Source organism: Nyctibius grandis, chromosome 3, assembly GCF_013368605.1.
Source record: "Nyctibius grandis isolate bNycGra1 chromosome 3, bNycGra1.pri, whole genome shotgun sequence".
Classification (NCBI taxonomy): domain Eukaryota; kingdom Metazoa; phylum Chordata; class Aves; order Nyctibiiformes; family Nyctibiidae; genus Nyctibius; species Nyctibius grandis.
The window spans coordinates 105,713,898-105,817,140 of NC_090660.1; the positions used below are offsets into that span (position 1 = coordinate 105,713,898).

The window sequence follows — 103,243 nt, forward strand, 5'->3', positions numbered from 1 at the left end:
CCCTCACTCCCCCTTCTCAGCAGAACAGAAGGGAGAAAATAGAATGAGAAAGCTCATGGGTCAGGATGAAGACAGGGAGATACACTCACCAATTGCCATTACAATGGCTGCACTGCAGCTCCCTGCCAGCGCCTGGGCAGGGACATGCAACTGCCATATGTACTTCTCCCCTTCCCCTGCACAAATGCAAATACTCTAAATCACTCAGATTGTTCAACATTTAGGTCAAAGCCCCAGAGTTTGAAAAATCTGAACTCCCACTGACTGCTACTGGCAGGAGGCATTTCTACATATTCCAAGAGGAAACTAAGGAACAAGATTCTTCCTTCACCCCACTTTTTCTTAATCAGATACTGAGAAACAAACTTAGAATCATAGAATGGTTTGGGTTGGAAGGGACCTTAAAGATCATCTAGTTCCAACCCACCTGCCACAGGCAGGGACACCCTTCCACTAGACCAGGTTGCTCAAAGCCTCATCCAGCCTGGCCTGGAACACTGCCAGGGAGGGGGCATCCACAACTTCTCTGGGCAACCTGGTTCAGTGTCTCACTACCCTCACAGTCAAGAATTTCTTCCTAATATCTAATCTAAATCTACCCTCTTGCAGTTTAAAACCATTCCCCCTCATCCTATCACTACATGCCCTTGTAAAATGTCCCTCTGCTGCTTTCCTGTAGGCCCCCTTCAGGTACTGGAAGGCTGCTATGAGGTGTCCCTGGAGCCTTCTCTTCTCCGGGCTGAAGACCCCCAACTCCCTCAGCCTGTCTTCACAGGAGAGGTGCTCCAGCCCTCTGATCATCTTCGTGGCCCTCCTCTGGACTCGCTTCAACAGCTCCGTGTCCTTATGTTGCCAATAGTCTACGAAGTTAAATGGAATGGACTGCAGATCATCTAGAGAAAGAAGCTGACTTAATATGTAGCTGATTTGGTTTCATACGTATTATTTTCAGATCAGATTAGCCTCCAAAGAACATGCATGTAATATTTTTCCTGTCTGCTTTAAGATCAGTGTCTACTTGGGACGTTTACAGACGTGATTAAGATTTCATTAGTATACTATTTCAAAAAGTACTTTAATTGGTTTATGAAAGTATTCCATTGGAGGCAAAATGAAGCAGCATGCATTGCAGGGTATAATTTGTGCTACAAAATGTTTTCTGTAGTTTGTAATGTGCTTATTTTCACAATACGTGCAATTTCTAGAAAAGTGGGTTGTTTTGCTATATTAAGACAGTTTAAGCTGCCACAATTAACACATGAATTCTTCTAGGTATCGAGTTAAATGTTCAGGATCAAGTTCTAAGAAGCAGAATTCCTTCAGTTGTGTAGTGGGTTCACCTTGGCTGGCTGCCAGATGCCAGCCCAGCTGCTCTCTCACTCCCTTGTCCTCCTGAGAGGAACTGAGTTCAGGTTGTAAAAGGAACATAGCAATTCACAAAATCAGAACTGAACTGAAGCCAGGAGGGGTGGATGTCCAAGAACTAAAATTTTACATAAAATATAAAACTAGAAATAATGTAAATTACACTGTGGTGAAATGCAGGCTGTGACTAACTAAGTGCTATGATTTTAGACAACTCGTGGTATTTTATTTGTGTGGCAAAGCCCTGACTACTGTACTTTTAGAAATAAAATTTCACATAAGAAGCTGTCTCTGATTGCCATGAATAAAAGCTTGAAATAAGACACAAGTGTAAACTTAAGTCTCAAACATCTAAAGGAAAGAAGAAAAATCTAATGCATGTTATTACTGCTTAAATCTTACGTTAAGCCAGCCTCATGGTTTGGAAGAAGCAGGAAGAGAAGCAGGGCAGATTAATATATCTTTAGTGCTTGGATTGCTGATACCATGTGTGCCATAATAAGCCAAGATAGCAGGTGGGAGGATGGCCAGTTTGCAATATTATCAGAACATCTTGCTCCTGTACAAGTTCTTTGCCTCAGTGGAATGGAATGTTCTTTACAGAGGACGTAACAACTATTGATCCCATTTCAAATATGGGCAATAGGAAAAGAGTTGAAGTGTCTTCCCCATAAGCACACAGCAGGGCAAGGGCACAGTCTGAGTTCTGAGTCTCTACTCTTGAAGAATGCATTTATTTACGACAAGAGTAGTTTACACAAACTATATTTTTCAGCTGGCTAACAAGTTTAACAGGAAATGAAAATTTGCAACAAGATGTTCTGATATAAACTTTATTTCCTGCAGATACATTTATTAATCAGAACTGGAGAATGTATAAAAATGTTTCTGCAGTCTGACACTGTAAGATACATTGTAAAGTAATGTAGGAGCTAGGCATCAGTGTCTCAGCATACCCCTAGAGATCCTGAAATTAATAGCTATATTTATAACTGAATTACATTTTGAATCTTAGCAATGGCAAGGGACTTTGTGTATGAACTGAACCATATTGTTATGCTAGTGAGAATAACTGTCTCGCTAAAGGAATAATAGAACTGGGTCAGCCCTAGCAAAGGCAGAATCTATGTCAGGGAGAGGGCTAGTGGTACCCCTTTATCATTTTTGAAATTTCCATTTTCCTCCTTGTGGGCAAAACACTAGGGATTCTTATTTGAAGACCAGTGACTCTTTCTTGCTTTTTGCCTTCCAGTTCTAAACGTACCTCACAGCCTGTGGGCACAGTCTCCTGCCTGTCCCTTCCTGCACTTTCCCTACTCCCATCAAATGGGAGTCCCTGAAGGGTGGAAGAAATACCATGGAGAATGGCCTTGCAGACTCCCTGGTGCCTGAAACCTGCTGATGGAGATAAAGAGAGGCTTTCGTAGGATCAGTAGAAGTGGGTGATAAAAGCATGGTACTAATGTTCTCTTCGTCCTTTGTGTTCCTCTCACCTCAGCTTCACCTTACTTGGGTCCTCTCTTGAGACAAAAGTACCAGAATAAGTGGATCTTCTGCAGCACTAGAACACTTCACGTACCATTGAACTGTGAGTTAGTGTATCACAAATGAGGAATCATGTACTGCTTATCATCTATATTCAAATGTCTCATTCACTTCAGCAGATGTAACAATGGATCTATAACAATTTATTTTATAAACATACAATTCTACAATACAGCATTTATTAGCGCATCCCTCACTATGCTGGATCAGCTTGAACCTTAATGTGACTTCATACATTAGGGGAAAAGCAGTATAATAGATGGCCTTTTTGAGCTGCTCACCATTTTGAAGTCCCAATATAGCAGCCTTGGTGACATCATTACTGGCCTCAATTCTCTCCTCACTAGACTGACAGCCACATGGGAAATCGACCATCACATCAACTAAACTGTGTGACTGTTCAGCTGAGATTCTCATCTCCTGTGGGATTCTCTTGATCTGTTGGGTGTCCTTCCTCAGCAAGGTATGGGATAGGAATGTAAGTAGGCTACCCTTCCAGACAGCCATCACAGTTGGGGACATAGCTAGGAGGAGATGCTGGGGCTGAGGTAACACTGAGCGAGCAGCTCTGAGAAATTATTCCTAGTCCTGAAGTTCTGCACCAACCTTTACCTCATCTCCTGTCCCCTACCTTGTCCCTGACATAACTTCACCCAGCTACAGTTTAGTTACTGATATCATGGTAATCTATTCTCAGAATTAAAGAAAGTACCTTTTCAAGCCATTCTGATCAGAAATTGTACCCGTTGAGCATTTCAATGACGAGGAGAGTTCTGGGCAAACGTTCTTCAAGCTCAGATTGGACATGCAATCACATAAATCCATTCCTAATTAATGTTATGGGAGAATAAAAGCAACCTCATATGAAGAAACCACAAAAACCTACCACTTCCACCTGCTTTGGAGAGCCATTTTGAAACTCCCTAACACAAGCCTGAGAGGCTGAAGGTGAGAGGCTGAGAAGTAAAATTAAGGATGAAGTCAAGATAATTGTCAAACAACAGTTGTTTTTTTCTCATTTTCAGCTTGCTTCAAATACAGATTACTGCCTCTCATTATTCTGACTTGTAAGCAAAGTTGCTTCTTTTCACTATACAGAGTTCCTGGAAACAACTGTTCATTTATTTTCATTCCTCCCTTTGCTTTAAGAAGCGTTGCCCTATGCAAGAGAGCAAAAAGATAATCTGTTGCAAGCCGAGTGGAAAGGTATAATTTTATGGACCACTTCTCTCTGGAATGGGATTGATGAGGCAGGAAGCAGTATGTCTCTCCTTCTGGTACTGCACCATAGCTGGGAGGGAAGAGAGGTTTATGTAAACCTGTTCCTCTAAAAAGGTCAAATAAGGAGACAAAGGCTTTCCTTCAGGATGGCTTTGATTACATGACAGCAATGCTTTCTACCCACCCTTTGAAAGAGTGTACAAGAAGAGAGGGAATATTGAAACATCTAGCCAATAATAAGTAGATGCAACATGAAAGTGACTGAGTAATCACATCAGAAGTTTGTAATCAATGACAAAAAAATTGTCTAACGGTAGTCTTTCACATTTCAAACAATACTGGAAAAAAAATGTACATAGTTTGCCTTTAATCTTGCCATTAAGCATTTTACTGTTAATATACTAAAAATGTGTTTTGCACAGTTGCATTTCATTTAATGAGCAGGTATGAAAGTAACAGTTGTAAACTAAGGATTGTTCTCTCTGCAGCTTTTGTAAACAGAAAGAGAGCAATGCCAAGGCCGTAGAAAGATGATGCCTGAGACCACAGCCCACTTGTGTGGGATCAGAACATGGTTAGATTCCATGACAGAAGTCAGATCAGACATTCAAAGCAACGAATTCTCTGGACTCTATCCAAAACGAGCTCCTGCATTTGGACATAATAGTATTGTCGTTGTAAATCATACCAAAGATGGCTTAAACTGTAAATGCTATATTAATAAATCTAGTGGGTTACACATATCAACTATGAGCAGTAACGACCAACCACTTGATCCTGTGTCTGTAGAGGCTAAACTTGGACTGATTTATTTGCAAATGTATCTGTAGTTGGAAGATTTCTGAAGACAGTTAGAAAATGACCAAAATGAGTCTGAATTACATCATGGCACAGTATTTTTGGTTGTAGCCATGGCTTTCTCTCCAGCACACATGTTGGTAGTTGTGGTTTGTTTTAAATGACTGATTTTTTTTAATTATTATTATGATTACTATTTGCATACTATAAGCAAAGCAAATTTTAGTATTAGGCCTAAGTGAGAAGCATTTCCTATTAGCAATTTTCTCCTTTTACACTGGCATATAGACAACAAGATCCATTAAGCACAACATGAAAGGCCAGATGAGTGCAAGAGAGAACTTCCATTCTGTCAAGCCTCATTCCTTGTGAAATAATCTTTTCTGTCATCCATGATTAGTCATATTGATGCAGCTTATGATGGAATTATTTTCCAGCTGCAGAGTGAATGTCATTACAGCTTCTGGAGAAGCTATTCTGATACACAGAAGAGGGAAGGAGGGAAGGAATGAGGGAAGGAGGGAAAAAGGTGAACTTGACACATCTGTCTACAGAACCGATTTGAAGTTCTGAAGATTTGGTTAATATTTGTAAAAGGAAAACAAATGAAAAATCAGATGCATCTCACTTTGGCTTTATTATGCATAATCACCAAGGGAGTGATTATGTGGTAAGTTAAGAGTCCCACTCCTCTATCTTGATGCCATAGAAACATTTTAAACCATCTTTTCATAACATTATGAAAGATTTTAATAAGGTCTCAAAGAAGAACCTTTATCTCCAGATGACCCGCATTTTTCTTCACAGACTTCTGCCATATTTTGTCTTGGAACCACACATCTTAATGATGCATACAAAACACTGTGTACCTGTAGTAAAAACACTGCATACAGTAAAAGATTTCTCAGTTAGATACTGCTTTCATCGGCCAATTCTATCAATTTTCTGAACAATAAAACCATTTTAGTGGGAGGAAATAGATGACTGCTATTAGAGTAACCCAGTTATCCTTTCATAAATTAAGAGTAAAAAAACCTACATGATATTACAATAGTTACAGGAGGATATACTACTTCTAGGCGTTCTTTGAGATAAAAGTAGATATTTTCACTTACTTGGTTCCTTTCTTCTGAAGATTCAAAACATTACATATAGATTAAAGTCTATACTTAAAAAAAACCCCTACATTCAAAACTCATTCATGTGACAAAGAAGGAACGGTGCTTCCAATTGCTACTTCTATTTGCTTTCCTCTCCATATACCAGCAGGTTGTAAACAACACTCTGTAAAGCAAGCAATGAGTTGTTCCTCTTTTTCTGTTCTCCACGCAAAACCACCACAATAATTTCTAAACAAAGCAACAAAAGGTGCAGATACTTTAAGAGTATGATGCAGCTACCTTTTACTCACTGACCCATTTACAATTTAAATAACTATATAACCATGTGCAAGGCACCCTAGGAATGATTGGAAGGCAGGTAGTTGGGAAGAGATTCTTGCAGAGTCTGTATTTGTAAAATTTGTCCAGCTACTTTGGATAAAAGGCATTAAATATGGTACTCGCAATTATGCATGAGTACTACCAATACTGTGAAGCATTTTTGCATCTTTTTTGTAGTTCAGGAATGAAAGGCCTTGAAGAAAATGAATGATTTCCTCTTGGAAAACTCAACAAGAAACAGAAATTAGCAAACCTGAGGCCTGTGCACAGTCCTGTTCACATTTGCGCAGCAGCAACCTGCGAATGAAATCATTGTTCTGCTAAAGTCAAAGGAATACCTTTTAGCAGGATCATTATTTCTTCTTATTTAGTCTTAGATTATGGGAAGAGCATCTCCAACACTATGATATCAAGGATTAAAAAAATTAACTGCAGTTGTTGCTGAAGGAGCTGGGAACTAGGTTTGAGGATCAGGCATGTAAATTCCTTTCATCAATGACTTTTTGCTGGTAGAAAGGAGTCATGTTATTATTTTAACCCAACTAGATTTTTTTTGTTTGTTTTATCTTCTTCAGTACTATGAGGATGTGAATTTAGAAGATTAAAAATACACGCAAGCTCTCTTGCGTCAGAAACTTTGAAGCAGAAACCAGATAAAGCATTGCAAAATAAAGTTTTTATTCCTCAGAAACAACAACTTGTTATTCCTGAAATGAAAGTAATTCATTCTGCAGGCTATTTCAAAAAAATAAAGCAAATATCTCTTTCATGCTTTCTTTAGAAGGACATTCATAAAGACAGCAGAAAATAGAAGCAATTGGAATACGTAAGCAATTTAGAGATGCTTGTTTAATCTCAGTAATTATCTACTCAGCAGAGACAGGATTGGCTAGAAAGGGCTATAGATACTTTCCTATTTAAAACTTCTAATGAGCCTACAGGAAAGTGGCAGAGGGGCTTTTTACAAGGGCATGTAGTGATAGGACGAGGGGGAACAGTTTTAAACAGAAAGAGGGTAGATTTAGATTAGATATTAGGAAGAAATTCTTGACTGTGAGTGTGGTGAGACACTGGAACAGGCTGCCCAGAGAAGCTGTGGATGCCCCTCCCTGGCAGTGTTTAAGGCCAGGTTGGATGAGGCTTTGAGCAACCTGGTCTAGTGGAAAGGTGTCCCTGCCTGTGGCAGATGCGTTGGAACTAGATGGTCTTTAAGGTCCCTTCCAATCGAAACCATTCTATGATTCTGTGATTCTATGGTCAAGCAACAGATAATATTTTCTGTGTAGCAGTCACAGTAGATGAACAACTCTGAGCTAAATTTTGTTCACTCACATGTATACAATCTTGCTTACTTCAGTGAAGTTCCATAAGGCAAGGTGATGTCACGAATCGACCCTGTCAGTAATGTTCTGAATAGCATTTCCTGAAGTGGTTTTAGAAGTCACCAATGTCAAAAAGCTGCATTTTAACACTGCGTTCTCTTTACATTTTCTGTGTGTTTTGAGTTTTTTTTAGTCAGATTACATATTATTTAAATACATGCTCACCCCTTCACTCTGTCATTGGGCATTCTGATTAGCTTGGAAAAGTCAGATGAATTTGAGAATCCCACCTGCTCCCAGAGAGCAGAAATAATGTTCAGGGAATTAAGAAGTATGTGGCAGGACTTGGCACTTGGCTGTGCAAGTTCTAGATCACTCTGGGCAAAATTAATAAATTCCAGTGCCTAAAGAAAAATAATATGAATGATAGACAGCATCAGGCTACTTTATTGACAGCAGTAACTTAGCTTTGGAAATGCTGGCCTTACTGGCTGCCACCTTTTTGATCAGTTGTGGCCCTAAGGAATTTTCTCTTCAGTGTGACACCTCATGTGAATCCTTAATGAAGGACATATGGCTTACAGACTCAGGTCGTAAGCATGCAGGACCAGCTGGCATTCTTGAAAGTAAATGTGAAACTAGTTTCAGATTTTGATAGTCACAGATGTCATGTCAGGGTGTGACCTCTTCCCAAGGTGCTGCATCCAACACAAATTAGATAAAGTAGCACCTTTATCACAGTTTCTATATGACCTTGGCATATTGGCATAACTAAATGCAGGAAAAAGGGAAGGGAAAAAAAATAATGATGCTAAAGTTGGGAAATACTCCCTTATGTCTTTGGTGTTGGTGGGTTATATTCAGCTTTTCAGCTCTGTAGGCAAAATTCAGTTTGGTGGCAGTGGCAATGTGGGCAGCAAATGGGTAAGAGGAAAGCTGGAAGGAAATGACTGAAGAAAAGCATGAGAAATAAATGCAGGGGCTGGGAAGACCCCATGGTGTAGCGGCTGGCTCTGAGACAAGCAGATGAATTTGGGTGGGCTTTTGGTGAGGGATACTGAGTGATGCCAGCATGGCTCTGGAAGACTCTGAGACAGAGGAGGGCACAGGGTCTTTGCTTCTACCTACCCTTCTCCTCTCCCACCATCTCCCATACTTAGTCTCCCTCCTCTTGCTTTCGTTCCCCTATACTATGGGACTCCCCACCTCTCCCATAACCCTATCTTGTCCTTAGCTACTACTTACAGTTTTTCTCTTCTTTCCAGGAAAGAAGAAACAACATCCACTCCTCCACACATGCTGCTGCAAAGGCATTAAGAAAGTAAAAGATGGACTTTAAACCTAGGAAACAGGCCTGGAGTGGGAAGCCACTGGAGATACTGGAAGTGAGTGAGTAGGTATTGGCAGTGACTGCTTCTCCAAGGGGCCTTTTTGTATAGCAGTAGCAATTGCCCTGCTAGACAAATACTCCAGAAAAAAAACAGTTTTATGCATTGCAAACTCTATATCCCAAACCTTTCTCTCTCCATGCCTCAGTTCAAATGAGGTAAAAGTGTCTTATTTACTCATCTCAAAAAGGTGCTGTGTAAAGCAAATTAACTTGTTACATTTTGTGAGGAACTCAGGTAAGTATCAATGAGCACTAAGGCAAAAGTCCACAAGGAAATTAAGTTTCAAAAGCAAAGTCTGAAGAAGTAACAAACGCTCCACTGGGACACACATTGAGCAGGAATGAGCAAACAAATCAGAGATTAGTTCCTCATTTGGTAAACACTAATTGGTATGTACCTAAAACGCGGCAGGAGTCCAAGGGGAAGCAAATGCATATGAGCAGGTATCTGCAGTGCAAAACTCTACGCTTGAATCTGAGGGAGCAAATGAAGGAGGCACACGCCACCTCCTGGCATTTCTTAAATTGAGCTCGGTGATTTATTTATGTATTTCCCACGTTCTAGAAAAATGCAAACCTGACATACGTGCCAAATAATTATGACTGGAAAAAACAGGAAAAAGTGTTGCTTCTATATTGTTATTTTCAAAGTAAAATCTACTGGGGCTTTTGCTCCATATAGCATTATTTCAAAAATTGACCTAAAAAGACAGAGAGGGTTAAAACATTATAAACCAGCTGAACAAAAAGTTCTGGACTTACTTGCAGTTGGGAGGTGAATTTATTTATTAAAAGAAATGAAATTATGTGAGTTGATCCAAGTCATTTGTTAGCTATCTCTAACCCCAGTATTTCCAGTTAACCAGTACTTACAAAGATCAGCTAACAGCAGAGGGGCGGTGGGTGTCTTAGGGTCTGTTCCTAGCACAGGAGAGGAGATGCTGTAGTGAGCACAGATGACCCTGTGCATTTCAACCAAGAGTGATTCCCAGGCTTCTGTCTCCTAATGCCACTCCGTGTTTCATCATGCCACTGACTCTTTCTCACAGGCCCGGTCTCCTCCTTGTATCCATGCTTCAGGCTTTTATCCCAGTCCAGGTCTTCTTGCCAAACTGATACTACTTCCTGTAACAGGGCAAAGAAAACTGAGAAACGGATGAATCTCCTACTTAGTTTTGATACTAGATCTTGAAATAGTTAATATTTTACCTCCCTACCATTTCCTATTACAACATAACAGCTTTCATATTGTAATTCTACGCCCATTTTCCCTAAATACATTCCTGCCTAATTTTCTTATTTATTTTCTGTGTTTGCTTGGAAGTATTTTTAACATCCTAAAACAGTAGGCCAATTGGCATTAAGTCAGCACAGCTCAATTCATTTCAGATTAATCCTACCAGTTCACAAAAGCTGAGAATCTGGCCCACTGTGATAGGAAATTAAGCCTTTTTTCTTCTCAGCGGAGGCTCTCACCCACAGGCCTTTTAGAAACTTATTTGGTTATTTTAATGGATGTGACATGTCTTTCTCCAAAAGTTATTAACATAAACATAAAAACATAAACAATTTCTTTTCAGTGATCAGTGGAACTAGCAAAACCCCACTTCCCCTGTGTTTGCGTTGCACGTACCTGTACCTCCATTGCAGTAATCCCAACTCCTCTCTTACTTTCATCATCATCTCATTCATTCCCTAATACTTTTAGTAGCCCCTCCACATTCCCTCACTACCATCTGGGAAGAAGGAAGTACATGTTGGGCCTGGCTTGGTGTTGCAACTGTGTTGACTGTTGTTGTATCTGTAGCTCGTATACACAGCATGCCTGAGCAGCATAAAAAACTGTTGAGTTCATGTGATGCTTTTTTCTCTCAGTCAGGTCACTAATTCCGTACCCTTTGCCCAACCTTTTATGGATTTTCATAAAACCTCCAGAACTATTTTACCTGTGAGACTTCTGTTGGTGTCTGTCTGTGGCTGAAATTGGCCTGTTGGTTCCCAAGTTACTAGCGACTGATCAGTGTGATCGCAAAAGCCTTAGAAACCAAGGAAAAAGTAACAAAAATAAACTGCATGGGATGTAATGTGCATTATTTGTTATCAGTACTTTAAACGACACAGAATAAGTATTCTTTGCAGCAAAACTGGAGCATATTCCTTCTTTTCTATAGGGTTTTAATAGATTCTCAAAACAAAATCTAGCTGAGACTGAAAATGGAAGAGACATAGCAGAGGGAAGAGAACACTTCAAGTGAAGATATACAGAATACGCTGACATACATCAGCAGCTCAGTGGAATGGATTGGGAACTTGACTAGTACATAATGTCACTGATTTGGAGTATGAAAAACTGAAGTGTGATCAGTTGGGACCCATACACATAGCCAACTTTCTTTACAGACACCACTTTAGGAAATCTGAGTTTGAGGTACAGTATTTGAAACATTACATTGCCACCCACTCTGTATTGGTGAAAGTTCTGTACTGCATTCCCCTTCTGCCCCCACTTGGACAAGTCAGTTACATTTTAATAACACAGACTTAATTTAAATATAGTATTATAAACCCATTTACTTTATAGAAACACTACCAACCCTAAAAATAAATTCTATCAAAGTTGCTCCAATGTGCCAGAAAAATTATAACTGGAGACACTCCTGATGCCAGAGGAAAGGATGAAAAGTATGTAATCCAATGGTATGTCGCCTTCTCTCTTTGAATAAACTTGTTGTAAATTCTCTTTTAACTTTAGGACGATTAATGACTTAAGAATAAAGCATCTGTGAATCATAAACTATTATTTGTTATCAAATGCCTACATGTATGTATCTATACATGACATGAGAATTTTTCTTACACGCTTGAGGATTCTGTAATATTGACATCTTTAATTTTGATGTGGAATTTATTCTCCAAGTACATATGGCCACGGTTTTGAAAAGTGTTTGGGGATTTTGGATGCAATTTTAAGATTCTTGCTCTGAGACATCTGCAAGACACTATCTTTTCTGACAGTGGCTGCTCAGCACTTTCTGAGAATTTCTAAAAAAATGTAATCATTGCAATCTATTTTTGCGGCCCCCCTGACAGCTGTCTTCCTAGCGAGCATAGCTGTCACTGAGAACTCGCACTTGAGAAGAGACTGGGGGAAAAAAGATATTACTAGGATCTACTGGATGGTTTGGGGGGCTGAATTGGCATGAGCTCTCTGCTCTGCTTTCAGGGCTGGTTAATACCGTCAGTTTGCATCCACTCTGCCTCCTGCCAAAATGAACAATGATGGAGTAAATGTCTTAACACAGGCCCTGAGGATCTGATCTCTGCAGGCTAACTATGCTTGGTAGAAACATCTTCTATCATAACTACATTTGGATGGTCATAAAATGTTGTAATTACCACCCATTTGTAGCATCAACAATATACATATGATTCTGGAAAAATACACCACCAAATAAGTATTAACAAAATGATTATTTAATTGGCAACTGATTATAAAGATAAAAATATTTCAATGAAATGCCTGTGAATGGTTTTCTTTACTGGTGGCTGAGCAAGCCATGGAGTCATTGTTATGAAAAGGACTGTCTTCTCACTATTGAAAGCCAAAATTAATTGCTATAATAGATTTTTACAATGCAGTGGTGAACAGCTGTAAATCACTCACCAGTCCAGCCTTTACTCATTCTGTTGATGAGTACTGTACATTTCCTTATCTATTTTTCTCTACCTACAACATTTTAAACGTAACTGTATCTTTCCTACACAGGTATAAAAATAACATTAACTTTCTGTCATTCCTGCATTATACTGTTGTTGGAGTACATTAATTCCTTTTGGGATTTTTTTACTCTTTTTCTTCTTTTTCTTTAAAACTCCTCAAAAAGAGCTCATACTCTTACACCACCTAAGTAACTCATCGTTCCTGTCACCCTTTTGAACCTCTACTGGCATTTCAAACTAAGGTACTTTTTGCAGTTTGCTGCAGACACTGAACATTTGATGGTACTTTTACATGAATTAGTAATCTAATTACAAAATAGAACTGCTACTGCCAAATTACTAACGCAATTCACGTTTTATTATTGGCCACAGAACAGGACATTTCTGTCTCACACTTTAGATACTTCTAGAGTGAAAGGTCTAAAAGCTGTGCCTATGTAATAATTAACGCTTTTTAAAAAAAAATAATGGCAGGTCACACAGGACACAGAGTTTTGTGCATGTGTGGATCAACACATGTAGGAATCCAGAAGATTTAGGAGATGTTCAAGCAAAACTGACCAGTCAAGTTAGACGGGCTTGGGAAGAGGGGAAGTAAAACCAGACAGTTTAGCTGCAAATTAGCCATGCAGCAATTTCATATGTGTGTAATTAAAACTTTTTCTTAATCTTACTGGGTAGTTTGATGGTCACCCTAGATGTGGTCAAAGGATCAGGTCCACCTTTCATTGACAGTACATGAAAAATTGGTGGTGGACAGAAAGGTGGCTGGATACTCTTCTGATGTCCTCACTGAAACAAAAAATTATTGTATTCCACTACTAAATTTGCTATTACATAACACATAGGGAAGCTCACAGAGATCAACACATACATATTCATAGACTACAGCTGTTTGCTGTGTTTGAAATTGAATTAGGAAAACAGTTGTTTTAAACAACAGCACTACAATTATGCTAAGGGTTTTACTGACTTTTATTGAATATTAGATACCACATGGTTTATGTAATATTATGTAATATTGTCATAAAAGTGGCCTGCTTTAAAACATATCAGCTCTCTTCAAAAAAAAGCTTTGTAAGCCTACTCCATATTCACAGATGTTTGTAACACAATAAAAATGGAGGAAAACATTTTAAAAACCATCAGAGAATAAAATGTCCCTCATCATAGACACAGGAGCCGTAATGTTGGACAACAGAAATTTTGGTTTTAAACCTTTTTAGTGTTTCTTAAACCAAAAGAAAAACAGAGAAATCAGGATGTTACTCTCAGTGTTACATTTAAATCTGTGAGTAGTGGCGGAATGAACACCAACCTCGCTTGCTGCTTGTCTCATTCAGACAACTAGTAAGAACTAGCAGCTACACTATTTGCCAGGATTTTCCTGAAACCATATGGCATGACAAATGCGTTGAAGCCTGCTCGCCCTTATGCACAGCTAATAGAAAAATGAGACAAATATAGGTTGAATGAAACACTTCAATAAAAAGAGCAGGCTGCCTATAGCTGATGGTCGGAAGAATGATCGTTGAACTAAAGTTGCATCTGACATTAGTTGAGACCATGACAATAAATTTGCATTTTTGGCTGATGAAAAACTTATTAAAACTTTCCTCTAGGTTTCAGAAAAGAACTAGGAGGATTATTATCATCAGCTATACTTCAATCAATCAACCAATCAATCAATCAATTAATCAGGTTGGAAGAGACCTCTGGGATCATTGAGTCCAACCATTGCCCTGACACCACCATGTCAACTAGATCATGGCACTAAGTGCCATGTCCAGTCTTTTCTTAAACACATCCAGAGATGGTGACTCCACCACCTCCCTGGGCAGCCCATTCCAATGGCTAATGACCCTTTCTGAGAAGAAATGCTTCCTAATGTCTAACCTGAACCTCCCCTGGCGAATCTTGAGACTGTGTCCTCTTGTCCTATCGCTAGTTGCCCGGGAGAAGAGGCCGACTCCCACTTAACTACAACCTCCCTTCAGGTAGTTGTAGACTGCAATAAGGTCACCTCGGAGCCTCCTCTTCTCCAGGCTAAACAACCCCAGCTCCCTCAGCCGTTCCTCATAGGTCAGACCCTCCAGACCCTTCACCAGCTTTGCTGCCCTCCTCTGGACTCGCTCCAACACCTCAACATCTTTCTTGAAGTGCGGGGCCCAGAACTGGACACAGTACTCAAGATGCGGCCTCACCAGTGCTGAGTACAGAGGGACGATCACTTGAAGGACAAAGGACAAATGTAGCTATAGGGAATATCCCAGTGCTGACCGTTGTTGGCTGAAACATTAATAAACTGCACTCTAATCCCTACAGGTTATGCTTTATAAACAGTGACTCAATACGTACATCTATGGAAGGCAGATTGTTCACTTTTTGTTATTACTTGCATTATGTTTGACCCCAAGAGTTCAAAACCATAAGCTGTATTTCAGAAATAATATAAACAAATAAGAAGGACTTTAGTTTACTCTTTTAACTCCCCCAGTGGCACCCACATGTGATAGTCTTGCCAATTTTCCCAAATTAACATATGTTTTGGATACTGCTGAAAACTGCGAGACCTGGAGACGTCTCACCTCCCCAGTTTCGCGTTTTTAGGGATTATTTTCAAGGAATACAAGTCAGAAGCACTGATCCTGTTTCTGCTGCTGGTGAATGGAAGGAAACTAGATTAAAAAAACATAAGAAAATGAAATGCTAGTTTTTCAATATATGTAACATAAGCAGACCTGAAGGCAAGGAAATAGATAAACTCAAATGTGGATAATACCCTAGACTTATCCCCCTAATTTGACAGACTGGCATGTCTTCCTTCAGAAGGAACTATCTACAACAGGAAGCAAACTTTTCAGATTTCCCTTGCCTGTCCAGAAAATCAGGCACCAAAGACATCTGATTTTGAAGCTGGTACTATTATTTCAAGTAGAACAGATTAAGAGATTATGCTGCCTTGGATCAGTAGATGTTTCATGTGATTTCCATTTGGGTTATTCATCACTCCCTGTACATAGCTGAACACTGGTCTCAGTGGAGCCACCAAGCACAGCTCGTCCAGCCTGGCCCCTTCCTTCAGTCCCTGGGTGACTGGAGCTGAGCACAACCACAGCTCCTTCAGTGTCCAGTGCTGACTACTAATGTCAGAAACACACAGCCACGCCAGAGATCTTGTGCCAACACACTGGTTCAGGGTCCGACTTTGCATTGTTTAAAGAAAGAAACGCCCTGTTCCTCTTGCGCATCCCACTGTCCCTCCCAGCGAGCACCACCTTTCCTCACACACCACCCGCCAGGGCCGCCGCCACAGGAACGGGAAGGTTCTAGTGGCAGCACAGCCCCCACCTCCCTCAGAGCGAGCCTCTGCATCACGGTTCACAGTTTAACCGGGCAACCGCAGCGGGTGCCCGAGTCTCCTGGAGCCGCGGGCCCCGCCCGGCTGCGCGGTGAGGCCGCCGCCTCGGGGCGCTGGGCACGTGACCCAGGGAGAGCGGGAAGGCGCCCGCGGGGCGGGGCGGGGCCCGGAGGGCGGGGCAGGGCGCGCTGTCCCCGCCCCCTGCCTCACGCCGCCGGCGACCCTGCGCCGCGAGGGGTGCTGGGAGTTGTGTCCGCCCGCGGCGGCCTTCGCCGTTCCCGGCCGCGCTCCGCCCTGCCTAGGCGGCCGCTGGCCCCGGGGCCGCCCTGCCGTGTCAGGGTGCTCCTTCTCCCGCCGTGAGCCCTTGTCGGTGCTTGTGTGTGGGGCGGGATGGGCGGAGAAAGGACGTGGCACGGCTCCTCACAGAACTACGGCTCCCGGCGTGCATTGCACCCCGAGCAACTTTTCGGGGGGGTGGCGGGAAGATGGCGGCTGCTAAACCGCGTCGGAGAGGTGGCTGAGGTGAGTCTGGGGCAGCCGGGAAGCGGTCCCTTTACTTATCTTCACCTTCACAGCCGTCTCCTTTCCTCGTTCTTCAGCTCCCTTCCCTGTTCGCCACGTTTGGGAGTGAGGAGGCCGCGCCGGACGGGCGGGCGCTGAGGAGAGGCTTCGGGGGGCGGCGGGAGGCTCGGGCCGACCTGCTGCAGCGGGACCCCTCAGGGCGGCGGGGGCGGCCGGCGGAGGGCGGCGGGAGAAGAAGCTGCAGGACATGGCTTCAGCCCGTAGCCCGGCGGCCCGCACGCTGTCAGCGGGGCAGCCGGCTCGAGGTGCCGCTGTGGGCGCTGCTGAGCAGTGCTGCCGGGGGCCGGGCTCCCCGCCGGGAGGGCTGCTCACCACAGCGGCTGTCCCGGGAGGCTTGCAGTAGTGAGCGGGACCCCCCGGCCTTTCCCAGGAGAGGGCTTGAGGTCCTGCCGCCGCTGAGCGGTGCCTGCATGACGCTTCTTGGAGGTAGAGGCCTTCCATGAGGCGATCATAAGTCAAAACCTTGTCAGTTGTCAGTCGTGTCTGATGTGGTCAGACATCCCTGTGGCATCAGTTTGAAAGCAGCGAAGCAGAGGAGGACTGTGGCTTTGGGATTGCACTTAGCTGGTTTTCTTCAAGTGGACCATAACACAGAGAGGTATTGCTAAGCCTTAACCGAACACAATGCAAATTTACAAAAGGATTACACTGTGAGCTTCGTGTTTTTACTTTAAAAGTAATTGTACAGCACAGAGCCGTACTTTAGATAATTGAGGTGTAGGTTCACAAATCCTGTTACTGAGAACTAATTATAGTACAACTTGTCTTTCGTTAAGCCGACTACATCTAGGGAGGTATCCCATGGTACTTTGAGCTGAGATACTAGGAGGAAAAGATCCTGGCGTGGATTGAGAGATATCTGTGCTCTGTTGGAGAACTTATGGAAAAGCCTGTAATGTAGAACCAGAGTTTTAATTACTATATCAAAATCAAGTTCGCTAGCCCAGACGTTATAATTTGTAAAGCTACGTCAGATGTTTTCTATGCAAGTCGAGTAGGTAAGCTAAAACCAGAGTAACAGCCAAGGCTTTGGGAAGGTATAGGTAGTCTTCTACTTCCTAAAGCCCTTCTAATGCATTCAAAATAATTTGAAATGTTTTCTTGTGTAACTTTAGTATTCAGGGCATCTTGCTGGAATACTCAGTGTATGGATGCTTTTAAACATGTGATAAAATTTCCCTGAGAAATAGGTGGTTTGGGGTTGAAATGTTGATTTGTAGTGCCCTGATACGTGTAAAGGCTTAAGTTTTATTTAAGCCTTTTAATAACACTTAATATTTGTCTAAAAAACTGCTGCTAGAATGAGATTAATTTTTGATTCAGGAAAAAAACTCACAAAAATGGGAATTAGAATATAGTTTGTAATTAAACAACTGTTTTAAAATTAAATATTTGTTTGGCATCCTGTTATGAAAATGTTTGCAGTTAATGATGAACAGTAACTTCTCTCTACTTCTGATCCAAACTTCTGCAGGAGAAAAGAATAAACAAATTTTATATTACATGCAAGTAGAAGGCGGCATTAGAATACTAATCAGACTTGGCAATTTAACTTAATATGTAAGTGTAATGAAAGGGGATTGCACTTCTAATTATGAAATCTAAATTATAAAGTGTACAGGTTAGAAACAGCTTTGGTTGGTATCAGTGACTTTTAACTGCCCAGCCTAACTCTGTAGTGAAGTAATTCCTGTAAAATTACTGTGTTATTTTTAAACAACTTTGAAGATTTTTTTTTTTTTTTTTTAAGTAAAAGCAAATCATGTTTTCTGTAGTTAAAATAGAGCAAAAACTATTTGTCTGATGGATTTTTAACCCACCACTGGCAACATGTGTACCTAGGCATAGGAACATTGCTTTTAATTTTGCCAATGAAATGGATATTGGGTTAAACTAGCCTTTGAGATGGTGGGGAGGGTTGCTAAGGAACGCTTATTTAGTGTGCAGGGTTTTCTTGTCCTAAAACCGTCTGCTCAAGACTGAATTCTCTAAGGTGAGGCAGGACAAATGTCCTTTTAGATGTGCCTGTCCAGCTGAACTCTCTGGGTGGGAGAACAGGGCTGCCTTGTTAATATCGCCAGGCTCATGAGTGGCATTTCTTCTCCACCTGAGAAAGCTAATTCAAAATAAAGTCAGGTACTTTCACAGAATTGCACCGTGCTATGTAAATCCATCTTATATTGCATTTTTTGAATTCTGGGAATTGTAGTTGGAGCCTAACTGACTACATTTAGGACTGAGCGTGTGTCTTATTAATCTTGCATCCCATTGACCATTTGCCGACCTTCAAATCCAAAGGCACTGATTAATTTTTCAAATAGGAAATACGAGTGGGGAACTAAGTGATGTAAAAACTTAATGTGCAGTGTATTTTAAATTTTCAGTTCATGCCTGCGTGGCCTGGGTTGCCTGACTGTCAGAAATGCTTAAACCTGTAGTCTACTTTGGCTTAATTTGGGGGAATGGATAGGTGCCCAGCTGACAATTTCATTTTGAACACTCAACATCAAGTTAATAATTTATAGTGTTACATAATAGAATAACATAATGGAGGACTTACCTAAGGTTTTGTGTTTTCTTTTAGTATGCTAGCTTCCATTTCTTTACCTGTAGAATAAGGATATGTACTTTTTTTCCATTTTAGATCTTTTTCAGAGTCCTGTTGTTTTAGGGCAGACAGGAAAAAGATGTTTGCTCTTCTGTTTGGCTTTCCGTGCCATTTATCGAATCTTGTGATAATAAGAAATAGTTTCTGCTTATAAACTATCCTTTAATTCCAGATCCCATGTTATTTAAAATAATGACAAAAAAATCACATGTAAGCATGTAACTGGAGGAAGAAAATTATCAGAACCAATAAGTAGAACAAAGTGTATTTTTATTCCTGTGTTCTGCTTGAATCTGATAGAGCAATAAATTGACCTTGGATTTCCTTATCCTAGCCAAATTGTGTAGAATCTCCTTAAAACTAAACTGAAAGTTTTTGTTACGAAAAATGACTCTTATGTGTCATACAAATGTTGATCTGCCTTTTAAGGTACATTCACTAGCATCGTACTTTGATTATAATTGTGTTTAGAATTACTGTTGCATCCTTAGGAAAACAAAATAACTTTCAGACCTCTGCAAAAAAGTAGACATGACTCTTATTTACCTCTTTAAAATCCAGGAGTCAGTTGCTTTGGTGCAGGAGACTGTAGGTACGTAACATCCTTAACTTGCTTCTGGCAATCTGTCAAATACCACAAAATGATGTGGAATATGTTAAACAGTAAGTGTTAGACTATTTAGGAAAATTAAATTATATCTCATGGTTTGACGTATCTCTTTTTCTAATTGTAGCCAAGTTCTACTTCATCAAATTCTGGATTTTTTTTCCTCCTGTCTTGATATGTAAAATTTAATACAGTGACAAACAGCAGAGCAGACTCATGGTGGGAAGCTTCTTACTTTATTTTAGTTCTGTTCTACTGTAACAGATATCAGCATCTGTGAGCTAAACTTTGCCCTAGGCCTAACGAGCCTGTGATTGAACACTTTATGGAGAGGAAATTGCGTAGTCTGTTCTGCATGTAGAAGCCAGGCCACATCCATATTGAGTTTTTGATCCTGTTACAGATGATAAAATGATTAGAAATCCAGTGAGCTGTTTAAAAACAAAATCAAAAATCTTCACTTTGAACACTGTAGTTGCTTGCACAACCTTTCTAGTAGTTTCTGCATTAATATCTTCTAAAGTTGGTTGACTTTGCTAGCAGCAACAGTCATAATGTTCTAGCAAAATTTTTTGAATTCCTGATTGCTAGTGATGGTCAGTAAAATGCTGAGTCTCTGGCACTTGACTCCCTTAAACATCTCATCAGACTCTTTGCATTTTTATGTTCTAATATGTCAGTAAATCTGTCTTCTGTAACCTCTAGGCTAAGTTCTTAACTGCACTCTAATTTAGAGATTTCACTTTTCCATGTGTCTGTTGAACATCACAATCCACAGCACATGTTTCTTTTTATGAAATTATGCTGCTTCTAACTCCGTCCTTGGAGAGGGACATATACAGCCTTCTAATAGGATAGACTATTTTAAATAAATTACTTTGAAGCACTATTTTTAATCACGGTTGCTATTAGCAAATTGGAACCTTTGATTGAAATACATATACAATGAGAATAAAGTTTATTTTTAGCAACTCTGAACATTGATTTAGTGTATGATCATTAAAACATATTTTCTGACCAAATGTTTATTCTCACATTATCAGTGTCTGGGATTATAGTTTTTTGGTGTGCATATATAAACAGTTATTAGCTGGATTTTCTTAATTTAAATTTTTTATTTTATCTCCGAAAACAGCAACACTCAATCTCTCTAACAGATTTTTTTTTTCTTATTTTTGAAAAGGTACATTTTCAGGGAGGTTGCATTTGGCAGTTAATAAAACGCAGATACTCTTGTTTAATATAGAAAAATATTCAAATGATTTGCATTTTAATACTAATTAATTAAATGGTAGATTAGGCTATTTTTATCCCCAAAATAACTTGTAACTTCGGTTGAGTTAATTGTATGAAAATATCTAATTGCATCAAAAATCCTTTGAGCAGCTATTGTTTGTAGTAGTTTGCTCTCTGATATAAAGTATATATTTTTTTAATACTTGGAGAAAAATGTCCTGGAAAGTGCCACACACAGATTTTTCAGCATCGTTTTCTTTGTACAGAACAGAAACCTTTCACAGGCATTTTAACAGAGAAGTGCTGTGATTTACATTGGAAGTGTCCTGCAAGGCTGTACGCTATTTAGCACCGTAAACAGTGGCGGTTCGAAAGGTCATCTCAATAAATACGGAGAAAAATGTTTTCAGGCATAAAATTCAAGAACAGAATGACTAAATTTCAAGAAATGGCAAAACCTACATGTAGTCTGGTCAAATAAAATGATATCTGTGTTTCTGTGGTAACAGCCTCTCTGATATTGGAGCTGAAGAATGTGACTTTGGCTCATTCTGCATAAGTTTCTATGTATATTTGGACATAAATTTTCTAAAGCTATTGTCTTGACTTATTTTTTTTGTTTTCTTTATAGCTGCTTATGTTTTTTCAAAATTGAAGACAGATTCCTGATTAACAATGCCTGGCAGTAAGTATTGTTACCTTAAGTACGTTAAGACTCTGTTTAGGGGTGTTTACTATTGCAGTATTTTCTTTGGGGGTTAAAAATTCTGTCAAAATTAAAATAGAAAAAAAAAACCAAACTATGATACTTGCTGTCATTTTTACGAAATTTAAGATCTCAATATTATCCACTCTCTGCCTTTGTAAAGCTCCGTATATTTTTCAAAGGAACCTAGAATGAGCTCTGCATTTTCCTTTTCAGTAAGAAGTTCACAGTTTAACATTGGCGAATTTTGTGATTTCAAGTATGTTCTGAAATAGTAGTATTCAGAAAATAAAAAGATATTCCAATATAGCTATAATCCTATGTTTGGAAAATTACAAATATTGTTTATAGAAGATAGAATTACTATTTAGGATATAAAGTGATATGACTTAAAATTTTAACATTCAAAATTAAATGAGATTTTTGAGGGAGATGTTTCTAAGAATCATGTTGTTACTTACCTTGAAAGAGTAGCAAATTTCTCTAGCGCAAAGGCTCGAGTTATGAGATGTGTTATAATAGTATTAATTCCAACTAAATTTTTTTTTTTTCTATTTTCTGTTTAGACAAATCCTGCATGGTCTCTAATAAAATTACTAACAACAGTCTTTGGATAAAGCAGGCTTCATAAAGTTACAGTACCAATCATATTGAGTGCTCTTTAATTATAGGTTTGTAATGAGTTTCACAAATGTTTAATTTCATGAGGAAATGTTTGAGCACTTGTTGTAAGCTGTGACTACTGGGTACTTAAAAATGTCTTACAGTATTTCTAGGTTTTGTGTTACATTTTGTGTTACACACTTCTACAAATGGCTATTCTGTAACTGTGGAAATACTTTGTGTTGATTGAACCACTGTCATGTAAAATACCTTACTGTAAGTATTTAGGTGTTTTCTACTTTTGTGGTAAATAGTTGAAATTATTCCTCTACGTAAACATGAGTTTTTGTAACAAAGTAGTGGTAAAAATATAGGTATTATATTGTATATTTACGTGAGAAGGAGCTGGTGTAAATTGTTCCAACTGGACTGTGGTTCAGCTTTTGTAACACACTGAACTGCTGCTGTGTTTCACTTGCGGTGTTTAGTGCTATTAAGGCCTCTTATCGTGACACTCACTTTTGCTGTGAAGGAGCGTGTGGTTTTTTTTTAAACAATTAAACTGGAAAAGTAAGATTTTTTTTTTTTTTTCTAAACCAGATATGCTTATGTTCAGGGTCATTATTAACTCTATTTACTGTAATGCATGTGGAATCTTCATTACCACAGAGTCAGGTGGAACTTAAAGGAGACCAAAACAACTGATTGCAATACTTATCTGCAGTGAGACACTCAGAACCACGCAGCCATTTGTTTCTATTCAGTGTATGTTAGATGAGTTTAAGTGTATGCGTGAAGGGAAGGTAACCTAACAGATGCATATATTGCAATTCTTACAAAATAACAGTACTTTCTTAATATTTTCATTCCAAAAATTGTGGTGATGAAGAAGTAGGATTAGATTTTAACGCAAGCAAGCATCACTTTGTGGGTGGTTGTACTTTTTATCAATGTGCATAGACACAGCCATCAAGACTTAAGTTTTGTTGCATGTGAAAGGGAAAACTTCTGCCTGCCTATTTAAGCTTCTTTAGAGATTCCACAGGATTCTTTTCAGAGCATAATGATGAAACAGGTTGCTACTATTTAGTGTTACTTTGAAATCTTAAAGAATTTGTCCTTGAAATCTGAAAAGCTCAGTTGTTTATAAAGTCTGGGATATTTTTTTTTCACGTGGAGTTCTTGCATCCCACACATTAAGAGTGTTGAGCGTCTTTTGGAATAAAATGTAGAAAAGGCTGTTAGAGTGAAATATTTTCCAAAAATGTTTTCTGTCATGCTAGAATGAGCTCTTTATAAGTGAAGCAGAATAAAAGTATCTAATTAAAAGGAAAGTTTGATGGAGTTCTCAGGCCGTACTGACCAACTCCTAGTGTTGTCCTGCTTGCTTTCCTCAGTCTCTATATAAGTTCCTGGTAATATTTTTAATCCCTTCTTTACAGTACTGTAGTTAGGAAATGTCTATGTCTAAAAGTGTTGGTTTGAAAGGTCAGAAGAGGCCAAGATACTGGTATTATGGAAAGACTGGACAAGGAGACTTAATTAGTCTTTCTGGGGACTATAACTGTTCCTAGAGATACTTTAGAAGTCAGTCTTGAAGTTGTACATGAAACGTTCACAGGACGATATACTTTTTATCTCCCTCGATATTAACTGTCCAAAAAATAGGCACACGGTCAGAACTGGCATGTGGTGTTGAGGAGAGAGATGAACACAGGCAATTAACCAAAGGTAATGTTCTTCTCATTTGACCTCATCTCTGTCATGTGTGCTGATCTCTGCAGCAGTTGTTCGTTACATATTGAATTATCAAATTTTCTATTGATGTTGCTGTTTAGTGATCCCATTTAAGAATATGGAGATATAGTGCTCTGTTGAGTCCTTAAAGAAATAATGTTAAGGTTTTATTTCAATACAGTAATAGCCCATAAATAGAAAATTTTCAATCTGCTGTCTTCATCTGAAGATATAGAAGTGCTTGGTCTTGACTAGCCACGGCACGGCATTTGTATTGCCATCTAGTCTCTAGTGGAAGTGTAATGCTATGTAATTGCTGCAGCAGTTGTAGTGACTGTGCCAAAGCATTGCTTTTCCCTGTATTCTTTGTAGCTGTAACTTTATGTGTAGCTCCTCATGTGCAAATAACATGGGCATTGATGCAAGATACGCTTACAAACATGGTGTCTTCATTTGAAGTGAAATGCAAGTTCTGAAATGTTGGGAAAGCAAATATGTTTTTCTCACTGCTTATATAATACAGTAGGAGTGTATTGATTTACTATTTTATTAACCAGTTTAGCTGAACCTTATAACAAAAAAAACGTGGATTAAAAGATTAATTAGTCCTTTTATTTAAAAACAAATCCAAGGAACTTGTAACCAGATAGCCTTTGCAGTACAGGCAGTATGTGTTTTTCATTTGTCACAACTTTGCTCTCAATTTCCCTGTTCAATAATTTGTGCAGATAATTTCATTTAACATAAGTCTGTTATGGAACATGTGTGGTTTTGCTAAGTTTTTTTGTTGGCTGCATTTGGATTGAAACATTACAAATGCTTCTGTTAAGGAAAAAAGCATAGCTAAATCCTATATCAAAACATTTGTTTAAGACTTCTCTTTTTGGACATTATGTTCCAGATATTCACAGTTAATCAGATGCTTGAAACACGGTTTGGTGTTGATGAGTTCTTTCAGAAACAGCTAACCTACTTACTGTCTGTATTCCCTGACTTTAATTAAATATTTAATTTAAAGGGAGTTTTTATACTAAAATGAAATTGCTTGGACTATAAAAATTATGTGTGATACAGATGAGAACACCTGCTGACTATAAGAATGTATTTACTTGTGGTAGCTATGCATGTGATTTTTTTAAATTTTCTTATTCTTTTCTATTGTTTTTACTTATGCCATTAACATATTTATAACTTTGCTTTTCAAGGTTTTCATAATAATGATGGTTACATTAAACTGATTTTAGCTGCTGATTAGCAGGTCCTTGTATGACTGACTGTAACATGCCAATTAAGAGAGCAAATAAATAAAAATAAGGATTTTGACAAATGTATTTTTCCAACATTCTTGCCTTGAATTACTGCTGTGAAACTTAGTAATATGAGCATCTCCTATGCTATTCTGTCAGATATTTGCCAGTTAGAAAGAGTCCACTCTGATTTAAGAGATACATGTATCAGTTATGTGGAAAATCTTCCATGATTGGGCCTGTTCTTAGTTACAGTGAAGTGACTGTTTCTGTTTTGGTAACTTCAGAATACTTCTCCAACTATGCTCAATGCATTGATTGCTTCTCATTAAACTATGTTACATTTTGTTTCCTCAGCTTTTCAGGCACCATGTGGCTTTTTGACAGTTGTCTTTGCAGAGACAACTAGTCTGCAGTTGGTGTGTACTGGTGTCTTCCTTAGTGTGCATGAGATGGAAGTAAATAGAAGATAGAACAATTGAGTAGTGATTGTCTTTTTCCTTTGTTCTTGGGTGTTACTGCTTTCAGTTAAGTTGTTTCATGGTCTTTAACCAAACAACCCACCCCTCCCTCCCCCAAACGGAGAAAACCCAACAAACTTTTAAAATCATAATTTTCTTTTTGAATAGAGCTTCCTTGCCAAGTGTAGGAAGGAAAACAGCACTTGTAATGGAGTTTTAAACGAGTGAATTCGTAACTCGTATTTCATGTGCTTAAGACATTTTAAGAGGCAGATAATCTCCTCATTTTGGGTTTCTTCCCTCACAACAATTTTGGGAAATTCATTTATTTGTCTATTGCAATTCTAGTTTTTATTCTGTGTATATTAAGTAAGTAAAAACAAGACTATTAATGAGCAGATAAGATTTATTTCCCTGTGAAATACAGTTCTAAAATACCCATGGTGGCTGGAGATGTATTTCTAAATCTATCTATGTAAATATTTTATGGGCTAAGCATTCTAATGTTTTTAGTGAAAATTAAACCATAGTTCTAATTAATAACTTTCTCCACTCTTTCTGTCTAACATACTTTTTTTTCTCATCTGGAGTACGTTTCTCATGTACCCTTGGTATTTTAAAACTCTAAATGGGACCTTCCACTTAATGAAGCATTTTTCATAATTGCTTTCATTTATTTTATATGCAGTGGAAATCCTATTAGTTTTCTGACAGTATTGTTGACTACTTAGAATAGTGTTAGAATAAATGTATTATAATCCTATAACATTTTCATATTTTGGCTATTACAGAAGAGTTACATGGTGGGGGGTATCTCAAATCGTTGTCTGCTGCTTGATTCTAGGACCATAGAGGATGAGAAACACAAGCAGCCCTATATCAAGTCCGTCTTTCAACTACTAACCTAACCAACACAGGAACTTGAAAAACAGCCGCCAAGGCAATGTCATGGTTTGGGCTACCTTTGGCAGTTTGCCATTTGCTAGACATAGGCCAGTAAAGGAAAATAACCGTATTTCAGAATATCTGTAACTATTCTAATACTATGGTAACAAAATATATAATGGGTGCTTTACATGATCATATACAATAAATGCTTTCAATATGTAAACACTTAGATACAGATTTTTTTTTCATCTGATTCTTATGAGGAGAGGCTGAGGGAGCTGGGTCTCTTTAGCTTGGAGAAGAGGAGACTGAGGGGTGACCTCATTAATGTTTATAAATATGTAAAGGGCAAGTGTCATGAGGATGGAGCCAGGCTCTTCTCAGTGACATCCCTTGACAGGACAAGGGGCAATGGGTGCAAGCTGGAACACAGGAGGTTCCACATAAATATGAGGAAAAACTTCTTTACAGTGAGGGTAACTGAACACTGGAACAGGCTGCCCAGAGAGGTTGTGGAGTCTCCTTCTCTGGAGACATTCAAAACCCGCCTGGACGCGTTCCTGTGTGATATGGTCTAGGCAATCCTGCCCCGGCAGGGGGTTGGACTAGATGATCTTTCGAGGTCCCTTCCAATCCCTAACATTCTGTGATTCTGTGATTGTCTTTTCTACACTGAAAAGAAACAGTAGTAACTTCTCTAAATGTATCTTTTGATTAAGCTAAGAAAAAAACCCCCAGGAACTTGTAGCTGGAGAACGGTAGCTCTTTATACATCTGTTTATTTCACTCATGATACCCTAAGCAACTTTTTCTGCCAGTGGGATGATTGCTTCCATATTCTTTAACGAATCTGCATGGATTTCTTTAGGACTTGCTAATTGTGAACAAGTGTTCATTTTGTTGTTTTCTCTTAGCTGTTAGTTCTCTCTATGTATGCATCATCCTAACCCTGTTTGGGAAAGTTAATGTTTAGGAGCAGTTCCATAGAAAGTGAAAATCATTCATATTAACACATTGCAAATAATGTTTAGTAACATCATTAATATCACTCCTCCTTTCATTCCTCCCATTTTTTTTTTTTGGAACACACTTAGGTATAGCCAAGAAATGAACAATTATGCCTCATTCATTCCTTGTCAAAACCTGAAGAATTTATTTTTTTCAGCTCTTGTCATTTATGTGTGTGCCATCTGGGTATATAACATAGGAAATCAAATGCTTTAGAGATGAACTTAATTCTGTCCCCATCAAAGCCTTTATGGACGTTTAAACTATACATGGACTGTTCACAGAATGTTAAAATGTAGCTTAATAGTTTTTTCCTGTTTTATTAAAATATGGCTATCGTTGTTATTTACAGAAATCGCTTTGCAACTGCTTTTCCTATCAGTCGATTAACCTTCATGTGCAGCATTGTTTGCTATTGATTTCTCAGTCATGGGACGAAAGGGTAAGAAGGCTCACGCTGATTATGCATGCAAGTGTCCTATTTTTTTATGCATGATGACAAAGAAAAATTGATTTTTGGGAGGGGGTAAGTTTTCCACTATGTGATTAAATGCATGTCTCTGAGTAAACTGGTTTTAAAAATATTTTGGCCTTCACTGTACATGGTGTATGGACTTTCTTTCCCATCATCAACTGCTAGGATCCCCAGTGGCTCTCTAGAGAATCAGGTACCTTGTGAATCACTGAAGATGGAAGTTAACTGTGTGCATGACTCTTGGCTTTCAAAGAGTGCTGTTTCGTTTCTAGAAAGTTATATCATTCAAGATTAATTTATGCAGGAATTAGACAGGAATGTGTAGACAGTTGGGATAAGTAGATGAACAGGACTCTTCCTCATCTGCTAACTCCTAGATTTCAGCTCATGATCATGTCCAAAGGTGAACAGTTCCAGATTTTGCTGTTTTGAAGGTGCTTAACTGAACAGCCAAAGTTCTGCTTGATTCCATATTCTGGAGTTCGTGTCTATGAAGTATACTAGCAGATTCAGTTTGTAGCTGATGTGTTCAAGGGAATGATCTATGACTCTTACTGGTAACCCAGCTGGCTCAAAGAATACAAGCCTTTTGGTACCCACGTAGAGGTCAGTATGAAATTTGCTAACGTAAGGGATGTGTCATAATTGTTTACATTTCAAAAGTTGAAATAGTTATAGAATCCTTGTCTTGCACAGGTATATTTAAGAATCTTAAGACTAGCATGTCATTTGTAAACTGGGAAACTTCTTAATTTGCCTAAGTACAAAACATAAAAAGCAAATTAGTTAAATCTCTTTATGGAGTACTTGCTGTTTTCTTGAACAGAAGTTTAAATCAGTAAATGTACTTGTGTAGAGTGAATATTGCAGTAGTCTGACTTGCATGCTTTTAATTCAGAGCAAAAAGGTTGCATTGTACGTAAATAATAGTATAGCCTTTGATAATTTACATATGCAAATAACTGAGCTCATGAAATTAAAACTACTGAAGTACTGATATGTTGTGTTTAAGAACTTTGGCTTCTTTCAAATATTGAATTGTTTTTCTAAACTGGAAACATGGCAGTAAGAATTAATTTTTTGTAAAGATATGCAAAATCTTACAGTTATGTGAGAAAAGGTAACTATTTGACTTCAAAATAAAAAAAAATTAGTTCTTTTTTTATTCAGTGGCTTTTTAAGAAATAGATTTGTATACCATGTAAAGTCTGAGTAGAATTCTAGACCCCAAGATTTTAAAAAACAGTTGGTGCCTGTATAACTCAGGCTTCCTTTTCATATCCCACTTCATCTGTTAAAAGTCTCTGTTCTTTCATTTTTTGAGAAGAGCACAGTTGTGATTTTGAATTGTGCTTGGAGACATTACAGTATTTTGCTGAGTAAGATCTGTACTTTGGCTTGAAATGGACACCCTGAGTCTTTAATTGTGGCTTGAGAATTCTTACTCATTCCTTAGTAAAAGAATGAGTAAGAAATTTCAACCTAACACTTGGCTATATCATTATACTAAACCAGTACTCCTTCCTGATACTTTTGTAAAGCTGTTAATATGTAAAGAAATATGTGAAGATAAATCTTCACAGATATTTTGTTGGTCTCCTTCTGTAGTTCTAACAAATACAGAATAATTTATGCAATTAAAACAGATTCTCCCATTTTCATTAACCTAGACCATAACTGTTTAATGATTAGAAAAGGACTTCAAGATGCTGATACCCTACTTTTGAACTTTATAGGTAATAAAATATGAATAGTTATTAAATTATAATTGATCTGTGTCTGATATGATTGAGCTAGCAGAATTCTCTTGTCTTGTAATAAATGCGGTGCAAGCTGAATCCAAGATTCTGTATGCATGTGGGTTTTTTTTTTTAAATGAGTTTGTGATCTGTTATTGGCATTAGTTTAGACATCAGCTTAAAGTTCTTCAGAACTGCCAGAACATTATTTTTGCAAATTGAATCTCGTGTTGGAATTGCAGCATGGTGAGAAGCGCTGGGTGTGGGGAAGAATGCATGGATTGCTGTAGAAACCAATGAGTCTGTGTGCCTACAGATATCCTGTCTGGTTTCTACAGAAAACTGAGACACCTAAGACTTGCTGGTTAACTACTTCTTTGTGAATAAATATAAAGCTGTCTGTCTCCTAGGCTGACTGTGTCCTAGACTGAACAGTTTAGTTGGGTGGGAAACAGTGGCAGTAGCAAAGGGACATAGCCTTTAGGTACTGAAGATGCACAGAAGAGCAATCAGCTGTGTGCATGTTCCTTGTGTATTCTGTGACTGATTAGAAGTTACAGGAGGGAGGAAACTGCTTTTTAATTAGCTGGGATATGTGATTCTAGGTAGGCATGTGTTCTACCCTTAAATCTCATGGTTTTGGAGAGGAGAAGACAATTCAGAACCTTGTAACAGCTGCTTTTCAATTATTCTGGGAAACCTGAATCTTTACTTTTTTATTCCAAATTAAGTAGTAGACAAAGGAAATCCTGCTGGCTCAGTGTGTTACTGGATGAAGCCTTTAAGTACAGTGGGTATTTTGTCAGCGTTTGTTATGAATCTGCTCCATGCGCTGCTGCTTGTCTGGATGGAGGAATAATGCCAGTTCATGTGCTTCAGAGATTACACAAACCACTATGAACCTCCTTTTCCCTCACCTTCTCCTTTAGACCAGTAGCTTGCTTGTGCCCCTGTTTTTCACCGATTTATGAAACACCTTGCTATGAAATCAGTATTTGTTTAGAAATAGGAGTATCATGACACAAAACCTCTTTTTTTTTTTCTGTCCTCTGGGTTTATCACTTAGAACTCATTTCCTGACTGTGAACCCAATATTGAAAGCAGGAATGAAAGTTGGACTTTACCCAGTGCCAGCTGTGATGGAGAGAGGTCAAGGAGATTTATGTAGATGTGTCTTCTGAAGTCAGAGTGACAGAATTTCCTTTTTGTATTGCTTTAGTGATGAGAAGTAAATGACCTTGTTACAGCTAGCTTAATAGGGAGGTAAGTAAGGACAAGAACTAAGAAGCAAAATTCATAATAAGCCGTAGAGCTTCTTTCACTAGAACTGGATTAATTTTAGGTATTCTTAATGCTGTATTAAAAATAGAGAGTGCTGGTACTATCTCAGAGTAGGAAAGGAGGAGGTGGTGTTGAAGAGAACAGAAATGAGCAACTAAAACAAAGTTACTATGTGAAAACAACAAAGGTGGGAGAAAGAAGAGACAGTATGGAAACACCGCAGGCGGTGGAACTTGTGAAAAAGGATGCAACCAGAGAACTTGATGTAATGGAAAACTTCCTTTTAATGGATTAGAAGTCTTTAAAAGGCACTGTACCAAAGATAATATCTTCTCTGGGGATTTGTTTTAATTGCTAATGGTTCTGAAAAGAATACTTCATTGAAGAAGCTTAGTGGTAAGCCTTATTTGACTAGGTTTTTTTTTTCCTATTGCTTACTACTAGCTTGACATCGTTGTCATTTTTCGTTTTCACAAAAAGCTAATATTCAAATCATTTTTGCATGCTTTTCACTGTATCATGCTGTGCATCTCTCCATGTTGATTCAAGTATAGAACACACCTTGAAGTCATATCACACCAGAATTAGCTTTATAGCTTTACAGCTCTGCTGTAAGAATAAATTCTTGGGAGAAGGTTGGGTTTTTTTTTGTTTGTTTCAAATTATCTAAGCACCAAAATATTTTTAAAAATAACTGTAAAATTGCCAAACCCAGGTAGTGGATGGAATTCTCCATCTTGGCTGTTACAGAGATGGGTGTCAGAAATTGACATCAAGAGGAGTATGGTGTTCTCAAGACAGAAATTTCATCTGCATGTTGGACATTTTCTTTGCTGCGTTTTGGTGGAGAGAGGCTAGAGGTGAGCTGTTTAGAAGTCAAATAGCACTAGGGTGAGAGGTGGAGAAGAGGAGGAGAGGCTTGTCTGGGGGATGGGACTTCATCCTGTCTCAACGATGAGTCCTCTTTTCTCTCTGGGAGTATGATACAGGGACATTGCAATGGCTGATGAGCGCATCCTTACTGCAGTTGTTCTTTTTATAGCAGGTTGAAGAATATTTTTAATTAACTCCCTTATATGGCCAGAATAATTTCGTTGTTCTAAAATATTTGATCAGTTTTTAATAGTGGAAGGGAAATGCCCTTGAAAATAGTTCTAAATTAAATGCATCAACTGATATTAACAGTGCAAAACTAACCAGGTATAGCTAGTGTAGTGGTTGAAGTGTTATTTTATGCACTTTCCTCTGGATATTTGAAACAAATTTCTTTTTGTTTATATTTCTCTTCTCAGGTATAGAAAAATAAGTAAAATTAAACTTTAATGTTATAAAAGTACTCAATTTTTACATAGTTATATTTAAGTACATTGAGCAACGATATGTAATTTTAATATTGCTCAGTTTCTTGATATTAGCGAAACACGCATTTATCTGTAGATTCAAACTTCTATGTTAATTATACTATTTTTTGATAGAATAAAATGTTTTGGTTTTTTTACATCTTGGAAGCTAGACAATAAAGATATGGATGACCAGATCCAGGCTTGGGACATAACAAAAATATTCAGTGAGTGAACATGAAATCTTGGTTCAAGTTGTTAATGTTCTGCAGACAGTTGACAACAATATTAGACAGCATTACAAAATTTTGGAAGAAATTCTAGCATTAGATAATTAATACAATAATTTGTTTTCTGCTTTGCTAGATTTTGATAAAGAGGAAAATAATCTGGCAGTTTTAAACTTGATGGGCAGAACTTGGTGTTTTATCTTTAAAGCCAGCTTGAAGGTTTTGGTTTTCTGTAACTTTGTATGAGTAAGATGTAGCACTGAATATTCAGACAAACTCCTTTGAAATAAAGCTTTCTTGTAATGTGTATTTTTCTAATTAATTCCATAGGGTTTCTTTAGTAAACTATGTGGTGACAGTTTCTGTGCAGCTCAGTGTTTTTTCTCTGAATTTATTTGCAGTAAACACTAGTTTATTAGCACTAGTCTCTTAAGTCTAGAATTGGTATGGGATTGTTATTTAGTGGAAATTATTAGTTGTGATTTTATTAAAAACAGTACCTTATTATTTCCAGAATTTATAAAAATACCTATATGAAAATCCTGTGTTTGTGTCACCCAAGTGGATGTAACGCAGGGAGTAAAACGATAAAATGATGAGAATGGGAAGCCGGAAAGTAACTTCAGAATCGCTTAACTCAAAATTGATTTTCTACCTGATGTATCATAATCTCTGTGAGTAAGGATGTTAAGCATTTAAATTCTGTAATCCTTGCTGCTTAAATTCTGAAGTATTATTAGAGATAATGTTAATTTCATTAACCTATTATTTTTTAAAGTGCTTCTCTAATCTTAGTGATAAACCCTTCTGTTTAAAAAGCCTTTTTGGTCAGCAGTCTGCCTTAATTTTTTTCTGGCCATTCTTCAGCAAGATCTAGTAAGTATGTTTTACTAAAATATTTGTCACTCTACAGTGATAATGTGGCAGCTGACTGAACGCAGTTTTTTCTGAAACTGTACTGATCTTTTTTTGCTTCTAGTCACAGAAATAATGAACTATGTGTTCCCAGGAAGTTGAAGTAATGAAAGTGGCTTTGTGCGGTTTCATTTGATGAGCTGTGAATCACACATTGACGACGTATCTTTTATTTTTTTCTCTTTTCTTGTGCCTGGCCTTGTTAACAGAATTTGATACTGAAGTTTTTCACGTGTTGGGTGGCTTTATGTAGATGTCACGGAGCTAATCAGATAAGCTTACAGTATTGCAGAGCCCTCGCGTGAAGTAACTGCTGCTGTGCTAGTGTGAGAGAGCAAATTTCTGAAAAAGGAGAGAGTACCTGGCGAGTGAAATCATATCAAGGATGAGGCAGTATGTTCAAGTTCCAACTGTTGAGCAAGAAAAAGCCTATGATTATAATTCTGCTTTTGAACCAAGACCATGTATGTGTTTGGGTAGGTGAAATTACCATTTTCTGATAATGTGGACTGTTTCTTGTTACTGCTATTGCATAGAATAAATGTGTGTAAAAAGAAGTACCTTTGCAGCTGGGAAATATATACAGTCTTAACATGTAAAATGCAGATTACAGGACTCCTTTAGCAGAAGAGAACATGCATGTTTACCCTTGGAAAATCCCACTATTGCAGAAGTAAATAATAAGTATTGTTTAAACTTGTTACGTTGACTTATAATGTTAACAGTGTGAATTTCTCTGTAGATACGTCTTTAACCTTTATATTCACTTGTATAAAATGACAGAAAGATGTCTTCAAGGGGGAGACCATTAAAATGCAAATTTTGCCTGACACTGAAAGGGAATTGTTATAGGATTTTTCAGCGATAAACCTGCATAAAATGGAGCAGGTTTTTTTTTTTTACATGGCTTAGTGACTGCTTTCTGTAGACCTATAAAACAGCTTATTTGTGTGAAACAAATCTGTTTATTTGGATCAACTTTTATCTAGGTTGAATTTGTATCCAAGAAGTAGAGAATCTGTTTTCAGTTGCTCAGCTTCTCTCCATCTTTTAAAAAATTTGCCTTGTCTGGTCTACGTAGTGAAATGTTCCTAGATTTTTAAAATTTTTTTAAAGTTCAATCTATATTTAATGTATTTTGTTAAGCCTTGATTTTTGTGTGGGGTTTTTTATATTCATACTTTTTTTAAAAAAAAATCCTATTCCTATGTTTTTACTAATCCTTCCTGGTTATATCAAAACACTGAGCAAAGATAAATAATTTTCCCACAAAGTGTGTCTCATGACTGTTAATTGTTTTGGGGTTTGCTTTTGGTTTTCTTTTTTTCTGTGTTGTTTGGAGAGCCTGTCAATTTTTTTCTGATAGTGTTCTGCTTAAATTTCTGTACTCAAAATATCTTTGGAGGCTGAAAGCTAGATTAACTCTAGCTTTCTAATACTTGAATGTTTTGTTTAATTCAGAAAATTCTTTTAATGACATTAAAATCCATATTAAATTTAGTTTTATATTTTGATGGTAGAGAATTGTTTGAAAATGAGGGGATTTTTTTCCATGCAACCTGTGCTATAATTAAAAATATAGCAATGTAAATATGCTACTGAAAATCCAGGATGGGGAGAAGAGAAAATTTTCAAATCTTATGTAATATACTTATTGTTAGGCCTTTTTTATGTCAAAATTCACTGTGTGCCATAAATTTGAAGAGCAGTATTTGAACACTATTGAGTTTCCATTAACTGAAACCGTCTGGTAAGCTTGTCAGAATGAGTTGGTACTGTTACCTGATATTTCATCCTTCTCAAAGGAGTGACTGTGTCCAGGTTTTATGTTCAATTTATGTAATTACCACAGTTTTAAAACACCATTTGAAGACTTAAATTGTGGTTCTTTGCAAGGATTTTCTCTCCTGTACCTTAAAGAGGGAGAAACTAACTCTAGAAGAATTTCAATTGCTGCTGTCTTGCATACAATATTTTATGATATTTTCTGTTCTTACTAAGTTTTAGATAGCTGTAGAAAAATATTTTAATACAGGTATTGTAAGAATATTTCGTTATACTTAGCGGTAATCAAACATACTGTTTACTCTGGACCAATGTTAGTGGTCCATAAGGTAGAAAATCAAGTAGGAAAACACAAGTACGAAGAGTGTTGAGCCAGGTGCAGAGCTGCATACCTAACTCAGGAAACATTTAACAATATTAGATCTTCTTTGAGTGGATTTTGATGGTCTTACTTGAGTTTCCAAAATACTGAGTGATATACTAGACACTAATGAAATACTCCTTTCTTATTATGATTTTACTTACTTTTAAAACGTTACACAACATTGCTTTCAATAGAATATATTTGTACAACTGTCTAAATAATTTCTGATTTAAGTAAAGTAGGTGTTTAACCTCTTTTAATACCTACATTTTCCAGTGGTATATGAAATAGCTTTGATTTTAGCTACTTAGGACCTGCGGCTTTTATGTAAATGTAGATTTATTTTTTTTTTACACTGGTTACACTTCTGTGAGTAGGAGATGTCAACAGGAGTGATATGAAAAACTTAACAGTAGGAACAAAGTGCTATTTCACCCCAAAATTCTCAATATTCCAGTTGTTTATTCCTTGCATGTTTTTTGTTTTCATCGTTATGTATTGAAGTTGTAAGTTCTGTGTTCATCGTACTGGTGATACGTGACTCTAATTCATGAATTGAGTTAAAAGGCCACTGAGGAGAACGTAAAGTGTGCTTTTAAAATCATAGTTCTATCTTTGAAAACTGTTTCTGATTAAATAAATTGTAAGAATTAAGTTTTCAGACTATGAGCAGAATTCAGCTTTTTGTCCGTAAGACAAGTAGTATCAGAAAACACGTGGAATAGAGGGACAATATCTACTCCTGTAGAGTCTCGTAATAAAAACAAGTACAGCAGGGGAAGTCTTTGTCATGAATCTCCAAGATGTTCTGATAAATATGGTTAAAAACAACTAAGGTTACTTGGATATCTTAAGAAATACAAACCCTGATGTATTTGTCCAATACTTCTTCACATCCTGAAAAATTTGCAGATGAATTATAATCATCAAAGTTACTGCCAAGATATTCTGTATTCTTTTCCCTATTTTGACTTGCAGTAAAAGCTTTTGCAACTTTTGCTATTTTTAGAAAAGTGTTTTATGATTTTTTTAGAGTACACGAATGAATACCTTTCATAAGGTATTTCTAAGATCTTTAGCTACTCTGAATGCTCTAGGTACGCAGATTTGAAAGACCAGACAGCCACTGACCTGCATGCATACTTGGTGTATTATTATTCAGTATATTATCTTCAATTTAGTGGCTCTTATGCATCGGAGCTGCTTTAGTGTTAATCTGAGAACTGACCAGTGAGGTAGTCTGCTAATATGTCCACTGAAACATTTAAAACTTGATTTGTCAAAACGTTTGAATTCCTTAGGAATAAATCTGCAGTGATAAAACAATTGGACAGGCATCTAGAAACATTTTTTTCAGGTTTTTTTTTTTGTACCGGGTTTTTACTTCAGGTAAACTGGAATTATTCCAAAGTTCTAGTAGTCCAGAATGCTAGAAAAAACAAACTATACTTTGTAGGGTTCTATCAACAGGCAGTATGACTTTTTAAATTAATAGAATTGCAAGTTACATGTGTTATTCCAATTATCTTTACATGAGTACAGTATTAGTCGTAGAGTAGAAATGACATCAGAAAAATACCTTTCTTCAAGTGACTGTCTTTTGTCCGATGCCCAGTAAAATAGTGGGATAATGAAGGGAGAGCTTGTTCTGTGTATTGTGCTTTATATTGCTTTGTATGGTTGCCTGTAAAACGGCAGATTTCATAGTCGTTTTTTTTTTTAATGTAGAGGAGTGAACATAATGCATGTTTGATTATGTTTTGAAATTATCATTCAGAATGAAGATAAAGCAGCAAATGAAGTAGCCTTGTTCTTAATATTACTAAATTTTGAAATTTCTTGATTTTTCTGCATGTTTTAAAGTATGGCTGGATGACAGGTGCATTCTAATACTCAATGTCCTTGCATGTGTTTCTCATGTGTCATAGTGGTTTTGCTTATTTGACTTCACAGTCATTTTCAATTACCTTAATTTTACTTCATTGCTGATAGTAATAAGCAGCTGAATTCACTGTATTTTTTTGCTCCTTGCTTGTCAGCTAGTCACGTAAAATGAAAATACCAGAATTCCTAAAACTCAATTCTAAATTCTGTTGGGTAAATCTCTCTGCAGGAGTGTGCTGTTGCTGTGCTGCTTTGCGACCTCGCTACAAGCGTCTGGTAGATAACATATTTCCTGAAGATCCAAAAGTGAGTGATGGCTTTAAAATTTCAAGGGACTGACATTTGAAAATTTTTGATTAGTAACTAATGCTTTAGCAATTTTTTAAAAATATTTTTTGTTTTCTATTTTAACATTTTACAGTCAATTTTGCTTTAGCACTTCATAGCTTTAATAGAGGTTAGCAGAATAATTTAGCTGGAAGGGGAACTCTGCAGATCATCTGGTCTAATTCCCTTCTCAGAGCGAGGTCGTGCATATTGAAGGGTGAAATTGGGATGTTTTGTTCAGAGAAACAGATTTAATTAAGCAGGGTATTCTGCAGCAGAGGTAGCACTTCATAACTACTTAGAACCACAAACACTTGCTTTGTTATGTTTGCAGGTGTGAACGTTTTCTGGTTTTCTACAAGATTTTAATTTTCTAACTCTTGATGTATTATTGTGTAAGCTTTTATAATTCTGGTAGACTGTTGTGATCCAAAGAGGTGGTTTGTTGTTGTTTTTTAGTTTCTCCAGTTATTCATACACAGTGTTTTCATTTCACTTGAACAGTCTTGGAGCTATGTTACAGCCCAGCGCTTAGTCTCTGTGAAAATAACTAACTTCTGTGTTACCATTTAGTAATGTCTATATCTATATATAATCATATGGTGGTTCAGACTAATTGAGAGCTTATATTTCTGCTGCTCTATTTTTTTTAAATGTGTTACCAGATTTTGTTATCTTTTATTATAGCAGAAGTAAGTAGAACAGTCAGCATTTGTATCATGTTTGGCACTTTCTCTCAGTGCAGGACACAAGCCAGTCCATGATGTTTCACTGAGTTATAGGCCTTTTCTAAAATATGAGAAGACTTGCTTGATAAAATGCATTAATTAATAATGAGCATGTTAAAAGCTTCGAAGTCATTTATTTGAAAAAGATAGCGTTTTTGTGAACTTCCTGGAAAAGAAAGAAAGCAAAAAACTTTATCCTTCTTACCTGATAGCTGTAATTATGACCTCACCTGAGGAGATCCGTATCACAGTTCATGTTGGAACTAATATGTTAATCTTTGATCTTGTTCTAACAATTAGCCTTCAGGTACTCTGTATGTCAGCCTTGTCCAAGATGTGACACTGAAGAAATAAAATATTTAAACTACAATCTTGTTTGTATATTGCAGCTAAATTATGTATCAAATATACTTTTTGGGGGGATAATGGGAAAAGGAAAAAATTTCATTGTCCTAGTAGGGAAAAAGTGTGTCTTAGAACTGATGACATATCTCACTAAATAACTTCTTTTGGAATACCTGCCCTCCCGCCTCCTTCCCCCCCCCCCCCCCAAAAAAAAATATGGGTGAAGATAGTTGATTTATTTCTTTAAAAAATGTTTTACTTAATTGTTTATGTTGCTGATTTTTGCAGCTAAACTATTGACAGTTTTGCTCAAAAGTTTTTTTTCAGTAGCTTAATCCCATCTGTATGACTCAGATCTTTAAATGTTGAGCAGACAAAAGGAAAAAACACTTCAAAAGCTTTGTACTTTCTGTGAACTTTTTTATTTTATATTTTGTATGTCTGGTTTTAGGATGGTCTTGTTAAAGCTGATATGGAGAAGCTGACTTTCTATGCGGTTTCTGCACCAGAAAAGCTGGATCGAATTGGTGCTTACCTAGCAGAGAGACTGAGCAGAGATGTTGTCAGACATCGCTACGGGTAAGGAAATAAGTCACTGCATTAAAAATAGATGCTAACAGGTAGCTGCCTTTCATCATATTTGTTCTGATTGGGTTTAGGAGGTAAGACAGACCCAGTTCCTTTGTGGTAAGTGAACTTTGGCTGGCTGCCAGGTGCCCACGCAGCTGCTCCATCACTCCCCCTCCTTGGCAGTACAGGAGGAGAAAATAAGATGGAAAAGCTGGGGAGCTGAGATAAGAACAGGGAGATCACTCACTAGTTACCATCATGGGCAAAACAAACTTGACTTGTGGAAGATTAATTTAATTTATTGCCAATTAATATCAGAGTAGGATAGTGAGAAATAAAAAGAAAGCTAAAAACACCTTTATCCCATCCTCCCCCTTCTTCCCAGGCTCAGCTTCACTTCTGAATCCTCTACCTTCTTCCCCCAAGCAGCACGGGGCGATGGGGAATGGGGGTTACGGTCAGCTCATAACACTTTGTCTCTGTCACTCCTTCCTCCTCACGCTCTTACCCTGCTCCAGCATGGGGCCCCTCCTGCAGGAGGTGCTACCAACGTTGCTGATGGGCTCAGCTTTGGGCAGTGGCAGGTCTTGGAGCCAGCTGGAGCTGGCTCTGTTTGACATGGGGGCAGCTCCTGGTGTCATCTCATAGAAGCCACCCTTGCAGCCCACCTGCTTTCAAAACCTTGCCATGTAAACCCAGTTCACCCTTAAATGTCATTCAGGGTATTGGGAAGTGGGGATATCTTTCTTTTCAGCCCTTATGGCTAAATTGTATTTAAATGTGAACTTTAAAACACTGTCATACTCTTAAGTCCTATTTGAGCTAGACATTTGAAAGAATGTCAAGTCAAAAGAGGGAGAAGATTTTAAAGAATGTGAAAATGGAGTAGGAAAATATTGAGTCTAGGAAGTGGCAATATCCATCACAGGCCATCATTATTTGCCTTCATAATGTCAAAAGCTGGATTTATAGTTGGAAATAAAATGTGCTAGAAAAGAAAATTGAACTATATTTACTCTGTTACCAAGTATTATGACATCTCTCCTAAAAATACCCTATTCTACTCCTGACATTCCCCACCCCCCAAAAAAAGAGAAAGATAATGTAGGAAATAGCAATAATTTCCATTATTAGATAATGCGAAAATACATGCCTTCCACCCTTTGTTTTCTAATTTTTGTAGTAATAAGTACCTAAATTGAATTAATTGAGGTAATGATAAATGTAGCATGTGTTTATGTGAGTGTCTTTAATTAATTTTCAGGTATGTTTTAATTGCTATGGAGGCATTGGACCAACTTCTAATGGCTTGCCATTCTCAAAGCATAAAACCGTTTGTGGAAAGTTTCCTTCATATGGTGGCCAAGCTTCTGGAATCAGGCGAACCAAAGCTGCAGGTTCTTGGAACTAATTCTGTGAGTAAGCTCAGATACTAAATCAAATCAGAATAAATCTTTGCTTGTTTGCTATGGGAAGGTAGTTTCAGAAGACACAAAGTATCTGCCAGTTAACGTGAATTGAGAAGGTTCTGTATGTGGCAGGGTATACCATTTGGGCCTGAACACAGAGCAGATTGAAGCTGGAGGCAAAAAAACTGTTATTAAACGCCATTATATAGGTAAGACAGTGTTTTCTTCCTCTCCAGCAACAAGAGTGATGCTGTGAGAAGGAGGAAATAGTATCCTTCCCTACAGCACTGACACTACACATAAAGATTCCTGTTAGCTGAAAAGTAGACAGGAGGCAAACACTTTCAGTATTACAACCTCACCATCTTATTAGCTTAAATATTTCAGGATTCAGATGCAGGCTTGAAGGGCATAACTAAAAGTGTTAAAATGAAGATTTGGAGATCTTTTTTTCCAAACAGAGTGATGGGTCCAATCAGTATTATAGTTCCATCATACTTCCCTTCTAACCATTGTATTTCCAGCTGGTACAGTAGGAATCTCATACATTCCAGGCTTGTGATGTGGACTGTTTTCACTTAAGAGTGATTGCTTTTACATGAGTAAAGAAATAATGCTTGCATTTCTTGTACATTGCCGTTGTTAGCAGTGTGGGGGTTCTTTGTGAATTCTGTACAACTGTTGGGTCTTTCCTTTGGGCATGATTCCCAGTTGATGGAATTAAATGGAGTTGCAGTTCAGGGAGAGAGGAGGGTGTAGTAGAGTGATGTTACTCTGGAGTAGAATTTCTTATTATGGTGGAACGCAGAGTTCTTGCTCTGATGTAGGGGGGAAGTGTACCCTTGTGCTGCAAACTAACAGGGCAGCTTTACTGAGGGTAATGAGATAAATACATTTTTTTTATTTTAATATCTTTGAGCTGGACTAGCCTGCTTCTTTTGATTTGTTCGTATAATAATGTCTGGGCAAAACCTCTTAGGGAAATAGCTTTGGAACTTCCTGAGCTGCCAAATGGCAAGATGTACATCACTTTCCAGTCATTTAAAATCCTTGGTGGCAAACAGTTACTGCCAACCTTCACTTTGATTTACAGGGCACACGTCACTTCCAAATCAATGTTATTGAACAGAACTCCACCTTATGGTAATCTGTTTGATATCCCTGTCAGTTCCTAATGAAGTCTTTTATGAGCAAAGCAGATTAATGGACTGGGAGATAATTTATGTTTGTGTGTTGTAAAACTCAGTAACGAAAAATAGTTATGTTTTCCCAAATAAGAAGTCAAATTTTGTGAGGAGAGTGAATCTATGTGGCTCTTCAACAGTATTTCAAAGGCTAATTTTAGCCTAATTATACTAATTTCCCTAGGTGCCTTCCATAGTCAATGGAGAAAAAAGCTAAGAGTCTTTTTGTGTTGAGTCAAGAGGAACGATGTGTATGGGCACTGACAGCTTGTCTGTTACCAAGGACACTGACCTACTGTGTTCTTAAATAAATTTTGTCAGACATGGAGAAAGTTTACCATCACATTTAGCCCTTTTTAGTTTTTCCTCTCCTCCTGAAGGAAATAAATAAATGAACAAACAAAAAAAACCCCAAAAGAGTAGAGGTGGTAGAGTGACTGAATAATCTTTCATGTGCTTTAATCATTCTAATGTACCACTTTGGAGTGGAAACTGGTATTGTCTGGAAGAGAAGAATAAATGGCATATGAAGGAAATGTCTTTAAGCTGGTGAAAACTCAGGCAACCTTTGGAAAAGTTTCCATAACATTTTTAGGCTAAACTCAGTTCCAGGCCAATACAAATTTATAGTCTGCTTACACTTAAAAAGATGTGGGGTATGATTGTGGCTATAAGTAGATCTTGTTTATTTTCCATCCCAAAGCTGACTTTTAAAGCTTCACTGGGATACAAAGGCAGTGATGTCTTTCAAGTAAGATTCAACTGTCTTAACTTGAGTTGCAGTTTTTTCTCAGCCTCTCAAACAGATTTTGCTTCAGGTGTGGGGACTTTTGTGATTGTTCAGACATCAGGGTTTCAAATGAAACAAATCTGTGTACTGAATGACTCCGTGTAGTTTAAAGTCTTGGAAAGATCTGGAAGATCCCACTGTCTTCCAAGGTGTTTTCCCCTGACTTCCAAATACCTGGTTTTGGATGCAGAACTTATTCTACTTCGTGCTCTATCTTACAAAAAAACGAAAGTTTCATTCAGCTGTTCGACTTCTTAAATTCTTTTTTGAACATATATTTCCTTTTTTAAGTTGATTTACTTCTAAAAAGCAAACCTGAAGATTACTGTTTTAGAAAAACAATTGTTTTTCATTTACGTACTTTTATGCCCGATCTTCAGGTTACATATTATTAATTCCTATGCCTTTTTATATGTTACATTTGTAAATTATGTTAGCTTATTTCCTACAGCAGCAATGATTTTTGTATAACATAATTGTAAATGTACTTATATGGCCAGATACTTGAAGCCAGGTGAAATTTGATAGTGGGTATGTTGAAGTGTATCTTTTTGAAGTAGACCAGATCTCAAATTCGCAGTGTCTATGATGAAGTTCAAAATGTCTTTTTCTGTCACGGAAGATATTTATTATCCATGTGCTAGGATAGCATATGCTGGTGAGGAAATGGAAAAAATGTGGTGGGAAAAAATGAGATTTCCTTGGCTTAAGAATTACAGAATCTGGAGGCTGATTGCAATAAGGTTTCACTTAGAAACTTATGGCAATACTAAATTTCTCTCTCTTAACCATTCTGCAGAATTTCAGTAACCAAATATCATGTAAAACATCTCTGTCTCCTGTACAAATAGTTAAATGTATTGCTTAGATCCATAGCGGTTATATTACTAGGACAGAATTAATTAATTACACTTGTTATTCCTGTCTAGGCGTGAACAGCTTTAAAATCTTTGAACTTGTGGTCAAAATTTTTGGGGACAAGAGATAATTTTTTAAAATATTTTTAATTTTCTGTCAATATTTTTTTAGAGGGTGTCCAACAAATGTATTTAGTGAGCAGCTGGTCAAAACCAATGAGGTGCATAATTTAGTAAAACTTTCATCTTAAACTATGTTGACAAAACTCAGTTGAATACAACACATTTTAAGCTAATTTGGAATGTTGATGGGGTGAATTCTTCTTTGTATTTTGATAGTAAAACATTGTTTTTTCGTCTGAAAAATAGCAGATATGTAGAATCCACTATTACCACGTTTTAAATTATTTACCACAAATGCTTTCTTTAGTTGATAGGGTGCTTCATTTTAGAAAGGCAGTTTCTTCTTAGGAGCAGTGAAATAATGATACCATCAGTGACAGTGTTGGGCTTCCTGTGTATGAGAAGGTGACTGTTATTGCTAGTTGTCATCATTTGTTATTTAAAAGAAGATGGGCAGCATCCAGAGTGGAAAAGTGATCAGTCAGTGCCTGATATAGCAAATTTTGTATCTGTTAGTGTTGGCTTATAAAAGCAGTTGGTTTTGGCAGAATTGAAGTGCATGTATATGTAAAAATAGTATAAAATGTCAAGACTGAAATTAAGGAATGTCAGAATTAATATTCCCAGTAGAGTACTCATTGGTTTGTCTTGCTTGTCTGCAGCATGCTGATCTGGAAGTATGTGATGGAAACTTATCTTTATTACAAGATGCTTCTTCCATTCCATGTACTAATACAGAAATATGTACTAGTAGTGATTTAATATACAATGAAGTATTTCATCTCTAGGATCCCTGCTCTGTCTTTTTTTATAGGAGTTAAAGGTACAGAGACACAGAATTACACAAAGCACTCTTTCTCATCCTGTAGGCTATTAAATTGTCTTATAAATTCTATGCATCCACGTACTAGAATTTGAGTGATGCTGGATAAATCGCTTTAGGCAGTCCTTTTAGCGTGATTCGCAGTGAAGTATTGCTTCCCCCACCTCAGGCTCTCTGGTCTTGTAGTTTTATAGCCACACTAATGTGGCCCTGTAAGCCAACATACCATTACTGACTTTGTTACACAACTACACGTGTGGTGTTCAGGATAATTTTAATCCAAGTGGCATCAAGTGAAATAGAATGTGAAGCTATCCTTCCCATTCCAATAAAACTCAAAATGAGAAGTGTCAGGTGACCTTAACTATTAATAACTAAACTAAATCACCAATTTCTATTGCTGAGAAACTTATCTTCTTATTATTTAATGTGATAATACTGTGTTTGTGAAGTTAATACATTAATCCAGTGTTTTCTATTTAGAAAAGTTGAAGTGTTTGTCATTTTTGCATTTGTTTGAAGTGCATACATACATTCACACACTTCTCATTAATGCTGTACTGAGTTATGAGAGTCTTATGTTTATAGGATATCATGACTTCCTATGTGATAGTTTTCCAGTAATGAAATACAGTAGCTTTGTCTATAAAAGATGGTGACTGTCAGTATCAACACCCCCTTTACCCTGTGTGAAACATGAGAAAATTGCAGGCAGACAGACTGGGGAGCTCAAATATATAAAAAATACTGCTCAGATCCAACCTACAGTTTTTACAGGGAGGTACTTTAAATAACATAACTCAAACTTAAATATGATGCATGCTGATTGTCAGTTCTTAAATTGCTGCAAAAAACTGTCCTTCTTTAAAGACACCCAGGGTGCATTAAAAGTTATGATTTTTCTCCTACTGTACTGGCTATGTAAGAGTGATAAGACAGCATAAATACATATAAGAAATTGTCCTTAGGAATTTAATTTGAGAACTTGCATGATTTACTGACAGGGTTTGCACAATCTCTCTCTCCCTGGTAATATAATCCAACTTTCTTGACTCAGTCTGGAACAAACATCTTCTGAATAGCTAATATGTTCCTTCTTTATTTCGTGAATAGATTTATACATTTCTATACTGATTGAGTTTTATTGGTAATATCTTATTTCCATTAAACCAATGTAAGTTCCTTTTTGTGGCTTCTGTACTGTACAAATATAGAAGATGCTTGTACTGGTAAAACTTCCATAAATTACCAGTGGGTGATTGCAAGCATTTACTGTGACTGAATGAGATGTTTACATCTATAAAAGCTTTGTAAGTATATCCCAGGCAAGTCCTTGGACTTTCATAAGAGTTTTGTCCTTTTTTACATTGAATTTTTTTTATATTTTAAGTATGCTTGAAAATATCTTGGGTGTTTAGGAGTAAAATATTCTTTATTTAACAACAATAACAGCTTAAGAGCACCACTACTAAGCAAGGAGAAAGTACAGACTAATGTGTACTGTAAAAACTTAAAATTTCTATAATGAAATGGAATTGTATACTTCACTGAGTGACAGTGCAACTCGAAACAGTGTTACCACAGTTAGCGTTCCTGTGGCCTAAATGTTCAGTCATCTGAATGCTAATCCTGGAATATGCTTCAGAAATGCTTATGTTCAGTGGGTGAAATTTTGTTATACACATGAGGAAATAAAAAGATTTTGCCCTTTCTAGACATGTTACTATGCATGCCATTTTGAGAGGTATAACTTCTGGGTACTTTCTTCCCTGCTGCAAAGCTACATCATGATGTAGGAGAAATGTCCAGATCGAGAGAGAGTCACCCACACTTTCTTGGCCTAAATTCATCATTCTTACAAAGCAGTTTCTTGGAACAATAAATCTTTCTTCTAGCAAAACAGTTATTAGAATTCTGTTAAGTTTTCATGTTGGAAGATCCTGTCAATCAAATAATTTTGTATTTTAGACAATACTAGTATGCTAATGTTAAATGCTAAATGAGTTAATATTCTCACGGCCACTCCCGTAGCGTTTTTTGTTCTTTAAACTTTTTGCTTCCATTCTTTTACATCATTTTATGGAAGTTTGCTGGGTGAATCAATTGTAGACTTGAACACTTAAATGTCTAGAAAATACTAAGATCGTATTGTTTTGTGTGTTTTGGTTTTTTGGTTTGTTTTTTTTTTTTTTTACCCCTGGACTTTATGCTTTATTAAATTGTAAGGACTAATTAGTTTCCTGTCTTCGAAAAACTTCAGAAAATCTGTTTCTGTTTTGCAGTTAATAATTCCATGAAATAGAGACATAAGACATTTAAAGCATTTCCCAGGCTCTATTGGGAAGGAAGTGATCATTTTTATAACACACTGTACTGAAAAAAATAAGTATGGTTGCTGTTTGTGGCTTGTCTTTCAAACTGTGGCAGTAGACTGTACAGAATTGGTTTTTGACTGTATTGCACTTTCTTATCACCTGACTATGCAGGATATTCTCTACAGAAGGACATGTAAAACGAACTAGCATTATACAATTTTGCTCCGTTTTCCGTAATGGCTGAGAATATAGTTTTACAAACTGTATCATTTTCAGCTGCGCCTGTAGCTTTCAGTGGGTGAACTGGTAGTGCAGTTGAAAGGGAGAAGAGTTCTAGATAAAACAGAAAAAAGACTAAAAAAAAGAGTGGAAAAAGTGGTGGCGCTTTTTTTTTTTTCTGAAATGCACAGCTTTCAGCTTTAAAACTATCTCAAAACCTCCACAAATCAGTATGCTGTAGATTCTGATAAAGTGCCTTGGGCATGTCTAGATGTGTGTGGGTAATGTGCTGATAAAAGCAGGTTCTGTGTCTCGGTAAGTATACAAGAAATGCCTCAGCCTGTGCTTAGCGATTGGTAAGAATACTGGGGTGGGAAGAGGTGGAGGGATCTTAATGGGTCATCTCTGCTTCAGGGCAGAACCAGCACTATGTTAAACCTCTCCTGACAACCTTTCCTTTCCCTTTTTTCTTCCCTCTGTAGTCTGTTCTTAAGACTGTCAGTGATGGAGACTCCAAAAGGTCTTTAGGCAGTCTGCTTGCTTTAGAAAAGAGCGTTTTTTTTAATGTCTTACACTGAATCAAAGGCTACTTAAGTTAAGCCCATTGTTGCTTTTCCTGTTACCATTGGACAAAGAAAACCATTTATTTATTTTTTTATATCTGTTTTCTGTACATTGTAAGACTAATATCTTTTAGGCAGCTCTAGACTAGATAATTTAATGTCTTTCAGTCTTTTTTAACAGGTGTTTATCTAAATTTTGTTCATCCTTTGTATAATTGAAGAACTGTCTCAATCACCATCTTCAACTGTGATGCTTCAACTGGATGCAGTACTTCATCTAAGGGCTTATTAGTGCCGATTAGATGGCAAAAATTTCTTTATAGGTGTCATGGGTAATATATAACGGCATTGACTTTTGTTCAGTGTGCAGTTTATCATGACCCAAAGTTTATTTTCTGCATTCAGCTGTCTGGCTTATATTTATACAGCTGTCTTAAAATGGTATTTTGGATTTGTCATTCCTATATTGCTTCCTTGATTTTTCAGGTCCTATTTCCAGTTTGTCAAGAACCAGGCATCAAGTGTGCCTACAGCTCTGCCCAGCTTAGTGTTCTTTGCAAATTTGATGAGCCCACTCTGTCATCTAAGTCTCTAGTGAAACTCAAATACTACTGTATTCCAGACAGGCTTCTTCAGAAGTTCTCTCAATACATTATTGTAGTTTGGTGATTTACAAGTGTTTCTGTTTTTTTCTAAACCCTTTTGCATCTATCTTACAGGCAGTGTTCTTTTGACAGTGTTTTTCTAGCTTCCCTCTGAGAATTTTTTGTATTTTTTTTCTCGACAGCATCACTGAAGTTAAGATATGACAGATGCTGCTTCCTCTGGATTCACAAAATCCATTTCCTTGTCATAGGAATAATTTAGGCTGGGTTGATGTGATTTGTTCTTGACAAATCCATGTTGACTGTTACTTAGCCCTTCGTTACTTTGTAGATGTTTGCAAATTGGATTTTTTTTTCCAGTGTCTTGCTGTGAATTGAATTGAAGTTGACTGGGTTATAATTCCCTGACTCCTCCTTTTTCCCTTTTGTAAAGATAGACAGAATTGACAGAATGCCTCCGAGTTTATTTCCCTTGAATTTTGATAAGTCAAAATGTTGCTAGTTAACCTGCTGGTGACAGTGTACCATTTGATTGCTTGGACTGCTCTCTACAGCTACCTGAAAGGAGGTTGTAGCAAGCTGGGTGTCAGTCTCTTCTGCCAAGTAACAAGTGATAGGACAAGAGGAAACGGCCTCAAGTTGTGCCAGGGGAGGTTTAGATTGGATATTAGGAAAAATTTCTTCACCGAAACTGTTGTCAAGCGTTGGAACAGGCTGCCCAGGAAAGCGTTTGAGTCACCATCCCTGGAGGTATTTAAAAGATGAGTAGATGTGGTCCTTAGGGACATGGTTTAGTGGCGGACTGGGCAGTGTTAGGTTAATGGTTGGACTCGATGATCTTAAAGGTCTTTTCCAACCTAAATGATTCTATGAATTGATGACACTCACTGTTCAAGTGTTAGATGTTTCCATATTGCATAGTATGTCATATTTCATGCAGTTGCACCCTTTCATAATGATCTAAATGAAGTTCTAGTGGAAAAGGTTTAAAAAGAATACTCTAATTTAACTTTTTCTTCTCTGAAGTTAAGTATTTAAGTATTGTCAAATCTGGATTCTTTCCTAATGCGATGTTTTATGTTACTTCTTAAATGAACCTTAGTATTCATTATTCGCTTTTGGGAAATGGGTATCAAAAGCTTTTCTAACGTTTTCATCTTCCAGTTTGTCAAATTTGCCAACATTGAGGAAGACACACCTTCATATCACAGACGCTATGACTTCTTTGTGTCTCGATTCAGTGCCATGTGTCATTCATGTGACCATGATCCAGAAATACAAACTGAGTAAGTGCCATTTTGTACGTATTACAGAAAACTGTCTTAACATGTTCATGTAGTCTGTAATACAGCTTTTATGATGATAGTTAGCGGAATAGTTCATTCCATAGGAAGAAAATGAAAGTCTGAATTTTTAAGTAGCACCAAATATTGCAGATCTTGGGTGGACAGGACTCCTAGAATATTTAAGTGGACTTTTACCTGAATAATGCCTGCCGGAACGCATGGATTCTCTTCAGAAAGGCACTACTTATTACTGTAAATGTGTGCAAGTTGCATAACTCATTTGAGAAACTAATGGGGCTACTTATATGAATAGCAAAAGCATATTTTGAGTCTGCTATTTGAGAATTACTCATTAAAATTGAATTTTCTTAGATGTCTGCAGTATGATACTGTGTGTGAAAATGAAATGCCCTCATGAATTAGTATTACAAATTTTTACATTATTATGTAAGGACACAATTTTTTTACCTCAGCTCCCCCTAGCGATGTGTTCTTTGTATGAATTGTTAATCAGTGCTTAACTCCTGAGCATGTTAGAAAACTTAAAGACTTTTCAGATTATATGATTTGCATCTCTGCTGTACTCATCTTTTCTATTTCCACGCATTAAGTTGTTCAGCCAGCTATGAAAAATCCATGTGCTGAACATTTATTCAACCCTTTGGGTGTACTGCTGTTATGTTAGCTGCAGTGCATAAGGATTTTTCTTAAAAGTTTGAAGTTTCAAAAATCTGTGAACTGTATTTTCTGTCTATATCACTTAGGAAAAAAAACGCAACAAATTCATTCCTCCTTTAATCTTCCAGTTCATTCCTCCTTATTTTTGGTAATTTGCTGCCATCTTATTTGTTGCCCCATTGCTGTACGTAGGGTTCTGCTACGTACAGGGTTAGGGGTTAGGATTAAATCTGCCTGCTTCTCCTGTGCTTTTCCCCCTGCTCCCACCCCCTTTCCCTTTAGGATAATTATTCCAGTGAATGGTTTTACAGGATGACCCTGTGAATTGTTTGGGGAAGAACTGAACAAATGGTAAATCATACTTAGGAACCATAGGGCAAAAGGGATGGAAACTTCCTAAGCAGGTGGCACTAGTGAAGCCAGTGTATCATGCAACTACCTCATAACTTGGGATTCTATCAGGTACAGTATATTTACCTGAAGCTGATGGTTGCAAATAGTGCTCATAAATGTTTTAATGAGCTTTTTGAGATTTTGCCTTTTTAAGCTTAGTGAAACTAAAGCAGAAATGTTAAACTGCTTACTTACCATAAAACATTCAATAAGAGGTTAGGATATGAAGCTTAGCTCTGGATTTTTAGTACTACTTTCACCTTCATTGCCCCTTGCAAATGAGAGGTAATCTTAGTAATGAACTAGAACAGGGAATGAATTAGGAGACTAGTACATCCCTGATTCATCTGTCAAGTATGATCTATCACTCATAAGGATACCCCAAAGTAAAATACCTCAAAGCTGTCAGAGTAAGAGAACTATGCTAATATTTTGCTCTTCAAATTGTCAGCCTGCACTGTTATCTGTGCTTCAGTTTGCAATGTTGATGTACCCTTAGACAGGAAGGAATTTCGTCCTAGTGACATAAGACTATACATGACCTTGATTTAAATGTAATCTCTGCTTTAATACCTATCTGAGCCGCCTTTAGAGGAATGAAACCTTTCCTGTATGTGGTGAAATTTGATGCTACACCTTCCTCAGTACTTAAACGTTCATTTTTTTCAACTTCCTGTACAATAGTGAGAACATGAAATTAGTGCTAACAGTACTCCAGTACACAGAAGTGTGGCCTTTTTCCCCCATGAGAACTAATTTTTTATTCAGGTTAACCAAATGTAATGTGACTTTTTCCCATGATCCTAGACTGTTAGAATGTATCTCTTTTGAAAGAGAACTTCATGAACAGCAGTAATTCTTGGAGCTGGTGTACCAATTTACTGTAGGTACTGAGGTAATTCAACAAAACAGATGAGCTATGACTACAGATGACAGTTCTAAATGCAGACATCACAAGTAGCTGATACTGTTGGTGAGGGCTAGGGAGTAATTCAGCCCATCCTAAAACAGACATCTGGAGTTGCTGTTCACCTGCATAGCTTGAGGTTCCACTGAGCTGACTGGCTTGAATGGGAGCTTGAACGTGATTTACAGACGTAGTCAGGTAATGTAGGCTTCTGAGTCTAAAACTGAGTCTCACCTTTTGTGCATCAGGCTTAAGTCGACAGAATTATCCTTTGCTTTCCATCTTGTGAATCTTGCACAAGTCTTTAAAGATCTGTTACGATTAATCCACAGCCTTAATTACAACTTTTAAGGACAATCACAAGACTGTGGTAGATACTGCTTCAGCTTCACTGTCATAACTTCATGACATTTTTCTTCAGCACTGGAATAGCTTGAGGTTGTGCACAGTTTCCACTGATGGGTAGTAAATTGCATAGAGTTGGTGTTTTTTTACCCATGTGACTTTCTTTTGCAGGTGGTATACACAGTTTGAGTATTCATTGATCAGTGGCGGTATTATCCTTACAGATCATCTTCTGTTCAGTTGTTTTGTTTTGTCAGCTTCCTTATGAGTTATAAAGGCATTCAAAGGCAATACGGGCAACCTTAATGAATTGGCCAAATTTCCAAATTACTGCTTGTGAGAACCTAATGGAATTATGTAATTACTACTGCCTAATAGGTAAACAGCCATACTGGAAGGTGCTGTGTTTCTCCTTTACAGTAATTCCTTTTTTCCTTCCTTAGGATCCGAATTGCTGGAATCAGGGGCATTCAGGGAGTGGTTCGAAAAACAGTTAATGATGAACTTCGAGCAACTATATGGGAACCTCAGCACATGGACAAGATAGTACCATCATTACTGTTTAATATGCAGAAAATAGAAGATATTGAGAGGTATTTTTCTTCCTGGTCGCTGGCATTTTTTTTAAGCAATCTTTAGGCTCAGTTTTTATTGTAGATAACTTTTTCTTTTCTTGTAATTGGAAGTAACTAATGACGTTTACTTGCTGAGTCTCCTTGAAATGGATTGCACAGCTCTGCTTAACTGCTTTTAATGTTTCTTAAGTCTTTTCAGCTTCCTGCATTTCACTTGTTCTAGATTCTGTCAGTCTAAAAATTACTCCAGAAATTGTATAGCCATGTTTAGACTTCTTAAAAATTGTAAACTCTTTGTTTTCTTATGTCAGATAGGGAGATTATTAAGCACAGGTTTTGCTAGTTGTATTTGTTAAAAATTGAGGGTTTAATTCCCATTTAGCCATTAGTAACAACGGCCTGTCCTGTCTGCAACAGTACTTAAAGTGAGGATTTAAAATTTCTTCATATGTAGACACCCTTCTCTCTTTTGGCTTTCAGTGGCTCCTAAGCATATTACCTGCCAGGTGTGCCTTCAAAAAAGACCTATGTGATAGTTAATGTTGAGGATGTGCCAGTCACCTTACAATAGAAAAGTCACTTTTTTTTGTCCGTGTCTGTATTTGTGGCTAAACACTGTGTAGGTGTAAAAAGTGTTTATTGCTAGCACTGAGAAATTTCCGTACAACCAATGTCAGCTGTGCAAATAAGCTTAAATGTTTTTCACGTCCAGCCCTAGCTGCTTCAAAACTTGCTTGGTAAGTAGGCTCACCAGCCTTCCTATGACACCATACTTTCATGTGACACTCGGCTTGCTCAATCTGTCCTGTTTCTCTTTTTTAGTTTGTTGGTCTTTGTTTAGGTTTTTTCCCATTCCTCAGCCTTATCTTTCTTTTATTTCTGACTGTGGGTACCTGTCTCTTCTCTAAAGCAAATTTTCAGACTAAATGACTAAAATCAATAGTTGTCTATCTGTCCATGCTTTATCTATTTACTGCATATAACTGAGGGCCCACATGCATGTACAGAAATATCCACTTGGATTTTACATCTGAAGAGTGATCTGAGTTAGAGACAAATGTTTCTGAAACTGCTGTTTGAACAAGGAGAGCCTAGTTAGCCTTTACTGGCTCCTACAGGGCTTCTAGAGGCAGGTTACTCTTTACAGCTCCCTCGAGCATATACTTTCCTTTATATAGCAAAATTAAACTAACTACTGATGGAAAAATTGACTCAAATAGGATTTGCATCAACCACCTAAAGCAGATCAGTTTATATATACTGCAGGACTAATTTTTGTCATTTGTTGAGCAATGCAACAGTGGTGGTAGAAAAACAAATCGGTCAAAAAGGAACTGTTAATTAAATATCTGAAGTGACTGCCTGAAACTTTTTCTATAATGCATATTCAACAGAAAAAAAGACTAATGATTTCCAAGTGGCAAGTAGGGGCCTTGTATGATACACATATGACAGAAAAGCTGAAAACAATATTTATGTATTGTTGATCTGCTGGCCTTAAATAACGTTACAGAGAATTTCTCATCTTGTTTTATATGTAACTTCATATTTGTGGAGCACAAACAGAGGCACCTTGAAGAGGAGTAAGAAGCATATTGTTCTGGCAGATGGAATCAAAACATTATTTGAGAAAGAGCAGAAATTCCAGAAAATACCCCCAACTTAAGTCCATAGAAAATAACTATTTTTGGTTAAAGCTGAAATATACATAGGTAAAGCTTACCTTGAAGATGACTGTAATTTTTACTTGTGGAACCTTAATAGCTTAATTCAAGATTCTTCTGAGTATATGTCAGCCGAGACACTTTTAGGACATAAGAATTTAATATTTAAACAACATTTTTAAAAGATAATTTTATTTGTGGATGTCATTATTTGTCTGTATACCTGAATACAGAACACACCTAGTTAATGTAACTATCAGACAAATTTGCAAGTGTAACATATTCTGAAAATCAGATCTTTTTTTCTTAGTTGTACTTACTACAGTTCTGTATTACAAAATAATTGCCATGCATACTTCAGTGTAGGATAAGGATTGCCTGAAAGACTCTCCCTCCTTCAGGTTTCTTCTAGAAGAAAATCCAGAAGAGTCAATCGTGTATGTCAATTTATGTGCATCTCTAAAATGGGGAAAGGGTGTATGAAATTGGAAAATCACTTAGTTTGTAACATACTCTTCATGGTAACTGCAAGTGCCAGCCTTATTTAAGGCAGAAGGACATCCTAGTGTTCGTTGTAGACTTGACTCCAAATCCTTCTAATATATCTGTAACCTTTGTATAAATTCTGTTTCAGAGGTAGATTAGAATGTATTTCTTTCTCAGGGTGAGTGAATTATAGTCAAACATTCCTGTAGCTACTCCGCTCAAAAGTAGTGGTTAAGTCTTGCTTTACATGTCCCATCATATTTTTTGGCCAATCCTGGTTTTGTGGTATTAAAGAAGTCTCATGCATGAAATGTTGAGTCGCTCTGAGCCAGTTTAAGCCTCTGATTAGATGTTTGCTATGGAAACTGCTGTACTGCAAAACATCCCTCCTTCTAGTTCCTTGTTGCCACCTTTTCTGAGAGAGATTACTCACAAGAAAGCTGGTGGAACAGTTAAAGGGAGTAGTTCTTGCCCATTTCATTGCAAAACGCATTCTGTGTTTCACTCGTCTGGACTTGTGGTAGTAGAGAAAGTCTGGATGCAGAAGAACAGCAGTAATATTTTTTTTTTTAAGTGTTGCAGTTGGATTTGTCAAGAGGTTTTCTGATCTTTGTTTAGAAACCAAGTCAGTGAAACAAAATGAGTATGAGTTGCTTATTTGAATTTAGAAACTTGAGAGGCTGTACAAAGCTTTCCTTTAAAACTAAAAAGTTAAGAGTAGTTTTATATTAATTGTCTTTCATCTGATAAGGCCAAGAAACACTTAGTGAGAAATACTCAGAGGCAGGTGCTGTTAAACTTCAAAATAAAAATGTGATTCTTACAGACAACAGGAGATAATTTTGGACATTCTGATGCAGTCAGACTAATGTTTTAGACTAAGACGACTGGATTGCAATTTATTCATTCAACCTATTCTAAAATAAGTCTCCAAGCAATGCTGAGAAGTCACCTTCTGTGGGGTTGCATATACAAACATTTAAAAGATACTACATTTCGACTAGAATTCTCCCAGATAGACTAGCTCTGTGTGTTCAGCAGCCTGCTTTCTTTTTCCCCCCATCCACCCACCTTTGTAATGATGCTGCGTTCTAGGGAATCTGTGTCAAAACAGCAATGGGAATGACAATCCTGCACTGTCATTTGTACTTTCTCTGTGCTGAGAAGGGTGCCCATCTGTCTGCATCAGAGTCTAGGCAGCACTAGAAAAAAAATAGGGAGATTGAGGGGCACAGCAGTTGGATAAAGCTGCGGTTTAGTGGTACTCATGGTGGATTATATACAAATTATAATGCCTTTTAAAATTCTAATCATTGTGCATTTGTAAAACTACTTCTCCTTACTTATCTAGCAGGGCACCTGGGGCTTTTTTATTATTAAAATCTGACAAGCTAGCAATGTTACGGTAACTTCTGAAACACTGATGTTACCAGAGGCAACAGGATTTTTATATAGCAACTTTTTAGATGGCAGTAGTCTTGAAACACTAGAAGATCTTTTGCTCTCAGAAGATATTACAACTGTGATGTTAACGTGTTCATTTGACCTGTGGCGTTTCAGTATTTGACTTTTTATAATCCTCTAAAGCTATGGTTTTATGGTGATGAAGAGTGAACATTAACTAAAGCTGATGCTCTTAGTCAACACTTTTAAACATACTTAATACATGAGCTTGTACTGCAGAACTGAACTGAATATGATCAAGGTTTTATTGTACTCATTTCTGTAGTCTAAAATCTAATGCATAGTTGCATAATGTTAATGTAGGTGAATGAATCCTCACTTAAGTTTCTATAATGTGTTTTGTGTAAAAAAACAAACAAACAAAAAAAAAGTGCTTGCCACCAATAGCTACAGTACTTCTGAATAAGTAATATTGCACCTTAGGTGGAACTGTTTTCTTTCTTTCTTCCTCAATCTCCCACCTCTCAACTGCTCAATTTAAATGAAATATTAGTAACAGCTTAATGGTATGATGTGTGAAGCACTTAAATTCAGAAATACGTTTCAAATGCTATTAATATACATTAATATATTCAGGTGTCTGTGTGCTGAAAAGGAGGTGACTTTAGGCAAAGGGAAAAAACAAACAAACAAACAAAAAAAGAAAACAAAAAACAAAAAAACACCACAACCCAAAAAATCAACCAAAAAAACATTACCAAGGCCTGCATCAAAAATGAGAACTGGGAAACTGGAAACTCTTCTAGAGAGGCTCTACTTGTCACTGTTTACAGTTATTCCAGGGTGAGGACAGGACCTTCAAAGCTCAGGGGTAGAGTTCAGGCCTCAGTAGGTTTTAGTTTGTCTAAAACAGTGTGTGGTTTCTATAGTTTTGCTTCTGTTGTGTCTGGATTCTGTCTTTAATTCAGTACTTTTACTCTCTTTTTGTACCATGTTGGTTTTAAGTAGTCGGCTAACTCCCAGTCACCAAGAGAAAAGAAAAAAAGTGTAAATAGCAGTATTTGAACTTTACAGAAGTTTGGTCATTAGTATAAAAAATTAAAGCCCTGCTTTGGACTGCAAGATTTATGAAGTCATAAGTTAAAATTTCCATATCAAATGAAGTTGATATTTAAATGCTGATTTTAATTCCTTCTTAATTTAAAAGGATTTTTATTTTTCATTAAGTCATTTATGGGCGTATTTTAGCACCTGAAGAAATAGTAGCTGTGGTCGTAATAAATTCTTCCCCTACCGATTGCTTTTTTCCTCTCCTTCCCATCGTGTTGTCATTTTTTATTGTTCTTTACTATCAGTAGTACATTTCTATGATTGAAATAACTGTAATCTTGTTAAAGGACAAATTTCTCAGCAAAACTTATGCAGTTTAACACTCTTCATGGTGTATTTATCTGATGCAAAGTTTGACAGTCTGTATTTTTTTGTTGTTATTAGTTTCTGACCCAAGAAATCAGTTGCTATGTTTCTTTTTCAGAGTAGTGTTTTTAGGGAAAGAAGAATCTTGCTTCAACAAGGGCCACGTTTATAAATATAGTATGTGGAAATTAACATCAATATCTACATCTTAAAAATATATTTCCAAATATAAAAGATGTTTTTATTCACCCTCCAAATTTTTAGTAGCATACTATGTAATAAATATGGGAGTCCAGTTGCCCAATAGTATCATGGAGGTGAAGTATACTACATGGCAAAAAAACAGTTGACAAATTGTTGTGTTTTAATAAGGTTGACAATTAGAGGTTTGTATGTATTGATACAGACATTATAATCGATATTATGCTTATCTTTTCAGTCCTTGTGGTGCGTTAGCCCTGGCTGAAAGCCGAACTTCCACACAGCCATTCTTTCACTTCCCTCCCCCACAACAGGATGGGGGAGAAAATAGGATGAGGAAGCTCATGGGTCAAGATGAAGACAGGGAGATCACTTGTCAGTTACCATCACAGGCAAAACAGACAGCTTGGGGAAAAGTAGTTTAACTTAATGCCAATTAAAAATAGAGGTCAATGGTGAGAAACAAAGGTAAAAACTAGAACGCCTTCCTCCCTGTCCCCCACCCCTTCTTCCCAGGCCCACCTTCACCCCTTCACCCCCGACCCCTCTCCCCCGAGGGGCGCAGGGGTGGGGATGGGGGCTGCGGTCAGTCCCTCCCAGCCCCTCCGGGCAGCTCCTCCCTCCTCACCCGTCTCCCTGCTCCAGCGCGGGCCCTTCCCCGGCTGCAGCCCTTCAGGGACACCCTGCTCCCGCCTGGGCTCTCCACGGCCGCAGCTCCTGCAGGAAATACCCCCCTGCTGCGGCGTGGGGCCCTCCCCGGGCTGCAGGGGGGGTCTCTGCGTGCCTGGCACGGGGCAGCCCCGGCCTCCCCCACAGGGGCACCCTGCAGCCCCCTGCCAGTGCCTGGGCAGGGACACCTCGTACAGTCCTCTCCATAGTAATGTTGGGGGACAGTCAGTTAGAAGGTGACTAACTTGTACGCTATCTAGTTAGAGGTAACTACGTGGGTGATAATGTTCTAATTAGTTCAATCAGACTTTTTTTCAACTCACAATCCATCTGTTTCTGCAGAAGTATTGGAGTTTTGTTTAACACTTGCCCACACAGTGGATTCAGTAGTGGGCAGGTGAATGAGATCATTAGTCTGAACAAAATAACTAAGATTCTGCCTAACTTTTTGCATGGTTTCATGGCCTTCATTCGTTGTTAGTAATGGGTAATAGTTTGTCAAAATGCAGTGGTTAACAAGCCAAATCGGTATTAACAGTCATTGTTTTTTCCACATACGTATTTACTAATACATTGGTCAGTACTGAGCGGACAGATGAAGATCTATAGTCCTGCTGTAAAAGAATAAAATATTTTATTCAGAATTCTGGTTTGATGCATATTTGAGTTACAGTTCTTGCCTAGAATCAAGAGTGTGACTCATGAACATTGTAGAACTAAGGCTGTGCACAGTAAGGAAGATTAATATTAATCAGTAGTAAAATCAATGTATATTTGTCTTATTTCAGCAGAACAGGCCCTCCATCCTCTCCTACAGGAGGAGAGAAAGAGGAAAATCCTGCTGTGCTGGCCGAAAATTGTTTCAGGGAACTACTAGGACGAGCAACCTATGGAAACATGAATAATGCTGTCAGACCAGTTTTTGCGTAAGTTGAAAATTCATGGAAGGTCTTAAGAAATTTTTTTTTATTTCATCCTCTATGTTGCATTACATTCCTCCCTTGTTTTCAACCCAAAGGATTCTACTAACAGTTATTTGTGTTTCTTCAAAAAATTGCCCCTCCTTTAATCTCACCTCTTTGTTAACTTCAAGATAGTTATGGAGAAATGTGTGTCCCATTTTACTAATTTTAGAAGTGCAATATAATGATTTGGATGGGTTGTTGCCTCAGATGGCTTTTCTTTTGAATGTGAAACTGTTTGTTGAAGACATTAATGGCCCATAGATGACTGCTGCAGTCAGTGAAGAGACAAGCCAAGTAAAATACAAGTAGCCCAAAGGAATGCTGTGCCCAGATTAATATGTAAAGATTTCTACTTTCTTGCAGTTTTCTTCCAAGACCTGTTTTGATATTCTGTGAGGAATGTCTTTAACAGCTCATTTACTAGTGAATGGCAGATGTGCACTCAGTATGCATATTATACACAAATGCACCCAGTACGAGTTATAGCTGATGTATTAACTATCAAGTCCAGTGTTTTTCAGTTCTCTGCATTGCCCCAGTTGCTTCCTTAAAAAATATGATGTGAAAAAAGCTACAAGCATTGAGGTAACTTAAATCTGCTTCTTTCACTTCTGCTAGTGTCTACAAAGTAGGCATATTCTCAGGAGAAATCCTTGCAGGAAGCTCTAGACTCAGTGGTACTGATTCCAAACCCTGGCTTTTCCTGGTGATGATGTTTGCTCCTTGTGGTAGATTTTCAAGATACCCACCTGTTACGGGAATATCTTCTCTTAGATGGCCTTGTTCCCACCAAGACTAAATATTCCTTTCATACGCTGAAAGACTTTCGAGCTATCGAAAGCCATTTTCAAGTTACTACTATTAAGTAAGAGCAGGAATGCAAAAAGCAGATAGGGTTGGTGCTAAGGGCAGAAAATGTTTGTAATGCATTGTTTTTTACCCAAAAGCATTAACTGCAAAGAACTGTGCGATTATCTTACCATGTGTACCTATTATACGAACCTGATAGGAGTTCAACTGTTGCAAAGTTGAGTGTTTTATTAACAAATTTTCATCCTTTCATACTTTTAAAATTTGCATTCCTCCAAAATAACCTGCCACTAGAGTGAACATTTAGGTACTAAACAGTCTGGATGGGCTACTTGGAACTACATTGCAGCTGCTTTCTTACCAGTTTTAAGTTCCTTTTATGGGCTTATCTCAAAACTTTATCAGCATGTGCAGTTACTTCAGTCTTTTGAATCATTTCAGTATCAGGGAAGTTTCCTACAAATAATTCCTTGTTCCCTAGAGTAGAGTTAGTGCTTGGTTTGGGATCTGAGAAGGTGTCACACCTGCATTTCCTGGGGCAGATCCAAAGCTTTATGTATTCAAAGTGTTATTTCCAGCTTAATTTATTTTCTTACTCACTATGATGCTAAGGAACCACTTAAGTCTTTGTGCACCTCCACGTGCCCCACGCTGCATTTGTGCGCTGAAGTCAGTAGATAATGACCAGTTACTCAGAATATATTCTCTCTTCTATGAATACAGAGTCTTTGTGGGCACCATTTTTGTGTTCCATTTTGAGGAAGAATTGCCAAATAAATTCATCTATTTATAAATAACTGATCCAGAAAATGCAATTTCCGAGCTGTTTTTCCTAACAAAAATGGGAATGCTTTATCTAATCAGCTTCATTTTGTGAATGAGCAGAACTGGTAGAATGAAAGTTTGAGATAGTGAGTCCATTGCACTTTATCTGATTGAAAAACCTGACTCAGTTTATGTATACTTGATTAGAAAACTGTTTCTCCTAACAGTTTTCAACGATTTCACAGCTTCTAAAAAAGCTCTGGAAATAAAGGTAAGGCTGCTTATTACAGTGCTAACACTGAAAATGCAGGTTCAGTTCCCTGCTTGAAGGTTTGCTTCATGTGGCATTGGAATATCAGTTAACATGCTATCACTTCCTTGCAAAACAGAGAATAGTGCTCCTTGCATCATGCGGCTGAGTACATTCAACAATTGAGGGATTTAAATATAATGAAGATAGCTGATATCTGAAGTCAGTATCCTGGTATGGGTATGGATTGACCTTAATTCTACTTGCCTTTGGCAGAAAATCTCCATGGTTATAAGTGTCTACATGCAGTAGCTAGAAACTCAAATTCTCATTTTTAATGAGATCTGACAGATCAGTCTGGCAAACTACTTAATGAAAAATTTTATATTAGTATGATATGAAAAAAATTTGTATTTGATGTCAACAGTCACAAGCTATTTAGACTTACTTAGCATGAATTTGCAAAGGTGAATAGATTAGGCCAGTTTGGAGGGATACAGAAATCTAGTAAATACATAAACAACTTTCGAAGTATAACTAGTTACACCCTATTCATCTCGCTGTATTTCCATTCTTGTGAGTTATCACATCATCTATGCAGGGGTTTTGAATATCAAAAGACTGGTGTTTAATATTCTTTCAGCGAACATGAGCATGAGAAGATTATTTTATATATTCACATACGTGCCTCAGTTCTGCTTTCTAATCATCAGTATCAATTTATCATTTTGTATTGTAGGGACTGCGTGTATGTGTGACAACGTGAGTGAATTCAGGGACCATTAGTGACTCTCACTCCGTCAAGCAGTAGTTTGCACCATTGGTTCTGCTGTTCCTTTTAATTTGAGGAATCTAATTGTGCACATTTGCTACATATGCTGCAGATCTTAATGGAAGGCAGAGTTTGGCGTTTGTTAATCCAGCAGTAAAATGTTTTGCAATCTTACTTGGATATTCTTTATTAAAAGAAATGTAATAGGAAAAAAAATTAGGCAAGACGTGACTTGATTTTAACTAAACTAAATGTACCATGCTAAAAATACCGTTTACTGTCTTTTACAAAAACAAAACTACATTGAATACACTGCCTGCATTATGACAAGTAAAATATATCACCTACAGAAATCTAATACTCCTTTTCTTAGGAGGAATATTCCAGTATACAAACTATGCTGCCCATTGAGCTATTACACAAAGCATTAATCTAGGCTGTCATCAGTTCAGCTACCTGAAGCAGCTAATACTTTGCCTTTCTGGAAAAAAAAAACAAACGATATGTCTTGTTTGGAGAGGAAAGGTTTTTAAAAAAACCCTTGATATCAGATGTAGTTGACCGTAATCTGCCCGAATGGATCTTTGGGGCAGATAAAGAGGAACTGTCAAGGGTAAGAGAGAACGTACGCTACCCTGAAAGATTAAAGGATCAGTTCCAGTCAAGAGAAGATAGTGGAGAGTATGATTTTGTATTTGATGAGACAAAAAGAAAATAGGTTAGCTAAAATAAGCTATCATGTACAAGAAATGATGGACTGTACTGGAATGATATTAGGGAGAAGGAAGATATGAATAAATATACTGTGAGCTGCTAAGCCCTGAAGGATTTAAAGAGGTAATTTTGTTTGTCTTTCTACCCCAAAACAGGATTAAATATACCTGTGTGTTTGGCATGTGCACAAGAAAGGCAGCTATCCCCAACAGGTAGTCCAGTTTAATATTTAGTAATGCAAATATGCTGTTATCTTGGCAGACAAACACCTTTAAAATTCCTGAAATTCTTTCCTGTAGGGGTTTCTATTAAAGGTATGTAATGTTTCAAAATGGCAGTATGTCTTTTTAAGCTCTGCAATGGACTGCAAGATAATTTAGGGCACAGGAGAGAGTGGCTTTATGTGAGCTGGTTTAATCAACCTTGAAGGAGCCCTGTGTACTCAGCTAGGTCACTAGGCTGGTAGCAGCTGGCCAGTGAGTTAATGGAGACCTCCAGATTCTAGGCAAAGTAAGTTAAAGCATCCAATCAGGCCTGTACGCTTTCAAGTTTGTTATTTGAAGCTGAGAAAGACAGACTAGTAGTGATTCTGTAGCTGAGATACCTATTTAGAAACACTACCTAAATTCAGGTTCTGTAAGAAAGTTTTTTGTGGGTTTTGAGGTTTGTTTTGTTTATTTTGTGTTTTTTTTTCTTTTACCTAAACCATTCCAGTTAAAAGGCATCCCAAATTACTTGCATCAATCTTTTAGATTTAAAAATGCATTTATTTTTGTCATGCTTTTCCAGGTACTCAGATCTCCTTTTTGGAAAATTTGATGTGTGCCCTATTCATAGCTTTCAGCACAGCACATACACAGAATTTCCTGTCTTTGCTTGAAACTGACAGAGATTTTCATTGGTGGTTCCTATCCCATTTAAAGAGAAACTGATGCATTTATCATTCTGATTCTGTTTTGATATTTCTTGCAGAAAGTGTTGAAATGGTTCAGATTGATAAAGGAGCATATACACAAAGAGTAGCTTTTTTTGTTTTCCATATATATTATTAATGAAACCACTGTGAAAATTACAATAGTTCTTAGGTTCTCTATTCTGGATATAACATTCAGCCATAATTATTTTGTAACTCCTGATTCAAAACAAATTCTTTATCTTATTTAGGGTAGAAGTTTGCCAAGGTGTTGTAACCATCCTCTTCAGTGTGTCTCTTTCATGTAAATAAGCATATAATGTCACAACCATTTTTATGCATGCACCTTGTATGGAAACAGTATGTTCTTAACTGCGTATCTTTGGTATGACTAGGTTCCCTAGGTCCTGAAACTAGAAGATCAGGAATTTCTGCCACAGCCAGATGTTTTGTGATCACATCCTAAACCTTGAAAACAAATGCTTTTCTGAAGTTCTAGTTTTCTCACCTAGTTAATAAGTCATTGTTTAGAAGCCTTATGTAAGGAAATAATCCTTTGAGGTGAAGTTTGAGAAAACTGCAAGATGCCATTTATTATATCTGTGGAATGTCATTATTTCAGGTCTATTAATTTTTGTTTACAGGCATTTAGACCATCATAGACTATGGGATCCCAATGAATTTGCTGTTTCCTGCTTCAAAATCATCATGTATTCTATACAGGTAGGATTTTCTTTAGAGTTTGTTTTCCTTGCATATATGTTTCAAGCACATGAAACGGGGTTAAATGCTTACCTCACCGTGATAATGATAAGACAGTAGTTGAAGTCAAAGAATCCAGAAGATCCCTTTCCATAACTCCTTAGCCTTATTCTTTAAACTTTTTGAATAATAAACTGATTGTAATTTATGATCAGAGGTTATCTGATTTATTTTCAATTAATGTACACTTCCAGAAGAAAGAAAGATATTAAGGGATTCTCTATGGAAGGTAGTGTGAAGGTCCCTCAGCAAGCTCCAGAACAAGGAGCAGGATAGCCATACTGATCTGACATTGTGCTTGATAAATAAATCTCTCAAGTTGATCGTGTCTCCATGCCAATACAGCTATACTGCTTTTACAACCCAAGAAACCAACTTCACAAGCATCTGTGTTGTGCTAATTGATTTTTACTAGCGGGCAACCTTTATTGTCTGTTGTAAACATGATCGAAGTCTGGTTCTTGGATGCGTCAAGCACAGACACGCAAAACATAAAGTCATGAAATTCCAGGATTGTGGGAGAAAGCTGAGTTTTCTCAGCATTTGTATCAATGACTCTTTTCTGTAAGACCAGCTGAAGTCCTTGAGCTCCAATTAGCTGAATGAAGTACCACTTCACACTTCCTCTGTTCTTGTAGATGTTCCTGGATATTTTAATACTGTAAACTTTTGTATAGTGCACCTGTGTGGCTTCATCTGTCATGGTAGGTTTTTTTTAACCCATATTTAATCATGAATTGATTGAAATTTAGATAAATTTGTGAGTAACAATGTTGCAGAATGGGAACATGGTCATGACTATAGCTGAATAGTGTAGGAGTTTATTGTTATTAGTCACAGGTGAATCTTTTTTTTTTGTTTGCTTGTTTTTTAATAGGCACAATATTCCCATCATGTAATACAAGAAATTCTTGGACACCTTGATGTTCGCAAAAGGGACTCACCACGAGTTCGTGCTGGCATTATTCAGGTTCTTTTGGAAGCAGTTGCAATAGCAGCTAAAGGATCAATAGGTAAGTCTTCTTAAATTAACAGCATCAAGTCAAAGGATAGATCTGAAAGGTGGTGCTGATATTTGCTTTGTTCTCAGACTGAATGAAAGCGTATCTTTTCAGGAAGTTTTGTATTAATTTTTTCTTCTGTGTGCTGATAAAAATGCTTGAAATCCTACTCAGTTTACAATTAGTTATACATACTTGGTTGTTTGATTGCTTTTTAATCCTTTGCATTGAAAAAATGAGTAGATGTATTTTTACAGCCTTGTGAAAGGTGGGAATTTCTGCTTGGTAAAAAGTGACAAAGTCGGAGAGAGCTGTGTGTGACTACAAAAAGCTGTTGCTTTGTGATACAGCTGCTCTGAGATGAGCAGTAATATGGGAGCCAAGAGTAGAATGATCTTTGAGAAATTTAATCTTAGTAACTGTGAAGCAACTGAAATAAGGTGAATTGTGTCATTTAATGTAGCATAGTTCCCTGAAATAAGAGTAGTTATGAAGATGTGTGCACACACATATCTTCTGCTGTTTTTTCTTTGGTCTCCTGCTGAAACATTATCTCTTTTCTTCATTAGCTTGAGTTTGAGCCTCTCCTTTTTCTTTATACAAGACCGACCTGCATGCATAGACTTGTGAAGTCTTTTACCACATTATGAAAAGAGCTCATTATTTGATCCAATATATAGAACTGGATTTTAGTATCAGGTTTTGAAATAACTGAAATTCAGGTGCAAGTACCTGCGGTTTAACCCACTGTCAATGCTTAATTTCGGTAACCACTCCTATTTTCTATGTAAACTTTGTGTGGTGGGTTGACTCCGGCCAACAGCCATTTGCTCACTTGCCTTTCCTACAGGACAAGGTAGAAAGAAGGTGAGAAGTCTCATGGATCAAAATAAAGACAGTTTAATAGGTGAAGCAAAAGCTGCATGCACAAGGAAAGCAAAGGAATTTATTCAGTACTTCCCATTGACAGGGGGATGTTTAGCTGCTTCCTGGAAAGCAGGGCCTCAGCACGCATAACAGTTACTTGGGAAGACAAATGCCATACGAACAGATGTCCCCTTCTTCCTCCCCCTTTCCTTGAGCTTTTATTGCTGAACATGACATGCTGAGCATGGCATGGAATATCCCTTTGGTCAGTTTGGGTCAGCTGTCCCTGTCTGTGTCTCGTCCCAGTTTCTTGCACACCGCAGCCTGTTCTCTGTAGGGACAGAGTGGGAAAAAGAAAAAGCCTTGACGCTTGTTAGCGCTTTTCAGCAACAGCCAAAACACTGGTATGTTGTCAACACTGTTTTAGTCACAAATCCAAAGCACAGCAGCACCCCAGCTGCTAAGAAGAAAGTTAACTCCACCCCAGCCAGACCTCATGCAACTTGAGAGTAACTTGACTGCATTTCCTGATTCCAAAATAATTTCTAAAATATCAGAGTGTAGGCACGTTTCAAAAGTTTATCCCTAGGCCGTATCCTTCAGTGTGTTTCACTTGTTCTTTTCAGCTTCATCTGATTTCTTCTGAAAAGGGATTGAAAAGGTTAGTTTTCATTTTCTTAAGGCATCTTTCCCTTGACAGGTGCAATCATTGTTATGTGTTGTTTCCAGGCCCAACAGTTCTGGAGGTTTTTAATACCCTGTTGAAGCACTTGCGCATCAGTGTTGACTTTGAGCTGGGTGACAGGCGCAGTTCAGCAGGAAGTGCCACTTTCAGCACAAGCTCCAAGGAGAGTGATGAGAGGATTGTCCAGAATGCTATTATTCAAACAATTGGTGAGTAATGACAGTCACATAGGCTCACTTAAAATTCCTCCGCTTCTCTCCCTCCCTCAATGAGATGGTGTTAAACCAGCTTGAATCAAAAAGGAAAAATGGCAAGTGTGGTATCTCTGATTGTACTTGCTTCTAAATCTGAGGCTCACTTGAAATATAGACGTCAGTCTTTACCTTTGGTACAGAACTAATGTTAGTCCTTTTATGAAAATCGTTTTGCAAGCAATCACGTACAGTAATATGTTTTAGTAGGTACCACTTGAAAATTTGCAGAAACCAATGTTAAACATAGTGGTGACAATGACACCTAATGGCTGGTTGTGCTGCCACGACTGAACTGAAGTACTTTTAAGCACAGTGCTGAAAATGAGAGCAACAATTTCTGTAAATGATTTCATTAAAATAACCTCTCCCCCTTTTTCAGATTTTCTCTTTATGGTAGTCATATTATATATGGCAGTGCATTTATGATGTGTATTCCTTTACTTAAAGAACAAGGGGGAATGTAACTTAAATGCTGTTCACTGATCTGTACCTTTGCTTATGCCTTGAAGCTTTCTAGAGCAGTAGCAAATATGTAGTAGATTATTTCTCACCATTATAGTAAAACTCCAAGTTAAAATGTCAACTCCCCCTCCCCGCCAAAAAAAAATCCCCCAAACCCACAACCCAGCCTTTTAAAGTAAAGCTTCTTTCTATCAAAGTTACATTTATACTATTTTACAGCAATAGAACAGAATATCTCAAGTTGGAAAGGGCCCATCAGGATCATCGAGTCCAACTCCCTGCTCCTCACAGGACTACCTAAAACTAAACCGTATGACTAAGAGCGTTGTCCAGACACTCCTTGAACTCTGACAGGCTTGGTGCCATAACCACTTCCCTGGGGAGCCTGTTCCGGTGACTGACCACCCTCCCAGTGACGAACCTTTTCCTAATGTCCAGTCTGAACTCCCCCTGATGCAGCTTCATTCCATTTCTTCATGTCCTATCACTGGTCACCAGAGAGAGGAGATCAGCACCTCCCCCTCCACTGCCCACCTTGAGGAAGTTGTAGACTGCAGCTCTTCTCTTCTCCCAGCTGAACAAACCAAGTGACCTCAGCCGCTCCTAGTAAGTCTTGCCCTCCAGACTCTTCACCATCTTGGTCACCCTCCTCTGGACACACTCGAACAGTTTGATGTCGTTCTTATATTGAGACACCCAAAACTGCACACAGTACTTGAGGTGGGGCCGCACCAGTGCAGTGTAGAGTAGGACAATCCCCTCTCTCACCCAGCTAGCCATGGTGTGCTTGGTGCACCCCAGGCCAAAGCTGGCCCTTTTAGCTGCCAGGGCACAATGTTGACTCATATTCAACTTGCCATCAACCCATACCCCCAGATCTCTTTTCATGGAGCTGCTCTCCAGCCTCTTGTCCCCCAACTTGTATGTATAACCAAGATTACCCCATCCCAGGTGCAGAATCTGGCACTTACTCTTGTTAAATTTTATACGGTTGGTGATTGCCCAGCTCTCTAGTCTTACAGAGAGATCTGGATAGGCCTCTCTACCCTTGAGGGAGTCCACAGCTTCTCCTGGTTTAGTATCGTCAGCAAACTTAATGTAAAAATAATGGAGACAGGTCCCATGATGACATTGGCCAACTCTTTCAGTACCCTGGGATGAATCCCATTGGGCCCCATAGACTTAAGCACATGCAGCTGGAGCAGCAAGTGTTGTACAAGTTCAGAGTCAGCTGGAAGTTTATCATCCCCCCAGTTGTGGTCTTCCAACAAAGGGCTCCAGGGATTGCAGAGCCCATCATCACTGTTGAAGACAGAGATGAAGAAGCCATTTAACTCTCCCCTTTGTCGACGTTCCTATTCATGAGGTGACTGACCTCATCAAGCAACAGACCAATGTTATGTCTCATCCTCCTTTTGCTATTAACATATTTGAAAAAGCTCTTTTTGTTGACCATCACAGTGCTGGCCAGTTAGAACTCTAATCGAGCTTTGGCTGCACAAATTTTTTCCCTACAGTGCCGAAGAGCATCTCTGTAGTACTCACGTGTTGCCTGTCCTTGCTTCCAATGTCCATGCACTTTCCTTTTCCACCTAAGTTCTAGAAGATCCCTGCTCAGCCAAGCCAGCCTTCTACCCCACTTGCTTGACTTCCGACACTTTGGAATTGCCTGTTCCTGTGCTCTTAAGAGATGGCTCTTAAAAAGCAATCTGCATTCATGGACCCAAATGCTTTCAAAAGCAGATTCCCTGGGGGACCTTACTAGCTAGCTCCTTCAGCAGCCTGAAGTCTGCTCCCCATATCTAGGGTTGAAGTTTTGCTGGCAGTTTTTCTCCTATCGCCAATGATTTGAAACTCAGCTACTTCTTGGTCACTGTGACCAGGACAGCCACCAATCACCATTTCGCCCATGAGTCCCTCTCTGTTTACAAACAACAAATCTTTTCTAGTCAACTCCCTTAGTACCTGCACCAAGAAGTTATCTTCAACATGCTTCAGAAATTTCGTGGACCTGTTTGTGTCCACTGCATGATATATACTCTTGATGTCTTTGGGAAGTTAAAATCTGCCCATAAGGACAATGGCAGCTGATCTAGAGATAAATTATTCTACTAGGAATTAAGGGTTATCGGTGTCCTCATCCTAACTGGGTGGTCGATAGTAGACTCCCACAACAACATCTGCTTCATTTGCTTTCCCCTTCATCCTCACCCAGAGGCTCTCAACCATGTTGTTGCCAGCTGCAAGCGCCACGCAGTCCAACCCTTCTCTTACATATAGTGCCACCACCCCCCCTCGCCTGCCCTGCCTGTCCCTCCTGAGGAGCCTATAACCGTCCCATCACGGCACACCACTCACAGGACTTATCCCACCAGGTTTTGCTTATGCCAATGATGTCGTGGCTCTGGGACTGGACCAAGGCTTCTGGCTCCTCTTGGTTATTTGTCATGCTGCATGAATTAGAATAGAGACATTTCAAACGTGCTCCAGTGTACTCAGCACATCGTGGAGCAGACTGAAGGACCTCGCTAGCACACCATCCCTCAAACACTGGCATGCTGCCCCCAGGCTTATCTCTAGCGAGGCTGGTTTTATCCCTTTCCACCTTCAAATCTAGTTTAAAGCTCTTTCAATGAGCCCTACTAAGTCCTGCGCACAGATACTTTTCCCCCTTTAAGACAGGTGCACCCCATCTGTTGCCAGCAGGCCTGGTGTTGTGTAGACCAACCCGTGATCAAAAAAACTGAAATTCTGCTGGTGACACCAGGCTCGGAGACAGGTATTGATCTGCTGGCTCTTCCTGTTTCTTCCCTCATCATTCCCTGCAACTGGAAGGATAGAGGAGAACACTGCTTGTGCTCCTGATCCCTTAAGCAGTCATCCCAAGGCCCTGAAGTCTCTCTTGATTGCCCTTGGACTTCTTATTGCAACTTCATCGTTGTCTGCATGAAAAATCAATAATGGATAATAATCCGAGGGCTGTACCAGGGTAGGAAGTTTTCCCATCACATCTTTAACCCAGGCCCCAGGGAGGCAGCAGACTTCCCTAAGAAGTGGGTCTGGTCAGCCTGTTGGGCCTTCTGTTCCCTTCAGGAGAGAGTCTCCTATGACAATGACCTGTCATCTTTTATTTATGGAAGCAGTTTTGACACAGGGCTTAGGCCGACTTAACCTTGGTGTCACCTCCGTCATCCCCGTTGTTGTTCGGTTCCACTTGCAGAGCCTCGTACCTATTATGTACGCAAGGGTACCTGGGAAGGTGGGGTAATTATGGAGGAGACACGCCTGCTGCTCCAGAGAGGAGCTTGTTGCCATGCCCCCTATCCCTTAACTCACTGTGTTCTGCCCGGTGGGGAGCAGGTAGGGAATCCTCTGTATCATGTGCCCCATCTGCCTGTCAGGCCTGTCCCAGGGGTGGTAGGTTGTGGTTCCAGTAGTCTCTTTCTCTCCCTTTCACACTCCCTGATGCTCCTCAACCCACTCAGCTCCTCCTGGAGCTCAATCACCAAGTGGAGGAGTTCCTCTACCTGGACGCACCTCCCACAGGTGTGCTCAGTGCTGCTGGCCAGTGCTGGTGTCAGAGCAGGGCAGACACTGCAGCCGGACACCTGGGTGGCAGCGTGTTCCCACCGGAGCTCTGTCTGGGAAGCTGTGTCAGTCATGGTGGGTGCAGAGCTTAAGAGAGGCCAAGGCCTTCTGCTGGGTGGATACCGTTGCTCCCTGGTTGAGTCAGCAGAGTTACAGCGCCGTTTCTGCATGAACTGCCACGCCACACCCTGGTCGCAGCGATCCCCAGAGGCTTCTTTCATAGGTGGGGGGGAGGCTTGGCCACTGTTGCTCCTGGCCCCATCCAGGTGTCCTCAGCTGCTGTTGCGCAAGCTGCAGGCTCCTGGTGGGTCTCCGCTCCCCTGAGGTTCCCCTGGCTCAGGAAACCCCCTGTGCACCGTGCTAGAGCGCTCTGCTGCTGATCGTGCCAGCACTGGAACTGCTCCCCTCAGCAGTCTCTAGGTATTGGTCTTACAATACTTCTACGCTGCTGAGATTTCTGTTCGCACACCTGTAATATTTAATGGTGAATTAAGAACATACAAAAGGAACACTGCTGCGTTCCATGAGAAACGCTTCCAATTCCTCACTAGTTACAAATTAACAGATGTCACATATTTAACTTTTAAATTATATATTTAGAGGAGGATAAAATTAGAAAGTTTTAGGATTCAAAGAAGGAAGTGAGTGTCATGAAAAGACTCTGTAAAGTCATTCAGCAGAAATGAACGTTTAAGTATTATGCCCTGAGATAATTATAATTTTATTCTTTATCTATTTTGACCTTGTAAATGTATTCCTTGTATTTATAAGGCTTTTCTTATAAAGAGAAGGGCCCTATATGTCTTTCCTTCTGTGATTTCATTCCATTTTTATTTAGGATTTTTTGGAAGCAATCTCCCAGATTACCAGAGATCAGAGATTATGATGTTCATTATGGGAAAAGTACCTGTTTTGGGGACTTCACAGTCACTGGATACCAGTCACCTTGGGTTTGTATATCCCACATTTTTAGATTTCTAATTAAAAATTTAGATTTTGGTATCCTGATAAATTAAGAAGTGAAAAAAATAAGAAAAGTGAAATGTAAATCCTCACTCATTAGGGGCTGTATTAAATGCCGTGCGGAATCAAGGCAAGCACAGTGTCAGCAGTATGAAATCAATCTCCGGACACATTAGTGACAGAAAATACCTGATTGGAATGCAACTTATTTTGCACTAAAACATTTCTGTTCTCCACATCTATACAAATGTTTCTGAAGTTATCTACTTAATGGTGGCTAGTTTCATCACTTCTTATATGTGTGTTTTATGAATGAGGGAAACTGAACTAAGACTACATTTTTTCAAATACCTGTGTAATTTACAAATGGCTTTTGTTTTTTCTTCATTCTGTACAAGCTGATTTAAGATTAAGAAATAAACTGCAGAAATCCCAGTGAATTTGTTTTGGTTTAGATTTTCCTTATTTAGAAATAGGAAAAAGCTATAGGTGGGCAGACTCCTGTAATAACGCCATAAATGAAAAGCTACCATATGCTGAAGGAATATTTTTCCCTGTAACACGAATAACTATGTTTAAAGGCTGCTTTTCCTTAGTTTGGGGAAAGTCACTGGAAAGGTTGCAGCTATTCTTTCCAGGTATGCATGGGTACTTTGTACCACATATGTCTGATCACCTGCTAGCTTAAGTAGGAAGTCATTCTCCTGGCTTCTTGGTAGCTTTTCAGATAGTATTGGGTCCCTGGAGTATGAGACGCTATTCCATGGGAGACAGAAATCTGTCTGTGCCAGGCAGTTACCACTCATTCAGAAGGTATTTGAAATTTGGATCCATTTAGAATTCTGTACTTGGATTACCAGTTGGTTTGTGTTCTTTTTGTTTGTTTTTTAACTGTACAATTTTCCTTTATGAGTTTCTTCGTAAACATGGGACTGAGTACTATGATTCACATATGTCATTCTGGTTGAAGCAGGCTTTCTGACTGCTGATACAGTCTTACATTACTTACCTGAAAATTTGGTCTCTGCTAGACAAGACATGTAAATGATGCTGCCTACTGGATATAGCCAGGATTATGGCCCATGAAGGTGGAAGTTTCCACCATTATAGAGTGGCCATATTTTGTGAAGAGACTTGCTCTTTCCTTATGCTATTTGGTTGAGAAAAGGGTTTGTACCTTTTTTACTTTCTTGAAAGAGTCTCTTTGAATGGAGCAATTTATTCCAAGTGCACTTTTAACTTGTAAGATCTTGCAAGAGCAGTGCATATGTGACTATACCAATAGATATTTAACTTCTTTTAGTACCAGCAGATGGAAAATGCAAACGGATGAAGAACAGGTTAAGTGGTGTTCCGTGTACCTTCCTGTGATCTGAAAACTGAGAGTTCTCTCATTTTTTCTTGCTGATTTTGCAGATAACACTTTTTCAGTCTCAAAATTTTGGAGTCTGACTTAAACAAGAAATGTCCTGGTTTCTTAAAAGACTCAATTACATTTTAATTCAGAAGAAATTCTGAGCATTGATGCTTGTGAAAATCAAGTCAAGCATGTAGCGATTGAACATTTCAGATACAAAGAGATTTCTGAATGAAACATGAAGATTTAGATCTGCTTCAAATACATCACTTGCTGTTTTTTCAATTGTATGCGCTTTGTTTTTTAAGCCTTCCTATAAATGTCCCTTTCAAAAACATTTAGTTATTTCACCTCATTTGGAGATATTTTACCCTTATTTGTGGCCATCCACCATCCCTTCCAAGACTGCTGTATTCACATGTCAAAAATGCAGTTGTTAGAATGATGTCTGGAGTAGAGTAATATTTTGAAGATATGCAAAGATGCTAATTTTCAACTTTTTTCCAATTGTAGAGATTTGGGAACTAGGAGGATTCAAATCATGTTGTTGAGATCTTTACTTATGGTAAGCCTTCTGTGTTCAGTATATTATGTGATAAGCAGACAATGTTTCACTTTATGTATATGTTTCTGCATAGAAGTACAGTATTACAACTCTGTATTATGAAATGAAACATATTGCTTAGATCTGTAGTTCTACTGGGTGAAATTGTGGCAGCACTTTCCCAACTTACATTACAAGCAGCTCAAGAAATATTCCTCCATCTCTTAGAGTGCTTTAGTGATTATCAGTTATAATTGTACCTGCAGATCCAAAAGAACATCAGAGAGTAGGCTGAGTTGACTAGTTCTGCCGGCAATGCTAGCAACATGAAAGTGAAATCACTTTTGTCTCTGACACCAGAAAAGCTGTAATTAGTAGAATGGCTAATACTTTCCAAACTGTAGGAATGGATATGCCTGTCTCCAAGCCCTTAGAGCCTCAGGCACCATTGTTCTTTCCTTCCTAGTATTTCCCAAATTTCTTGTAAGGTATAATTAACTATTTTATCACAAATATATTTTTCAACTGTTTTGAGATTGTAATATTCTGGTAACCTCCATTTTAAGGGACAGTAAATTTTAAACATTTCTGCTGCAAATGTTCAGCTGATTAATATTTAAATTGTGTATGTTATATAAATATTTAGTTTTTCCTTATGTACTTACAGAGCTTGCTTTAAATGAAAGTAATTGAATGAGGCAAGTCAGTGGTAGCATTAGTTTAAAAAAAGAAAAAACAACGCCATGGTACCAGGTTTCTAAGAAAGTGATGTTTGCTGCTTGCTTCCTTTTTTGCAATAAAGTAGTATCCATAAATGTTTAAGATGTACATATAGGCCCTGATTTCTCTCTTTTTTTTTTTTTTTCTTCACATGAGCGTACTCAGTACCATATATGAGCAGCTCAGAGCCTGAAATGGAAAATTCTCTGTTGGAATTATTACCGTCTTCATTTTATGCCCTTTGATTTTTTTTCATAGGCCTTTTTTCAAAAAGATTTCATAAATTATATCTTTATTTTTTCTTTTGGATGTGTTGGCAGAGGAAGGATCCTGAGAAATACCACTTTAAAACAGATGAGGGAGTTCATTTGAACATGAGTGTTAAAGTCCTTCCAAATTCAGAGGGAGGTTAGGAATTTTCAAAACTAATGCAATACTTTCATTTGAATCCACCTTTCAGATGCCCAAGCAAGCCCACTAACACGTGAGTGACAGCTGCAAGTAATTCTTACAATGCAATAATGACACACATTCATTTTACTTCCTACAATGAACAGGTGACTTCAGGATATAAAGCAACAACGATAACTAATGCACTTCCTCCCCCATTTCTGGACCCGTTACTGTCTCCTTCACTCATGGAAGACTCTGAGCTAAGGCAGCTGGTCTTGGAAATACTGCATAATCTCATTGATCGGCATGACAACAGAGCAAAGCTCAGAGGGATACGGTAATTCTTTTTGTTTGCTTTGGCCTACTTTAAATTCTAGTTTAATATTTGAATGATAAGTACCATTGATTTTTCAATATTTTTCCTAGTATGAAATGTTAATGTACTGTTTTGAGAAATGCACGGTGCACAGTGTCATTTATTGATGGCAAGAGTATTACAGGTAAGCCTCAGTGCACGATACCTTAAATGACCATTCCAAATATGTGCTAGTTTAACTGTGGAAGACAGAATGTGGTATTTTACATAGAGAAAATATGTGGTTGTCATAATTCTGTTTGTGGTTCTCCATCTTCAACTGAAATTTGAATGTCACTGTTAAACATGGAGGTAATTAAAATGGAAATTGCTTCAAGATTTGTTTGAATAGTTCATATATTTCACATCCTCTTCTCTTTCAGCTTCTTTTTGCTAAAACGACATTTTTGTTTCCTTTGTAGAATAATACCAGATGTTTCTGATCTAAAGATAAAACGAGACAAAATTTCAAGACAAGATGTGAGCTTCATGAAAAAGGTAATACATGAAAAAGTTAACTTTTCTATCTAGAAAGAAGATAAAGTAACTGAACCAGTTGTTTCGCTTTTCCTCTACAGCTGTGTTTTTGCCACAAGTTACAAAGATCAGTACTGAGTGATTTTAATTCAAATTACAGTGATTTCAGTGTTGAGGTGCTCTAGATACTTGAGAGGTGGCTCCATGGAATAAAATTTTCATTTATGTCTTCAGTGAAAATCCTTCTGTGCATGGAATTAGAACAGTGTGTATCTAAACCATGATTCTGAAAAATGCACCTCCTTACAAGATTGTTTTTATAGGACATTGTGCCACTTGACTTCTGAGTGTGTTTGATTCTATAGAAAAACAGATTTTTTTTTTTACTTATATTTTTTTTTTTAGATGATGCTTATGTGGAGTGAAATTACTTCACTACAATAAGCACCTTATTTTCTATGTGGGAAAAATGCATATAGTTATTAGTGTGCTCTGTCATTCCTGACTATAGTTTATCTGTGTAGGTATATTTGTAGACAAAAAAAATAAAAATTACTGAAGTCAGCTCAAGCAGGCTTTAGAAGGTTTATCACTGTTATCTGCCTGTGAAAATGTATTAATTTCTCACAGCTATCCCATACTGTTTTGGTTTTGTTTCCTATTAGCTGTGAAATAACAAATGTATGTCTTAATTTAATATTCTAATTATAAAAAACAGACTAATTGCAATTTAACTTGTCCTGAGGCAAAAATACTACATATATAATAATATGCAAAATAGAGTTGTGCATCTTCTGAGAAACATTGCAAGATAAATGTTCTTGCTAAGTTAGTACAGTTGATATTCCTTGTGATGTATTTACACCTGTTTTAATTAATACTGGAATAACAACACTGACAATTAGTAGTTATGCATCTTTGTAAAAAGTTAATTAAATTTTAATTCATTGGTTTAATGTCTAGGATTTAAAACAGTTTAGATAAGTTGTATTTCCTGACTTTGCTGGATGAAAATTTTAATTGTCAAACTAAATATTTGAATTGTTAGCACTCTCATCTGAATAAGAGGGCAGGAGAGGAAAAGAGACTCTTATCAGGTCAAGAAAAGATTATACAGTAGTCTTAAAAAAATGTATTAACCCTGGGGAATGAAGTCATTCAATAATTATCTGTGTGATACTGTTTCAGGTGCTTATCATAAACCTGATGTTATTCACATCGTTTAGATGCCTATGTTAGCAGCCTACTCTTCCTAGATTCTGTGCATTATCAAAGTAGAGGGCTGAAGCACCTCCAGAGGTCTGTTAAGATCTGAATGACCATCTAGGCTTGTTTGATGGTATATAGGGATCCTAAGGCAATTGTGTATCGTACTTAGGAATTTCACTACCTAAAATTAGGTGGAATTAAACCAGACATAGGCACGAAGCTCTTTTCATCTCAGTCCACCTTCTCAAAGCCAGGAGGTTTATTTCAGTTCTTTCTTTAAAGGGAAATGTTGAACTACTTGCATTTTGCTATCTTCTAGAAAGATACTACACGACAAGAAAAACCATGATAATTTATTTTCATATCTAAGTGCAATTCTTTATCAATGGGATGAATAATTTCATTACTTTTACTTTCCAAATATACTGTCTTTAAACAGCTAACCTTTACTGTGTTTATTTCATAGTAGCTTCTGTGCTTTGCTAATAGCTGTTCCCTCTTTTCTAAATATATCGTATACTTGAACTGTATATTTGATTTTAGAAAGGGTAAAAAAGACTAACAACATCTTTATTATTTTTTAAGTGAATATGTCCTGCTTGAAAAGCAGATGTTAAAAATGAGTTTTCTGTCTCCTCCTAACGCTGAACTAGTACTTCCAGAGGTAAAGCATCAGTCTTGAAAAATAACTGTGTCAACTGATACATGCCTGTATTCTCTACAGACTAAGAATGCTGGGGTGGTACCGAGTCATGTGTTGCATGCAAAACCTGCTTCTTAACCTGCCTTTCTCTGTTTTCATTTTTTTTGTGTTGAAATAATAGTTTCTTTACAAAGATTTGGTTAAGCAGTGTGTTACGAGGAAAGGAAAGTCACTTTTGAAGTTGAGGGTCTTTCATTAGACAGCCTATGTTCTTCGCTAGAGCTACAGCCTCCCTGTGCGCAGTGGTAAATGAGCCCTACTCAACTTCTGAAACACCCTCTAGAAGATATCCAGGGAGACTTGCTTAATGAATAAATTTGATGCCTTCACAAGAAAAACTCCTCAGTTAGTTACCTGAACATTCTTGAGAATGTTTCAAGATGTACTTTTTATTTTCTCCTTTTCAAAAATGGGCAATTTTTTTCCTGAATATTTCAATAGGAAATGAATGCCAATGTCTGACACAGTGCAGTATTCATGTGCAATTCTCTGTATCATTTTCCCTATCTGTACACTGCTACATAAAATAGAACAGTACTCTATTTATAAAGAAGCTGCTGTTACAGTAGTAAACTAGTGGTCTTCTTGATTAATCATGTACTTGTTTGTGTATGTGTATGTATGTGTATACATGTGTTTTATCCTTTTTTTATATTTTTTAATTCTCTATCTAAAATCATCTAACATCAAAGCTGGCCCTGCTTGGAGTAGGGAGGTGGACTAGAGGACGTTAAAATATCCTTTCTAACCTAAATTATTCTGTGGTTTTAATAGTAATTTTCCCTTTTTTGTGTTTTATAGCATGGTCAGCAGTTGTACAGACACATCTACTTAGGCTGTAAAGAAGAAGACAATGTCCAGAAAAACTTTGAACTGCTGTTTACATCTCTAGCTCTTACCACAATTGAACTAGCCAATGAAGAAGTGGTTATTGACCTCATTCGATTAGCTATTGCTTTGCAGGTATGAGGCTGAATCAGTGTTGGGTTTGCTGATTGATTTATATTTGTAATTGGAGATGTGGATAACTTTTTTCTTTGCATATTTATCTTCAAATTGGAAAACACGTCATTCAGTCCTAATTTGATTGATCCATTAAGAAAGTGGCACTTTATATGTAACACTTACTAATAGAGAAACTTCAACTAATCAGATTTGTTACAAACTTCTACAGCATGTTCTCTTCAGGAAATACAGCAGATGTGGAAATTTGTTGAAACATTCCCTAGAATCACTGATAGATTCATTAGCAGATTGACAAGGTATTCTTACAACCTGTGGTCTTGCATCAGTGTTCTGTATAAAATACAGGACCTTGGAAGAAAGCTTATGGTTAATTGGTTGGAAATATTTGTCAAACCAGGTGATTTAATCTTACCTTAGAGTAAAATTCTATCAGTGTGTTGACAGGCTTTATTCCTTAACATTTCCTTTACAGGTTCAAACATTATTTCATACTTTCATACAGTCCTCAGTGAAACTGTTTAACTTAGTAGGTTTATCTTTGTTGTTGAAATTTAAGCATTCAAAAAAATAGTGCTAGTATGTGCTGTGGAAATTTGATGAAATTGTGTCCTGTATTCCCAGTTCACTCTCTTGTCATTAGCCTTATTCCCTAATGTGCACCTGCATTATGAAACCTCTGAAATGCAGAGTGCCTCCTTAATTTTAAAATACATCACTGAACCAAATCCTTACTTGATGAAAATGTCATTATTTGTTTTACTAGAACAAAAATAATACAGTGTAAGTAAACATAGAAATGGTAATAAGCTTTAAATAATTCCCTTTATGGTACTGTATCTGTGACTCACAAGAGTGATTTTTATTATTAAACTACTGTTTCTAATTTTTCTGGAAAAAAGTTATAGTTGGTGAGGACAAGAGACTACCAGTCATTAACCTGCACTCTCTTTCTGAGAAACAGAAGTTTGAGTTGAGTAGACTTATTTCTCTTCATAGGGGTTGAATCCTTCAAGCTAACTTCAGATCAATATATACCTAATTCAGGAGTGAGCTAAAAGACTAGGATTTTAAAATGAGAGTTATTAAATGCTAAGTAATACCAGATAGTCGTCATATGTCAGCTAGTGTTACTAATAATAATTTTGACTTCCATATATTTGGAACAGCCTGTTAACTTTGGAGAGTATAATATTATCCTTTATATTTCAGGACCTTGCCATCATCAATGAGGATAATCTGCCAATGTTTAATCGTTGTGGTGTCATGGCATTGGTTGCAGCGTATCTAAACTTTCTGAGTCAGATGATTGCAGTTCCTGCCTTTTGTCAGCATGTCAGCAAGGTAACACATAATTAAGTAATTTCAGTCATTTAGAACAGTACACGTTCTACTGTAAAATGGGTCAATAACTGTCAGGTAATCGCTTGTGGTGTTTATCTCCTGTATTTGTGTCCACCAACATTTCTCGTTGCCTTAGATCTCTGATAGCATTATTTGCTGACTCTTAAAATTATGAACAGAATGTTCGTCTCTCAAGGCATAGAATTTTTGTTTGTGGTACCATATACGATGGGCTAAATCCTCATCTGGTCTAAGACTTTACAGCCTCAGTGGCTTTGGTAAAACAGTAATGACATGCACAGGACCACGAGAACCAGATTTTTAGTCGAAATGGTGAGTGCCACAATCTCTTTCTCTGGTTAAAAGAAATTCTAAAGGCCTCATTTGTACTGAGGCAGATGTTAGTGAAGGATTGGTAATCTGCTACAGTAGAACCTCTTTAAGCAATTTAGTCATTGGAGAAAATAGCTATGGAACTACTCCATTTGTACTATTTGTCTTGGTTTCTCTCAGGTCATTGAAACTAGAAGTCTGGAAGCATCTTATTTTCTACCAGAAACAATTTTCAAAGACAAATGCAAGTAAGTAGATGTAGAATGTGAATTAATGAACAGGGAAGTACCTATTTTACTATTAAAAATCACATGTCATTGAAATATGTTGCATATATGAAAAATAATGTAGAGGTTTAATAGTGTACAGGACAGGCAGAAGAAAACCAAGCATTGAAACCATAGATGCATATATGAAAAAAATCTGGGTTTCAGACTTTTTTTATTGTAGCCAGAGGCACCTTTGTCTGCACAATATAATGCTTCGTGTAAGTGCTCACACAGAAAAATGCATTTTCACTGAATTGCAGAATGGGTGAGGTTGGAAGGGACATCTGGAGATCATCTGGTCCAACCCCGTTGCTCAAGCTGGGTCACCTAGAGTAGGCTGTCCAGGACCACATCAAGATGGCTTTGGAACGTCTCCAAGGTTGGAGACTCCACAACCTCTTTGGGCAACCTGTGCCAGTGCTCAGTCACCCTCACAGTAAAAAAGTGTTTCCTGATGTTCAGAGGAAACCTCCTGTGTTTCAGTCTGTGCCCATTGCCTCTGGTCCCGTCACTGGGCACCACTGAAAAGAGCCTGGCTCTGTTGTCTTTCCACTCTCCCTGCTTTAAGGTAGTTGTACACATTGATAAGATCCACCTTCTTTTCTCCATGTTGAACCGTCCCAGCTCTCTCAGTCATTCTTCATTGCAGAGATACTCCAGTCCCTTACTCTACCTTAGTGTCCCTTTGTTGGACTCTCTACAGTAAGTCCATGTCTCTCCTGTCCTGAGGAGTCCAGCACTTGATGGAGCACTCCAGGTGTGGCCTTACTAGTGCTGAGTAGAGGGGAAGGATCACCTCCCTTGACCTGCTGGTGATACTCCTAATGCAGCCCGTAGCCTTTTTTGTCACAAGGACACATTGCTGGCAAATGGCAAATTCTATTACTCTGCAGTTTTTTCTATTTAACAAAGACCATATTCTCTCAAGATGTAGCAGAATAGGTGAGGAAAATAATTTAGATAACCAGGAAGTGTTAAGGTAATTTAAAATATTGCGGAGGTATTCAATGGACTCATTTTGGAGTGTATATTCATTCCTAAATAACTAAGCAAGTTTTATTTCTATCAAATCATTACCATTGACCCTTTTGGGTTGCTTGCAGACATTATAAAAACATTCTGATTAATGAACAAATCTCTATTGGTAGATAATAACTTCAAATATATATTTTGACAGTCTTCCAAAATCCTTGGAGAAGCATGAAAAAAATTTATTTTTCCTGACAAACAAGATTGCAGAATCATTAGGAGGCAGTGGATACAGTGTGGAAAGATTGTCAGTTCCGTATGTACCCCAGGTAACAGGTAAGTGGTGATTAGTGGCAAAACTGCTAAGGGCCACTTATTAAGAATGCTTGCTTAATGTGTTGTGTGCCAATGAAATGTAGTGTGACTACTTGGCAACAAAACTTAATCATAGTATAATTTTGTTTTCTCAATATGTTTTTTTTCTCATTAGCTACTGTATTATTGCTAAGAAGTTTCAACTTTGTGTCCTTTTAAGATTTTCTTTTTTTCCTTAAATTCAGGAGGTGGGGCAAAAAGTTCTTGAACCCACTTTGACTCTTTTTAGTGAAGTCTTTGCTTTTGAAAGAATACCTAAGAAGATAGTAGTGGTCATTACTGTTTTTCTGTATTAGCTTGAGTTAGCAGGTGAGGAAGGATTATACAAGTCAGCATACTTTATCCTTTTTATGTAAGCACTGGATGGAAGGTATTCAATCCTTTTGCCATATGGCCTTGTGCTGACTTATTTGCCTTAGTCAAATTCTCAGTGAGCAGATGTTAATTTAATCAAGAATGTTGTGTTTTCCTCCATTAGATACCTATGTTAGCTTAGTGCCAGGTAACATAATGACAATAAAGAATACCTGAGGAAGATTTGTGAGAGTTTGTGCTACCCAGGATGCATGAATAATCTAAGAATGACTAGCTAGTATGTGACATTGTGTGTTTTCGGCTTTTAATATATTTTCAACAGCCCATTGAGCAACTTACTAAAAAAAATTGTTTGAAGAATTTCTTTTATTAACCATGTGTGGGTTTTGGCTGTACATAACTGGTTGCTATTGTAACAGCACAGTAATGGGACATCCCAGTCTGAAGCATGACCTTTTGTGAAACAGAAGTAACTAGCAGGAAAAATGTGATTTCTGTTTTGTAGCTCACGCATAGAAAGAAATATAGTACATATGAACAGTGAATGCTAGATCTGTCACACTTGCAGTGCGATTCAGACACATTGCTGCCTGCTCTTGAATAAGCTTTTTTGGATAGCTGCTATGGGAGGGAATGAATTCTCCAGACCAGCAGATGTAGTTTTGTCCCAGGTGCTAGCAGGCAAACTACTGATATGTTCTGACGCAGCTGCAATGTCTTTGTTTTCTGTGGCCGGTTCTCTTCTTAAGAGGCAAATGTTGCTATACTTTACAGATTATTTCTTCTGACATCCAAAAAAAACAGTTAACATATTTTATATGGGCAGAAGAGGTAGGAAGCAAGTACGGAAAGGTTACATTTTCAAATTTTTACTTTAAGTGAATGAGAATGGAATGAGAAAGATAGCCTGGTTTGAAATTTATGTTAAGCCTCTTCTAGAAATTGAGATGTATTTGTACCCACATGACCTTGCTAGGGTTTTCTTGGATACTTTCATAAAAATGTATTCCTACACAGGAAGATGTGTAAGTTCTGACAGGAAGATTAAGTGAGTTTAGCTGAAAGTATGTGATGAGATGAGGTGTTCAGGTGATGAGAAACAGCCATATTTAATGCTAAATCCTAGCGTATGTGAGTCAGATGGTTTGGATTTTTTGTAATCTTTTTGTAAAGAGCAGTAACCAAAACTGGTTCCATGTCTGTTGTCATATCTAATTAGGATCGTTAATTTCTGATCCTGTGGGATATTGAGCTTTCAAGGTTTTCATTTAACTAAATCAGGACCAAAGTGAATATTTTGGAATTCTGAAACTTTTCATTTTTTTACTTCAATGAAATGTTTCATTTCTACTATTATGATACTAGAATGTAGTGTTTCAAAATGTATCATTAATTTTAGTAAAAGTTAGATCCATTTTTTTTATATTCTTGTGAAAGTTATGGTTGAACCCAAAAAGCCAGTAAAGATTTTATCCTAATTATTTCTAGTATTTCTGAATATCAATGATATAATGCTTAACAATGACTTACAGACATAAAATCATCATCCTGTCATTGTTTCAGGTTTTGGTACTTCTTATCAGTTTGAAAGACATTCATATTTGCAACTTTGTGTACCTTGTTCTCTTCCTTATTTGGGGGAGGGGGGAAGCTGATAATTAAAATGTACATTTAATCATTTTTTGTATATACATATATAATTTTTTTAAATTTAGCTCTATTTTCATCAAGCAAAAAATCTCGTAAATGCAGACACAAGTCAAAAGGTAAAATGAGTTGTAGGTCAGCCTGCTCTCCTGCTATCTGTGGTGTGTCTGTATAGGATGTGTATAGTCAAAAAAAACCCCACGCTTTTAGAAGGCCTGTAGACCTTTAGGGCAGAAATTGTGTTGTACTTAGTGTACTTAGTGTTCCCTACTGCTTTTTTTTTTTTGTTTATCTCCTTGATATACCTGTAGCAATGTTAGCTGCTGCAAGGTTGTGCTTTGTGTTTACTCTTGATTTGGAACTCTACAATATGGTAGCTTCCTATTTGCTTTTCCTGAGCAGGTAATAGGGCTATAGATACCATTTTTGTGGTAGAACTTATTACCTCTTTGAGTGACATTACAAGAACTTGGTAGCAAGTTGAAAGAAGCTCTCAGCTGTTCACAGAACGATGATTCACTTACTGGCTGTTCACGATAAAGGTCCATTAGTGGGACATGTATACGTGCATATGTTCTGTGTGCGTCCCACCAGTAGCTGGGCTTAGACACTGTCTACCCACCAGCTCCCTCCTGGTTCCCAGTCTCCCCAGTCACTGGCACCTGAGCATGTGAGTCCCTGCAGCCCACAGCCCCAGTCCAGCTGCTGATGCAGATCCCCATTGTGCGCAGTAATGCACACGCGTCTGCACACCTGGGTCCCAGTCAACCCTCCAGGCTCCATGCCCTTTCTGACAGTTGGCCTGGGCCTCCTGGTCCTTCCAGGTGCATTCCCCTCAGAGACACTGACACACGGAACGGACACACACGGACACCCCCAGATCCCAGGCTGCTTGATCTACTCGCCTGCTGGTCCAGCTTGATATTCCGTCATTACCAGGCACTGGTGCTGTGTGCCCGTGCTCGCTCCAGACACACAGGCCCTCTGACCCGTGGTCTGACTCTGGTTGCTGTGCTCAGACCCCCATAAACACACCTGCACAAATAATAGAGTCCGTCACCCAGGAAAAGAGAAATGGAATTTAATCAGAAGATGGGTCAGGCTGCACTGATGAGGCTCAGGGTCTGGCCAGATGCATGTACTGATCAGCAACTGGTTTACATGGGACTGATGCCTTTATCCCCTTATCTGTCTATTTTCCTTGCTTGCTCCTCCCCAAACCATCTCAATCCTCCTTTTCCCCACCCTTGCTTCCTCCCCTAAACATCCCATACTGAGCCTTGTGCAATCCCAAGATACTGTTCCCCTGCATCCCACAATGTGTCCCATACCCCAGGCACTGACCCCGCCTCGGTCAGTGAGGTGACCCAAAGAGCTGCTCCATTGCCCCATGGGATGGGTGCCACTCCCGGACCGTGGGGCCAAGACTCGTGGGACAGCCCTGGCAGGGGCTGGGGCAATGGGTATTGGGGCTCCACTGCTGCCCTTGTGCCTCTGGGCTCCTTCATGTGTGTGGAGACGAGCTTTATATCATATTATAGAAAAAAATGTAATTTTCACTATTTTTTACCCACTTCATGTGTTGAAATTAGAGAAGAATGGGCATTTTTATTAGGCAAGTATAGTGAGGCACCCATTATAAAAATGAATTCTATCCAAAGTAGTCCCAAAAATGTATCTTCTGGTGTTTGCACATCAATTATAGATAGAGCAGCAAGATGGCAGCAAAGATGTAGTTTTGTCTTGTGTTTACTCTTGAGGGCTAAGGTGCTTTCTTCGGACTCTGTATGTATTGCGTCGTGTACTAGTGAGCCGTCAGGGATTAAAAATTAAGTAAATCCTTCAAAATGCCACTTCAAATGCTCAGGTACTCTGAGAACCTGGCAAAGATAGCTAGAATTCAGGTGGTTTTCACAAATCTTGTTCTTTCGCTGCCTCTTGATCTTAAAATGGCATTTCATTTGTATGACTGCTGAAAGTTATTTCTCGATTTTTAAAAGCTGAGTATGTTCAGCTCTGCTGAAATGAATTCTCTTTGTTCATGCTCAATATTTGCACTGCAAAAATGCTTTTCTAGAAGTGGTTTAAACAAAGGTTGCGGAAGAACCAGCATAAATTTCTTTGTGGTGGGGCAGTTTTACAGTTGTTTTCCTTATCCTTATCTTAGTATCAAGCACTGGTAGGTGCTTCTAACTGTGTGCAGTGGAAGTCATCAAATAATAATGGCCAGGTCCAAATGGCTTGGTCTCAGCTAAAATCTAAAATGTGACATTGCAATTCGTGGTTTTATAAATGAGATGCATGGAAGTCAGGCCACTCAACTCTCCATTTCTCAGAGGATCCTGATGACACATCTGTAAATGTATTTTTACTGTTGTTTTTTAATCTTATGTTAATACATTAAATATCAAAATTGAGAAAAGATTATTGGTGTATTGTCTCAAGGAATGCAGTCACAAAAGGAAAATCCATCAACTGATGGATCGTTTAATCATATCTGCTTAAGCATTAATGAAATTGTGCTCCTTTTAGTATCAGCACAGTCTTATTCTGACAATTCTTTAGGCCAGGTGGACTGGCTAAAATGTTTGTAGGAAGTTAGAAATGGAGAGATTTTTTTTTTCACCAAGTAGATTTTTAGACTCACTGAATATAATACTTGTAGCAACAAGAATAAAGTAGTATTGTTGTTCATCTCCATTCAGAAATCTATTTCTTCTGTCAATGACTCATCTTCCAAGAAGCCCTTTTCTGTTTCAGAATACCTTCAAATTAAGACCTTAGTATTTCAGTTTCGTAACCAGAAAAATAAGTTCAGGCTTCTGTAAATTACTCTGCAGCAATGTATTATCACGAGCTCTATTATTTATTATGCATTTGAATAAGATCTCATCTCATTTTTTTAAATTCTGGGCTTGTAAGGTAAAGTTGGCAAGACCTGGGATGAGAGGGGGAAGGGACAATAAAAAGGTTATTTTCCTTCATATTTAACAATTTAGAGCAGTGACTGATCATTTTTCACAACAATCCAAATGATAAAATAGATGATCTTGAGTTAAATAGGCATATAGAAACAAATCTGCATCTGATGTGTGGAAATGTGATTGATCATGTTTCAACTGTTATACAAAAAAGTGAGATAAGTTGTTTTTCTTCTAGATGAGGACAGACTCTCCAGGAGGAAGAGCATTGTGGACACAGTATCTATTCAGGTGGATATTCTGCCTGGCAACAACACAGAGGATAAGGTATGAAAATCACAGGATATTTTAAAGCAGCATCTTTGGAGGGGGGAGGTGGGAATGCAAATGAAGTTTTCCCAGAAAGTCTAAGCTCCAATTGTTCTAGCAATGTTAAATGCTTTGGGGTTTTGATTTTTTTAATTCCTGTATTTGTAGAAATGTGTTGTCAAAGACACTGATATTGATCTTGCTGTATGAAAGTGTAAAGTATTTTGTCACTCTAGTTTTTACAGATAGTACTGCAGAATATGGGGTAGCAATACATACATACGCCGAACAAGTAATATTTTATGAGTAAATATTCTAAAAAATTTTCTTTGCATTTTGAGGGATCAAATAAAATTCCTGCATCTGTATCCCTGCGTCATTTGAAGTATCCGAGAGTCTTGTTCATCAACATGAGGCTGACAGGTACAAGGCTAGTGGGAGACCTGCTGTCTTTGAGAGGGGCAGGTAAAGACTAGGCAGGCTACTTACACCATGGTGTCACGGTATTATTTTTCCCTTCCAGAAGAGTTTAGCACACAGTGCTTTAAAGAAACGGGAAGGATAAGGTAGCAACAAAAAGTTCATATGTAGGGTACAGGAGCTGGTGCTAATTATCCCTTAGGAAGACTGCATTATAATTAAAATTATCCCACATCTTTTGACACTTCATTTGAAGTAGTTCTTAAAATAAATTTCCATTTCTACTGAATCTTTTTGAAGGTTCTGCTGATTTTTATTAAGCAGATATCTGCTAGCTGCAGTGGAGATTAGCTGTTGAAATTGAGGTGTTTGTACCTGCAAATGAATCCTACCGTTAGCATCTTAAAGCACAAACCAGCTAGGGGCACGAAACAGAATGTGTGGACAGAGTCAAGCTATATGTTAGTTAAAAATGCAATATTAAGCTATTGCAAAAGAGCGAGCCTTGTTTTAGAACTTACTGACAGAAGTGATTTATGTTTTGCATAATTATTATTATTCCTTTCTGCTTTGTGCTGATGATACCTCAGATGATATTCTGTGTTCACTTCTTGCTATCGTGCTTTGACAAGGATACAGATAAACTAGATAAAAGTTTAGGAGAAAGAAGTGTTTGAAAAATAAGCCAGATTATCACAATCTTCAGCTTTCTGAAGAAAGTAAATGCTCCTAATAGGAGCGGGGGTGTTTGCTATTAGTATCCTTTTTTAATCTAATGTACTATGTGTGATTATATGTGATTGAACATCTCTTTTGAAAGTAGAATTAAATGAGAGCAGCTTCCATTTCAGATTTCAAATTATTATGCTGATGTTATGTTAAGCATTGATATACAGACATTTTTTGAACAGGATATAGCAGTTGTAGATAAATCAAAATCTGTGTATGGGTTCTCAGTTTAATGTGGTACAGTGTCTTGGATAATGAATTACTGTTTGCCTCTCTTAAAAACAAGAGTTTTACTAATCAGAAACACGTGAAACACACAGTATTCCTCCTTTAGTTGCTTTACAGTGTTTGTTTACAATGCAAAGGGAAAACTAATATTTTCCAATCTGATGACTGCAAATTGGTCTTGATACCTAAATAATGAACATCTGAAAAACTTTCATGGAATCATTGAATCATAGAATTATTTAGGTTGGAAAAGGCCCTGAAGATCATTGAGTCCAATCATTAACCGAACACTACCGAGTCCACCACTAAACCGTGTCCCTAAACGCCACATCTACACATCTTAAATACCTCTAGGGATGGTGACTCAACCACTTACCTGGGCAGCTTGTTCCTTTAGTAATGGTGTTCTGTAATTTTTGCTAATTCTTGTTCCCTCATAATGCATGTTTTTGGCCACCTGTAGCATAATGTAACTCAAGAGGAAGAAAAAAAGAAAAAAAAGTCCACAAGGATGTGAAATCTGGTTCTCTTGTTATGTAGATTAGTAAATATAACACAATCCATAACTGTCAGCAGAATTAAACTGAAAAAAAAAAAAGGAGCATAAGGCTTTATGACTGAGAGGATAAACTAATTAATGGAAGTTTTAGGATTAATGATGTATGGTATCGTTTCTACACTGTCTGAGGTAGAAGACTGTTTATCCATAAAATATCTATTATTGTATGCAATATGAATGCAATTCCTTTGTCAACACAATCAAAGTTGTTTGTTGTGGCAAGTCTGTTAGTGAGTCCTGTTTAGGAAGATGGTTTATTCCATCGTTATCTCCATTTACAAGATGAAAGCACTTGTAAAAGCAGCTAGTGCTTCTGTGGTATTAATAAGTAAATATAATGCTGGCTAATATCAGCAACTACTACAGATGTTAATTAGAAATCTGAAAGGCCGCCATAAACAAGTAATATTTACCAAATATGAATCACATAAAAGGTGATTATTTCAAAACCTGAATACTTTTTATCTCTAGCCGTATCCACAAATATTTGACATAAAGGGTGTTCTGCTGTTTATTTATTAACCTTTTTTTATATTCAGAGGTAGGGAATACAATGCTAATGGAGTAAAATCTGTTAAAAAGTATTATTTACAGCTCCATCTCCTGAAATAACACTGATGTAAAAAGGAAACAGCTACTACTTCTGGCTTTTCCATTTACAGTAGGTCAAGTCAATGAATTAAAAAGTTGAAAGAATTCACAGTCTTCTGAATTGGTGAAGTAACTTTGCTACCTTACAGATCTTTTATCTTAAATAATATTATACCATTCTAAACAGTTATTTTTTTATAAGGAAAAATAAAAGTGCTGCCTGTTTACATGTAGTTAGTTTTGAAGGATTAAAATAAGGCAGTCCAAGCCAAGAAACCATGTTATATTCAGGTGAACACTGTTGTGACATCTAAGCATCCTCCCCTAATATTATCACAGTGGTTTCACTGTATATACTTACTGCTATAGAAACTATAGATATATAAAGAACTGAAACACAAAGATCCATGAGCTGGAGCTGTTCAGAGAAATGTTCATGAGTCTTTGGTAATTTTGCAGCCCATAGCAATTCCCAATGAAGTACATCTGCAGCAGCAAATGGATATTCATATTGCTAAATGAGCACATTTTCTCAGTGTATCAGACATAGCGTGTTATGAAGAGCCCTTTAACTCCAATGTTTATGACATAAGCACCAAATTATTTGGAGCCCATACTGGTATGAAGTTAGCCTAAAGCAATAACCATCTCTTATTTTAGTATCACATTGCTGGTAACTCAACCAGTCTCAGGAAGCAGTTGCTATTATTCGCAACAGCTGCCTAAGAACCAATACAGCAGCTTAACAGTAAAGCAACACCACAGCAGGTTCCTGACCCAAAGGAGCGTTCTGCCAAAATTCAAGTCTTTTTCTAAACTGTTGTTGCCATAGAGCATCCTGACTAGAATCTGGAACATTTTCCTTGATCTCATTTGATAAAAATTTCCTCACTAATTTCAGTGACTGGAAAATGTGAATTAGTGACCTGTTGACTGTCATAGAAACTTCAGATAAAGCTATTAGTAATTTGTAAGGCAGTAAAGCTCTGTGGCCATTCTGTCCTTCTGTATTTATCACAGTCCTTATTTTTTAGAAGCTTATATGTTATATGTGAGGTTTAAAGGGTTTCGTTTCTTTGTACTTAGGTTGATAATACTGAAGAAATCACCTTTGAAGCTTTGAAGAAAGCAATTGGTAAGATTTATTACAATTGTGTTTATGCAGCATAGTCCTAGATTACTGTGGGATTGCTAGAGAAAAAGGTGTCGCCAGAATAACATAAATAAAATAGTACATTCTTTTCTTTTCATCTAGTAAATTTATTTAAAACGTCAGTTGTTTATTTCTAAATTTCTGAAATGATATCTTGATAATTTTAGTGAATTCATTTTCTCAAGCTAATGTGACTGAATGAAAAGCATCTGGAAATGCCTGTCATCTATTAAATTTGCCCTTATAGGCCAAGCTATAAATAACATGAGATTTTCAAGTTCCATTGAGTGATTATTTATAAAGCAACTTAAGTATTTTTTACCTATTAAGATTTTCAGGTCTTCAGTGCATTCAGAAAATAGATCGTGAGGTACATGTGGACTTCCAAAAACACTGCATTTTTTAGTGTATTGTTACACATGTATTTGATTTGTATCAAAGAATATTTTTCTGACAAGTGACCCACCTACCAGAACTCAGAATTATCCAGTTTCCTTATTGCATATCGCTATTAAGTAATTACTAATTAATGCTGTCCAGTCCACCAAAATCCTGTCAAAAGCAAGTATTAGACATGGATGTTTTAAACAATAGACACTGATATTTTCAATAATAATTCGGTCTTGACAGTTTTCCAAACCTGCCTGTTCACTGAGGTGCTTAAGTTCATTAGATGCTGCAAAGTTCCAGTTGTTTGTAGGTTCACTCAGCCTATGGAGGTAGAACTCACTTTTCCCAAATTATAATAGAAGATCCTGCCCACCTGTCTGCGTGATACTGGGAGGGAGGATACTCCCTCCTTTTCTCTTGAAGCTGAACTCGTGTGCAGTGAGTGAGAAATGCAGTCCTGAGTCCAGATCATAAAGCAAAAGGAAGCCTGGATGTACTTGTAATTAAAAGCACATAATAAGAAAGGGGCAAAACTGGGGTCCTCAGACCAACTCCCTGGAAGTATATCTGCATTTTGCTTTAGAAGCAATGAGAGATGACAGCTCGCTTGAGTATTGTTGCATCACTTCAAATACAGTGTTTGTTTGCTTCTGCAGTGCACATTTGAAGGTTTATATCACTTATACTTTATAGGCAAAGTTTATATTTGTCTTGTTTTGTTTTGGTTTGTTTTTTTTTAAGATAACAATGGACTTGAAGAACAGGAAAAAGAAAAAAGGCGTCTTGTGATTGAAAAGTTCCAAAAAGCGCCATTTGAAGAAATCGCAGCACAATGTGAAACCAAAGTGAGTTTCTGAAAAATGCTTTACAGCATTGAAGATACTAGTATAAGCATTAATGGGAAAATGCTGACTAAATGTGATTTATGTTATCATGTCACTGCTGCTGTTACTTCTAAAGAAGTTCAGTTCTTTAGCTATTGTCGCTACTATTATTAACGTTGAGAAATTCCAGTTACTTAAAGTGTGCTTGTGATTGTTCCTAGACCATTTGAAAAGGAGTGGAGATCTTATACACTCTTCATCTTAATGTTTTCCATACTATCTTTGAAATCTAGATTCACAATTCGTTACTATTTCATTCTGGGATAACTGGAGCAGTATTTACCCCATTATATATTTTGAATAACTAAATGTATTTCAGGTTTGGTAAACTCCTATCTGCAACAGCAAAATTTGCTATATAATTCCTTGCACTCCCAAGACAGGCTCACTCAATCTCACATACCTTTTCAGGGCTCAGAATCCTTGCAGCAGTGAGAAAATAAATTGAGATAGGAGATGCTGCCTAGATTTGCCATATGGTGATGTGAAACACTCTCACTGAGTATGGCCTGGTACATTCAGTTTAGCTTGGTTCAATATATAGTAGTTAATAATTCAATTTTAATTTTTTTTTTCCTAGGCAAACTTGCTTCATGATAGACTTGCACAGATACTGGAACTCACCATTCGGTAAGGCTTTATGCAAGAAGAATATGATGAATGAAACATGAGTTATAAAGCAGTTGTGACTACTTTCAGGTGCTCATGTCATAGTCTTCACATGTAATAGGCAAAAAATAATTGACTTAACTGAATATTGTGGTTTAACCCCAGTAAGCATTTAAGCTCCACACAGCCTCTTGCTTACTCTCCCTCAGTGGGATGCGGAAGGGAATTGGAACGGTAAAAGTGAGAAAACACATGAGTTAAGATAAAGACAGTTTATTAGGTGAAGCAAAAGCTACAGGTGCAAGCAAAGCAAAATACAAAATTCATTCACAGCTTCCCGTTGGCAGGCAGGTGTTTAGCCACTTCCAGGAAAGCAGGGCTCCATCACACATAATGGTTACTTGGGAAGACAAACGCTGTGACTCCAAACATTGCCCCCCTTCCTCCTTTTTCCCTAAAGCTATTATTGCTGGGCATGACACCATATGGTGTGGGATATCCCTTTGGTCAGTTGGAGTCAGCTGTTCCAGCTGTGTCCTCTCCCAGCTTCTTGCCCACCCCCAGCCTACACGCTGGCAGGGTGTTGTGAGAACCAGAAAAGGCCGTGACTCTGTGTTAGCACTGCTCAGCAATAACAAAAACTGTTTTGGTCACAAATCCAAAACACAGCAGCATACAAGCTACTGTAAAGAAAATTAACTCTATCCCAGCCAAAACCAGTACACTGAAAAAGAGTAGTCTTCATCTAAACCAGTCAGTTTGATTTTCTTGTTATGATTTTGAATCTTTTAGATAGTGGAGAATATCCACAAGCCATGTCATAATATATTCCTATTCTTATATTATTTCTGTGTATATCAGTAGTATTGCAAAATGCTGTTGTTTTCCCATTGCTGTATCTGTTTGAGAAAATAATTAGCTATCGAACAGTCAAAATAATACATGACATTATTATAGAGTTGTGCACATCTGTTGTGCAGTATCAATTGTATTTGTTAGTAATAAAATCGATTTTCATAGTTCTGTAATGTTAGTGAAGTTCATGATTTAGACCAAAGTACAAAAACAACCCAAGGCATGATAATTTCATTGGAATTTCAGGGATAGGATAAAATACTGATGGTTATGGGGGGGTGTAGTTTACTCTTGTTTCTCAGCTATTAATGTATAAAGTTATAAAAAGAAAGCAATCCATATAATTATAAATTATATATATTGATTGTTCTTCTCACACAGTCCTCCACCTAGCCCGTCAGGAACGATGACCATTACTGCTGGACATGCTCATTACCAATCTGTTCCAGTCTATGAGATGAAGTTTCCAGATCTTTGTGTGTATTAAGTGTCTTCTGAAGTCTGCTGGACATTATTTAGAGTAGAGTACAATAGAAAGAACAAGATGAGTTTTCAAATTTTATTGTTTCATCTAAACTAACTCTAAAATAATGATGGACATGAGCCAAATACAGATTACTCTAGCCAAACTCATGAGACTGTCCTGAGTTGTTTTCTTCTGTAATATATTTGAACTTAGGTTTTTCATATATCATGTTTCTTCATTTTGATATTTGAGTACATGTAAAAGTCAGATTTAAAACTTGTCTTGCCGTATAGATGAGTATTTCAGTTACACTAGGAATTTGTATTTCTGTAAATTCCTTTAATTTGAGGCATTGTAACTGAAGAACCTGTTAAAGCTTTTTTTTTTGTTGTTTGGTTGGTGGTTGTTGCTGGTTTTTTGTCCTCTTCACCTCAATTATATATCTAAATAGAATGCTTTTGCCTTGCTTCATCTTAATAAATGTAACCAGTGGAGCGCTACCTTAGCTCCCTTTTGTTCATGCTGTTACAGCTAGCCAACTTGTTTATTTTGGAATACATGGAAAAAAACAATACCTTACATGTGTTCAAGTACAGTAAATGAATTAATGGACATTTGTTAAGTATTTTTTAATACATCACATAACATGCTTTTTAGATATATACGCCCAGTATATGTCCTGTGCTTCTTGCTAAAAGTTAACTGCTTTGCATAAGAGAGGAGAAATCTCTTGAAGCACTGAACTGTGCAATATTTTTCACATCTTAAGGTGTATGGTTTACTTTTGAAAATGCAGTAGTATTTTACTGTCCGCTTTAGTATAAATACACGAGAGATATATTTAGTATAGCAGAAAATAAAGTGAGGGCATTTTAAATGATAAATACAGAAATTACAAATATATTCTATGAGGTATTTCTCTGTAGTTTATTACAGCTTTTTAATTATATTTTAGAAGTTGAAAGAGAACTGGATGAAACCATTTAAAGACCAAGAATTTATTATGTGTTTTCAAGCAAAAGCATTTTTAGAGATACATCTCTGTGTTCGTTTGTTTCATTTCTCAAACCTTTCTAGAAATAAGGAAAATGTGGTAACTATCATAGGTTTATGTATCTGAGTATACTATTCAGATGTAAGTAAAGTAAAACTGATACAGTAAATCACTGAGCTTTTGATGATAATTGTCAATGCTGTCTTTATGACTCACTAAATTCTGGAGGCAAAAAGAAAAAACAGCTTTTGTTGATGCCATGAATAGTAAGTTTGAAGTCCCTTATCTGTCTGAACCTGACTGAAGCAGCACAAACATGCATGAATGTTCTCAAATATCTGTAATAAATGTAAGACATGTAAGTTAGCCAGCAGCGTAGATAGTGATTGGGCCGTGAACAAAGTGATCTAACTTCAGTGAGCCCTGCTTTGAGCAGGAGCTTGGTTTAGATGATCTTCAGAAGTCCCAACCGAAATCAATCTATGATTGCGTAATTCTAAGATCTGAATGGTTATCAGGCCAGCTAATTTGCTGACTGTTTTGAGCATTTACAAACCCACTGTAAAATGGATTTAAAGTTTTTTGAACTGTAGTACAGTATTCCACTGGACTACTTTGAAAAGCCTGATGTGACATAACATGAAAGAAATATCAGCTACTTAAACCTATGAGATAACATGCTGAGACTTGCGGAAAGCATTCACAAAACTCAAAAGGTAATTGAGACCTTTTTTTCAGTTTAACAGTGCAATCACAGCTGTTAGTGGATGACGAAACAGCCCCTTATCTACAGCATTCCGTTGTGATTTTTACTGCTGCAGCGTATCAGCCTGATCAGACCACAGTCTACACATAAATAGGACTCTAGCTTTTAGTTTTCACTGTTTGTTTTTTTTAAGGTAAGACATAATAGTTTTTTGGCCTATATGAAGAGTGTAATTTTTTAAATAGTAAATCTAACCTAGGGATACAATGTAAAACACTTATCCACTCTGTCATTTTTTAAGAACACCACTGTGCACTTTTGTACAAAAAGAAAATAAGGAGTCTAAGAAATAAAGAATGTACGTCCGTTTGCACTCTTGCGGTTTGGAGACTGTGCTGTAAATACAGGTTTGTTTCTGTGATTGAACTCTGTTGCATGAATGCTGCATGTGCAAACAACTAGATTCAGCATTTCATTTTCTGTTCTGTTTATGAAGTATTTTTCATTTATGCTAATGGTAGGTTTCTATATTTTCAGTGTTCAAGTGAGCTTTCTTTGGGAAATGCAGGTGTGGTGCAGGTATTGTGCAGGGAGTGAAGAGCTTGTAACACTGTGTTCACATGATATTTAATTTCTTCCTTTCTGGAAATTCAGGGAGTCTGTAAGTTGATAATTGGTTCACTCAGGCCTTTCTAGGCAGCTGGGAGATGAGAGTGACTGAAAAATGTACTTGTTTCGGTAGCTATTGTTACATGTAGCTGATGAATGAAACCAAATGAATTAAGAATGCTGTTTTACGGTATAAAGCTGCTTTGTTTCACTTACCTCTTTATGTTCTTGAGACACGTCGCAGAACTTAAAAGCTCTGTATGGATACTGATCTGCAACACACTGAGTACTGTCACAGTGTTTATAAATTGGTATCCAGCTGTTTAAATGTATTCCAGCTTTTGCTTTGGGTTCTCTTTCCCATTGTGTCATTTTGAAGAATTACAGCTTTTGGTAGTGGATCACTTTAAAGTAAATTAAATCCTTAATAATTTCAAAAGATAGAAATAGCCTGTTGTCCCAAATCGGAATAGGGCTAATTTGTCCGTTGTTTTGATGGTCATATATTCTGTACTGTACGTAATGAACCAGTTTCAATAAATGTAAGAACACACTGTGCAATCTATATTTAAGCAATAAAATAAACCAAAATTTAAAATCAATCTTTTCTAAGGTGTCAGTTAATTTTTATTGCTCACAGTTAAAATGTCAATTACATAATTTTTTGGCATTTTTCAATAGACCTCATTTTACATACTCTTTTTTTTAAAAAATGTTATAGCATTGCAGCATTATTAAGCTACTACTTTTATTTATGATGAAACCATTACTGTTACCAAGACCACCAGAAGTTGAGAATGCAACAAATCAAAAATAATTTCCTAAACAGCAAACAAGCTTCAGGAATATAAACAGGCTACACTTCAGGCCTGCCCCCTGGTTAAGGAACGTATTGAGTTTATAGTATCAGTTTCAAGGAGTAAAGTTGTCAGTGGGCGTGAAGATCCGTATACAGCTCACCCACAGGTAGCGTTTTTCGTCTAATGGGGCTGAGTATTATATTGTTTCTGTTACTCTTTTTTTTGGTAGCATTCATTTATTTAAAAGGTTTTCATAGTGCACCCTGAGAGAAGCAGGAAGAGCAATTCTTTTTTTCTGTTTTGAGGAAGTTGGGACCTTCTCTAGCTCACGTGAGATATATCCTAATATATAGAGGATTAGAGTGCTTTTTTTCTCGTGTTCCTCTGTTCCTAATTTTTGCAGACGTTAAAACTGTATATATTTAGGAAATTCTAGAGGGTAGGCATCGTCTTTCTATAATCTGTGACTTAGCATGGCTCTTAGAACCTGCAATTAAGATATGTAGTCATCAACCTTTTTTGTTGCTCAAGTTGGTCTGAGCAGGATTTTGGCGGTGGATACCTCAAAACAATCTGGGGAGAAAACAGTAGCCACACTTGGAAGATTATTTTAAATCATATCTAAAGAGAAGGTGTAGAGGTGAATAAGAGATTCTGTCACCCTGCCACATGAGACCAGACAAGGAGGGACAAAAGTGGCAGCCACTGCAGTTGTAAGACAGAACAAAGGTGACCTGTTAAGAGCTACTTTCTGGGTACTGGGGGAGTTTCTGTCTGGAAGTTTTTGTTTCTTCACAGTGTTGCCTTTCTTTGAAAGACTGAACTCATCCGTTCCTCACTGTATTAATGATAGTGTGATCAAGATGACCAGTACACCTGAATAGTGCTGGTTTTCAGAGTTCATGTCTTCCTAAATTATGTTGTTTGTGAAATCATGTTCCCAAATCTTTAATACTTTATCAGCTTATGGGCAAAGAATAAGTGCTTCAAAAGCTAAATAAGTAAATTAGTATCTAATGAAGTAGAAATTTTTAGATTAGTAATCAACAGATTAGTTGTTCAGTCTGGGGAAACAGCTAGGTTTTGGCCAGCGGTGCCCCACATCTTTGAAAAATATAGTTATTGTGAGAATGAGGAAAGAAAGGAAAAAAAGGCTGTGCTAAATATCTCGTCTTGATCTGCTTATCATTTTTTTTATTATTTTAGCACTGATCTCTGAGAATGAATAAATATAGCTAATCATATCTAGATTATTTAAGACTTCTCTTTATCAACACTATTCATATGGTTGTCATTACTCTGCGGAACAGCTTTGGTGTTAAATTCTTCCTGGAAAAAGGCCTGAAGGAACTAATGACAACATTGCCTGAATAACAGCTTATATATGTTGTAATTTCTCTATAACTTGACTGCTTCAAATGATCCATCTCTATCTCCGCAATCAGAAATTCAGCAAATCTGAGTGAATATATGCATGTGTTATTTGCATAACCATGAATGTAATACTACTTTCTAATAATTAGCAGACAGGGATGTTATTTTATCTTAAGCATGTATTTTAAATGCAGGCTTCAGAGCAGCAGCACTGCTATCATCAGAGACATGAGCTTGTGTTATTATTAAGCAGCAATGCACTTAATTCACTTGTTTAGAGGCCAGTTTTTCCCATTTCAGCTAATTAGCTATCTGACCTTTTCATTATCATTTTTATTTATAAATATAGAAATTTATAAGTGCTTTATAAATATGTAATAGTTTTTCATCGCTATGATAAAAGGCTGATAAAAGTTCCAATTCTGAAAGAAATAAACACAGCGTCATGCAGATCTCATCCTCAGCACTGGGCAAACATGGGCATTTTGCAGATTTGTAGCATTTTGCTTAAGCACTGAAATGCCCTCTTCTGTGGAGCATAATGTGTGTGTGTGGGGGGAAATCAAAGTTAACTAAAATCTTTTCTGCAGATAGAATTTCTCACATCACTTAGCTGTCCTCTCTGCCTTCCCTAAAGAAACAGTCTTTATGTTCTCCTGTTTTTTTCACTAGTGCTAATGGTGTAGCCACTGTAGGCAGTGGGATTCATGTGGCTAAATAACTTTTGCGTTTTTGATTTTGGGGTTTTTTTGGTGTTTTTCTTTTTTTCTGCACTGCACTAATCCTTTGCGGTTTTAATTAGGAAAAATACTGAAGAGAGAATACCACCAGCCAGAGGTTTATAGAATATTAACTGCTCATCCAAGAACATTCGTTGGCATTTTCACCTGCTGTTCTCTCAACGTTCAGTTTGCACAAGGAGATCAGATGATAGGGTTTAGTTAACTGCTTCATGATCTGGAAGAGCACGGGTAGCATTTCTGTCTCCAGCATTAGGATACAGTCATTGATCTGTAAGCAATACTTTTGTGACAAAATTCAACCCTGTAGAACAAGATCATAGAGAAGAATTCCAGACCTTTCAGAGCAGCTGAATCTCTAGAAAGTTTGTAGCAATGCTTTTTGTTCTAAGACACAGTAGTGAATCATAGACTGGTTTGGGTTGGAAGGGACCTTTAAAGGTCATCTCATCCAACCCCCCTGCAGTGATCAGGGACATCTTCAACTAGACCAGGTTGCTCAAAGCCCCGTCCAACCTGACCTTGAATGTTTCCAGGGATATGGGGCATCTACCACCTCTCTGGGCAACCTATTCCAGTGTTTCACCACCCTCATTGTAAAAAATTTCTTCCTTATATCTAGTCTAAATCTACCCTCTTTTAGTTTAAAAGCATTACCCCTTGTCCTATTGCTACAGAGCCTCTTAAAAAGTCTGTCCCCATCTTTCTTATAAGCTCCCTTTAAGTATTAAAAGGCCACAATAAGGTCTCCTCGAAACCTTCTCCAGGCTGTACAGCCCCAATTCTCTCAGCCTTTCCTCAGAGGAGAGGTGTTCTGTCATTTTTGTAGCCCTCCTCTGGACCCACTCCAACAGGTCCATGTCTTTCTTGTATTGAGGACCCGAGAGCTGCACACAGTACTGCAGGTGGGGTCTCACCAGAGCGGAGTAGAGGGAGAGAATCACTTTCCTCGACCTGCTGATCACTCTGCTTTTGATGTGGCCCAGGATACTGTTGGCTTTCTGGGCTGCGAGTGCACATTGCCGGCTCATGCCCAGCTTTTCATCCACCAGTACCCCCAAGTCCTTCTTTGCAGGGCTGCTCTCCATCCCTTCATCCTCCAGCCTGTATTGATACCAGGGGTTGCCCTGACTCATGTGCAGGACCTTGCACTTGACCTTGTTGAACTTCATGAAGTTCACATGGGCCCACTTCTCAAGTTTATCCAGATCCTTCTGGGTGACATCCTGTCCTGCAGGCATGTCAACCACACAACTCAGCTTGGTGTCATTGGCAAACTCGCTGAGGGTGCACTCAATCCCACTGTCTACGTCATTGATGAAGACATTAAACAGTACTGGTGCCAACACAGACCCCTGAGGGACACCACTCAGCACTGATTTCCATCTGGACATTGAGCCTTTCACCGCTACTGTCTTGATGCGACCATCCAGCCAATTCCTTATCCACCAAACAGTCTATCCGTCAAATCCATCTCTTTCCAATTTAGAGAGCTGGCCTGGTCTGCAGCATAGCAGCAGATCTTGACATAGGGGGGAGGTTCCTGAGACATGGAAACACCTGGGCAGCAGAGAGACCTGCCAGGAGCCAACAGCTCTCACAGGAGACTCTGATGAGGTGTGGGCATTGCCAGAGCAACCGTGGCCACCCCCACACTTATAAAAAGCAGCCTGGAGAGCGAGCGCGAGAGACCAGAAGCCCTGCCAACAGAGGGAGCAAACAGCGCATGGCACAGCGGTCAGTGCAACAGCTTGAGTGGAAGGGTGCGTAGGAAGGACATTGTTCAAAGCTCAAAAGGCCAGTTCAATTGGTGGTCATCACCCTCCTGGGAGGAGCTTGGCTATGGTGTCCACCCAGCAGAAAGCTATGTTCTCTGCACTCACCAGAACTGATGTGGCAGCCCAGACAAAACTCCCTCGAGAACATGCAGCCATCCAGGTGTCAAGCTGCAGGGAGCGCCAGAGCTCCACTGGTAATAGATGGCAGCAGTGAGAACATCTGTGTGAGGTGTGACCAGGTGGACGATCTGCTCAGCCTGGTGGCATTGCTATGAGAGGAAGCAGAAAAGTTAAGGAGTAACAGGGAGTCTAGAAAGAAATGGGCTGGTGGAACCATGCTCTGCCCTCCCTGAGACAAAAACAGGAACAGCTGCCAGAAAAAAACACGAGATCAAGGGGATCCTGTGTCTTCCCCTGGCCAGGCTGAAGGCAGTAGCTTAAAGGAAAAGAGTGAAGGAAGCCGCTCCTCATGGGACATGCCTTCCAGCCCTCTCACCAGCTTTGTTGCCCTTCTCTGGATGCATTCAAGGACCTTCACATCCTTCTCAAACTGTGGGGCCCAGAACTGCATTCAGTATTCAAGGTGAGATTGCACCAACACTGAATACAAGCCAACAGGGAAACACCAGTGAAATACCTCAAAGGGGTGTTCCTTTGAGAAGGTGACATGGCCAACAGCCCGGCTGAAGTGCCTCTACACCAATGCAGACACCATGGGCAACAAACGGGAGGAGCTGGAAGCCACCGTGCTGCTAGAAAGCTACGACCTAGTTGCCATTACTGAAACTTGGTGGGACGAATCCCGTGACTGGAGTGCAGCCATCAATGGCTGCAGGCTATTCAGAAGGGACAGGCGAGGAAGAAGGGACAGAGGCATTGCCCTTTACATGAAGAAATGGATAGAGTGTGAAGAGCTGTCTCTGAAGAATAGCCACGAGCAGGTTCAAAGCTTATGGGTAAGAATTAGAGACTGAGGCAACAAAGGGAACCTTGTGGTTCGTGTTTACTACAGGCTGCCTGATCAAGGGGAGCCTATCGACAAAGCCTTCTTACTCCAGCTACAGGAGGCATTGCTCTCATAGGCTCTTGTCCTGCTGGGGGACTTCAACCAACCAGGTCATCTCCTGTGAGAGCTGCTGGCTCCTGGTGTGTCTCTCCACTGCCCTGGCATTTCCCTGCCTCAGGAAACCGCCCTGTGTACTCCGCTGGGGACTGGGCTGCTCTGGAGCAGCTCTCCCCAGTGACTGACTGCTAGCTTCAGTTACAGGGTGTTTAAATCTTTTGTTCTAAGAGAGCGTTAAAAAGCAAGGGAAATTTGAAGTCTTTTTAATAAAAATATTTTGTAAAATGATTATTTTGCTTTTTCATATTTTTTCCAGTTAATAGTAACAAATGAAAGTATGCCTTTGCTAAGCAAACTGAAGGATTAAGTGTGAGAATTCTTAGAGACCTTTCTAGTTCCCAGACAAAATGAGACACGTATGACTTGATCCTCAAATCAATTATTAATTTGCTTCTGGATGTTCAGGATCACACGAGTGAACCTGACTCCTTGACATATCACTTATAAGTTGAACTTATGAAGAACAATATGCAAAGTAGGTAAACTTTGACACCAATGTTCGTTTTTTTTTAGGTTTGC

The 103,243-nt window shown here is 37.9% G+C and overlaps 1 protein-coding gene across 8 annotated transcripts; it reads left to right on the forward strand.

Annotated features, from left to right (window-relative positions):
- The first annotated feature begins 16,480 nt into the window (after positions 1-16,480).
- EFR3A (EFR3 homolog A) lies at positions 16,481-96,413 on the forward strand. 8 transcript variants are annotated; one of them, XM_068396561.1, is made up of 27 exons: positions 16,481-16,686; positions 21,829-21,882; positions 28,200-28,289; positions 34,112-34,303; positions 38,090-38,166; positions 39,712-39,839; positions 41,095-41,245; positions 49,883-50,004; positions 52,771-52,920; positions 59,531-59,668; positions 64,576-64,654; positions 65,571-65,706; positions 67,291-67,455; positions 72,389-72,500; positions 74,384-74,435; positions 75,692-75,864; positions 76,305-76,380; positions 79,073-79,234; positions 80,447-80,578; positions 81,092-81,159; positions 82,358-82,485; positions 87,646-87,734; positions 91,330-91,378; positions 92,528-92,631; positions 93,251-93,300; positions 94,516-94,610; positions 96,333-96,413. In XM_068396561.1, exons 4-27 carry the CDS (start codon positions 34,213-34,215, stop codon positions 96,335-96,337), a joined length of 2,532 nt encoding a protein of 843 aa, XP_068252662.1. In that variant the 5' UTR covers positions 16,481-16,686; positions 21,829-21,882; positions 28,200-28,289; positions 34,112-34,212; the 3' UTR covers positions 96,338-96,413. The 8 variants fall into 8 exon arrangements, with proteins under 8 accessions (XP_068252662.1, XP_068252659.1, XP_068252661.1 ...); XM_068396558.1 differs by having other exon boundaries at positions 94,516-96,408; XM_068396560.1 differs by having other exon boundaries at positions 59,534-59,668; positions 94,516-96,408.
- The last annotated feature ends 6,830 nt before the right edge of the window (positions 96,414-103,243 follow it).

Coding starts and splice junctions, on each gene's coding strand:
- EFR3A (XM_068396558.1), top strand. CDS start 34,213: ATGAGGCAGTATGTTCAAGTTCCAACTGTTGAGCAAGAAAAAGCCTAT. Junction 80,579..81,091: donor TTTGTCAGCATGTCAGCAAG/GTAACACATAAT, acceptor GGTTTCTCTCAG/GTCATTGAAACTAGAAGTCT. Junction 91,379..92,527: donor AGCTTTGAAGAAAGCAATTG/GTAAGATTTATT, acceptor TTTTTTTTTAAG/ATAACAATGGACTTGAAGAA.